This window comes from Callospermophilus lateralis, unplaced genomic scaffold (assembly GCF_048772815.1).
Source record: "Callospermophilus lateralis isolate mCalLat2 unplaced genomic scaffold, mCalLat2.hap1 Scaffold_262, whole genome shotgun sequence".
NCBI lineage: Eukaryota > Metazoa > Chordata > Mammalia > Rodentia > Sciuridae > Callospermophilus > Callospermophilus lateralis.
The window spans coordinates 879813-1023991 of record NW_027513394.1 but is presented as its reverse complement, the minus strand read 5'-3'; positions in this window follow the sequence as shown (position 1 = coordinate 1023991).

Here is a 144179-nt window from a genome sequence, read left to right as displayed (position 1 = left end):
AACTATTAAGGGGTTGTCTAGCTTAGGAGTGCTGAATTTTCCAAGCAGTGGCCAAGTATAACAGGGCAACAGAAATAGTGGAAGTTTATCTACACTTAACCCTTTTATAGGGACTCTTTTGCTGAAAGTCCTAAAGTCGTCCGTGGTAAAGACTTCTGGAGAAGTTCAGTTAAGATTTTTCTATGGGCCTGGTATAGAGGGGAAAGACGGGGAAGGTGAGGATTGAGATCAGCTCCGTGGATCTGAGAATGAAGAAGGAGAGATGTAAAAGCATAATGGAAAAGGGGTTTGGGATTTTCCTAGCAACAAAAACTTGAGCAGTAGAACAGGTAGAGCAGAGGGGAAGACGGGAGTGAGTATCCCAGAAAGCCTGTGAGGGACTTTAAATTATTAGTAACCTGTTTTCAGTGATGACAAAGCAACTTTGAAGGCCATTTTCATTACATCTTGGATAGGGGTCTGAGGGCTCTCCTCAGCTGGTTTGAGCTTTGGGTTACCTGGTAAGAGGACCTTGTGGTACCCGGTGTGGGCACTGAGAGGAGAAGAGAGGAGTGAGTGGGTGGAAGGGTACCTCAGTACCTGCTACTTCAGCAAGGGGTCAATGGTCTGAGAACTGGCGGAGGTTTGGGTTTTTGATCTAGTAATTGGAGGAGAGAAATCAGGTTGCTGAGGTGGGACTGACAGCAGAGAGTATGGAGCAGAAGGCTGAGGGTGAGGATCTATTGGAGATGCATAGTTCAGGAAGTGAGCGAAGGAGGTTAAAGGCCTCCACATAGGGGAATTTCCTTTCACCCTTTTGAGTACTTGTAGAAGTTAAAAAGGTCACACAGAATTTGAGGATCTAGAGACTCCTCTGTGGGCCATTGGTTTTGGTTGTCTAATTGGTAATATGGCCAGTGCTGTGTACTGAATTTGATGAGGATTTTGGGTTCCACCAGGCAGCCCTGTATGCTCAAATCCCCATGACTTACAGAAGAAGTTGGCTTTTCCCCCACACAGCCATGGCTGTTTGTGGCTTTGATAGTCTGCTGGGCAAACATACTAATCTAGTCTAGCCAACATGCATCTGGCTTGCGTGTCCCTACATCCATAATGTTGTTTCCATTATCTATGGTATGGAAGGGATTTAATGCAATTTTAGTGGGATCTCTTCATCAGGGATACCTTAATAGGAAAGATGTATAGCCAGCTGACAAATGTCTGGGTGGAGAGATGGCCACAAGGTCCTTAAGGGAGCTGTATGTGAGATAGAGCATACTTCTTGTCTAGTAGGATATTTTATAAGCCATCGCTGCTGAATGGCTGAGGAGCGTTAGGTCTACTGGTGGCCAAGGGGAGAGTCTATAGCCTTATCCACATGGTGAATATGCAATTTGAAAGGGTTACCAGTCTTTCCCAGTTTCCAGCCTGAGTCTGGACAGGGTGCAGGCTAGAGATAAGAGGCATGCATCCAGGAAGTGTTTCCGTCTACCTTTACCACTGTAGGTGTTATAAGTAGCACCTGGTATGGTCCTTTCCAGCGGGGTTCCAGGGATGACACCTGATGTTGTCTTATGTGGATGAAGTCCCTTACTTGATATCGATGTGGAGTCCCCTTGATTATAAATTCAAGCTCAAGCCTGTTGAAAATGTCTAATCCTATCACTGACTTTATACTTTGCTTGATTTCCTAAAGTCTCTATTGATATCTGCTTTCATACATGTTTTTCCCAGTTCATTATTGCGACTGACTCTTCACATGTGCTGACATTTACCTTCACTCTCTACCCGAAACCCTATTGCTAAAAAACTTTTGGTCCAAATCCTATACTCACTTTTCTTTCTAAGCCTACCGACTACCTTCCTAGTCCCCTTGTCCCCAGGTTGGAAGGCAGTTGTCAGCTGTTTCCACAGGTATCATTGAGTTCTTTCAAGAGATTTAAGTCTGTCAAGCAAGGGGGTGTGGAAGGTATCATTAGGTCTTAGAGTTGGGGTTAGGTCCCTTACTGGAGGAGGGGCACCACAGAGAATTTCACAGGGGGAGTGGTTACACAAAGAAACAGAGGGAGTATTTCTTGCATAAAACAGTGCATAAGGCAGGAGCATAGTCTAATCTTTTATGCCGGTCTGTAAGCTTAATTTCCTTAAGGTCTCTTAATGGTTCTATTTATTTTTTTTCCTGTCCTGAGCTCTGGGGTCTATATGCACAATGTAACTTCCAATTAATCCCCAGGGTCCTGGCTAAGCTCTGACTCACCTGGGCCATGAACACCGTTCAATTAACAGACCCTATTACCTTAGGCAGGCCGTGTCTTGGAAAAATATCTTTCAGGATCTACTTGACCACCATTTGAGCCGTTTTTTTTTTCTTTTTTTTTTGTGAGAAAACATTCAATCCATCCTGAAAATGTATCTACAAAGACTAAGAGATATTTAAGTCCATACCTTGCTGGCTTAATTTCAGTGAAGTCCACTTTCCAGAATTGTCCTGTTCTGGTTCCTCGTAGGTGCTTTTCTGCAGGAAGCTTGGAAGTGTAAGCATTAACCAATTGACAGAACCGACAGGCTTTTGTTACCCGTTCAGTTATTTCCTTTCACTGTGAGTGAGTTAGTCGAAATCTCTGTTCCTGATCCTTCAGGAATGCCTGCAGTTTCTTTGAACCAAGGTGAGTAAGTTGATGTACATTTTTAACGTAGTGTAGGGCTTTCTGAAATTGCAGGCTGGGCTCAGTGAAGTTGAGGAGTTCAGTGCCAGTGTTCTTAAATGTTATAAAAAGCTTGCTGGTGCTCAAGGGTCCATTGGAATTGGGCATCCTCATTTAACAACGGGTATAAAGGAGCAGATAAGAACACAAACACAGGTATCCAAAACCTGAAAATCCAGCAGTCCCAAGAAACTCTCTGTGTTGTCTCCTGTTAGATGGGGATGGTATCTGCACAACTGTTTGTTTTCTGGACTCAGTGAGCCATTATTTACCGCCCCTAAGGGAATACTCGAGGAAGATTTCTTCTTGCTGGCAAATTTGGGCCTTTTTGATAGAAGCTCTATACCCGACTTGAGCAAGCTCGGATAATAGTGCTTGGGTCTCAGACTCACAGTTTTTCTTGTTGTTGGCTGCCAGTAGCAGGAACTGCCCATTAGATGTGTGTTAAAATCTTCCCTGACCACCTAGTTACAAAACAACCCCTTTCCAGAAACCGTGCAGCTCAGCACGTATACATCTCAGGGCTTCAACCAATCAGTTTAAATGTATACCCTTTCTCAGGGCTGACCGACCGGTTCCCGCAAATGAATGTGCTAATCATGTTTTTGAGTTGTTATTTGAAGAACAGGGAAATTGTCGGTCTTACAATACAGAAATTTAGGCGATCTTCCACCTTCTGAGAACCTCAAAGTTCCATGCAGAAATCATCCCTGAAGAAGATGTAGGCACCTATGAAGGACGTGAGAGAGCAAAAGTCAACTTCCATGTCAAACAACCTGGTCAGGATGAAGGGATGTGTCTGAATCAGCCTCTTTCTTCTTAATGTAGATTAAGTGGACCAAACCAGGTGTGGAGAGCTGTTCCCGGGTGCCTGTGGTTGATATACCATTCTAACTTGTGTAAGAGTCACAGTAAGTAGGGACAGACTCCATCTCATGGGACCCTTGAAAGCAACTGTTAGGACAAAGTGTTTGCCAAGGCACTGACCTCATTCAGTTCCTGAAGGAAGTGACCTACCACACTTCCTTGGTGATGGAACTCTCTGAACTAGGGATCCAGGAAGCCAGGCACCCAGAGTAGTCCCAGTCCCAGTCCCAGTGGTCTCAATTGTTTGGATTTACCAAGGACAGAGTCAGTCTTTCGTGGTGCCTACTTACGTGATGATGGCCAAATGTCAGGAGAGGTGTGAATAGGGGCCATTTCTGAGAAAGCAGGTAGTGGCTCAACCATGGCTCCTGACAACTTCAAAGAGTTGTCAATGAAGACCAGATCTGAGACAGAACAGGCCATTTCGGGGAACATAGTATGGCCCACCAGTCAGAGGACACTGAGGATAGTCACAGACATACTTGGGGGAAGGAGGTGCCGTTGTGGGTGTCCCTGTGAGTTTGTGGTTTAGTCTCATGTTCTGAGAGTAAGGCGGTTTGTTTGTTTGGAGTGGAATGTTTCTAGAAATTTGTTTGACAACATGAGTGTTTCTATGTCTGTGTATCCCACTGTATCCATGGTTGTAGACATTTGAAAAGCGAACGCATCAATGGTTGTGTCCTGTCTAGTAGAAAGCTTCCCAGCATTCATCCTGCCCAATTCAAGAATGGAGAGTGGTTTGCTTTATGGATGGGCAACACCTACTATCTTCTTAAGTTCCTCTTTTCTTCCTGAATTCTGGCCACTCTCCATAATAACCTCACTGTTTTGTTTCCAAGATATATACCACCTCCAAGCTCTGTGACATGGTCATGTACTTGATATCTGAAGGGAATGGGAGCATCTCAGAAAACTCAGAATTCTGTGTGACCAGTAAAGTCTCAGTGGAGAAACACTGCTTTGGGCCTTTTGCTTACCTATTGTTCTGATGTCCTGAATGTCAGGAAGGTCTTTGCTTCAGGCCACCCCCTTGTGAAGCCTGAAGAAAACAGTTTTCAAATGGAAATGAATGGGCATCACCTGTGGCTCTTTGCTTAACTGCTTTGGAAAGGGATGTGGCTGAATCAGCCTCTTGGTACTGTGTGAGGCAGTGGCTTAGATTGTCAGCACCTGATGGATCTAAAGAAAGTTTCCAAGTGTGCATTCAAAACCAAACTGGCCAATAGAGCAGTCATGAGGATGAAGTCTCTCGCCATCCTTTGTAACCTTCCTGACCTCCATCAAGTGAGAATAGGGATCCTTTGGGTCAAATGTGTTCTTCAAAGCCCGCAGAGGCTAGCCGATAAGTGCTTGGTTTTTCTCATGACACCAATTCTCATAAAGAATCTATACCAGACAGTCAGTAGGCCTCAAATTGGAGAAGTGGAGCAGTTATAGAGCAGGCCTAATTGATCACTCTTTGTTCACAGGAAGGGTGTCCAGGTCACCCTGACTTTAGGCAAATGAGGCACAAGTGTGCTTATTTTGCACAGTGTCTTGGGCTACGCCCCTCATGGAAACCTCCAGCCAGATGTTATGATGAGTGTATATGTGGAAGAAGATGAGGGCCATGTGGGAGTGTTTTGGTTTTAATTGTGGTCAGTTGTGTGGTGGTTGGAAAAGATGCCTGGGTCCACCTGAGCTTGAACTCTGGTGTGATACCCCTTAGAGACTGAGTAATGGAACTGACCTCAGAGAAGTATTGCCATGAATTGTGTTTCGATTTTAGGTGGCCATGGATGAGAGTCACCCTTGGAAACTGAGATCTAAGAAAAGGGTGACTTTCCAAAGAGCACTGTAAAACTCAGCCTGGTTATCACATGATTTTATTCTGAAATATTTGGCAGCCATAGTTGAGGGTCAAAACATAAATAGACCTCACATTGGAGACCTCAATGGGCCTGGCTTCATGTGTCTTTTTGGCCCCTCTTTGGGAAGCCTTGCCTCTGAGAGTTCACCAGAGCTTTCCTTGAAATGTGCTTCCTCAAAATTTAATGGTTCCTGAATGCATTAAAACCCACAGTTTCTCCAACTTCATCTTTGAAGAATGGCTGGATAAATACCATGAAATTTTTGAAATTCCCATGGCCAGGTGGCCCTGGAGAATCTTTGGATGTCCTGTTGCTGATCATGAGTATACCAGAGAATGCCTTGATTTACTGGATTTCATGAAAATGGTGTAGAACAGAGATACAAGTATGTTGGAGCCTGCTGTGTAGTGGGCCCAGAGCTGTGGTGTGCAAGTGTGTGATAAAACATCTCTGGTCGGGCCATGTGGATCTGCCATTGACTTCCAAATGGCTTGTGGCTGACATGGTGCAGACAGGAATCACGTATATGTCTGAAACCTCTCCATAAAAGGCATCTTGTTATATGGAGATGTTTCAGGGCAATGTTCAGAATCAGGTTGCTATGATCAAGGGGGCAAGCTATGTGGGATAGAAGCCTGGTTGGTGCATTCTCCTGCAGACCCTGACCCACCACACGTGACAGGAGTCCCTCCAGCACTGTGTCCCAGTTGAAATGCTTGTATTTTGTGAAGCAAACACCAAACTCCCAGTGCAGCAGCAAGAAACACCATGAAAAGTGGAGGATGACCAAATGGCTTCACAGTCCACATGCGGAGACACTTGGCTATCAGTGGCCACAGTTTACCTACAATAGAGAAGTGGGCACTGCTGCCTCATATTCTTTGGAAAAGAAGAAACAATGTCCTCCAGGTCACATAGATGCAGACCCTGCTTTGATGCTCTCATTAGAATGGAAGCTAAAGCTCCTGTCAACAACATATATGTCAAGTGCCCAACCTCAGAGGCAGTTTCTCAAGTAGTCTTTAGGCTGGCAGAGTTCCATGTTTGTGGAGTGTTTACCTTTTAGACCAGGACGCAAGAAAAGACCACTGACTCCAATTAAAATCAAATTAAAGCAAACTTATTATTTCCACTGCCCGGGCTGCCTCTCCCTCCCAAAACGGCGGGAACAAGAGAGAAACCCCACCTTTTCTACAGCCCGGCTTTATAGCCCAGAATGTTACACAAAAGAGTGGTTACAGATAACAGAACTCTGACAAGCATCACACTAATGATAGTTTACATTTTTTTTCTGGCCCCAACATCAGAATTTATGAGGACCATTAGAGCCTCAGAGAGTGTCATCTGGCCAGGGAAGGCCAGTATTTATGAGGTGTCAATAAAGTTTCAGAGAGGGCTGTTATCTGGTCAGAGAGCCAGGCATGGGTTAGTTCAAGGCACGGGCAGGCATTCCAAGCAGGTTCAGAATTTGCTGTAATTTATAGTTAAGCCAAAATTATCTCTACATGGCTTTGTGGCAAGATGGCTCCCAATTTTAATCAAAGATCAGGTTGGGTCTATCATTCCCTCATTTTCTAATATGTCCCTTTCAAATCTTTGATAGGGTAGGGGAAGAGCACTGAGGGAAATTTAATCCCTCAGGTAACAGTCTCCCTATTTTTTGAACTCACCCAAAACCGGTCTCCCTGATTTTACCTGACTTAATTAATTACTTATATTGGTAGTCTATTTAATTTTGGCTCTATTGTTGTCAGAAGAGAGGCGTCACTCATTTTGGTTTCTTCTGAGCTAAGAGAGGGTGACGTGATGGGGCACGGCCTGAGAGACATGAGTTGCCATTTAGAAGTCAGTTCGGTTTGAAGTCTGCTTGGGGAAGTACAGGTTGTAACGTCATCTGGTGATGGGTACTTCTATGAGAGAAACAAAATACATGAGTACTGAATAAATGTTGCAGCAGCTGGAGCATGTCACTGTATAGAAGTTCCCTCACAAGTCTTAAATATTCCCAGTTATCAGGACTGTCAACTTAATATTTAATATTTAGGGTTACAGTTGTCCCTCCCCATAAGATACAGTTTAATAATTTAATATCATCTGATCTTGCAAAATCCTTTTACTTGTATGACCTCTGTGTCTAATAGAGAAACCCTTAATTCTGTTACTCAAGGCTGGATAATTGTACTAGCAAACACCAAGGTTACCTGTGTAGGTTAGGAATATCTGTAGGCCTTAAACTAAAAACTTCTGCCTCTGGCAGCTCCTCTTGATAGTCTCTTTTTATAGTTATCAGGCATTCCTGTCTGAGAACCCTTCTTTGTAGCCTCCAGTCTTATTTATTTTGGGAGGCTAACATAAAGTGTATACCTTAAAATATTATTATTACTATTATTATTTAAAATGCCCAGGAATGGCTGTATTTTGGTTTTAACTGTCTTTGATAAATGTTTAAGATGAAGCAGTCAAACTGACTTTTGTTTCTATCTGTTGTGAACAGTCAGCTGATCTTTTACGGGAGTCATTCCTGGGGAAACTTGAGAGCAGCTTCTCAGATCTGCTAGTGCCATTTTCGCTAGGTGTGTCCAAGTCTTGCTTGACCATGTGGCTTCCCTCGGAAGCATGAGGGATGTTTTCCTTCTCTGATGACTGTCTTCTTCATAGAAAATGCACTGATTGGCTTTCTGTTCTCCAGTGGTCTTATTAATCTCCTTAATCAGGATGTTATGTGGCTCAGAGTTGCAAAGCTCTTTATAGAAGTCCCGTGTTCCCTGGATACAGACTGTCTCAGAGGGCAAGAGCCAAATATTGGTTTTCTTCGCCCTTTTCATTTAACTTTAATTTTAAATCCTAATCTTAAACATCCAGCAAATAAATTTTAGCAGCCTTATATTAAGAGCACTGGGCTTTAATGTCTATAATTTAAAATTATTTATCTTTTTATGAATTGGGATCTGTATTTTTCTGTCTGTCTTGAAGGTGATGACTTATTATCTTAAATTAACCCATGTTGTGTTCTTAAAGCCACACTTCTGTAAAACACCAACAGGGAATCATTAGATCACTTATAAGGAAATTAAAAAATAAAATTAACAAGAGTAATATACTTAGTTCGTGTAATAGCTACCCTGAATTTTTTGGTTGAGTTATACATTATATCCCCTGTTTGAGATCCTAGTAATCTTGACAGAAAAAAACAAAAAAAAAACAACAACTTTTGAACATAACTTTAAATGAAATAACATCTGACCTATTACTTTTATTCTCACATGTAGTAAGTTGGGACACAGAACCTTATCTTAACTAAGACAGGGCTCTTTATAAATCTTAAGTGTTTTAGTTCCAAAAATGATCTTTGTTTTTTAAATATCATTTTACAAAGTTTACATTAATTGTTTGAGGTCACATGAACATTAGCTAACACCATATGATATAACATTTAAAACATGAATTAAAGAAAGGCTGAAAGTTTTAACCTTTAAATAGATTAGGCTCTCATTAACATAAAAATACATTTAAATTGTTCCACAATGTAAAAAGTAACACAAAAGTTTACATATCTTATTGACAACAGGTAAATAAATCCTATATATATATATATATATATATATATATATATATATATATATATATATATATATATTTTACCATACAACTTCAGAGAACCAGCTTGATATAATGCTCTTTTAAATTTTCTACCTTAAAGAATTGTATTCCTGGAAGATATGAGCACATTAATAGCATCACAATTGCACTGATGTTTCTACATTAACCAAGTTTAGCTTTTAAACAAAATGGCTGTACAGTGCTCTAAAATAACAGATCTTATTTAATCAGTAATTTAATTTTTATGGTTTCTTGCTCTAGAAAATTAAAACTTAATAAACACAATGTTATGGGTAAACTTATGTTTTAAGAAATTTTTGTCTCTTTAACACATGACTGATTTTTACAATCTTATACATACTTTACAACAAACTTATACAGACCTTAGTATATCAATCAGATATCAAACAAAAGTACTCATGAATGAGTAATCCCATATCAAATTTACTTTACTTATTTATCAAAATATTATACAAAAGAATTGAACAGTGTTAACCATTTTTTTTGTTGAAGGAAAAGTCCTAGAACCAAGGCATATTAGACCATTTGTCGACATTAATATTTTATTAGATTTTTGTACACCTAGAAAAACTTGTAAGCTTAAATTTAAAGACATTTATTTTTATCAGTTTATCCAATTTAAAGTGAATCATTTAAATCACGTGAATTAAAAATCTTTTATCCACTTTTTAAAGTTTGTTTTTGTGAGTGCTCCTTTTTTTAAGAGCACTCCTTATATATGTTAATTTGTATATAATATATATGATATACGGACATATGTATGTATAGACATACAACACATAAAAAAAGGGTGCACACATAATAATAGTAAAGGCCTTGTAGCTTTTCGCAGGTGAAATCTCCATTGCAATGTTTCAAAAACTCCATTGTTTGTGAAACATAGAACTGATCAGAAAAATATTAACCTAGGTCTGTAGGATCAAAATCATGAGCTCAAAAAGAAAATACAGAATCTAAGGAAAAAAATAAGAGTCCTAGAAAAAATGACTGGGCAGTTATTAGTAAATACCATACAATGTAATTTTTTCTCCCCCCCCCTTAGGCCTCTGATCAGTCTCCTACTGAGCTTGCAGGCTTCTTTCATTTGCATTTCAACGTTAGTCCTGGCTGAGGCCTAAAAGGAGCAGGGAAAAACTGATGTTCTGAGCTGACACCTCAGGCCTAAGGCATTTTAACCATAATTTTCAGGTTTGGATGTTGAAAATTATGATACAATTTTAACATACAATTCACAAAATTTTATATCTTTACATCTTGTTTTGTCAACAGATACCATACTATGATTTACTACCCTTGTAAAAATTAATGCACTGGTACACACTGTGACATTTTCCCAGTCTACCCAATTCAAAACTGGTGAAAAATAAGACCGAATGTTTGGGAAGTTACTTGCCAACTTGGAAGTAGAGTTCTTTTTTTTTTTTTTCTTTTTTTACTATTTTTTTTTTATTGGTTATTCAAAACATTACAAAGCTTGCAGAATCACATCGGTTACACATCCACATTTTTACATAATACCATAATAGTAACTGTTGTATTCTGCTACCTTTCCTATCCTCTACTATCCCCCCTCCCCTCCCCTCCCATCTTCTCTCTCTACCCCATCTACTATAACTCATTTCTCTCCTTATTTTTTCCCATTCCCCTCACAAACTCTTATATGTAATTTTGTATAACAATGAGAGTCTCCTTCCATTTCCAAGCAATTTCCCTTTTCTCTCCCTTTCCCTGCCACTTCATGAGTCTGCTTAATGTTAATCTTTTCCTCCTGCTCTTCCTCCCTGCTCTGTTCTTGGTTGCTCTCATTATATCAAAGAAGACATTTGACATTTGTTTTTTAGGGATTGGCTAGCTTCACTTAGCATAATCTGCTCTAGTGCCACCCATTTCCCTGCAAATTCCATGATTTTGTCATTTCTTAGTGCTGCGTAGTACTCCATTGTGTAAGAATGCCACATTTTTTTTATCCATTCATCTATTGAGGGGCATCGGGGTTGGTTCCACAGTCTAGCTATTGTGAATTGTGCTGCTATGAATATCGATGTGGCAGTATGCCTGTAGTACGCTCTTTTGAGGTCTTCAGGGAATAGTCCGAGAAGGGCAATAGCTGGGTCAAATGGTGGTTCCACTCCCAGCTTTCCCAGGAATCTCCATACTGCTTTCCATATTGGCCTCACCATTTTGCAGTCCCACCAACGATGTATAAGAGTACCCTTTTCCCCACATCCTCGCCAGCACTTGTTATTGTTCGACTTCATAATGGCTGCCAATCTTACTGGAGTGAGATGGTATCTTAGGGTGGTTTTGATTTGCATTTCTCTGACTGCTAGAGATGGTGAGCATTTTTTCATGTACTTGTTGATTGATTGTATGTCCTCCTCTGAGAAGTGTCTGTTCAGGTCTTTGGCCCATTTGTTGATTGGGTTATTTGTTTTCTTATTGTTTAATTTTTTGAGTTCTTTGTATACTCTGGATATTAGGGCTCTATCTGAAGTGTGAGGAGTAAAAATTTGTTCCCATGATGTTGGCTCTCTATTTACCTCTCTTATTGTTTCTCTTGCTGAGAAAAAACGTTTTGGTTTAAGTAAGTCCCATTTGTTGATTCTTGTTTTTAACTCTTGTGCTATGGGTGTCCTATTAAGGAATTTGGAGCCCGACCCCACAATATGTAGATCGGAGCCAACCTTTTCATCTATCAGACGCATAGTCTCTGATTTGATATCAAGGTCCTTGATCCATTTTGAGTTAACTTTTGTGCATGGCGAGAGGAGGGGATTCAGTTTCATTTTATTGCATATGGATTTCCAGTTTTCCCAGCACCATTTGTTGAAGATGCTATCCTTCCTCCATTGCATGCTTTTAGCCCCTTTATCGAATATAAGATAGTTGTAATTTTGTGGATTGGTTTCTGTGTCCTCTATTCTATACCATTGGTCCACCCGCCTGTTTTGGTACCAGTACCATGCTGTTTTTGTTACTATTGCTTTGTAGTACAGTTTGAAATCTGGTATCGCTACATCTCCTGATTCACACTTCCTGCTTAGAATTGCTTTTGCTATTTTGGGTCTTTTATTTTTCCATATGAATTTCATGATTGCTTTATCTATTTCTACAAGAAATGCCGTTGGGATTTTGATTGGCATTGCATTGAACCTATAGAGAACTTTTGGTAATATTGCCATTTTGATGATGTTAGTTCTGCCTATCCATGAACAGGGTATATTTTTCCATCTTCTAAGATCTTCTTCTATTTCTCTCTTTAGGGTTCTGTAGTTTTCATTGTATAAATCTTTCACCTCTTTTGTTAGGTTGATTCCCAAGTATTTTAATTTTTTGAGGATATTGTGAATGGGGTAGATGTCCTCATTTCCATTTCAGAAGATTTGTCGCTGATATACAGGAATGCCTTTGATTTATGCATGTTGATTTTATATCCAGCCACTTTGCTGAATTCATTTATTAGCTCTAGTAGTTTCTTTGTAGACCCTTTTGTGTCATCTAGGTATAGGATCATATCATCCGCAAATAGTGATAATTTAAGTTCTTCTTTTCCTATTTTTATGCCTTTAATTCCATCCTAAGTATTTAAGTTCTCTGGCATGAATTATCTGAAATCATAAACTAAATAATTATCTAAACCCGACTTTTAACTGCAAGATTGTGCAATGCTTCAAAAACCCATTCAGATACCAGATTGTTACAATAAAACGTCATCATTTAGACACACATTGAGCTAAGATCATTTCCGAGAAACAATTTATAATATCAACACATTATTGCACATGTCTTAAAGGGCCAGAAACAAAGACACAAGAAAGACAGAAAGGAGTTCCAGACTATGGCTTACAGACTGAAGCCTTTAAAACAGAGCAGATAAGAGAAAAATCTCCTACACCTGTAGCACGATAGATGTCTCCACAAGGGGATCAGATGTTTTCACAGAGGGTCAACCTGAAATGTAATATCAAGGATCTCCATGGTGACTTTACTGCATTTAGTGTCCCCTTTTTTTTTTTTGTCTTTTTTTTTAATAACACAGAGGTGGCATAATCCTTACAGTGCAGGGAAGGAAGGAGGGAATTCCCTGAAGTAACAGGGCTTTGGAAGCTGCTGGGAGTCCCTCAGTCCCTCCTTTTACTTACAGGATTACCTCCTCTGGTTCGGTTCCACCCCAAGCACGCTCCATCTCCTTACATTTCAGTAGTCAGCTCTCAAAAAGTCCCGGGGTTGGGGGGAGGGTATCAAAATTTGTAACTTAAATTTTGGTTCCTGACATTGAAGCCAATTAATACCAATTTAATAATGAGGACAGGGTTTGAGAAAAAGAAAAAGGGAGGTTTACTGCTTTGCTTACAAAGGAGAAACACAGGGGACTCTGCCCAAAGGTTGTGACTCTCTTGATCTGGAGGGACAAGAGGTTTTAAAGGAGTTTCACTTTTTAACCTAAGAGATACTCAGTTCTTAGGTCACCAGCAGGCATTGCCCTCTGTAGTGGGTGTGCTTCAGGCAGCCAGCTAGGGGCTTCTTTCATCCTGCTTAACAAAGGGGGGGTAAAGTTCATCACAGTTTCTTAAAACACAGTCCAAAGGGGTGTCAGGCTTACTTGCTTTATTACCCATTTTCACGTCCAATATCCTTAAGTTCTTACCACAGAAATCACACAACAAAACACACAAAAACAAACAAACCAAAAACACACAGAACACAGAAAAAAACACAAAGAAACAGAAAAACAGCGAAGAAACAGAAAAACAGAGGAGCAATGCAACGTCTTGCAAAAGCTCCGAAGAAGGAGCTCCTATGTGCCCGTTGGCACCTCTGTACCTTTTCAGAGGAATTTCCTGCAGAACAGAACAGAGGACAGAATGATTCTTATTACTGTCCCGGAAAGGAGAATATGTGACCCTTCCCAGGCCACCTCTCTGTCATCAGAAGAGATCTCCCTTAACCAGATATCAGTTGTTATAAAGGCGCCACTTAACTATGGAGGCCTCCTTCCCCAGGTGCTTGCTAATAGTTTTAGTGCGATGGTTCACTGCAGTTCTCCCCAGACTGAAGGCTCACTCCAAGGCCTTGGAACTTGGCTCTCCAGCCCGGAGCCCTGGAGGAAAGGCCAGCTTCAGAATTTCCAGCAGTCTGGTCTTGTGATGTGGTCAGGTCATCTCACTGGGGAACTCCAAAATGTTAGACCAGGACGCTAGATAAGACCACTGAGTCCAATTAAAATCAAATTAGGCAAGCTTATTATTTCAACTGGGTGGGCTGCCTCTTCCTCTTAAAACAGCGGGAACAAGTCAGCATCCCCACCTTTCCTACAGCCCAGCTTTATAGCCCAGAAAGTTACACAAAAGAGGAGTTAGAGAAAACAGAACTTTGACAAGCATCACAGTAATTGTAGTATACATTTTTTTTGCTGGCCCCAGCATCAGAAATTATGAGGACCATTAGAGCCTCAGAGAGGGTCGTTGTCTGGCCAGGGAAGGCCAATATTTATGAGGTGTCACTAAAGTTTCAGAGAGGGCTGCAATCTGGTCGGAAAGCCAGACATGGGTGAGTTCAAGGCATGGGCACGAATTCCAAGTAGGTTCAGAATTTGCAGTAATTTATAGTAAAGAAAAAAATATTTTTTCATGGCTTTGTGGCAAGATGACTCCCAATTTTAATGAAAGATCAGGTTGGGAGATCAACACTATCCTTTACTTTTGGAAACTCCTCTACCACATCCAAGTTTGTGAACTCCTAAGCATTTTCTATTCCAGATATGTATTCACAGAACTTTTAACTCTACTCTTCTAATTGTGTCTTACTTGGGGCGAAGGTAATGTCAAGGCATTGTTCTGGATGAGAGTGGGAAGATTATTGTATACCACATATTTAGATACTCATTGGATTCATTTTACAATTTTCCATTCAAAATACTATATCTCTGACAATAACCCATACCCTAATAGACTCTAACTACTAATACTAATATGATGGAGAAAAATAACCGAAACAGAATTGAAATACAAGGAGTTCCGAGAAGGCATGGTGTATATTGGACTTGCCTTTTGCAAGATAAATGATAGGTGTTATAAATCTAGCCAATTTTTAATTGAAATAGTTCTCCATGTGTTTTTAAAGTTAAAAAATATGTGTATTCCTGTCTCCCTTTCTCTGTAGCCTATTCAGCACATGTATTTTTATATGCACATAAAGAATCTTACCTGATACACGTACATTTTTGTGAGGTGCCTGACTTGGCAGTTACAAATTGTGAGAAGAGATCACTCCTCCTAAAAGCTGTTAGAACTGAAATTTCAAGGTATAGGTGAGCTTCCTAGTAGAACAACATTATACATAAATCCATGTTCAGTAAAATGAATGGTTTTGGATCTGTGGATGATATATATTTCATGATGAATTTCGTTTGGCATATATATTGCTACGTTTATTGTCTGTGGTTGTTTGTGTGTGTGTGTGTGTGTGTGTGTGTGTGTGTGTGTGTGTGTGTGTTTGTGTATATATATTCACTCTCCAGATTTTTCAAAATATGAAATATATGTGTATTATATACACTCGCTAAATTCATTCATGTTCATGTATGTGGATTAATAATCAACTTTTCACAAGATTATTCTCAGAAATATTCATCCATCTGAAATATATATTTGTTTCCTATTACTGAAAACTAACTTCAGTGAAAGGTGCATAGAAATCCTAATATTTCTACAGTTACTGACCCAGTTTGATATCAATGCAAGTAGATTCCTATGGGACATGATGTGTATTTTGACATTCATTTTTATTCAACACTGGTACCTTACTATTTCTTCAGTTTATGCACATCATAGGATATATATTTCATTCACTACTTAGCAAATTTATAGGCAAATTTTTCACTTTCAATCACTTTCTTCTCCAGAACACATGTATTTCTCTATGTTTCTTGACTGGTCTTTTAATGAGACTTCTTTCCAAATACATTATTTTCGAAATTCATAATCATTTTGAAACAAATCTCACACACCCTTCATGATAAACCATAACCCTAAGATGACCATTAGATATATCACTGGTTGCAATGAATGATTGTATATCAATATATGTATATCAATTCTTATATATTTTCAGATATCTATTCAATCCCTTATTTAAAGTGGATCCAGTTATATTGTTTATTCACAGTATGGTCTATTCACGCATTATCTCTATATTCATAGACACAGGGTACGCCTATTTGTACCCGTATACTAATTTATACGTCTTCAAAATATTGCTCCCAGAAATGGTGGAAGAAATACTCATGTCACCAGATCTACATATACATATTATCACAGAAATATTCTGGACACAAAAAGCAAAGGTCACATGTACAATTGTATCAAAGCCTTAATGGAATGTGGACATGGATTACTAAAAACATCCATGTCCATGTTGCCTAATGTTCTCAAATGTCAATTCTATTTGTGACTACATATTTGTTTCTTCCTAAGATTATAAATTCAAGCTCAAGCCTGTTGAAAATGTCTAATCCTATCACTGACTTTATACTTTGCTTGATTTCCTAATGTCTCTATTGATATCTGCTTTCATACATGTTTTTCCCAGTTCATCATTGCGACTGACTCTTCACATGTGCTGACATTTACCTTCACTCTCTACCTGAAACCCTATTGCTAAAAAACTTTTGGTCCAAATCCTATACTCACTTTTCTTTCTAAGCCTTCCGACTACCTTCCTAATCCTACCGACTTTTGCTTTTTGACTGGATGTTCTGTTCAACATTCAATCATCCAAGGTACAAGGTCTGATGCCATTTATTATTGATTTATCTGAGACAACTGTGCAGCACATAATTCAAAGCTAAGTATCCCACTCTAGGGCCCAATGTCCTTCTGGGCTTCAAATCTTACCTAAATTTCTGCTTTCATACTTATATTTCACCTATATACTCTTGTAAATATCGCAGGTTGCCAATAACATTATTCATCCTGCAGAATGATTCCTAACCCAAATCAAAGCTATTATTAAACCTAACCATACACTCTTCCCTTAATATAACTTACAGAAGAGCAGGGACAGAGTTGGTCTTACAATATAGGAATGTAGGTGATCTTCCACCTGCTGAGAAACTCAAAGATCCATGAAGAAATGATCCTTGGAGAAGATATAGGCAGCTATGTAGGACCTGAGAGAGCAATAGTCATCTTCCATGGCAAACAACCAGGTCAGGATGAACTGATGTGTCTGAATCAGCCTCTCTCTTCTTATTGTAGAGAAGATGGACCAAACAAGGCCTGTGTGGAGAGCAGTTCCCAGGTGCCAATGGTTGAGATACAATTCTAACTTCTGAATGTGTCACAGGATGTAGGGGCAGCCTCCATCTCATGGGAACCTTGGAAGCATCTGTTAGGACAAAGTGGTTACCAAGGCAGTGATCTCATTCAGTTCCTGAAGGAAGTGACCTACCTCACTTCCTTGGTGATGCAATTCTCTGAACTTGGGAAACAGTAAGCCAAGCACCCAGAGCCCGTCCCAGTCCCAGGGGGCTCACTTGTTTGGATTTACCAAGGACAGAGTCAGTCTTTCTTGGTAAATGCTGATCTGTGGATGGCTAAATGCCAGGAAAGCTCTAAAGAGGGGCCTTCCTGAGAAAGGAGGTAGTGACTCACTGATGGCTCCTGACAACTTAACAGAGTTGGTAATGGAGACCAGATCTGAGACAGGACAGGCCATTTCATGGGAACATAGTATGTCCAATCAGTCTGAGGACACTCCGGATAGTCACAGACCTACTTGGGTAAAGAAGGTGCCTTTTTGGGTGTGAATGTGAGTTTGTGGTTTTGTCACATGTTATGAGAATAGGTAGGAAAGACAGTTTCTTTGGTTTGGAGGGGACTGTTTTAAATAAGTCATTTGACATGGTGAGTGTTTCTTTGTCTGTGTATCCCACTGTATTTGTGGTTGTAGACATTTGAAAAGCGAATGCATCAATGGTTGTGTCCTGTCTAGTAGAAATCTTCCCAGCATTCATCCTGCTCAATTTATGAATGGAGAGTGGCTTGCCTTATGTATGGGCAACACCTAATATCTTCCTAAGTTCCTGTTTCTTCGTGAATTCTGGCCACTCTCCGGAATAAGCTCATGGTTTTGTGTCCAAGATATGTACCACCACAAGGCTCTGTGACATGGCCATGTACTGGATAGCTGAAGGGAATGGGAGCATCTCAGAATACTCAGATATCAGTGTGACCAGGAAAGTCTCAGTGGAGAAACCCTGCTTTGGGCCATTTGCTTACTTATGTTTCTATTACCCTTAATTTCAGGAAGGTCTTTGCCTCAGGCCACTCCTTTGTGAAGCCTGAAGAAAACTGTTTTCATATTTAAATGAATGGGCATCACCTGTGGCTCTTTGCTTAATTGCTTTGGAATGGGATGTGCTTGAATCAGCCTATTGTCCTTGTGTGAGGTTGTAGCTTAGATTCTGAGCACCTGATGGATCTAAATAAAGATCCCATGTGCTTCCAAAATCAAAATGGCCAAAAGAGCAGTCATTGTGGATGAATTTTTTTTGCCTTCTTAGGTTAGGTTCCTGACCTCCATCAAGTGAGAATAGGGATCCTTTGGGTCAAATGCATTCTTCAAATCCCTACAGAGGCTATCTCATATATGCTTGGGTTTTCTCATGACTCCAAATCACATAAAGAATCTATACCTGACAGCCAGTAGGCTTCAAATTGGAGAAGCGGAACACTTTAACAGCAGGAATATTTGATCACTCCTGGTTCACAGGAAGAGTGCCCAGGCCACCATGATTTTAGGCAAATGAGGGGCAAGTGAGCTGATTTTGGACACATTCTTCGCCTCACCTCTCATAGAAACCTCCAGCCAGAGGGTATGATGAGTGTCTATATGGAAGAAGATGAGTGTCATATGGCAGTATTTTGGATTTAAGCGAAGAAGAGAGAGAACTCAAATTACTGACATATGGGATGAAAAAGGCAATATCACAACAGATGCTACAGAAATACAGAAGACAATTAGAAATTATTTTGAGAACCTATATTCCAATAAAATAGAAAATAGTGAAGACATCGGTAAATTTCTTAAGTCATATGATTTGCACAGACTGAGTCAGGAGGATACACACAATTTAAACAGACCAATATCAATGGATGAAATAGAAGAAGCAATCAAAAGACTACCAACCAAGAAAAGCCCAGGTTCGGATGGGTATACAGCGGAGTTTTAAAAAACCTTTAATGAAGAATTAATATCAATACTTTTCAAGATATTTCAGGAAATAGAAAAAGAGGGAGCTCTGCCAAATTCATTCTATGAGGCCAACATCACTCTGATTCCAAAACCAGACAAAGACACCTCAAAGAAAGAAAACTACAGACCAATATCTCTGATGAACCTAGATTCAAAAAACCTCAAGTAAATTCTGGCGAATCGGATACAAAGGCACATCAAAAAAATTGTGCACCATGATCAGGTAGGATTCATCCCTGGGATGCAAGGACGGTACAATATACGGAAATCGATAAATGTTATTCACAACATCAATGGACTTAAAGATAAGAACCATTTGATCATCTCGATAGATGCAGAAAAATCATTCGACAAAGTAGAGCATCCCTTTATGTTCAAAACATTAGAAAAACTAGGGATAACAGGAACTTACCTCGACATTGTAAAAGCTATCTATGCTAAGCCTCAGGCTAGCATCATTCTGAATGGAGAAAAATTAAAGGCATTCCCTCTAAAATCTGGAACAAGACAGGGATGTCCTCTATCACCACTTCTATTCAATATAGTTCTCGAAACACTGGCCACAGTAATTAGACAGATGAAAGAAATTAAAGGCATAAAAATAGGAAAAAAAGAACTTAAATCATCGCTATTTGCGGATGACATGATTCTATATATAAAATACCCAAAAGGTTCTACAAAAAAAACTACTAGAACTAATAAATGAATTCAGCAATGTGGCAGGATATAAAATCAACATGCATAAATCAAAGGCATTTCTGTATATCAGCGACAAAACTTCTGAAACAGAAATGAGGAAAAACACTTCATTCACAATATCCTCAAAAAAAAAAAAAAAACTTGGGAATCAACCTAACAAAAGAATTCAAAGATTTATACAATGCAAACTACAGAACCCTAAAAAGAGAAGTAGAATAACATCTTAGAAGATGGAAAATATACCCTGTTCATGCAGAGGCAGAACTAACATCATCAAAATGGTGATATTACCAAAAGTTCTCTATAGGTTTAACACAATGCCAATCAAAATCCCAGCGGCATTTCTTGTAGAAATAGAGAAAGCAATCATGAAATTCATATGGAAAAATAAAAGACCCAGAATAGCAAAAGCAATTCTAAGCAGGGAGTGTGAATCAGGCGGTATAGCGATACCAGATTTTAAACTATATTACAGAGCAATAGTAACAAAAACAGCATATTACTGGTACCAAAACAGGAAGGTGGACCAATGGTACATAATGGAGGACACAGAGACTTATCCGAAAAGCTACAACTGTCTTATATTTGATAAAGGAGCTAAAAGCATGCAATGGAGGAAGGATAGCTTCTTCAACAAATGGTGCTGGGAAAACTGAAAATCCATAAGTAACAAAATGAAACCGAATCCCTTTCTCTCGCCATGCACAAAAGTTATATCAAAATGGATCAAAGAGCTTGATATCAAATCAGAGACATGGCGTCTGATAGAAGAAAAATTGGCTACGATCTACATACTGTGGTGTCGGGCTCCAAATTCCTCAATAGGACGCCCATAGCACAAGAGTTAATAACTAGAATCAACAAATGGGACTTACTCAAACTAAAAAGAATTTTCTCAGCAAAAGACAATAAGAGAGGTAAATAGGGAGCCTACATCCTGGGAACAAATCTTTATTCCTCACACTTCAGATAGAGTCCTAATATCCAGAGTATACAAAGAACTCAAAAAATTAGACAATAAGATAACAAATAACACAATCAACAAGTGGGCCAAGGACCTCAACAGACACTTCTCAGAGAAGGACATACAATCAATCAACAAGTACATGAAAAAATGCTCACCATCTCCAGCAGTAAGAGAAATGCAAATCAAAACAACCCTAAGATACCATCTCACTCCAGTAAGATTGGCAGCCATTATGAAGCAAAACAACAACAAGTGTTGGTGAGGATGTGGGGAAAGAGGTACACTTGTACTTTGGTGGTGGGACTGCAAATTGGTGTAGTCTATTTGGAAAGCAGTATGGAGATTTCTTGGAAAGCTGGGAATGAAACCACCATTTGACCCACATATTCCCCTTCTCGTTCAATTCCCTAAAGATGTAAAAAGAGCATGATACAGGGAAACTGCTACATCGATGTTCATAGCAGCAAAATTCACAATAGTAAATCTGTGGAACCAACCTAAATGCCCTTCAGTAGATGGGATGTGAGGTGGGAGGGAACGTGAGAGAGAAGGAAAATTGCATGAAATTGGAAGGAGACCCTCAGGTTATACAAAATTACATACAAGAGGAAGTGAGGGGAAAGGGAAAAATAATTCAAGGGGGAGAAATTTATTACAGTAGAGGGATTAGAGAGAGAAGAGGGGATGAGAGGGAAGGGGGGATAGTAGAGGATAGGAAAGGCAGAAGAATACAACAAACACTACTATGGCAATATGTGAATCAATGGATGTGTAACTGATGTGATTCTGCTATCTGTATATGGGGTAAAAATAGGATTTCATAACCCACTTGAATCAAAGTGTGAAATATGATACATCAAGAACAATGTAATGTTTTGAACAATCATAAATAAGAATTTAAAAAAAAAACTAACTTCGGTGAATGATGCACGCGAATCCTAATATTTCTACAGTAACTGACCCAGTTTAACATCAATACAAGTAGATTCCAATGGGACATGATGTATATTTTGACGTTCATTTTTATTCAACACTGGTACATTACTATTTCATCAGTTTATGCACATTATAGGATATATATTTCATCCGAAATTTAGCAAATTTATATGCATTTGTTTCACTTTCAATCACTTCCTGCTTCAGAACACATGTATTCCTCCATATTTCATGACTGGTCTTTTCATGAGACTTCTTACCAAACACAATATTTTCAATTCCCATAATCACTTTTAAAGCAAAACTCACACACACTTCATGATAAACAATATCCCTAAGATTACCATTAGATACATAACTGGTTGGAATGACTGATTTTATGTCAATTTATGATTTCTTATATGTTTTCAGATATCAATTCAATCTATTATTTAAAGTGGAACCAGTTATATTATTTATTCACAGTATGTTCTATTCATGAATTATCTCTATATTCATAGACACAGGGTACACCACTTTGTACCCTCAATACTAATTTATATGTCTTCAAATATTGCTCCCAGAAATAGTGGAAGATATACTCATGTCACATGATCTACATATACATTTTATCACAATAATTTTCTGGGCACAAAATGCAAAGGTCACACTTATGATTGTACCAAATCCTAAATGGAAAGTGAACATGGATTACTAAAAACATCCATGTCCACGTTGCCTAATGCTTTCAAATATCATTCCTATTGGTGACTACATATTTGTTTCTTCCTAAGATTATGTATTCAATCTCAATCTTGTTGAAAATATCTAATCCTATCACTCACATTAAATTGCCTGATTTTGTAATGTCTCTATTGATATCTTCTTTCCTATATTTTCCCCAGTTCATCATTGTGACTGACTCTTCACATGTGCTGAAATTTACATTCACTCTATAACCGAAACCCTATTGCAAAAGAACATTTGGTTCAAATTTTATACTCACTCTTCTTCCTCAACCTACCGACTGTCTTCATTATCCTACTGACTATCCCAATTTGAGTGGATGTTCTCTTCTACAATCAATCATCCAAGGTCCAAGGTCCTATGCCGTTGATTGTTGATTTATCTGAGACAACTGTGCAGAACGTAATTAAAAGCTAAATATCCCAAACAAGGGCCTAATGACCTTGTGGACTTCAAATCTTACAAAGATTTCTGTTTTCATACTTATATTTCACCTGTATATTCTTGTAATTATGGCAGTTTCCAAATACAATTATTCATCCAGCAGAATGATTACTAACCCAAAACGCACATGTTATTAACCCTAACCATACACTGTTCCCTCAATCTAACTTTACAGAAGAGCAGGTACAGAGTTTGTCTTACAATACAGGAATGTAGGGTATCTTCCACCTGCTGAGAACCTTTGAGATTCCATGCAGATTTGATCCCTGGAGAAGATGTAGGCAGCTATGAAGGACCTGAGAGAGCAAAACTCATCTTCCATGGAAAACAACCTTTTCAGGATGAAGGGTTGTGTCTGAATAAGCCTTTCTCTTCTTAATGTAGAGAAGATGGACCAAACCAGGCCTGTGTGGAGAGCTGGTGCGGCCAATTTGGAAAGCAGTATGGAGAATATGGGGAAAGCTGGGAATGGAACCACAATTTGACCCAGCTTTTGCCCTTTTCGGACTATTCCCTGAAGACCTTAAAAGAGTGTACTACAGGGATACTGCCATATCGATGTTCATAGCAGCACAATTCACAATTGCTACACTGTGGAACCAACCCAGTTGCCCTTCAGTAGATGAATGGATAAAAAAAAAATGTGGCTTTTTTACACCATCGAGTATTATGCAGCACTAAAAAATGACAAAATCATGGAATTTGCAGTGAAATGGATGGTACTAGAGCAGACTATGCATAGTGAAGCTAGCCAATCCCTAAAAAACAAATACCAAATGTCTTCTTTGATATAATGAGAGCAACTAAGAACAGAGCAGGGAGGAAGAGCAGGAAGAAAAGATTAACATTAAACAGCGATATGAGGTTGGAGGGAAAGGGAGAGAAAAGGAAAATTGCATGGTAATGGAGGGAGACCCTCATTGTTACACAAAATTACATATAAGAGGTTGTGAGGGGAATGGGAAAATAAACAAGGAGAGAAATGAATTAGAGTAGATGGGGTAGAGACAGAAGACGGGAGGGGAGAGGAGGGGGGATGGTAGAGTATAGGAAAGGTAGCAGAATACAACAGTAACTAATAGGGCATTATGTAAAAATGTGGATGTGTAACTGATGTGATTCTGCAATCTGTATTTGGGGTAAAAATGGGAGTTCATAAGCCACTTGTATCTAATGTATGAAATATAATATGTCAAGAGCTTTGTAATGTTTTGAACAACCAATAAAAGAAAAAAAAGTAGCAATAAATGACAATCGAAATTCATCATGAAATATACATAATCCACAGATGCAAAAATATTCATTTAACTGAACATGGATTTATGTATAATGTTATTCAACTTGGAAGCTCACGCATAGGTTAAATTTTCAGTTCCAACGGCGTTTAGGAGGAGTGATCTCTTCTCACAATTTGTATCTGCCAATTCAGCCACCTCACAAGTATGTACGTGTGATACCAGATAGGATTCTCTATGTGCATATAAAAATACAAGTGCTGTATAGGCTACAGAGAAAGGGAGACAGAAATTCACATATTTGTTAACTTTAAAAACACATGTAGAGTTATTTCAACAAAAAATTGACTAGATTTATAACTCCTCCACTATATAATGCAAAAGGCAATTCCAACTACACAACATGCCTCTTCTGAACTGCTTGTATTTCTATTCTGTTTAGGTTATTTTTCACCATCATATTAGGATTATTATTCAGAGACTAGTAGGGTATGGGTTAGTGTCAGGGATTCAGTATTTCAAATGGAAAATTGGAAAATGAATCCAGTGTGATTGTAAATATGTGCTACACAAAAATCTTCCCATTCACATCCAGAGCAATGCCTTGTCATTACCTTCGCCCCAAGTAAGACACAATAAGCGTAGAAAAGTGTGAAAATCTGTGAATACATATCTGGAATGGAATATGCTCGGGAGTTCACAATCTTGGAGGTGCTAGAGGAGTTTCCAAATATAAGGGACAGGGTAAACACTCCACCAACATCGAGCTCTGCTGGCCTATGACTTTTTGGGAAACTGCCTCTGACGTTGGGCACTTGAAATATATTTTGTTGTCATGAGCTTTAGCTTCCTTTGTAGTGAGACCATCAAAGCTGGGTCTGAATCTATGTGACCTGGAAAACATAGTTTCTTATACTCCAATGAACATGAGGCAGCAGTGCTGAATTCTCTCTTTGTAGGTAAACTGTGTCCACTGGAAGCTAAGTGTCTCCTGGTGGGGACTGTGAAGACATTTGCTCATCCTTCACTTTTTGTGGTGTTTCTTGCTGCTGCACTGGAAATATGGTTTTTGCTTCACAAAATACAAGGAGTTCAACTGGGGCAGAGTGCTGGAGGGAGTTCTGTAACGTGAGGTGTGTCTCATTTATTTGTTGCTTTTTCCTTTTTTTTTTTGAAGAATGACCTCCAGGTGATGAGTTTCCCTCTTAAAACTACTTTCATTGTGTCCCATAGATTCCAAAATGTTGTGTCTGTGTTTTCGTTTATCTCTAAGAATTTTTTGATTTCCTCCGTTATGTCTTCTGTAACTCATTGATCATTCTGTAACATATTTTCATTTTCCATGTGATGTAGGATTTTTCTTTCCTTCTTTTATCATTGATTTACAGTTTCATTCCATTATGGTCAAAAAAATGCATGGTATTATCTCCACCTCTTTATATTTACTGAGGGTTTCCCTATGGCATAATATATGCTCTATTTTTGAGAAGGATGCATGTGCTGCTGAGAAAAAAGTATATCCACTTGATGATGGTTGGTATATTTTATATATTTCAGTTAAGTCTAGGTTATTGATTGTGATATTGAGTTCTATATTTTCTTTATTCTACTTTTGTTTGGAGGATCTGTCCATTGTTGAGAGAGGTGTGTTGAAGTCACCCATAATTATTGTGTTGTTGTCTATTTGATTCCTGAACTTGAGGAGAACTTGTTTTATGAACATCGCAGCACCATTGCTTGGTGCATAAATATTGATAATTTTTATGTCTTGTTGGTGAATGACTCCTTTTAACGGTATATAATATCCATCCTTATCCCTTTTGAATAACTTAGTCTTGAAGTCAATTTTATTGGATGTGAGGATGGCCACCCCTGATTACTTACGAGGACCGTGTGCATGGTATATTTTTTCCCAACCTGTCACCTTCTGCCTGTGTATGTGTTTTCCATTCAGATGTGTCTCCTGGAGGCAACATATTGTTGGATTTGTTTTTTTTAATTCAAGTTACCAGCCTATGTCGCTTTATTGGAGAGTTTAACCATTAACGTTTTGAGTTACTATTGATATATGGTTTGTACTGCCAGCCATGTTTGATTATTTATCTTTTTTTTTAATTTAGTTTGTTTCTCCATGATTAGCTTTCCCCCGCCCTCTGTCATTAATGAGGCACTTCCCAATGATAGTTTTGGTTGTTGTTTTTCATTTCTTCCTCGTGTAGTGTTTTGCTCAAGACACTTTGCAATGCTGGTTTTCTCGCTGCAAATTCTTTTAGATTTTATTTATCATGAACTATTTTTATTTTGTTGTCATACCTGAAGCTTAATTTTGCTGGATACAGAATTATTGGTTGGCATCTATTGTCTTTCTGTATTTGAAATACGTTGTTCCAGGATCTTCTCACTTTCAGCGTCCGTTATGAAAAATCTGTTGTTAACCTTATTGGTTTACCCCTGAATGTCATCTGCCTCCTTTCTCATGTAGCTTTTAATAATTTCTCTTTGTTCTGTTTATTGGATATCTTCATAACAGTGTGTCTTGGCGTTGTTCTACTGTGATTTTGTGTGCTCGGTGTCCTGTATGCATCTACAATTTGTATATCCCTTTCTTTTTTTATTTCTGGAATGTTTTCTGTATTTATTTTATTCACCAGGATACTCATTCCCTTGGTTTGAATCTCTATACCTTCCTCTATCCAGATGACTCATAAGTTTGTTTTTTTTTATGTTATCCCATATCGCTTGGATGTTTTTCTCATGATTTTTGACCAGTTTTTTGGAGTTGGCTAGACTCTTTTCAAGATGATATATTTTGTCTTCATTACCTGACGTTCTGGCTTCTACTTGCTCCACTCTGTTAGTGATACTCTCAATTGAGTTTTTAATTTGGTTTATCGTTTCCTTCATTTTTAGAATTAATGTTTGATTTTCTTTATTATCTCTATCTCCTGATAAAGATGCTTAATTTCTTCTTTTATCTGTTTATGTAATTCATTTTCATTGTGTTCTTTCACTGCTTGGATTTGCTTTCTCGTATCATCTTTAAGGTTCCATTCCATCTGTCTAAGGTATTCCTTGAGTTCTTTATGTGACCATTTTTCTGATGATTCTATGTCCTCCTGATTATTTAGGCTATCCTTCATTGTTTGTACTCCTTTTCATCCTTGCTTTTTTATGCTGCTCATGTTACTTCTTGTTCTGTTTGCTGAGTTATTGCTAACTCTTATTAATTTATTTGAAGCTTGGGAGAAAAGATAATAGTAGGGATGGGAAGAAGTCACTAATGAGGATGAGAGTAGGCAGGTAGAATTCAAGGAAGGGAGAATAAGAAAAATGAATAGAAATGAAAAGACGAAAGAAAAAATGGAAAACAAATAAAGAAATAATTTTTTTAAATATTATAATGATAATTAAAAAAATAAAAATTTATATTTAAAATAATAATTATAAAATTAAAAAATAAAAAATAAAAACATTTAAAAAAGTTAAAGAACAATAACAAAAAAATGAAAATGAAAGAAAATAAAAATAAAAAATAATAATAATAATACATGCAGTAATAGAGTTCAATTAACTTCTCTTCCAGAAGGTGCAGCTGTGCGCATGGGGCCAAGCATCTCCTCTCAATAGGTGGGAAGCAATCACTGTGCAGCAGCTCTTCCTTCCAGAGGAATTAAGTTATTGAAGGAAGTAACCTCACCTCACTTCTTTGGTGATGGAACTCTCTGAACTTGGGATCCGGGAAGCCAGGCACCCAGAGCCAGTTCCAGTCTCAGTCTCAGTGTTCTCACTTGCTTGGATTAACCAAGGACAGAGTCAGTATTTCTTGGTACCTACTGATGTGAGGATGGCCAAATGTCAGGAAAGCTCTGAAGATGGGCCTTTCCTGAGAAACCAGGTAGTGGATCACCGGTGGCTCATGACAACTTCACAGACATATAATTCATTCACAATGACTGAACTTTTTTTCCATTTTGGTTTTGGATGCACACATGGGATCTTTCTTTACATCCATCAGTTGCTGAAAATCTAAGCCACAATCTCACACAGAGCCAAGAGCCTGATCCAGACACATCCCTTTCCAAAGCAATTAAGCAAAGAGCCACAGGTGATGCCCATTCATTTCCATTTGAAAACTGTTTTCTTCAGGCTTCACAAAGGGGTGGCCTGAGGCAAAGACAATAGGTAGGCAAAAGGCCCAAAGCAGGTTATATCCACTGAGACTTTCCTGGTCACACTGATATCTGAGTTTTCTGATATGCTGCCCATTCCCTTCAGCTATCCAGTACATGGCCATGTCACAGACCTTGGGGTTGGTACATATCTTGGAAACAAAACCATGAGCCTATTCTGGAGAGTGGGCAGAATTCAGGAAGAAAACAGGGACTTATGAAGGTAGTAGGTGTTGCCCATCCATAAGGCAAGCCGCACTCCATTCATAAATTGGGCAGGATGAATGCTGGGAAGCTTTCTACTAGACAGGACACATCCATTGTTGCATTCTCTTTTCTCATGTCTACAACCACGGACACAGTGGGATACAGGGATACACAGACATAGAAACACTCACCTTGTCAAACGACTTACTAGAAACATTTCACTCCAAACCAAACAAACCGCCTCTCTGATCTGGTTTTTTTGGCCAACTCTGTGAAGTTTCAGGAAAAAAGTGTTGAGCAACGACCTGTTTTCTCAGGAAAAGTCCCTCTTCAGAGCTCTCCTGGCATTTGGCCATCCTCACAGCAGTAGTTACTGAGAAAGACTGACTCTGTCCTTGGTAAATCCAAACAAGTGAGTCCACTGGGACTGAGATTGGGACTGCCTCTTGGTGCCCGGCTTCTTGGATACCAAGTTCAGAAAGTTCCATCACCAAGGAAAGGAGGTATGTCACTTTCTTTGGAACTGAATGAGGCCACTGCCTTGGCAACCACATTGTCCTAAGAGTTGCTTCCAAGGGTCCCATGATATGGAGGCTTCCCCTACTTCCCGTGACACTTTCAAAAGTTAGAATGGTATATCATCCATAGGCACCCAGGAACAGCTCTCCAAAGAGACCTGGTTTGATCCATCTTCTGTACAATAAGAAGAGAGGGGCTGATTCAGACACATTGTTTCATCCTGACCAGGTTGCTTGCCAGGGAATATGACTTTTGCTCTCTCAGGTCCTTCATACTTTCCTAGAACTTCTCTGGGTATCATTTCTGTATGGACCTTTCAGGGTTTCAGCAGGTAGAAGGTCCCCTACTTTCCTGTATTGAAAGAACAACTCTGTCCCTGCTCTTCTGTAAAATGAGATTGAGGGAACAGTGTATGTTTAGGGTTAATAACAGTTTCGATTTGGGTTAAGAAATATTCTATGCGATGAATAATGTTATTGGGAACCTGCGATATTTACAAGAATATAGAGGTGAAATATGAGAATGAAAACAGAAATCTAGGTATGATTTGAAGGCCAGAAGTGCATTGGCCCCTTGATTGGGATACTTAGCTTTGAATTATGTTCTCTAAAGATGTCTCAGATAATTCGATATACAATGGCATATGACCTTGTACCAAGGATGATTAAATGTAGAAGAGAACACCCAGTCAAAAAGGAATATTCAGTAGGATTAAGAAGATAGTCGGTAGGTTTAGGAAGAAGAGTGAGTATAGGATTTGGACCACAAGTTCTTTAGCAATAGGGTTTCGGTTAGAGAGGGAATGTAAATGTCAGCACATAGGAAGAGTTTGTCACTATGATGAACTGGGGAAAATATGTAGAAAAGCAGATATCAATAGAGACATTATGAAATCAGGCAAAGTAAAAAGTGAGGAATAGGGTTAGATATTTTCAACAGGGTTGAGTTTGAATATGTAATCTTAGGAAGAAACAAATATGTTGTCACCAATAGGATTGAAATTTGAGAGCATTAGGCAACCTGGACATGGATGTTTTTAGTAATCCATGTTCATTTTCCACTTTGGCTTGGTACAATCATAAGTGTGATCTTTACATTTTTTGTCCAGAATATTACTGTGATAAAATATATATGTAGATCAGGTGACATGAGTATATCTTCCACCATTTCTGGGAGCAATATATTGAAGACATAAAATTAGTATTGGGGGTACAAAGAGGTGTACCCTCTGTCTATGAATATAGAGATAAAGCATGAATAGACCATACTGTGAATATATAATATAACTTGTTCCAACTTTAAATAATGGATTGAACTGATATCTGAAAAATTACATTAAATCTGATATTGATATACAATCATTCATTCCAACCAGTTATACATCTAATAGTAATATTAGTGTTTTGGTTTATCATGAAGAGTGTGTGAGTTTTGCTTCAGAAGTGGTTTTGGAAATCGAAAATGAATTATATTGCCTACCTCTGTTAGGTTTCTGAAATCCATCAAGTGAGAATGGGGATCCTTTGGGTCAAATGAGTTCTTCAAATCTCTGCAGAGGTGCTTGGTTTTCTCATGACTCCAATTCACATAAATAATCTAAACCCCACAGTCACAAGGCCTGAAATTGGAGAAACGGAACAGTATTAAGAGCAGGCCTATTTGATCACTCTTAGTACACAGGAAGTGTGTCCAGGCCACCCGGAAGTTAGGCAAATGAGGTGCAAGGGAGATTTTTTTGGACATTGTCTTGGCCTACGCCCCTCATGGAAAACACCAGCCAGAGTTTAAGATGAGTGTCTATATGGGAGAAGATGAGGGCCATGTGGGAGTGTTTTGGTTTTAATTGTTTTCATTTAAGTCTCGGTTGGAAGAGTTTACTGGATCCACCTGGGCTTGAACTTTGGTGTGATTCCCCTTAGAGACTGAGTTCTGGAACTGACCTCAGAGTAGTATTGCCATGAATTGTGTTGGGATTTTAGGTGGCCAGGTATGAGAGTTTCCCTTGGAACCTGAGATCTAGGCCCTGGGTGGCTTTGAATAGAGCACTGGGAATATCAGAAAGGATATCACATTTTTTTTTTTCTTAAAGACTCGGCAGCCATAATTGTGATTCAAAACACACATGGACCTCACATTGTAGACCTCAATGGGCCTGGCTTCATGTGACCTTTTGGCCACTCTTGAGAAGCCTTGCCTGTGAGAGTGTTATATGTCTTTCTTTGAAATTAGCTTCCTTACCATTTAAGGGTTCCTGAATGAATTGAAACTCACAGTGCCTCCAACTTCATTCGTGTAAAATTGCAAGATAATTAAAATAAAATTTTAGAAATTACCATGACCAGATGGCACGGGAGAAACTTTGGATGTCTTGTTTCTGATCATGAGTATACCAGACAGTGAGTTGATTGACTGGGTTTTAAGAAAATGGTGTAGAACAGAGATGCCAGTAAGTTGAAGCCTGGTGAGTAGTGGTCCTAGAGCAGTGTTATGGAAGTGTGTGATAAAACATCTGTGTTGGGGCCATGTGGATCTTCCATTGGCTTCCAAATGGCTTGTGACTGACATGGTGCAGCGAGGAGACCCATAAATATAAAGGCATCTTTTTATATGGAGAGGTTTCAGGGCAATGTTCAGAATCATGTTGCTATTGTCAAGGGGTCAAGCTAAGTGGGATAGAACCCTGGTTGGTGCAGACCCTGCCCACCACACTTGACAAAACTGCCTCCAGCACTGTGTCCCATTTGAACTCATTGTATTTGGTGAAGCAAATACCAAACTCCCAGTGCAGAAGCACGAAACACCACGAAAGTTGGAGTATGACAAAATGGCTTCACAGTCAAAATGGTGAGACACTTAGGACTCAGTTGCCACAGTTTACCTTCAAAGAGAGAATTCAGCACTGCTGTCTCATTTTCATTAGAAAATAAGTAACCATGCCTCCAGGTCACATAGATGCAGACCCAGCTTTGATGGTCTCACTAAAAAGGAAGCTAAAGCTCCTAACAACATATATTTCAAGTGCCAACCTCAGAGGCACATTCTCAAAAAGTCTTTAGGCCAGCAGAGCTCCATGTTTGTGGAGTGTTTAACCTGTCCCTTACTTTTAGAAACTCCTCTACCACCTCCAAAGATGTGAAATCTGAAGCATTTTTATTCCACATAGATATTCACAGATTTTCTAACTCTTCTCCTCTAATTGTGTCCTACTTGAGGCAAAGGTAATGTTAAAGCATTGTTCTGGATTAGAGTGGGGAGATTTTTGTGTAGCATATATTTGCATACACATTGGGTTCAATTTCCTAATTTCCATTAGAAATACTGAATCCCTGACACTAACCCATACACTACCAGACTCTGACTACTAATCCTAATATGATGGAGAAAAATAACCCAAACAGAATAGAAACACAAGCAGTTCAGAGGAGGCATGGTGTATAGTTGGGCTTGCCTTTTGCATGATACAGAGAAGCAGTTATAAATCTAGTCAATTGTTTGTTGAAATTGTTCTCCATGTGTTTTTAAAGTTAACAAATATGTGAATTCCTGTCTCTCTTTCTCTGTAACCAATTCAGTACATGTATTTTTACATGCATATATAGAATCCTACCAGGTACCTCACGTACATTCTTGTGAGGTGGCTGTCTTGGCAGATAGAAATTGAGAGAAGATATCATTCCTACTAAACCCTGTTGGAACTGAATATTCAACCTATGGGTGAGCTTCCTAGTTGAACAACATCATACATAAATTCATGATCAGTAATATGAACATTTTTGGATCTGTGGATGATATATATTTTATGATGAATTTCGATTGACATATATATTGGTAGTTTTTTTTGTGTGTGTGTGTTTTGTTTCCCTCAACTGTTCTGTAAAACACCTTCAGAGAGATAGGTTAAAGATTCATGCAAAGCTCTGATGAAGGTTTCTAATATCTTAGTTTTGGTCTATTGCTGCTTCTAATTGGGTCATTTTTTGTGTCTCATGGACCAGGGAAGTGGTTCCTGTGCCCACCCCTGCAGCAATTCCTATTCCTAATAAAATGGCTAAAGTGAGGGATATATGTTACCAGTGGAAACGGGTTGTATGCCCCCCTATTTGGTCTTCAAATGGACATGCATCATGATAGAGCACTCTGGGAAACATCTGCACCATTACACAATTAATCACATCTCTTGATCATTTCTTTAAAAACATAAACAATGTTTAATTATATAGAATTATGCTGTTGTAGGGACGGCAAGGCAAGGCACCTAAGATAGCATTGAAGACAGGGAAACAGTTCTATTCGGTTGCAACCAGATTCAGAAGGCATTGCTTCTGTTGTAAACAATTAATCCCCTGAAACCCAAGTTTAGTTAGTTTCAGAATTTTGTACCCAACATGTAAGGAAAGGGGCTCAGAAGTTCACTGTCTGCAGAAGTTCAAAAAAGCAGTTTTTGTTTCTGTTTTTTCCTCTATTCTGGGAAAGTTAACTTTTCAAGGACACCTGGGAGGGGGAGAGCTTTTACTTTCGTTTCTTATTTTCACCCTGCCAGCTGTTACCATGGAGCCCTGTTGGTAAATTCTTTACCTTAGAAATGTAGCCATCTCTGTGAAGCCCCAGCTCAAGACCAGAGGCCTTGTTCACATATTTTGTGAAAAACAAGTAAGGTGGTGTCGAGCTTAGGAGTGATGATGTTTTTAGCCAGTGGAAAAAGGAAAACAGGGTAACATGAATAGAGGAAGATTATCTACATTGAACTCTTTTATAGGGACTCTTTTTCTAAAAGTCTTAAAGTCAGCCATGGTGAAGACTTCTGGATAAAGTCAGTTAAGTATTTTCTGTGGGCCTGGTACAGAGGGGGAAGATGGGGAAGGTGGGGCTGGGAGCAGCTCCGAGAATCAGAGAATAAGGAAGGAGAGATGTAAAAAAAAGAATGGGAAAGGGGTTTGGGATTTTCCTAGCAACAAAAACTTGAGCAGTAGAACAGGTAGAGCAGAGGGGAAGACGGGAGTGCGTATCCCAAAATGCATGTGATGGACTTTAAATTCTTAGTAAACTGTTTTCAGTGATAACAAAGCAACTTTAAATACCATTTTTATTACATCTTGGATAGGGGTCTGATGGCTCTCCTCAGCTGGTTTGAACTTTGGATTAGCTGGTAATAAGACCTGGTGGTAACCGGTGCAGGCACTGACAGGAGAAGAGAGGAGTGAGTAGGTGGAGGGGTGCCTCAGTACCGGCTACAAGCAAGGAGGCAATGGTCTGAGAACAGGCAGAGGTTTGTGGTTTAGATCTAATAATTGGAGGGGAGAAATCAGGTTGCTGAGGTGGGGGTGAGAGCAGAGACTCTGGAGCAGAAGGCTGAAGGTGAGGATCTATTGGATAAGCATAGTTCAGCTTGTGAGTGAAGGAGGTAAAAGGCCTCCACATAGGGGAATCTCCTTTCACCCTTTTGAGCACTTGCAGAAGTTAAAAAGGTCACGCAGAATTTGAGGATCTGGAGACCCCTCTGGGGGCCATAGGTTATGGTTATCTAATTGGTAATATGGCCAAGGCTGTGTACTGAATTTGATGAGGAGTTTGGGTTCCATCAGGCAGCCCCTGTATGCTCACATCCCCAAGACTTACAGAAGAAGTCATCTTTTCCCACACACATCCATGACTGTTTGTGGCTTTGATAGTCTGCCGGGCAAATATAGTAATCTAGGCTAGCCAAACTGCATCTGGCTCACATATTCCTACATCCATAATGTCTGTTTCCATTATCTATGGTATGGAAGGGATTTAATGGAATTTTAGTGGGATCCTCTTCATCAGGGATATCCCAATAGGAAAGACTTATAGCCAGCTGACAAATGTCTGGGTGGAGAGATGGCCACGAGGTCCCTAAGGGGGCTGTATGCGAGATAGATTATACTTTTTTTCCAGTAAGATTTGTGAACAGTCATCACTGCTGAATGGGCTGATGAGGGTTAGGACTACTTGTTGCCAATGGGTGAGTCTATAGACTTATCCAAACAGCGAATATGCAATTTGAAAGTGTTACCAGTCTTTTACAGTTTCTAGCCAGAGTCTGGACAGGGCGCAGGCTTGAGATGAGAGGTATGGATCCAGGATGTGATTTTGTCTACCTTTACCGCTGTAGGGGTTATAAGTAGCACCTGGTATGTTTCTTTCCAGCGAGGTTCTAGGGATGACACCTGATGCCATCTTACGTAGATGAAGTCTCTTACTTGATTTCGATGTGAAGTCCCCTCGTCCCCAGTTTGGTAGGCAGTGGCCAGCTGTTTTCACAGGTATCCCTGTGTTCTTTCAAGAGCTTTATGTCTGTAAAGCATGGGGGTGTGGAAGGGATCCTTAGGTCTTAGAGTTGGGGTTAGGTCCCTTACTGGAGGAGGGGCACCATAGAGAATTTCACGGGGGTTGAGGTTACTCAAAGAAACCGAGGGAGTATTTCTTGCATGAAACATTGCATAAGGCAGGAGCATAGTCCAATCTTTTATGCTGGTCTCTAAACTTAATTTCATTAATGTCTCTTTAATGGTTCTATTCATTCTTTCTACCTGTCCTGAACTCTGGGTTCTATAAGCACAATAAAACTTCCAATTAATCCCCAGGTTCCTGGCTAATCCCTGAGTTACCTGGGTCACCAACGCTGGTGCATTATCAGACCCTATTACCTTAGGCAGGCCGTATCTTGGAAAAATATTTTCCAGGATCTTCTTGACCACCATTTGCGCTGTTTCTTTTCTTCTTTTTCTTTTTGTGGGGAAGGCTTCAATCCATCCTGAAAATGTATCTACAAAGACTAGGAGATATTTATGTCCATACCTTGCTGGCTTAATTTCAGTAAAGTCCACTTCCCAGAATTGTCCTGGTCTGGTTCCTCGTTGGTGCTTTCCTGCAGGAAGCTTGGAAGGGTAAGCATTAACCAATTGATGGACCCGACAGGCTTTTTATATTCATTCAGTTATTTCCTTTTGCTGTGAGTCTGTTAGTTGAAAACTCTGTTCTTGATACTTCAGAAACACCTGCAGTTTCTTTGAACCAAGGTGAGTGAGTTGATGTGCATTTTCTACTGATATAGTTAGAGCCGTGATTATAGGAGTTTTTACTGAAGGATTTAGAAATTCTATTTGGGGGCCTTCAGGGTTAAAACTTATTTTGGCCCGGAGCTTGGTGAGGAGATCTCTGCCCATTAATGGGGCCGGGCATTCTGGGGTTACTAGGAAGGAGTGATGAATTTTTCCTTTCCCCAGGTCCATGGTCCTCTTAGTTGTGTATGCCTGATATTTACTGCCGTTAGCCCCTTGAACTAGAGACCTTTTATTTGATAGAGGGCTCAATGGGGCCTTAAGGGCTGAGTATATTGCCCCTGTATTCACTTCAAAGTTACTGAGGTCCCCTCTACTTCAAAAGTTACCCTGAGCTCGGGGAGGGTATCTTAGCCTGACTTTAATAGTCATCCTCCAAAGTCAGAATGGCTGGCTGGCATGGCTGTCTCCTTCTAGAGCACTCTTTGGCCCAGTGTCCTTTTTCTTTACAGTAGGCACATTGATCTGAGGCCAGGCGTGGCCTCTGACGTGGGACCAGGTATCCCTTCCTGTCTCCCCGTTTCTTAATTTCTGGCCCTTTTGGTGTTGTGACCAGGACCTTAGTCAACGCCTTAGTCTGCCTTTTGTTTCGTTTATCCTCCCTTTGCTCCTTTCTCTTCCTCAGTTTCTCTCTTATAGTATACTTTCTCGGCTTCTCTGACTAAATAGCTCAAAGTCATATCTTGTAATCCATCTAAGCATTGAAACTTTCTTTTAATATACAGGAAAGCTTGCCCAATAAAGGCCATTGTGAAAGATGCCTTTTGATCCTCTGCCTGAGGATCGAAAGGAGTATATCTCTTATATACCTCCATAATTCTCTGTAGAAACATAGAGGAAGATTAATCAGGCCCTTGAATACTCTCTCTTACCTTGGCCAAATTAGTTGGTCGCCTAGCGCCCGCTCGGACACCCACTATTGAAAACCCGTATAAGTGGACAGATGCTTTCTACCTTCAAAGGTGTTGGGGTTCCAGTTAGGTTGGTTCAAGGGAAATCTGGCTTTGATTATGTTGGGATGGTATATCAGTCTCCCATCTGGTCCGAGGATATTTTTTCTAGCTTCCAGGAGGATTCTCTTTTGTTCCTCTGTCATGAAGAGAGTCCCTAGGAGTTGTTGACAGTCATCCCAAGTAGGCGGGTGTGAAAACATCAATGACTCAACCAGACCTGTGAGCCCGGTGGAATCCTCGGAAAAAGAGGTATTGTTATTTTTCCAGTTATATAGGTCTGAAGAGGACAAAGGCCAATATTGGTAGGCTTGCATTTTCCCCCAATGGCCTTCGTCAATCATTGGCCCGTAGGGACATAGGGGGAGCATCGCGGGACTTCCAGGGTTTTCAATCATTCGCCGCCAGCGAGTTCCCTTAGCCGGGCCAGCTTCCTCCTGAGGAGGAGAAGCTGTGTGTGCCGCGGGGGATTTATCTGGAGGGCGCTGGGGCAGCTTAGCTTCCTCCAATGGTGGAGAGGCTGAGTCAGCTGCAGGGGAATCACTTAGAGGGTGTTGGTGGTTGGGGGACGAGGGCAGGGAATAAGGAGGGGGAGGAGAGTCCAGTAGAGTCAAATCTTGTGACTCAGGGAGAACAGAGCATGGAGGAGGAGGAGGAGCAGAGGGTTTGAGAGATCATGGGGGAAGGAGTAGGAGCGGGGGCAGAGATAAGGAAAGGCTTCACCCATGGAGGAGGAGATTTCCAGAGGTCCTATCAAGTTAAGATATATTGCTGTTCATCCGGATGGCTATGTGTGCCCGGCTGTAAGACAATATCTCCTGATTTATTAAAGTAGTGGGAAGTAGAAATATCCTTCTTGGGTCCATCCGACTTCAAAGGTGGGCCATTCTGAGGCACAGAGAGTCTGGCAGGTCTGGCGTTTTACTGAAAAAGAAAGATTCTGAGCCCTTAAGCAAACTTTGGTCCAGTGATCAACGGTCAGGGACAGGGACATTGAAGTGCTGTGTCCCATAATTAAAGATACACAAACAGTGAATGCAAAGACACAGGACACAGACAAGACAAGACAATAAAGACAAGCAATGGACATCCGAAACTGAGACCCGGACTGAGTAGCTGGCAAAACCCGATGGGCTAGCAATAACGAATCTGAAAAAAATTTCACTGAGTGGAGAAAACTATTGTGCCTTGATTTCTTGAGTCCTTTGGGGCATCCTCCAGGGACGTGGCCTGTGGCTCTGTGACACGTCTGTTAGCCACTGTAGGAGAGAGCTCACGCTCTTCATCGACAGCCATTTTGCCAAGCCCTTACCTTAAAACTGAAACCAGAAAGAGGCGCCTTACTTACGCCAAGAGGAGCCCGTTAGGGTCTCTTGTCCGCCGCTGCCAGAACTCGGTGGAACCTCCATATGTAAATGTCAGGCGAGCATCGAAGTAAGAGACCACCAAAAGACTGTCTCATAAAACAACAAAGGGTTTTTTGGGGGTCCAGTATGCTGGGGCTCAGAGCTCACTTGAATAGAGTAGAGAGCCCTGAGAACAGTTTAAGCAGAGCTTATATACTTTCCTTGGAGAGCGCAGGGAGGGAAGTTTACTAATGGGTAAGCGCGAGTGGGCAGTTTGCATGCAACCGGGTGAGAGAGTACATTCTACACTTTGGCAGTTGGGGACAGTACATTCTGGGAACAAGATTAGCAAACAGTTCTCAAGATTTCAACAGTGTTTTGTTAAGCATACAGAAAAACAGGAAGTTACAAGTACCTATTTTATTAACCTTTCACTACCGACTATCCTTTTTGACTGGATGTTTTCTTCTACATTCAATTATCCAAGGTACAAGGTCCTATGCCATTATATATCGATTTATTCAAAGCTAAGTATCCCAATCAAGGGCCCAATGCCCTTCTGGGCTTCAGATGTTACTTAGATTTCTGTTTTCAAACATATATTTTAGCAGAAATATTCCTAACTCAAATCGGACATGTTATTAACCATAACCATACACTCTTACCTCAATCTAATTTTACAGAAGAGCAGGGACAGAGTTGGTCTTACAATACAGGAATGTAGGGGATATTCCACCTGCTGAGAGCCTCAAAGGTCCATGCAGAAATAATCCCTGGAGAAGATGTAGGCAACTCTGTAGGACCTGAGAGAGCAAATGTCATCTTCCATGGAAAACAACCTGGTCAGGGTGAAGGGTTGTGTCTGAATCAGCCTCTCTATTCTTAATGTAGAGAAGATGGACAAAATGAGACCTGTGTGGAGAGCTGTGCCTGGGTGCCTATGGTTGATATATCATTCTAACTTGTGAAAGTGTCACAGGAAGCAGGGGCAGCCTCCATCTCATGAGACCAGTGGAAGCAACTCTTAGGACAAAGTGGTTGTGAAGGCAGTGAACTCATTCAGTTCCTGAAGGAAGTGACCTCACCTCACTTCCTTGGTGGTGGAACTCTCTGAACTTGGGATCCAGGAAGCCAGTCAAACAGTGCCAGTCCCAGTCCCAGTCCCAGTGGTCTCACTTTTTGGGTTTCCCAAAGACAGAGTCAGTTTTTTTGGTACCTACAGTTGCTGGGATGGCCAAATGGCAGGAAATCTCTGAAGAGGGGCCTCTCCTGAGAAAGAAGGTAATGGCTCACCACTGGTTCCTGACAACTTCAGAGAGTTGGCCAAGGACACAAGATATGAGACAGGACAGGACATTTCGGGGGAACCTAGAATGGCCCACAGTCAGAGAACACTCCAGATAGTCACAGACCTGTGACTTTGGGGGAAAGAGGTGCCTTTGTGGGTGTGGGTGTGGGTGTGGTGTGGGTGTGGGTGTGGTTTGTCTCATGTTCTGAGAATAGGTAGGAAATGAGGTTTGTTTGGTTTGGAGTGAACTGTTTCTAGTAAGTCATTTGACAATGCGAGTGTTTCTGTGTCTGTGTATCCCACTGTGTCTGTGGTTGTAGACATTAGAAAAGAGAATGGATCAATGGATGTGTCCTGTCTAGTAGAAAGCTTCCCGGCACTCATCCTGCTTAATTTATGAGTGGAATATGGCTTGCCTTATCGATGGGCAACACCTATGATCATCCTAAGTTCCTGTTTTCTTCCTGAAATATGGCCATTCTCCAGAATAGACCCATGGTTTTGTATCCAAGATATGTACCACCTCCAAGCTCTGTGAAAAGGCCATGTACTGGATAGTTGAAGTGAATGGCGAGCATCTCAGGAAACTCACATTCCAGTGTGACCAGTAAAGTCTCAGTGGAGAAACCCTGCTTTGTGCCTTTTGCTTACCTATTGTTCTGTTGCCCTGAATGTCAGGAAAGTCTTTGCCTCAGGCCAATGCTTTGTGAAGCCTGAAGAAAACCTTTTTCAAATAGAAAAGTATGGGCATCAACTGTGGCTCTTTGCTTTATTGCTTTGCAAAGGGATGTGTCTGAATCAGCCTCTTGGCACTTTGTTAGGCTGTGGCTTAGATTATCAGCACCTGATGGATCTTAAGAAAGATCCCATGTGTGCATCCAAAACTAAAATCGCAAAAAAGAGCAGTAATTGTGGATAAAGTCTTTCGCCTTTCTCTGTAAGGTTCCTGATATCAATCAAGTGAGAATAGGGATCCTTTAGGTCAAGTGAGTTCTTCAAATCCCGGCAGAGGCTAACCCATAGGTGCTTGGGTTTTCTCATGACTCCAATTCACATAAAGAGTCTAAACCCCACAATCACTAGGTCTCAAATTTGAGAAGTGGATCAGTATTAATGGCAGGCCTATTTGATCACTCCTCTTTGACATGAAGGGTGTCCAGGCCACTCAGAATTTAGGTAAAAGAGGGGCAAGGGAGCGTATTTTGTACACTGTGTTGGGCTGCGTTCCTCATGGAAATCTCCAGCCAGAGGTTATGATGAGTGTCTACATGAAAGAGGATGAGGGCCATGTGGGAGTGTTTTGGTTTTAATTGTGTTCATTTTTGTGACAGTTGGAAGGGATGACTGAGTCCACCTGGGCTTGAAGTCTGGTGTGTTTCCCCTTAGAGACTGAGTACAGGAACTGAACTTAAAGAAGTATTGCCATGAATTGTGTTGGGATTTTAGGAGTCCAAGCATGAGTCACCCTTGGAAACTGAGATCTAGGCCCAGGGTGGCTTTCCAGAGGTCACTGGAAATCTCAGCCTGGATATCACATGATTTTATTCTTAAGGACTTGTCAGGATTAGTTGAGAGTCAAAACACACATGGACGTTACATTGTACACCTCAATGGGCCTGGATTCATGTGACATTTTGGGCAATCTTTGGGAAACCTTGCCTATGAGAATTCTCCAGAACTTTCTTTGAAACGAACTTCCAAAACGATTAATGGTCCCCGAATGAATTGAAACCCTCATGCCGCAACTTCATCCTTGAAAAATTACTAGATAAATACCATGAAATTTATGAAATTCCCATTACCAGATGCCACTGGAGAACCTTTGGATGTCCTGTTGCTGATCGTAAATATGCAAGACAGTGCCTTGATTGACTGAGTTTCATGAAAATTGTGTAAAACAGAGATGCCAGGAAGTTGGGGCCTGCTGAGTAGTGGGCCTAGTGCAGTGATGGGCATTTGTGTGATATAAAAAAACATGTGTAGTGGGGCCATGTGGATTTGCTATTGGCTACCAAATGGCTTGTGACTGACATGGTGCAGCCAGCAGACACTTCTATGTAAAGGCATCGTGTTATATAGAGAGGTTTCAGGCCAATGTTCAGAATCAGGTTGCTATGGTCAAGGAGGCAAGCTATGTGGGATAGAAGCCTGTTTGGTGCATTCTCCTGCAGACCCTGACCCACCACACGTGACAGAACTCCCTCCAGCACTGTGTCCCAGTAGATTCCTTGTATTTCGTGATGCAAATAGCAAACTCCGAGTGAAGCAGCAAGAAACACCATGAAAAGTGGAGGATGACCAAATGGCTTCACAGTCCACACGGGGAGATAATTATACCACGGTGGCCACAGTTTACCTACAAAGAGAGAATTAAGGACTGCTGCCTCATATTCATTAGAAAATAAGAAACCATGTCTTCCAGGTAACTTAGAAGCATATCCAGCTTTGATGGTCTAGCTACAAAGAAGCTCAGTCTCCTGACTACAACATATATTTCAAGCGCCCAAACTCAGAGGCAGTTCCTCTAGAAGTCTTTAGGCCAGCAGAGCTCCATGTTTGTGGAGTGTTTACCCTGTCTCTTACTTTTGGAATCTCCTCTACCACCTCCAACTTTGTGAACTCCTGAGCATTTTCGATTCCACATATGTATTTACAGATTTTCTAACTCTTCTCCTCTAATTGTGTCTCACTTGGGGAGAAGGAAATGTCAAAGCATTGTTCTGGATTAGAGTGGGAAGATTTTCTGTAGCACATGTTTGCATAAACAAAGGAATCATTTTCCAATTTTCCATTTGAAATACTGAATCCCTGACACTAATCCATGCCAAACTAGACTCTGACTACTAATCCTAATATGATGGAGAAAATTAACGCAAACAGAATAGAAATGCAAGCAGTTCAGAGGAGGCATGTTGTATCGTTGGACTTGCATGATATAGGGTAGGAGTTATAAATCTAGTCAATTTTTTGTTGAAATGTTTCTCCATGTTTTTACAGTTAACGAATATGTGAATTATATATATATATATATATATATATATATATATATATATATATATATACACACACACACACACACACACACACACACATACACACACACAGACTCTCCAGATTTTTCAAAATATGAAATATATGTGTCTTATTATACACTCCCTAAATTCATTCATATTCATGTATGTGGATTAATAATCAACTTTTCACAAGATTATTCTCAGAAATATTCATCAATCTGAACTACATATTTTATTCCTAGTACTGAAAACTAACTTTAGTAAATGGTGCATACAAATCCTAATATTTCTGCAATAACTTACCCAGTTTAACATCAATGCACGTAGATTCCTATGGGACAAGATATGTATTTTGTCGTTCATTTTTATTCAATACTGGTCCATTAGTATTTCTTAGTTAATGCATATAATAGGATATATATTTCATCCACAAGTTCAGAAATTTATAGGCATTTTGTTTTATTTTTCATCACTTCCTAATTCAGAACACATGTATTCCACCAGGTTTCTTGACTGGTCTTTTCATGCGACTTCTTTCCAAACACATTTTTTTCGATTTCCATAATCACTTTTAAAGCAAAACTCACACACTCTTCATGATAAACCATAACCCTAATATTACCTTTAGATGTATAACTGGTTGTAATGAATGTCTGTATATCAATATTAGATTTCCTGTATATTTTCGATATCAATTCAATCCATTATTTAAAGTTGGAACCATTTATATTATATATTCACTGTATGTTCTATTCATGCATTATCTCTATATTCATGGAAAAAAGAGGACACCTATTTGTACCCCCAATACTAATTTATACGTCTTCAAAATATTGCTCCCAGAAATGATGGAAGAAATACTCAAGTCACCTGATCTACAGATACATTTTATCAGAGTAATATTCTGGGCACAAACTGCAAAAGTCACACTTATAATTGTACCAAAGTCTAAATGGAAAGTGAGTATGGATTACTAAAAACATCCATGTCCAGGTTGCCTAATGCTCTCAAATGTCAATCCTATTGGTGACTTCATATTTGTTTCTTCCTAAGATTATATATTCAAACTCAACCCTTTTGAAAATGTCTGATCCTATCCCTCACTTTATACTTTGCCTGATTTCCTAATGTCTCTATTGATATATGGTTGCCTACATATTTTCCAGAGTTCATCAATGTGACTGACTCTTCAAATGTGCTGATATTTACATTCATTCTCTACCCGAAACCCTACTGCTAAAGAACTTTTGGTCCAAATCCTATAATCACTCTGTTTTCTAAACATACTCACTATCTTCCTAATCCTACCAACTATCCTTTTGATTGGATGTTCTTTTTGACATTCCACCATCCAAGGTACAAGGTCCTATGCCATTGTATATCAATTTATCTGAGTCATCTGTCCAGAATATAATCCAAAGCTAAGTATCCCAATCAAGGGCCCAATGCACTTCTGGGCTTCAAATCTCACCTAGATTTCTGTTTTCTTACTTATATTTCATCTATATATTCTTGAAAATATCGCAGGTTCCCAATACCATTATTCATCCGGCAGAATGATTCCTAACCCAAATTGAACCTGTTATTAACCCTAACCATACACTCTTCCCTCAATATAACTTTACAATAGAGCAGGGAAAGAGTTGGTCTTACAATAAAGCAGTGTAGGGGATCTTCCACCTGCTGAGAACCTCAAAGGTCCATCCTAAATGACCCCTGGGGAAGACTAAGGCAGGTATGAAGGACCTGAGAGAGCAAAATCTTCCATGGCAAAAAACCCGGTCAGGATGAAGTGTTGTGTCTGAATCAGCCTCTCTATACTTAATGTAGAGAAGATGGAGTAAACCAGGCCTCTGTGCAGAGCTTTTCCCGGGTGCCTATGGTTGATATACCATTGTAACTTGTGAAAATGTCACAGGAATTGGGGCAGCCTCCATTTCATGGGACCCTGTTCTTTCTGTGGAAACCCACAAACAGACCTCCGACTGCAGACAATTACTGGGTCAGGGCCTTTCCATTGTCCATTTAGAATATCCTTCCAATGTACCTTGGGCTTATACACATTTTTTTGACACATATGCCTTTCCGCAGCACTAAGTCCTGATGAATCCAAATTTAAAAAGTTTAGAGTAAAAAGGGTTATTTTAAGATTATGTTTGGGGAATTTATACCCCTTCCCAATTCCGTCTTCTTACATTAATAAGTATATTTTAATAGTTTGATGTGCTCTTTCAACTATGCCTTGTCCCTGTGGATTGTATTTGATTCCTGTTATATGAGTAATGCCAAATGATGAGCAAAATTGTTTAAAGGAGGTAGAAGTATAACCAGGGGCATTATCTGTTTTTAACTGTTTTGGAACACCCACAGTGGCAAAATTTTGTAAGCAATGAACTATAACATCTTTAGTTTTTTCTCTGGCATGAAGGGAACCCATCAAAAATCCAGAAGAAGTATCAACTGTAACATGCAAATATTTTAATTTTCTAAATTCTGGCAACTGTGTGATGTCCATGTGCCAAATATGGTTAGGTATCCATCCTCTATAATTGACTCCAAGATTAACTTGTGGTAAAAAAGACACACAATTTTGACATTGTTTTATTATTTGTCTAGCTTGTTCCTTAGCTATATTAAAATGCTTTTGTAAAGTATTAGCATTGAAGTGGAACTTTTTATGAAAATTTATAGCTTCTTCTCGTGTAGAGAAAATATATATGTATGTCATGTGTAGTTTCATCTGCTAAATCATTGCACAAACTAAGGGCTCCAGGCAATCCTGTATGTGCCCTGATATGTCCTATAAAGAATGGATCTTTTCTGTCCCAGATTAGACATTGTATAGTGGAAAGCAAAGAGAAAACAGTAGAGGAAGGGGAAATCCTACCAGCATCTTCAAGGGATACTATAGCATTAAATATATACCTATTATCAGAAAATAAATTTAATACAGAATCTTTAAACATGACTAAAACTTGTAATTCTGAATTAAGCTATACCTTTTTAGCTGATTGTTTGGGTACTAAAAATGTAAAAGTTTGATCAGGTGTAACTATTGCTGCTGTGCCATTATTTGACCCATCAGTGAATATATTTGGAGCATTCATGATAGGTGTTTTCTTGTCATTTTTGGAAAAACTACAGGATGCGATGACCAAAAAGACAATAAAAGATTAGAAGGTAAGTGGTTATCAAATGAAACATTAGATTTACACATGATTATTGCCCAAGTATTTAACTCATTAGCTAATTCATCAATTTGATTCATTGTATATGGAGTAATAATTTTATTGGGAGAAATTCCAAACACTCCCTTTGCTGCTTTTATTTCTATGAGTATTAATTGTCCCTCGGCCTCAGGATACCTAGTAATAATAGTGTTAGAAAAATAAGATAAATGTATCCATAATAATGGACCTCCTTGCCAAAATACTCCCATAGGAATATTTTTTGTTGGTAGTACAATAAATAATCAAGGGAAAATTATATCAACTCTATCCAAATGCATATTATCCATATATGTTTCAATGATTTTTAATGCCTTTCTTTCTTCAGGCGTTAACATTTTGGGTGAATTTGGATCTGATGGGCCTTTTAGGATATCAAATAAAGGTCTCATGTCTCCTCTTGGTACACCTAGATAAGGCCTTATCCAATTTATGTCTCCTAATACCTTTTGAAAGTCATTAATTGATTTGAGTTGATCTACTTGTATTTGAATATTTGGTGGACTGACCATGGTTGAGAATAATAGAACTCCTAAATAATTAATTGGAAAATTTAATTGTACCTTATCAATTGCTATCTCTAGATTATAATTTTTTTAATTAGTTTGTAAGTGTGGCATAACATTCTAGCAATAGGTTTTTAGCTTTGTGTGCTAATAATATATCATCCATATAGTGAAATATTTGTAGTTCAGGATTTTTATTTCTAAGTGGCTCGATTACTTTGTTAACAGAAATGTGACACATAGTTGGGCTGTTAGGCATCCCTTGAGGGAGTACTTTCCACTCATGCCTCTGATGAGGACCTTCATGAATAGTAAATGCAAAACGTTGACTATCCTCAGGAGGAATTGGAAATGAAAAAAAAAAAAACAATCTTTATTATGTATAACTTAAACATACCAAGTTTTTGGCAAAGCAGACAATTGAGGAATCCCTGATTGAGCAGGTCCCATAATAACCATCTCATTATTAATGGCTCTTAAATCTTGCAATAATCTCCATTTACCAGATTTCTTTTTGATGACAAAAATGGGAGTATTATGGGGAGATACAGAAGGTTGCATATGTCCTTCCGCTAATTATTGTTTCACCAGGTCATGGGCTGCTTGTATCTTTTCTTCAGTCAGGGGCCACTGAGGAATCCATACTGGTTTTTCTGATTTCCATGTAATTTTTATTGTCTCAGTGGCCCTTTCTGAAAATCCAACCCATGTCTGTCTGTTCCTTCATCTATTTGTATTGGTGCTGCTATAACTTTTTCTTGTTTTTCTAATCTTTTTCCTTTCCTAAAACCTTGTCTAGCCATAATTGTGGGTGCATTTTGATTGATGTTTTTTGTTAATGTCAAACCTAATTGATCTAGGACATCTCATCCCCATAAATTTACGGAAAGATGATCCAATACATATGGCTGTATAGTACCTTCACATCCTTCAGGATGCTTCCAATCTAATACCATTGCACCTTTATGGGGATTAGTTGCCACTCCTAGGCCTCGAAGTGTTTGAGTGGCTTGTTGTAATGGCCAATGTTTTGGCCATTCTTGACGAGAGATGATGCTAAGGTCTGCACCTGTATCCAGTAACCCATTAAATTCATGTCCTTGAATATTTAGTTTTAGCATGGGGCGAGAATCTAAATTTAAAGAAAGCATAGCCAAATCTACACCTGTGGAGCCTAATCCCTTGGAACCTCTTTCTACAGCACGACTGGAAAATTGATTATGTAAGCTGGGTATTATAAGTAACTGTGATATTCTATCTCCTGGTGAAATTACTGATATATCCTTTGGAGAATTGGCTATAATTTTTATTTCACCTTAATAATCGGGATCAATTACCCAAGGACTTATCATAAGTCCTTTTAGATTAAAAGAGCTGCATCCCAATAATAAGCCTACAGTTCCTTTGGGAAGAGGTACTTTCACCGCTGTGGTAATGATTTAAACCCCCATCTCTTTAGTTAGTACTGATCTGGCGGAGGCGCAGATGTTTAACCCTGCGCTCCCTCTGGTTTTTCTGATGAGGGATCTGATGGACAATGTGTCCTGGGAACTACCCTGATATGGTTTCTGTGTTCCTCCAGTGCTCCGTATATTTGTGGTTTTCGGCCCCAGAACATTGGGCCCCCCTGTCCATTTTTTGGCAATGGAGCCCAATGCCTTTCTCCATGGTGTCGTGGATAAACACCTGGTCCTTGTTCATTTTTTGATAATGAAGTACCCTCTATGGTGGTTTAAGAATGGCATTCATTAGCCCAATGACTCCCTCTACGGCATCGTGGGCAAATACCCGGTATTCTATTCCTTTGATACCCAGTTTTGTTAAAACCTCCTCCTATTGGGCAACTCCTTTTAAAATTTCCTGTTTATTCACAATTGTAGCATGTTCATGGCCTGGCATCTAAAGCCTGTTTTACTGCACCCTGCCACGACTTGCTCTTATTCATTAATGTCTCTACATAATTTAATATATGTGTTTAAATATTCATGTTTCAGTGGTCTAATGATATCTCTGCACCAACGATTCACTTTGTCATAAGCCAGTTGTTTTATTAATGGCATTGCTTGTTCTTTATTTCCCAAAACTTTGGTAGCTGTTTGAATAAGCCTATCTACAAATTCAGCCTAAGATTCATTAGCTGCTTGTATTACCTTAGATAATTGATCTTTTAAACCTCCATGTCCTAGTAAAGTCTTCCATGCCCTAACCACCTCTGCAGCAATTTGTGCATATATGCCAGGATCATATGCAATTTGTTGGTGCTGATCCTCATAAGGTCCCTTTCCTAACAACATGTCTAGATTTCTCTGAGGATAACCAGCTGCTGCATTTTGCCTAGCCGTATCCTTGCAAAATTCCTCATTGGCAACCTTCCATAACAGGTATTGACCTCCATTTAGCACAGCTTTACACATATTAGCCAAATCTGCTGGCGTCATATTCAAGTTGTTAATGGATTCGACCAAGCTTGCAATTAAGGGTGCTTGAGGACCAGAGGTTGTTACAGCCTCTTTTAGCTGCTTCACTATTTTGAAATTTAAAGCATGGTGAATTCGCTGCCCTCCTACCTCAAACACGGGGCATTTTAATAGTTGAGATCCTGTCTCAGGATCCGAACTATCAACTGCGGGGGTTGGGGGCCTCGCAGTATATGGAGGTGGCCTTGTTATTTGGACATTTACATCCTCTGGTGATAGAAAGGTGTTAGTAACAGTCTTCTGTAGAGGTGGCACTGTTGGTTGGACACTTACGCCTTCTGGTGATAGAAGTTTGTTAGTAGCAGTCTCCTTTTGTAACTTTCCCCCTGATGCCATTTTCTTCTCTAAGCTTTATTCCTCTATCTTTGTCTGAACTGAAGGCTTTGGACTAAGAAAACCAGATATGAACGTCCACAATGGCAATGTGCCAACTGGCAGAGTCCCTGGGCTGTTTTTTTCTCCTCTTTTTAAATCTTCACCATGATGGTTCCATTGTGATATATTTAACAACTCCTCCTTAAAAAGTCATGGGCTACATTTTTGTATTGTATCAACGTATGCCCTGACTGTTCTTGATTTTACTGAGATGCCTCCTTCCTCTAACAATTTACTTAACACTCTTTCAGTTTGTTTTTTTTCTAATATCTGATCCTGTATTTCTACTATAATACAACCCAACAAGATGACGCCAAACAAAACCGAGACAGAATGAAATAAAAAGGGAACAACAAGAAGTCATTATGGCATTTCTATCCTCCTGATATGTGCATCCATCCTTTCTCCCTATCTGTTCCTCAGATGTAAATAGTTTTCCCTCAGTGGTGAGCGGTTTTTCTTCCATCTCATTCATCTCCATGAACAGGCAACTTAAAACAAAAGTGAAGCAAAACAAAAAAGGAATCTTAAAATGTCTACCCATCCTCTCGCCCTGCCCTCAGGGGCGAGCAGTTTACCTTATCACTTACCCTCAGTTGCTCCCCATGCAAGCCAGCAAATGCTGCAGTCTGGCTGGGCATGATTCAGGAGCCACTTTTCAAAAGAAACAAACTTTATTTTAAGAACAACACACGCCAAACAAAACAGCTCCTCAGGAAAAAACCTCAGAGCCCAACTGCCACCACTGGCTTCCTTGTAAGGTCTCTGTCACACCCACAAGCCTCTCCACCTCCCAGAATCCTCCTGCTCTTGAGGATGATTTGCTGGGTCAAAGGGCGAAGCCAAAAATGTCCCTCAATGAGCAGCTCCGTGGTCTAAAAGGGCAGGGAAACAGCCCAATGAGCATCAACGCAGAGGAGCCAATGAGATAGATGTTGCTGGGGTCACTGTGAGACAATCATCAGCTGGCAGTCTGGAAGGGCGGGTAAAGAGCTCAATAAGCATCTCAAATGAGCATCACCACAGAGGAGAAAATCAGCTAGATGTTGCTGGGGCCGATGTGAGCCAATAATCATCTGGCAGCTGGAAATTTGCGGGGAGCTGGAAGTTTGCTGGGGCCCCTTCAGCTGTGACTCTCAACAAATTCCTGTCTCCTTTCTCTGTAGTCTATTCAGGACATGTATTTTTATATGCACATATAGAATCCTACCTGTTATCACACGTACATTTTTGTGAGGTTGCTGACTAGGCAGATACAAGATATGAAAAGAGATCACTCCTCCTAAATGCTGTTGGAACTGAAAATTCAACATATGGGTGAGCTTCCTAGTAGAAAAACATTATGCATAAATCCATTTTGAGTGAAATAAATATTTTTTGCATCTGTGAATGATATATAACTCATGATGAATTTCGATTGTCATATATATTGCTAGTTTTTAATGTCTGTGTGTGTGTGTGTGTGTGTTTGTGTGTGTGTGTGTGTGTGTGTGTGTGTATATATAAATATATATACTCTCCAAATTTTTCAAAATATGAAATATTTGAGTCTTATTATACACGCCTTAAAATAATTAATATTCATTTATGTGCATTTATGATCAACTTTTCACAAGATGATTCTCAGAAATATTCATCCATCTGAAATACATATTTGTTTCCTATTACTGAAAACTAACTTCAGTGAATGGTGCATACAAATGGAAATATTTCTACAGAAAAACCCAGTTTAACATCAATGCAAGCAGTTTCCTCTGGGACATGATGTGTATTTTGTGGTTCATTTTTATTAAGCAGTGGTACATTACTATTTCTTGATTTTATGCACATGATAGGATATGTATTTCATCCACCAGTTCACAAATTTATAGGCATTTGTTTAATTTTCAATCGCTTCCTGCTGCAGAACACATATATTCCTCCAGGTTTCTTGACTGGTCTTTTCATGAGACTTCTTTCCAAACACATAATTTTCGATTTCCATAATCATTTTTGAAGCAAAACTCACACACCCTTCATGATAAACCATAACCCTAATATTACCGTTACATGTATAACTGGTTGTAATCAATTATTGTATATCAATTTAAGATTTCCTGTATATTTTCAGATATCAAATCAATCCACTATTTAAAGTTGGAACCAGTTATATTATTTATTCACAGTATGGTCAATTCATGCATTATTTCTATATTCATTGACACAGGGTACACCTCTTTGTTCCCCCTATACGAATTTATATATCTTCAAAATATTGCTCCCAGTAATGGTGGAAGAAATACTCATGTCACCTGATTTACACATACATTTTATCACAGTAATATTCTGGACACAGAAAGCAAAAGTCACTTTTATGATTGTACCATAGCCTAAAAGGAAAGTGAGCATGGATTACTAAAAAAATCCATGTCCAGGTTGCCTAATGCTTTCAAGTGTAAATCTATTGGTGACTATATATTTGTTTCTTACTAAGATTATATATTCAACCTCAAGCCTGTGGAAAATATCTAATCCTATCCATCAATTAATACTTTGCCTGATTTCTTAATATCTCTATTGATATCTGCTTTCCTACATATTTTCCACAGATCATCATTGTGAGTGACTCTTCACATGTGCTGACAATTACATTTACTCTCTTATTGAAAACGTATTGCTAAAGAACTTTCAGTCCGAATCACATACTCACTGTTGTTTCTAGACCTAGCAACTATCTTCCTAATCTACCAACTTTCCCTTTTTCACTGGATGTTCTCTTCGACATTCAATCATCCAAGGTACCAGGACCTATGCCATTGTATATCGATTTATCTGAGACATCTGTGTAGAACATAATTCAAAGCTAAGTAACCCACTCAAGAGGTCAATGCCCTTCTGGGCTTCAAATCTTACCTAGATTTCTGTTTTCATACTTATAATTCACCTTTATATTCTTGTAAATATCGCATGTTACCAATACCATTATTCATCCTGCAGAATGATTCATAACCCAAATTGAACGTGCTATTAACCCAAACCATACACTGTTCCTTCCATCTAACTTTACAGAAGAGCAGGGACGGTGTGACCAGGAAAGTCTCAGTGGAGAAACCCTGCTTTGGGCCTTTTGCTTAGCTATTTTTCTCTGCCCCTGAATGTCAGGAAGGTCTTTGCCTCAAGCCACCCCTTTGTGAAGCCTGAAGAAAACAGTTTTCAAATGGAAGTGAATGGGTATCACCTGTGGCTCTTTTCTTAATTTCTTTGGAAAAAGATGTGTCTGAATCAGCCTCTTGGGCCTGTGTGAGGCTGTGACTTAGATTCTCAGCACCTGATGGATATAAAGAAAGATCCCATGTGTGCATCCGAAACCCAAATGGCAAAAAGTTCATTCATTGTGTATATAGTCTCTTGCCTTCCTCTGTTAGGTTCCTGACCTCCATCAAGTGAGAATCTGGATCCTTTTGGTCAAATGAGTTCTTCAAGCCCTGAAAAGGTGCTTGGATTTCTCATGACTCCAAATCACATAAAGAATCTATACCTATCAGTCAGTAGTAGTCAGTCAATATTGCTCCCAGAATTGGTGGAAGAAATACTCATGTCACCTGATCTACATATACATTTATTCACAGAAATATTCTGGACACAAAATTCAAAGTTGAGATTTATGATTGTACCAAAGACTAAATGGAAAATGAACATGGATTACTAAAAACATCCATGTCCAAGTTGCCTAATGCTCTCAAAAGTCAATTATATTGGTGACTACATATTTGTTTCTTCCTAAGATTACATATTCAAACTCAAACCTGTTGAAAATATCTAAGCCTATCTCTCACTATATAATTTGCCTGATTTCATACTGCCTCTATTGATATCTGCTTACCTACATATTTCCCCAATTCAACATTGTCACTGACTCGTCACATGTGCTGACATTTAAATTAATTTTCTAACCGAAACCCTATTGCTAAAGAACTTCTTTTCCAAATCGTACACTCACTCTTCTTCCTAAACCTACCTACTATCTTCCTAATCCTACCGACTATCCCTTTTTGACTGGATGTTCTCTTCTACATTCAATAATCCAAGGTACGAGGTCCTATGCAATTGTATATCGATTTATTTGAAACATCTGTGCAGAACGTAATTCAATGCTAAGTATCACAATCAAGGGCCCAAAGCCCTTCTGGGCTTCAAATCTTACTTAGATTTCTGTTTACATACATACATTTCACCTCTATATTCTTATAAATATCACAGATTCCCAATACCGTTATACATCCAGAAAATTGATTCCTAACCCAAATCATATCTGGTATTGACCCTAACAATACACTGTTCCCTGAATCTTACTTTACAGAAGAGCTGGGACAGAGTTGGTCTTATAATACTGGAATGTAGGGGATCTTCTACCTGCTGAGAACCACAAAGGTCCATGCTGAAAGGATCCCTCGAGAAGATGTAGGCAGCTATGAAAGACCTGAGAGAGCAAAAGTCATCTTCCATGGCAAACAACCTCGTCAGGATGAAGGGTTGTGTCTTAATCAGCCTCTCTCTTCTTAATGTAGAGAAGATGGACCAAACAAGGCCTGTGTGGAGAGCTGTTCCCAGGTGCCTATGGTTGATATACCATTCTAACTTGTGAAAGTGTCACAGGAAGTAGGGGAAGCCTCCATCTCAAGGGACCCTTGGAAGCTACTGTTAGGACAAAGTGGTTGCCAAGACAGTGACCTCATTAAGTTCCTGAAGGAAATGACCTCACCTCACTTCCTTGGTGATGAAACTCTCAGAACTTGGGATCCAGGAAGCCAGGCAGACAGAGCCAGTCCCAGTCTCACTCCCAGTGGTGTCACTTTTTGGATTTACCAAGGACAGAGTCAATCTTTCTTGGTACCTAGAGATGTGAGGATGGCCAAATGCCAGGAAAGCTCTGAAGAGGGGCCTTTTATGAGAAAGCAGGTAGTGGCTCACCACTGGCTTCTGACAAGTCTCAGTGAAGAAAACCTGCTTTGGGACTTCTGGTTACCTATTGTTCTGTTGCCCTGAAGGTCAGGAAGTTCTTTGCCTCAGTCCAACCCTTTGTGAAGCCTGCAGAAAACAGTTTCCAAAAGGAAATGAATGGGCATCGTCTGTGGCTCTTTGCTTAATTGTTTGGAAAGGGATGTGCCTGAATCAGCCTCTTGGCCCTGTGTGAGGCTATGACTTAGATTCTCAGCACCTGATGGATCTAAAGAAAGATCCCATGTGTGCATCGAAAACCAAAATGGCCAAAAGAGCAGTCATTGTGGATGAAGTCTCTCGCCTTCCTCTGTAAGGTTCCTGACCTTCATCAAGTGAGAAGAGTGATCTTTGGGTCAAATGAGTTCTTCAAAGCCCTGCAGAGGCTAGCCCATAGGGGATAGGGTTTTCTCATGACACCAATTCACATAAAGAATATAAACCCCACTGTCAGAAGTCCTCAATTTGGAAAAGCGGGGCAGTATTAATGGCAGGCCTATTTGATCATTCCTGGTTCACAAGAAGGGTGTCCATGCCACCCTGAGTTTAGGCAAATGAGGGGCAAGAGAGCTTATTTTGGACACTGACTTGGGCTGCTCCCCTCATGCAAAACTCCAGCCAGAGTTTATGATGAGTGTCTATATGGAAGAACATGAGGGCAATGTGGAAGTGTTTTGATTTCATTTGTAGATATTTGTGTGGTGGTTTGAAGAGATGACATTGTCCACCTGGGCTTGAACTCTGGTGTGATTCCCTTTAGAGACTTAGTTCTGGAACTGACCTCAGAGAAGTATTGCCATGAATTGTGTTGGGATTTAAGAGGCCACGCATGAGAGTCACATTTGGAAACTGAGATCTAGGTCCAGGGTAGCTTTGCATAGTGCACTGCGAATCTCAGCCAGGATATCACATATTTTTTTTAGAGACTTTTCAACCATAGTTGAGAGTCAGAACACACATGGACCTCACAGAGTAGACCTCAATGGCACTGGTTTCATGTGACCTTTTGGCCACTCTTTTGGAAGCCTTGCTTGTGAAAGTTCTCCAGAGCTTTCATTGAAATTAACTTCCTCAGCATTTAATGGTTCCTGAATGAATTGAAACCCACTGTGCCCCCAACTTCATCCTTGAAAAATGGCTACATTAATACCATGAAATTTTTGAAATTTGCATAACCAGGTGGCACTGGAGAAACTTTGGATGTCCTGTTGCTTATCATGAGTATACCAGACAGTGCCTTGATTGACTGGGTTTCATGAAAATGGTGTAGAACCGAGATGCCAATAACTTGGAGCATGTTGGGTAGTGGGCCTAAAGATTTGGTGAGCAGTAGTGTGATAAAACATCTGTGGTGCAGCCATGTGGATCTGCCATTGGCTTCCAAAAGGCTTGTGACTGACATGGTGCTGCCAGCAGACACTTCTGTGTAAAGGCATCTTCTTATATGGAGAGGTTTCAGGGCAATGTTCAGAATCAGGTTGCTATTGTCAAGGGGGCAAGCTATGTGGGATAGAAGCCTGGTTGGTGCTTTCTCTTGCAGACCCTGACCCACCACACGAGACAGAATTACCTCCAGCACTGTGCCCCAGTTGAACTCCTTTTATTTCATGAAGCAAATACCAAACTCGCAGTGCAGAAGCAAGAAAAACCAAGAAAAGTAGAGGATGACCAAATGGCTTCACAGTTCACACGGGGATAACCTTAGCCCCCAGTGTCCACAGTTTACCTACAAAGAGAGAATTCAGCACTGCTGCCTCAGGTACATTGGAAAATAAGATACTATTAATTCCAGATCACATGGATGCAGACCCAGTTGATGGTATCATTACAAAGAAAGCTAAAGCTGCTGAAAGCAACATATATTTCAAGTGCCCACCCTGAAGCAGTTTCTCTAGAAGTCTTTAGGCCAGAGAAGATGTACCAAAACAGGCTTGTGTGGAGATCTGTTCCTGGGTACCTAGAGTTGATATACCATTCTAACATGTGAAAGTGTCACAGGCAGTAGGGACAATCATAATTTCATGGGACCCTTGGAAGCAACTGTTAGGACAAAGTGGTTGCCAAGGCAGTGACCTCATTCAGTTCCAGAAGGAAATGACCTCATCTCACTTCCTAGGTGATTGAACTCTCTGAACTTGGGATCCAGGAAGCCAGGCACCGAGAGCCAGTCACAGTCCCAGTCCCAGTGGTCTCACTTGTTTGGATTTACCAAGGACAGACTCAGTCTTTATTGGTACCTACAGATGTGAGGAAGGCCAAATTCCAGGAAAGTTCTGAAGCGGGGCTTTTGCTGAGAAAGCAGGTAGTGGCTCTCCAGTGGCTCCTGAGAACTTCACAGTGTTCGCCAAGGAGACCAGATCTGAGACAGGACAGGGCATTTCGGGGGAACATATTATCCCCACAAGTCAGAGGACACTCCGGATAGTCAAAGACCTACTTGGGGGAAGGAGGAGCCTTTGTGGGTGTGGTTTTGGGTTTGTGGTTTTTCTCTCATTTTCTGAGAATAGGTAGGAAAGTCAGTTTGTTTGTTTTGGAGTGGACTGTTTCTAGTAAGTCGTTTGACATGGCGGATATTTCTAAGTCTGGGTATCTCACTGTGTCCGTGGTTGTAGACTTTAGAAAAGGGAATGCTTCAATAGATATGTTGTGTCTAGTAGAAAGCTTCTCAGCATTCATATTGCTCTATATATGAATGGACTGTAGCTTGTGTTATCGATGGGCAACACCTGCTTTCTTCCTAAGTTCCTGGTTTTTTTTCTGAATTCTGGCCACTCTCCTGAATATGCCCATGGATTTGTGTCCAAGATATGTACCACCTCCAAGCTCTGTGACATGGCCATTTACTGGATAGCTGAAGGGAATTGCGAGCATCTCAGAAAACTCAGATATCTGTGTGACCTAAAAAGTCTCATTGGAGAAACCCTGCTTTGAGCCTTTTGCTTACCTATCGTTCTGATGTCCTGAATGTCACGAAGGTCTTTGACTCAGGCCACCCCTTTGTGAAGCTTCAAGAAAACAGTTTTCAAATGGAAATGAATGGGCATACCTGTGGCTCTTTGCTTAATTGCTTTGGAAAGGGATGTGTCTGAATCAGCCCTTTGGCCTTGTGTGAGGCTGTGGCTTAGATTCTCAGCACCTGATGGATCTAAAGAAATTCCCATGTGTGCATTCAAAACCAAAATGGACGAAAGAACAGTCATTGAGATGAAGTCTCTGGACTTCCTCTGTAAGGTTCCTGACTTCCATCAAGTGAGAATAGGGATCCTTTGGGTCAAATGAGTTCTTCAAAACTGCAGAGGCTAGCCCATAGGTTTTTGGGTATTCTCATGACTCCAATTCACATAAAGTATCTAAACCCCACAGTCAGTAGGCCTCAAGTTGAAGAAGCAGAGCAGTATTAATGGCAGGCCTATTTTATCACTCGAGGTTCACAGGAAGGGTGTCCAGGCCAACCTGTCTTAGACAAATGAGGGGCAAGGGAGCTTATTTTGGAAACTCTCTTGGTCTACGCCCCTCCTGGAATCCTCCAGCCAGAGGTAATGATGAGCGTCTATATGGAAGAAGATGAGGGCCATATGGGAGTGTGATTCCCCTTAAAGACTGAGTTCTGGAACTTACCTCAGAGAAGCATTCCATAAAATAGTGTTGTGATTTTAGGAGGCCACGCATGAGAGTCGCTGTTGGAAACTGAGATCTAGGCCCAGGATGGCTTCCACAGAGCTCGGGTATTCTAAGCCAGGATATCAAATTATTTAATTCTTAAAGACTTTGCAGCCATAGTTGATAGTCAAAACACACATGGTCCTCACATTGTACATCTCAATGGGCCTGGATTCATGTGACATTTTGGCCACTCTTTGGGAAGGTTTGCCTGTGAGTGTTCCCCAGAGATTTCATTGAAATGAGCTTTTTCACCATGTTAAGGTTCCTGAATTAATTGAAACCCGCAGTGCCTCCAACTTCATCCTTGAAAAATGTCTAGATAAATACCATGAATTATTTGAAATTCCCGTCACCAGGTGGCACTGGAGAACCTTTGGATGTCCTCTTGCTGATCATGATTGTACCAAATAGTGCCTTGATTGACTGGGTTTCATGAAAATTGTGTAGAACAGAGATTCCAGTAAGCTGGAGCCTGCTAAGTAGTGGACGTAGAGCAGTGGACTGTAGGTGTGTAAATAAATATTTTTGGTAGGACCACCTGGATCTGCCATTGGCTTCCAAAATACTTGTGACTGACATGGTTCAGGCAGCAGACCCTTATATGTAAAGGAATATTTTTATATGGAGAAGTTTCAAGGCAATGTTCAGAATCAGGTTGCTATAGTCAAGGGGGAAATCTATGTGGGATAGAAGCCTGGTTCATACATTCTCTTGGAGACCCTGACCAACCACATGTCACAGAACTACCTAAAGCATTGTGTCCCAGTTGAACTGCTTGTATTTCGTGAAGCCAATACCAAACTCCCAGTGCAGCAGTAAGAAACACCACTAAAAGGGGAGGATGATAAAATGGCTTCACAAAACACACAGGGAGACACTTAGCTCCCAGTGGCCACAGTTTACCTACAAGGAGAGAATTCATTACTACTGCCTCATGTTCATTAGAAAATAAGGATCCATGTCGTCCAGGTCACATAGATGGACCAAGATTTTATGGTGTCACTACAAACAAAGCTAAATCTCCTGACAATAACATATATTTCATGTGCCCAACCTCAGAGGAAGTTTCTCAAGAAGTCTTTAGGCCAGCAGAGCTCCATGTTTGTGGAGTGTTGACCCTCTCCCTTACTTTTGGAAACTGTTCTACCACCTCCAGTGTGGTGAACTCCTGAGTATTTTCCATTCCACATATGAATTCAGAGATTTTCTAACTCCTCTCTTCTAATTGTGTCTTACATGGAGTGATGGTTATGTCAAGGCATTGTTCTGGATGAGAGTGGGAAGTTTTTTGTGTAGTACATGTTTGCATACACATTAGATTCATTTTCCTATTTTCCATTTGAAATGCTGAATCCCTGACACTAACCCATACCCTATTAGACTCTGACTTCTAATCCTAATATTATGGAGAAAAAGAAAACTAAGTGAATAGAAATACAGGCCTTTCATAGGAAGCATGGTGTATACTTGGATTTGCTTTCTGCTTTATCAAACGTATGTGCTATAAATCTAGTCAACTTTTCGTTGAAATATTTTCTCCATGAGTTTTTAAAGTTACCACATATGTAAATTCCTGTCTCCCTTTCTCTGTAGCCTGTTCAGCACATGTAATTTTTTATGCATATATTATCCTACCTGGTATCATATGTACATTCTTGTGAGCTCACTGACTTTGGAATATAAAAATTGTGAGAAGAGATGACTCCTCCTTAATACTGATGGAACTGAAAATTCAACCTATGGGTGAGCTTCCTAGTATAAAACATAATAAATAAATCCATGCTCAGTAGAATGAATATTTTTGGATATGTGGATGAATTATATTTCATGGTGAATTTTGATTGGCATGTATATTGCTACATATTAATATGTGTGTGTGTGTATATATATATATGTGTATATATATATATATATATATATATATATATATATATATATATTCTCCAGATTTACCAAAATATGAAATATATGTGTCTTATAATACACTCCCTAAATTCATTAATGTTCCTGCATGTATATTTATAAACAACATTTCACAAGATTATTCTCAGAAATACTCAACCACCTGAAATACATATTGGTTTCCTAGTACTGAAAACTAACTTCAATGAATAGTGCTTACAAATCATAATATTTCTACAGTAACTCACCTATTTTAACATCAATGCAAGTAGATTCCTATGGGACATGATGTGTATTTTGAAGTTCATTTTTATTCAACACTGGTACATTACAATTTCTTCAGTTTTTGGACATCATAGGATACATTTTTTGATGCACAAGTTCACAAATTTATAGGCATTTGGTTCACTTTCAATTACTTCCTACTTCAGAACACATGTATTCCTCCATGTTTCTTTACTGGTCTTTTCACTAGACTTCATTCTAAACACATTATTTTCGATTCCATAATCATTTTTGATGCAAAACTAACACACTCTTCATGATGAACAGAAACCCTAATATTACCATTAGATATATAAGTGGTTGGAGTAAATGTATATATATATATATCAATATAAGATATCCTATATTTAAAGTTGGAACCAGTTATATACTTTATTCACAATATGGTCTATTTATGCATCATCTCTATAATCATCAAAACACGGTACACCTGTTTGTATCCCCAGTAATAATGTATAAGTTTTCAGAAAATTGCTCCTCGTAATGGTGGAAGAAATACTCATGTCACCTGATCTACATATACATTTTATCACAGTAGTATTCTGGACACAAAATGCAAAGGTCACACATATAATTGTACCAAAGCCTAAATGGAAAGTGAGCATAGATTACTAAAAACATCCATGTCCAGGTTGCCTAATGCTCTCAAATGTCAATCCTATTGTTGACTACATATTTGTTTCTTCCTAAGATTGTATATTCAACCTCAAGCCTGTTGAAAATATCTAATCCTATCACTCACTTTATACTTTGCCTGATTTCCTAATGTCCCCATTGATATGTGCTTTCCTACATATTTTCCCCAGTTCATCATTGTGACTGTCTCTTCACATGTGCTGACATTTACATTCACTCTCTAACCGAAACTCTATTGCTAAAGAACTTTTGGACCAACTCCTAGACTCACTATTCTTCCTAAATATACTATCTTCCTAATCATAGGGACTATCCCTTTTTGACTGGATGTTCTCTTCTACATTCAATTATCCGAGGTACACGGTCCTATGCCATTGTAAATCGATTTATCTGAGAACTCGGTGCAGAACATATTTCAAGCTAAGTATAACAATCCAGGGTCCAATGGCTTTCTGGGATTCAAATCTTTCCTAGATCTCTGTTCTCCTACATATATTTCAGGTCTATATTCTTATAAATATCACAGGTTCCCAATACCATTATTCATAAAGCAGAATGATCCCTAACCCAAATCGAACATGCTATTAACCCTAACCATACACTGTTCCCTCAATCGCACTTTTCAGAAGAGCAGGGACAGAGTTGGTATTACAATATAGGAAAGTAGGGGATCTTCCACCAGCTGAGAAATTCAAAAGTCCATGTAGAAATAATCCCTTGAGAAGATGTAGGCAGCTATGAAGGACCTGAGAGAGCAAAAGTCATCTTCCATTTCAAACAACCCGGTCAGGATGAAAGGATGTGTCTAAATCAGCCTCTCTCTTCTTAATGTAGAGAAGATGGACCAAACCATGCCTGTGTGGAGAGCTGTTCGCGGGTGCCTAAGGTTGATATACCATTCTAATTTGTTAAAATGTCACATAAAGTAGGTGAAGCCTCCATCTCATGGGACCCTTGGAAGCAACTGTTAGGACAAAGTGGTTGCCAAGGTAGTGACCTTATTCAGTTCCTGAAGGAAGTGACCTCACCTCACTTCCTTGATGATGGAACTCTCTGAACTTGGGATCCAGGAATCCAGGCACCCCGAGCCAGTCTCAGTCCAAGTCCCAGTGGTCAAACTTTGTTTGGATTTACCAAGGAAAGACTCAGTCTTTCTTGGTAACTACTGATGTGAGGAAGGTCTGAAGTGGGGCCTTTCCTGTGAAAGCAGGTAGTGGCTCACCCCTGACTCCTGACAGCATCACAGAATTGGCCACGGAGACCAGATCTGAGCCAGGACTGCCCATTATGGGGTACTATATTATGGCCGACTAGTCAGAGGACACTCCGGAGAGTCACAGACCTACTTGGGTTTCTGTGTGGGTGTGGGTGTGCGTGTGGGTATGTGGTTTTGTCTCATGTTCTGAGAATGGGTAGGAAAGTTGGATTGTTTGGTGTGCTATGAATTGTTTCTAGTAAGTCGTTTGACAAGGAGAGTGTTTCCATTTCTGTGTCTCCCACTGTGTCCGTGGTGGTAGACATTAGAAAAGAGAATGCATCAATAGATGTGTCCTGTCTAATAGATAGCTTCCCAGCATTCATCCTGCCCAATTTATGTATGGTGTGCGGCTTGCCTTATGGATGCGTAACACGTACAACCTTCCTAAGTTCCAGTATTCTTCCTGAATTTCATCCAATCTCAAGAATAGGCTCATGGTTTTGTGTCCAAGGTATGTACCACCTTAAAGCTCTGTGACATGGCCATGTACTGGATAGCTGAAGGGACTGGCGAGCATCTCAGAAAACTCAAATATCAGTGTGACCAGGAAAGTCTCAGTGGAGAAACCCTGCTTTGGGCCCTCTGCTTGTTTATTCTTCTGTTGCCCTGAATGTCAGGAAGGTCTTTGCCTGAGGCCATCCCTTTGTGAAGCCTAAAGAAAACAGTTTCCAAATGGAAATGAATTGGCATCACCTGTGGCTCTTTGCTTAATTGCTTTGGAAAGGGATGTGTCTGAATCAGCCTCTTGGCCCTGTGTGAGGCTGTGGCTTAGCTTCTCACCAACTGATGGATCTATAGAAAAATCCCATGTGTGCATTCAAAAACAAAATAGCCAAAATAGCAGTCATTGTGGATGAAGTCTCTCTCCTTCCTCAGTAAGGTTCCTGACCTGCATCATTGAGATTAGGGATCCTTTGGGTCAAAGGAGTTCTTCAAAGCCCTGCAGACACTAGATTATAGGTGCTTGGGTTTTCTCAGGACTCCAATTAACATAAAGAATCTAAACCCCAGAGTCAGTAGGCCTCAAAATGGAGAATCAGAGCAGTATTAACGGCAGGCCTCTTTTATCAATCCTGGTTCACAGTAAGGCTGCCCCTGCCACACTGATTTTAGCAAATGGGGGCAAGGGAGCTTATTTTGGACACTGTCTTTGGCTCCGCCCCTCATGGAAACCTACAGCCAGAGGTTATGATGAGTGTCTATATGGAAAAAGATGAGGGCCATGTGGGAGTGTTTTGGTTTTAATTGTGGTCAGTTGTGTGGCCGTTGGAAGAGATGACTGTGGCCACCTGGGCTTGAACACTGGTGTGATTCCCCTTAGAGACTGAGTTCTGCAACTGAACTCAAAGAAGTATTGCCATGAATTGTGTTGGGATTTTAGGAGGGCACGCATGAGAGTCGCCCTTGGAAACTGAGATCTAGGCTCATTGTGGCTTTGCACAAAGCACTGGGAATCTCAGGAAGGATATCTCATTATTTTATTCTTAAAGACTTGGCAGACATTGTTGCAAGTCAAAACACACATGGACCTCACATTGTGGACCTCAATGGGCCTGACTTCATGTGACCTTTTGGCCTGTCTTTGGGAAACCTTGCCTGTGAGAGTTCTCCAGAGCTTTCATTGAAATGAGCTTCCTCTCCATTTAATGGTTCCTGAATAAATTGAAACTCACAGTGCCTCCAACTTCATCATTGAAAAATGCATAGATAAATACCATGAAATTTTTGAAATTCTCATGACCAGTTGGCACTGGAGAATCTTTGGATGTCCTATTTATGATCATGAGTGTACCCGACGGTGCCTTGATTGACTGGGTTTCTTGAAAATGTTGTAGAACAGAGATGCCAGTAATTTGGAGCCTGCTGAGTAGTGGGTCTAGAGCAGTGGTGTGCAGGTGTGTGTTAAAACATCTGTTGTAGGATCATGTTGATCTGCCATTGGCTTCCAAATGGTTTGTGACTGACATGATGCAGCCCCCAGACCTTTGTATGTAAAGGCATCTTGTTATATGGAGAGGTTTCATGGCAATGTTGAGAATCAGATTGCTATGGTCAAGTTGGCAATCTATGTGGGATTGAAGCCTGGTTTGTGAATTCTCCTGTAGACCCTTATGCACCACATGTGACAGAACTCACTCCATCACTGTCCAAGTTGAACTCCTCGTATTTTGTGAAGCAAATACTAAACTCCCAGTGCAGGTGCAAGAAACACCACGAAAAGTGGAGGATGACCAAATGGCTTCATAGTCTAAACTGGAGACACTTAGCCCCCAGTGGCAACAGTTTACCTACAAAGAGAGAATTCAGCACTGCTGTGTCATGTTCATTGGAAAATAAGAAACTATGTACTCCGGGTCACATAGATGCAGACCCAGTTTTGATGGTCTCACTACAAAGGAAGTTAAAGCTCCTGACAACAACATATATTTCAAGTGCTCAACCTCAGAGGCAGTTTCTCAAGAAGTCTTTAGGCTTGCAGAGCTCCATGTTTGTGGAGTTTTTACCCTGTCACTTACTTTTGGAAACTCCTCTCCCACCTCCAAGGTTCTGAACAATTGAGCATTTTCCATTCCAAATGTGTGTTCACAAATTTTCTAACTCTTCTCCTTTAATTGTGTCTTACTTGGGGTGAAGGTAATGTCACAGCATTGTTCTGAATGAGAGTGGGAAGATTTTTGTGTAGCACATATTTGCAAACACATTGGTTTCATTTTCCAATTTTCCTTTCAAAATATTGAATCCCTGTGTTTCAGGGGTAGAAGAAATTCTCCTTCATAGAATAGCCTGACACTTACAAGAAACAGCCCCCTGGGAGTCATCCTGCCTGGGAGACATTCTGTAGCCATATGTCTCTCTGAGACTTCCTAAAGCCATCTGTCTTCCTGAAACATCCTGAGGTTATCTCACCTTGTGAAGACATCCAGGAACTGCCAATGAGAGAACTTTCCCATCTCCAGCATATAAATCCCCTGTGTGAAAAGTTTGCAGCTTGATCAGAACTACAGTCATGCTGTCATCTCTAGTGTCTCTTGTCCCTTCATTCCTCCCCATCTATGTTCGCTGCCCACGTTTATGTGTCCTGCCGGCCGGGACATCTGGCGCCCACCAACTGAGGCTCGAGATTTGACAGACTGGGAAACCTGTTCTCCTTGAAGACTTGGTCTAGTGGAGCTCGCGATTGCCTCAGCAGATACCACCGAGAGACAGATCCAGGAGGAGAGTGGGGATGACGCACAGTGAGTGACCCACCATGGGACAAGCAGTTTCGTCACATGATTTGTTTTTGTCAGGCCTCAAGGAGTCCTTCAATACATGGGGGGTGCATGTTAAGAAAAATCACTTAATTTTTTTCTTTTCATACATAGGAGAATTGTGTCCATTGTTTCCCCTTGAAGGGACAATTGATGGTAAGCAATGGCTTAGAGTAGGAGATTGTTTAAAAGATTTTTATGAATCCTTTGGCCCAGAAAAAGTGCCTGTTCCCACCTTTTCTTACTGAATTAATGAAATTCTTAAAAGTTCACCCTTTGACAATGGTACCTTAATACTGGTCAGGATTGGGGAAGAGACTACACAAACGACCTTTCGTCCCCCCTTGGCATGCCCATCAGTATAGACATAGACCCTTCTCAGTCTCCCCAGGACCCTGGGAACCTTCCTGGTGCCCCTCAAAATACCACCCTACTGAATAAGGCTCCAATGGTTACCAACAGGCTTTATCCAGTTTTAAATCCCAGAGACACATTGACCCCTGGAAAGGAGGCTACCTTGGAGAAGGAAGCAACTCGCTACCATTCTGAAGACCCGCCACCTCTCAGGAACCTGCCACAGGCAATAGGACATACACATCCACCTCCCTCCTCCATTCCTCCTGCCTTTTGTGCTCAGGCCCTTCAGAACCTGACTGCCCCCCCCCAGATATTTTTTCCCCACTTCCCTTTCCTAACCTGGCTCCCTTGCCAGAGTCTCCCCAACATAGGTGGGAACAGATCCAACTTTTAAAAGAATTAAGATCCCTTGATTCTGAGCTCTGCTCATTAGCCTTAGGCACGGAGTCAATGCAAGGTGATTCACTGCGGTCTAATAAAAAGGCTAAGCCGCTACATCAGCCTTTTCTCACCTTCCCAGTCACGCGCAGTCAGATAGATATTCTTGCCCAGGCTGAGGTCAAAGGCTTAGACGAGGACCAAGAGGGGGAAGCGGGGGAAATGGATCAAGGAGATCAGGACTCAGAGGATGAGGAGTTCACCCCTAGGCAGGAAGGAACCCATAGTGTCTACAAAAACTTAAGCCTGCGTTTTCTTGAAAAACTTAAAAAGGCTTGTGCTCACTATGGCCCCACTCCACCCTACACAGTGGCTTTATTAGAAAGCCACAGTGCAAAATGGCTTACTCCCAATGATTGGAAATTTCTAGCCCGAGGTACCCTCAGTGCTGGAGACTTCCTGTTATGGAATGCAGATTTCAAAGAGCACTGTCGGGAAACTGCTCAAAAAAATTTAACTAATGCCTCCTCTAAATCCTGGATTTATGTTAAGCTAGTGGGCAATGCGCCTTTTGACACTAACCCTAAATAGGCGTGTTTCCCTGGTCGACTTTTGGCGCAGATTAAGACTGCTGGCTTACATGCTTGGAGACACGTCCCTCAAAAGGCCTCAGCTACCACTTCCCTGGCAAAAATTCGACAAGGGCCCGACGAGCCTTATAACGACTTTGTTCCCCGGCTTAACCTAGCCGCGAAATGCTTGCTTGGACCAAGCGAAAGCGAAAGCACCTTTGTAAAATATCTTGCCTTTGAAAAGGCCAAGCCAGCATGTCAGGATGTTCTTCGACCACATAAGGTTAAAGGGAAACTTTCTGACTTTATTAGACTCTGTGCAGGGGTGGGTGCAGCCCATGCCATGGGTCTCACCCTAGGTGCCACCTTTACCAAGGCCTTTCACAATCCTGGCTCATGTACTTGCTTTACTTGAAAACAACCTGGCCATTTTACACACGATTGTCCGACAGGCAAACAAAGCCTAGGAATAGCGTCTCCTCAAACTGGGGTTAAACCACCCCCAGCTACTCTTTGCCCTATATGTGGGAAAGGTTATCACTGAGCCAGTGAGTGTAGATCTAAGACAATTGCCCTCGGCAGCCTATTTCTTCCTGCTTCTCGGGAAACTCCCTGTGGGGCCAGCCCCTGGCCCCGACCTCCCCCAGTACAAACCCAGGGGCAAGAGGTTTTTTCCCTCCCAAACTCCCAACCTACCTCAAAATCCTTCTTCACAATTGCCTCCCTTCAATGAGCCACCCCAGGCAGCACAGGATTGGACCTCTGTGCCACCACCAATACAATATTAGACTCAATCCAAGGGCCCCAGCTAATACCCACTGGAATTATATGTCCCCCTCCATCTCATACGTGTGCACTGATTCTTGGAATAGCCTCTACTACCTTATAAGGCATTTAGGTCTTCCCTGGCATTATTGATAATGATTTCACTGGAGAAATAAAAATACTGGCCACAGCTATTCATGGAGTTTCAGCCATCCCAGCAGGAAGAAGATTTGCGCAATTAATACTCCTTCCCTTGGATTCAGGAGGCACTTCCATCACCGATTGGCATATATTGCTACTTTTTTTTTTCTTTTATTGGTTGTTCAAAACATTACAAAGCTCTTGACATATCATATTTCATACATTAGATTCAAGTGGGTTATGAACTCTCATTTTTACCCCAAATAAATATTGCAGAATCACATCGGATACACATCCACATTTTAAATAATACCCTATTAGTTACTTTTGTATTCTGCTACCTTTCCTATCCTCTTCTATTCCCCCTCCCCTCCCCTCCCATCTTCTCTCTCTACCTCATCTACTGTAATTCATTTCTCTCCTTGTTTATTTTCCCATTCCCCTCACAACCTCTTATATGTAATTTTGTGTAACAATGAGTTTCTCCCTCCATTACCATGCAATTTCCCTTTTATCTCAATTTCCCGCCACCTCGTGTCTCTGTTTAATGTTAATCTTTTTTTTTTCTGCTCTTCCTCCCTGCTCTGTTCTTAGATGCTCTCATTATATCAAAGAAGACATTTGGTATTTGTTTTTTTTAGGAATCGGCTAGCTTCACTAAGCATAATCTGCTCTAGTGCCATTCATTTCCTTGCAAATTCCATGATTTTGTCATTTTTTAATGCTGTGTAACACTCCATGGTGTAAAAATGCCACATTTTTTTTATCCATTCATCTATTGAAGCCCATCTTGGTTTGTTCCACAGTGTAGAAATTGTGAATTGTGCTGCTATGAACATAGATGTGGCAGTTTTTCTGTAGTATGCTTTTTAAGGACTTCAGGGAATAGTCCAAGAAGGGCAATAGCTGGCTCAAAGGGTGGTTACATTCCCAGCTTTCCCAGGAATCTCTATACTGCTTTCCAAATTGGCCGCACCAGTTTCCAGTCCCACCAGCAATGTACAAAAGTACCCTTTTCCCCACATCCTCACCAGAACTTGTTGTTGTTTGACTTCATAATGACTGCCAATCTTACTGGAGTGAGATGGTATCTTAGGGTGGTTTACATTTGCATTTCTCCGACTGCTAGAAATAGTGAGCATTTTTTCATGTACTTGTTGATTGATTGTATGTCCTCCTCTGAGAAGTGTCTCTTCAGGTCCTTGGCCCATTGTTGATTGGGTTATTTGATATCTTATTGTCTAATTTTTTGAGTTCTTTGTATATTCTGGATATTAGAGCTCTATCTGAAGTGTGAGGAGTAAAAATTTGTTCCCAGGATGTAGGTTTCCTATTTACCTCTCTAATTGTTTCTCTTGCTGAGAAAAAAAAATTCAGTTTAAATAAGCCACATTTGTTGATTCTTGTTATTAACTCTTGTGCTATGGGTGTCCTATTAAGGAATTCGGAGCCCAACCTCACAATATGTACATCGGAGCCAACTTTTTCTTCTATCAGACGCAGAGTCTCTGATTTGATATCTAGCTCCTTGATCTTCTTTGTGCATGGCGAGAGGAGGGGATTCAGTTTTATTTTGTTGCGTATGGATTTCCAGTTTTCCCAACACCATTTGTTGAAGATGCTATCCTTCCTCTTTTGCATGCTTTTAGCTCCTTTATCAAATATAAGATAGTTGTCACTTTTTGGATTAGTCTCTGTGTACTCTATTCTGTACCATTGGTCCACTTGCCTATTTTGGTACCAGCACCATGCTGTTGTTTTTACTATTGCTCTGTAATATAGTTTGAAATCTGCTGTCACTATACCGCCTGATTCACGCTTCCTGCTTAGAATTGCTTTTGCTTTTCTGGGTCTTTTATTTTTCCATAAAAATTTCATGATTGCTTTCTCTATTTCTACAAGAAATACCATTGGGATTTTGATTGGCATTGCATTATGCCTACAGAGAACTTTTGGTAATATCGCCATATTGATGATGTTAGTTCTGCCTATCCATGAACAGGGTATATTTCTCCATCTTCTAAGATCTTATTCTACTTCTCTTTTTAGGGTTCTATAGTTTGCATTGTATAAATCTTTCACCTCTCTTGTTAGGTTGATTTCCAAGTATTTTATTTTTATTTTTTGAGGATATCATGAATGAAGTGTTTTTCCTCATTTCCATTTCAGAAGTTTTGTCGCTGATATACAGAAATGCCTTTGATTTATGCGTGTTCTTTTTATATCCGGCCATATTGCTGAATTCATTTATTAGTTCTAGTATTTTTTTTTTGTAGACGCTTTTGGGTCTTCTATGTATAGAATTATGTCACTGGCAAATAGTGATAATTTAAGTTATTCTTTTCCTATTTTTATGCCTATAATTTTTTTCATCTGTCTAATTGCTCTGGCCAGTGTTTCGAGAACTGTATTGAAGAGAAGTGGTGATAGAGGACATCTCTGTCTTGTTCCAGATTTTAGAAGAAATGCCTTCATTTTTTCTCAATTCAGAATGATGCTAGCCTGAGGCTTAACACAGATAGCTTTTACAATGTCGAGGTAAGTTCCTGTTATCCCTAGTTTTTCTAATGTTTTGAACATAAAGGGATGCTCTAATTTTTCTAATGCTTTTTCTGCGTCTATCAAGAGGATCATATGCTTCTTATCTTTAAGTCTATCGATGTGGTGAATAATATTAATTGATTTCTGTATAATGAAACATTCTTGCATCCCAGGGATGAATCCTAATGATCATGGTGCACAATTTTTTTTGATGTGCAATTGTATCCGATTCGCCAGAATTTTATTGAGGATTTTTGCATCTAGATTCATCAGAGATATTGGTCTGTAGTTGTTTTTCTTTGTGCTGTCTTTGTCTGGTTTCGGAATCAGGGTGATGTTGGCCACATAGAATTAATTTGGCAGAGCACCCTCTTTTTCTGTTTCCTGAAATTACTTGAAAATTATTGATATTAATTCTTCTTTAAAGGTTCTGTAAAACTGCGCTGTATACCCATCCGGTCCTGGGCTTTTCTTGGTTGGTAGTCTTTTGATTGCTTCTTCTATTTCATCCATTGAAATTGGTCTGTTTAAAATGTGTTTATTCTCCTGACTTAGTCTGGGCAAATCATATGACTTTAGAAATTTTTCGATATCTTCACTATTTTCAATTATATTGTAATATAGGTTTTCAAAATAATTTCTAATTGTCTTCTGTATTTCTGTAGCATCTGTTGTGATATTGCCTTGTTCATCACATATATCAGTAATTTGCGTTCTCTCTCTTCTTCTCTTCTTTAGCATGGCTAAGGGTCTATTGATCTTATTTATTTTTTTGAAGAACCAACTTTTAGAGTTGTTAATTTTTTCAATAGTTGCTTTTGTTTAAATTTCATTGATTTCCGCTCTGATTTTAATTATTTCTTGCCTTCTGCTACATTTGCTGTTGTTTTGCTCTTCCTTTTCTAGGACTCTGAGATGAAGTGTGAGCTCATTTATTTGTTTGTTTTTCCTTTTTTTGAGGAATGACATCCAGGCAATTAATTTCCCTCTTAAAACTGCTTTCATAGTTTCCCATACATTCCGATATGTTGTGTCTGTATTTTCATTTATCTCTAAGAATTTTTTGATTTCCTCCTTTATGTCTTCTGTAACCCATTGACCATTCAGTAACATATTGTTCATTTTCCATGTGATGTAGGATTTTTCCTTCCTTCTTTTATCATTGATTTACAGTTTCATTCCATTATGGTCAGATAAAATGCATGGTATTATATCTACCCCTTTATATTTACTGAGGGTTGCCCTATGACATAACATATGGTCTATTTTTGAGAAGGATCAATGTGCTGCTGAGAAAAAAGTATATCCACTTGATGATGGTTGATATATTCTAGATATGTCAGTTAAGCCTAGGTTGTTGATTGTGATATTGAGTTCTATAGTTTCTTTATTCAACTTTTGTTTGGAGGATCTGTCCAATGATGAGAGAGGTGTGTTGAAGTCACCCATAATTATTGTTTTGTTTTCTAATTGATTCTTGAACTTGAGGAGAATTTGTTTAATGAATATCGCAGCACCATTATTTGGTGCATAAATATTGATAATTTTTATGTTTTGTTTGTGAATGATTCCGTTTAACATTATATAATATCCTTCCTTATCCCTTTTGATTAACTTAGTCTTGAAGTCGATTTTATTGGATGTGAGGATGGCCACCCCTGGTTGCTTACGAGAACCATGTGCATGGTATATTTTTTTTCCAACCTTTCACCTTCAGCCTGTGTATGTCTTTTCCATTGAGATGTGTCTCATGCAGGCAACATATTGTTGGATTTTTTTTTTTTAATCCAAGGTACCAGCCTATGTCACTTTATTGGAGAGTCTAAGCCATTAATGTCTAGAGTTACCATTGATATATGGTTTGTACTGCCAGCCATGTTTGATTATTTATGTTTATTTTTTAATTTAGTTAGTCTTCATGATTAGCTTTTTCCCCACCCTCTGTCATTACTGAGGCACTTCCCAGTGATGGTTTTGGTTGTTGTTTTTCATTTCTTCCTCGTGTAGTGTTTTGCTCAAGACACTTTGCAATGCAGGTTTTCTGGCTACAATTTTTTTTAGCTTTTGTTTATCATGAAATATTTTTATTTCGTTGTCATACCTGAAGCTTAATTTTGCTGGACATAGAATTCTTGTTTGGCATCCATTGTCTTTCAGTATTTGAAATATGTTGTTCCAGGATCTTTTCGCTTTCAGCATCTCTGATGAAAAATCTGTTGTTAACCTTATTGGTTTACTTCAGAATGTCATCTGCCTCCTTTCTCATGTACCTTTTAATATTTTCTCTTTGTTCTGTATATTGGATATCTTCATAACAATGTGTCTTGCCATTGCTCTACTGTGATTTTGTGTGCTCGATGTCCTGTATGCATCTACAATTTGTATATCCATTTCCTTTTTTATTTCTGGAAAGTTTTCTGTAAATATTTTATTCAGCAGGTTACTCATTCCCTTGGTTTGAATCTCTGTACCTTCCTCTATCCAGATGACTCATAAGTTTGTTTTTTTTATGTTATCCCATATCTTTGGATGTTTTTCTCATGATTTCTTACCAGCCTTTCTGAGTTGGCTAGACCCTTTTCAAGATGATATATTTTGTCTTCATTATCTGATGTTCTAGCTTCTACTTGCTCCACTCTGTTAGTGATACTCTTAATTGAGTTTTTAATTTGGTTTATCACTTCCTTCATTTCTAGAATTATTGTTTGATATTTTTTTATAATCTCTATCTCCTGATAAAGATGATTAACTTCTTCTTTTATCTGTTTATGTAATTCATTTTCAATGTGTTCTTTCACTGTTTGGATTTGCTGTCTCGTATCCTCTTTAAGGTTCCATTCCATCTGTCTAAGGTATTCCTTGAGTTCTTTATATGACCATTTTTCTCATGACTCTAGGTCCTTCTGAATATTTAGGCTGTCCTTCATTGTTTGTACTCCTTTTCTTTCTTGCTTTCTTATGCTGCTCATGTTACTTCTTGTTCTGTTTGACTGCTGAGTTACTGCTTACTCTTATAAATTTATTTGATGCTTGGGAGGAAAGATATTAGTAGGGAAGGGAAGAAGTCACTAAAGAGAATGAGAGTAGGCAGGTAGATCAAAGAAGGGGGAATAAGAAAATTGAAAAGACAAAGAAAAATATAGAAAATAAATAAAGAAAGAAAAAAATTTAAAAAATGATAATAAAATTTAAAATAATAATAATAATAATAATAATAATAATAATAAAATGAAAAATTAGAAACATTAAAAAAAGTTAAAGAAGAACAACAAAAAAATGAAAATGAAAGAAAAAGAAAAAAATAAAAATTAAAAAAAAATAATACATGCAGTCATAGAGTTCAATTAACTTCTCTTCCAGTAGGTGGAGCTGTGCGCACTGGGCCAAGCTTCTCCTCTCAATAGGTGGGAACCAATCACTGTGCAGAAGCTCTTCTTCCCAGACTGGGCAAGTCTCCAATCCTGAGTGCCTAGGGCCTTCTCTTCTGTTTCCTCAAGCCAGGCCCCGCTCACCTGTGACACTCACCACAATACAGGCTACATGCCAGTTCTGCTGCTTCTGGGAGCCCTGTTTTCATGAGCGCCTCGGCCCACTCATCCTGTTTGCCTCCCTCAGACCCTAAGTTTGTACAGCTTGGGGCTGAGAACCCCCAGCGAATTTGCTTGCCCTCCGGTAGCTATGCCTCCGGTAGCTGGTGCAAGAGACCTCAGTTGTCAGCACTGGTGGGAGCGGTAGCCAGCGGTTCTGCGCTGCAAGTCCCGCGACACTCCTGACTTCCTTGGTCTGGCTATCATGCTCACGGGAGAGCTGGGAGGGGCCCTTACGGGAGAGCTGGGAGGGGCTCTTAAGGTTTCCCTGCTGTGTGGAGAGAGATGGCTAGGAAATAACACACCTGTCGTGCTGGTTTCAATTAAGTTATCTCCTCTGCCCGTTACGTCAGTTCTCTGGCATCGTGGTATGCCATGCAAATGGTGAACGTTCGTTCCCTTTGCCGAGTGACCAATGCAACGGGTGGGTCCTGACTGTCTCTCCCAAGCCCCATTTCAATCCTGTGACCACTGCCTATGAAGGCTCACTTGGCTTTTAACTCTGTAAATACAGAAGGGCTGACCTGTTATTTCAGTGGGATTGTTAGTGCTGAGTCATGAGAAGCAGGCGAACCTGAGCTTGAATGCAGCCGATCCGTGCTCTGTGTGTGTTCTGAGGGGCCCAGACTGTTTTCCCTATATTCACGTCACGTCATCATTGACTAGTGATTCTGAGCAAACACCATTTAGACAGTTTACGACTCCATATACCTGCACAGCTGAAGAGGTCAGAGACTTGATCTCTGTATGCCCGCCGCCATGTTGGATCTCCTATTTTGCTACATTTTATTGTGTGTGCCTGTGCGTGTGTGTGTATATATATAGATACTCTCCAGATTTTTTAAAATATGAAAAAAATGTGTCTTATTATACACTCCCTAAATTCATTCATATTCATGTATGTGGATTTATAATCAACTTTCCACAAGATTATTCTCAGAAATATTCATCCACCTGAAATACATATTTGTTTCCAAGTACTGAAAACTAACTTCATTAATGGTGCATACAAACCCTAATATTTCTAAAGTAACTGACCCAGGTTAACATCAATGCAAGTAGATTCCTATGGGACATGATGTGTATTTTGAGGATCATTTTACTTTAACACTGGTACTTTACTATTTCATCAGTTTATGCAGACCATAGAATATATATTTCATACACAAGCTAGCAAATATATAGGCATTTGCTTCACTATCAATCACTTCCTGCTTCAGAACACATGTATTCATCCATGTTTCTTGACAGGTCTTTCATAAGACTTCTTTCCAAACACATTATTTTCGTTTTACATAGTCACTAATGAAGCAAAACTCAAACACCCTTCATGATAAACCATAATCCTAATATTACCATTAGATGTATAACTGGTTGGAATGAATGATTGTATAACAATAAAAGATTTCTTATATATTTTCAGATATCAATTCAATCCATTATTTAAAGTGGAACCAGTTATGTTATTTATTCACAGTATGTTCCATTCATGAATTATCTCTATATTCATAGACACAAGGTACACCTCTTTTTACCCCTAATACTAATGTATAGGGATTCAAAATATTGTTCCCAGAAATGGTCAAAGAAATACTCATGTCACCTGATCTACATGTATATTTTATCACAGTAATATTATCGACACAAAATGCAAAGGTCACACTTATGATTGTACCAAAGCCTAATAGGAAAGGGAACATGGATAACTAAAAACATCCATGTCCAGGTTGCCTAATGCTCTCAAATGTCAATCCTATTGGTGACTACATATTTGTTTCTTCCTAAGATTATATATTCAACCTCAACACTGTTGAAAATGTCTAATCCTATCACTCATTCTATAATTATCTGATTTCGTAATGTCACTGTTGATACCTGCTTTCCCACACATTTTCCCCAGTTCATTTTTGTGACTGACTAATCACATGTGCTGACTTTTACATTCACTCTCTAAACGAAACCCTATTGCTAAAGAACTTTTGTTCCAAATCATACACTCATTCTTCTTCCTAAACCTACTGAGTATCTTCCTAATCGTACTGACTATCCCTTTTTGACTGGATGTTCTCTTTTACATTCAATCATCCAAGGTACAAGGTCCTATGCCATTGTGTATAGATATATCTGAGACAATTGTGCACAACATCATGCAACACTAAGTATCCCAATTAAGGGCCCAATGCCCTTCTGGGCTTCAACTCTTACTTAGATTTCACTTTTCATACATATATTTCACCTATATATTCTTGTAAATATTGCAGTTTCCCAATACCAATATTTATCCCGCAGAATGATTCCTAACCCAAATCAAACCTGTTATTAACCCTAACCACACACTGTTACCTCAATCTACCTTGACAGAAGAGCAGGGACAGAGTTGGTCTTACAATACAGGAATGTAGTAGATCTTCCACCTGCTGAGAACCTCAAAGGTCCATGCAGAAATTATCCCTATAGAAGATGTAGGCATCTATGAAGGACCTGAGAGACCAAAACTCAACTTCCATGGCAAACAACCTAGTCAGGATTAAGGGTTGTGTCTGATCAGCCTCTGTATCCTTAATGCAGAGAAGATGGACCAAACCAGGCCTGTGTGGAGAGCTATTCCAGATGACTATGGTTGATATACCATTCTAACTTGTGAAAGTGTCACAGGAAGTAGGGGCAGCCTCCATCTCATGGGACCCTTGGAAGCAACTGTTAGAAAAAAGTGGTTGCCAAGGCACTGACCTCATTTAGGTCCTGAAGGAAGTGACTTACCTCACTTCTTGGTGATAGAACTCTAAGAACATTTTATCCAGAAAGCCAGGCACCCAGAGCCAGTCCCAGTCACAGTCCCATTGGGAAAACTTGTATGGATTTACCAAGGTCATAGTCAGTCTTTCTTGTTACCTACTGATGTGAAGATGGCCAAATGCCAGAAGAGCTCTGAAGAGTGGCCTTTTCTGAGAAAGTAGGTAGTGGTTGATGGCTGGCTCCTGCAACTTCACAGAGTTGGCCTAGGAAACCACATCTGACACAGGGTACACCATCTCAGGAGAAATTGTATGGCCCACCAGTCAGAGGACACTCTGGATAGTCACAATCCTGCTTGAGAGAACGAGGTGCCTTGTGCGTGTGGGTGTGGGCTTGTGGTTTTGTCTCATGTTCTGAGAATAGGTAAGAAAGATGGTTTGTTTGGTTTGGAGTGAACTGTTTCTAGTAAGTCATCTGACAAGGAGAGTGTTTCTATGTCTGTGTTCCCACTGGGTCCGTGGTTGTAGACATTAGAAAAGAGAATGCATCAATGGATGTGTGCGGCCTAGTGGAAAGCTTCCCAGCATTCATCCTGCCCAATTTATGAATGGACTGCGACTTGCCTTATGGATGGGCAACACCTGCTATCTTCCTAAGTTCCTGTTTTCTTCCTGAATTCTGGCCAATATCCAGAACAGGCTCATGGTTTTGTGTCCAAGATATGTACCACCTCCACGCTCTGTGACATGGTCATGTACTGGATAGCTGAACCAAATGGTGAGTATCTCAGAAAACCCAGATATCAATGTGACCAGTACAGTCTCAGTGGAGAAACCCTGCTTTGGACCATTTGCTTACCTATTGTACTGTTGCCAAGAATGTCAAGAAGGTCTTTGTCTCAGGCCACACCTTTGTGAAGACTGAAGAAAACAGTTTCCAGATGTAAATGAATGGGCATCACCTGTGGCTATTTGCTTAATTGCTTTGAAAAGGGATGTGTCTGAATCAGCCTCTAGGCCGTGTTTGAGGCTGTGCCTTAGAGTCTCAGCACCTGATAGATCTAAAGAAATATCCCATTTGTGAATCCAAAACCAAAATGGCAAGAAGTGCAGTCATTGTGGGTGATGTCTCTCGCCTTTCTCTGTTAGTTTCCTGACGTCCATCAAGTGAGAACAGGCATCCTTTGGATCAAATGAGTTCTTCATAGCACAGTAGATGTGCTTGGGTTTTCTTATGACTCCAAATCACATAAAGAATCTATACCTGGCAGTCAGTAGGCCTTAAATTGTAGAAGAAGAGCAGTATTAATGGCAGGCCTATTTGATAACTCCTTGTACACAGGAAGGGTGTCCAGGCCACCCTGAGTTTAGGCAAATGAGGGGCAAGGTAGCTTATTTTGGACACTGTCTTGGTCTCCACCCCTAATGGAAACATCCAACCAGAGGTTATGATGAGTGTCTATATGGAAGAAGATGAGGGCCATGTGGGAGTGTTTTGGTTTTAATTGTGGTCATTTTTGTGGTGGTTGGAAAAGATGACTGGGTCCACCTGGGCTTAAACTCTGCTGTGATTGCCCTTAGAGACTGAGTTCTGGAACTGACCTCAGAGAAGTATTGCCATGAATTGTGTTGGGATTTTAGAAGGCCACACATGAGAGTCGCCCTTGGAAATTTAGATCTAGGCCCAGGTTCTCTTTCCACAGTGAACTGGTAATATCAGCCAGGATATCACATGATTTTATTCTGAAAGTCTCGGTAACCATATTGAGAGTCAAAAGACACATGGACCTCACATAGTAGACCTCAATGGGCCTGGCTTCATTTGACCATTTGGCCACTCTTTGGGAATCCTTGCTTGTGAGAGTTTTCCAGAACTTTATTTGAAATGAGCTTTCTCACCATTTAATGGTTCCTGAATGAATTGAAACCCACAGTTCCTCAAACTTCATCCTTGAAAATTGGCTAGATAAATACCAAGGAATTTTTTAAAATCCCATGACCAGGTGGTACTGGAGAACCTTTCGATTGGATGTCCATTTGCTGAGCAGGAGTGAACCAGAAAATGCATTGATTGGCAGGGCTTCATGAAAATGGTGTAGAACAAAGATGCCAGCAAGATGGAGCCTGCTGAGTTCTGGGCCTAGAGCAGTGGTGTGCAGGTGTGTGATAAAACATCTGTGGTGTGGCCATGTGGATCTGCCATTGTCTTTCAAATGGCTTGTGACTGACATGGTGCAACCAAAAGACCCTTTTATGTAAAGGCATCTTGTTATATGAAGAGGATTCATGGCTATGTTCAAAATCAGATGACTGGGTCCACCTGGGCTTGAATTCTGGTGTGATTCCCCTTAGAGACTGAGTTCTGGAACTGACCTCAGAGAAGTATTGCCATCAATTGTGTTGGGATTTTAGGAGACCACACATAAGAGTTGCCCTTTAAACTGAGATTTAGCATTGAAGTGCTCTGTCCCATAATGAAAGATACACAAACAGTGAAAGCAAAAACACATGACACAGACAAGACAAGACAATAAAGACAGGCAAATGGACATTCAACACTGAGAACAGGACTGAGTAGCTGGCAAAACCCAATGGGCTGGCAATACCGAATCCGAAACAAAATATCACTGAGGCGAGGAGACTATTGTAACTCAATTTCCCAAGTCCTCTGGGGCGTCCCCCAGGGACTTGGCCTGTGGCTCTGTGACACGTCTGTCAGCCACCGTCTCAGAGAGCTCACACTCTTCATTGACAGCCATTTTGCCAAGTCCTAACCTGAAACCTGAAACCAGAAAGAGGCAGAGGAAGAGACCACCAAGAACCTGACTCATGCAACAGCAAAGGGTTTATTGGGGGTCGACCATGCTGCTGCTCAGAGTTCACTTGAATACAGCAGGGGGCCCTGAGAACAGCTTGAGCAGAGCTTATATATTTTTCTTGGAGAGGGCAAGGAGGGAAGTTTATTGATGTTTCAGGGCGAGTGGGCGGTTTGTGTTCAATCAGGTGAGGGAGTAAATTCTGCAGTTTGGAAGTTGGGGACAACACATTCTGGGAACAAGATTAGCAAACAGTTCTCAAGATTTCAACAGTGTTTTGTGAAGCATACAGAAAAACAGGAAGTAACAAGTACCTAATTTTATTAAATATTCACTACCGACTATACATCTTTAACTGGATGTTCTCATCTGCATTCTTCCAAGGTACAAGGTCCTATGCCATTGTATATCAATTTATCTGAGACATCTGTGCAGAATGTAATTCAATGATAAACATCCCAATCAAGGGCCCAATGCTCTTATGGGATTCAAATCTTACTTAGATTTCTGTTTTCTTACATATATTTCACCTATATATTCTTATACATATCACAGGTTCCCAATACCATCATTCATCCAGCAGAATGATTCCTAACCCAAATCGAACATGTTATTAACCCTAACCATACACTGTTCCCTCAATCTAACTTTACAGAAGAGCACAAACAGAGTTGGTCTTACAATACAGGAAACTAGGGGAACTTCCACCTGCTGAGAACCTCAAAGGTCCATGCAGAAATGATCCATGGAGGAGATGTAGGCAGCTATGAAGGACCTGAGAAAGAAAATTCAACTTCCATTGCAAACAACCTGGTCAGGATGAAGGGATGTCTCTGAATCAGCCACTCTCTTCTTAATATAGAGAAGATGGACCAAAACAGGCCTGTGTGGAGAGCTGTTCCCAGGTGCCTATGGTGGATATACCATTCTAACTTTTGAACGTGTCACAGGAAGTAGGGGCAGCCTCCATCTCATGGGACTCTTAGAAGCAACTGTTAGGACAAAGTGGTTGCCAAGGCAGTGACCTCATTCAGTTCCTGAAGGAAGTGACTCACCTCAGTTCCTTGGCGATGGAACTCTCTGAACTTGGGATCCAGGAATACAGGCACTCAGAGCCAGTCGCAGTCCCAGTCCCAGTGGTCTCACTTGTTTGTATTTACCAAGGACAGAGTGAGTCTTTCTTGGTACCTACTGATGTGAGGATGGCCAAATGCCAGAAGAGCTCTGAAGAGTGGCCTTTCCTGAGAAAGCAGGTAGTGGTTCATGGCTGCCTCCTGCAAATTCACAGAGTTGGCCAAGGAGACCAGATCTGAGACAGGGTACATCATCTCGGGGGAAATTGTGTGGCCCACCAGTGAGAGGACCCTCCAGATAGTCACAGACCTACTTGAGGGAAGGAGGTGCCTTTGTGGGTGTGGGTGTGGGTTTGCGGTTTTGTCTCATGTTCTGAGAAAAGGTAGGAAATGTTGTTTGTTTGGTTTGGAGTGAACTGTTTCTAGTTAGTCATCTGAGAAGGAGAGTGTTTCTATGTCTGTGTATCCCACTGGGTCCGTGATTGTAGACATTAGAAAAGAGAATGCATCAATGGATGTGTGCCTTCTAGTGGAAATCTTCCCAGCATTCATCCTGCACTATTTATGAATGGACTGCAGCTTGCCTTTCAATCAGCTACACCTGCTATCTTCCTAAGTTCCTGTTTTCTTCCTAAATTCTGGCCAATCTCCAGAACAGGCTCATGGTTTTGTGTCCAAAATATGTACCACCTCCAAGCTCTGTGACATGGTCATTTACTGGATAGCTGTACCAAATGGTGAGAAACTCAGAAAACTCAGGTATCAGTGTGACCAGTACAGCCTCAGTGGAGAAACCCTGCTTTGGACCTTTTGCTTACGTATTGTTCTGTTGCCATGAATGTCAAGAAGGTCTTTGCCTCAGGTCACCGCTTTGTGAAGCCTGAAGGAAACAGTTTTCAGATGTAAATGAATGGGCATCACCTGTGGCTCTTTGCTTCATTGCTTTGAAAAGTGATGTGTCTGAATCAAAACTCTATTCCCTTTGTGAGGCTGTGACTTAGATTCTCAGCACCTGATGGATCTAAAGAAAGATCCCATGTGTGCATACAAAACCAAAATGGCCAAAAGAGCTGTCATTGTAGATAAAGTCTCTTGCCTTTTTCTTTAAGGTTCCTGACGTCCATCAAGTGAGAATAGGGATCCTTTGGGTCAAATGAGTTCTTCAAAGCCCTGCAGAGGCTAGTCCATAGGTGCTTACATTTTTAATGACTCCAATTCACATAAAGAATCTATATCAGACTGTCAGTACGCCTAAATTTGAGAAGGGGAGCAGTATTAATGGCAGGACTCTTGGATCACTCCTGGTTCACAGGAAGGGTCTTGAGGTAAACCTGACTTTAGGCAAATGAGGGGCAAGGTAGCTTATATTAGACACTATCTTGGGCTGCGCCCTTCATGGAAACTTCCAACCAGAGGTTATGATGAGTGTCTATATGGACGAAGATGAGGGTCATGGGGGAGTATTTTGGTTTTAATTGTGGTCATTTGTGTGGCAGTTGGAAGAGATGACTTGGTCCAACCGGGCTTGAACTCTGGTGTGATTCCAATTAGAGACTGAGTCCTCAAACTGACCTCATAGAAGTATTGCCATGAATTGTGTTGGGATTTTAGGAGGCCACACATGAGAGTCGCACTTGGAAACTGAGATCTAGGCCCAGGGTGGCTTTCCACAGAACAATGGGAATCTCAGGCAGGATATCACATTATTTTATTCTGAAAGACTTGGCACCCATAGTTGAGAGTCAAAACACACATGGACTTCAAATTGTAGACATCAATGGGCCTGGATTCATGTGACCTTTTGTCCACTCTTTGGGAAGCCTTGCCTGTGAGTGTTTTCCAGAACTTTCTTTGAAATGAACTTCCTCACCATTTAATGTTTCCTGAATGAATTAAAACCCACAGTGCCTCCAACTTCATCCTTGACAAATGGCTAGATAAATACCATGAAATTTTTGAAAATTCCATGACAAGGTGTCACTGGAGTACCTTTGGTTGTCATGTTGCAGATAATGAGTATACCAGACAGTGCCTTGATTGACTGGGTTTCATGCAAATGGTGTAGAACAGAGATGTTAGTAAGTTGGAGTCTGCTGAGTAGTGGGCCTAGAGCACTGGTGGGCAGGTGTGTGATAAAACATCTTTGTCTTATCACAGTATGGTGTATTCATACATTATCTCTATATTCATAGACACAGGTACACCTATTTTTACTCCCAATACTAATTTATACGTCTTCAAAATATTGTTCCCAGAAATGGTGGATAAAAAACTCATGTCTCCTGATCCACAAATACATTTTATTACAGTAATATTGTGGACACCAAAAGCAAATATCTCACTTATGATTGTACCAAACCCTAAATGGAATGTGAGCATGAATTACTAAATACATCCATGTCCAGGTTGCCTAATGCTCTCAAATGTCAATCCTATTGGTGAGTACATATTTGTTTCTTCCTAAGATTATGTGTTAAATCTCAAGCCTGTTGAATATGTCTAATGCTATCAGTCACTTTATACTTTGCCTGATTTTGTAATATCTCTATTGATATCTGCTTTCCTATTTATTTTCCCCAATTCATCATCGTGACTCACTCTTCACATCTGCTGACATTTACATTCACGCTATACATGAAACACTATTGCTAAAAATCTTTTGGTCCAAATCCTATACTCACTCCTCTTTCTAAACGCTACCAACTATCTTCCTAATCCTACCTACTATCCCTTTTGCCTGGATGTTCTCTTCAACATTCAATCCTCCAAGGTACAAAGTCCTATGCCATTGTGTATCGATTTATCTGAGACATCTGTACAGAACATAATTCAAAGCTAAGTATCCCAATGAAAAGGCCAATGCCCTTCTGGGCTTCAAATCTTATCTAGATTTCTGTTTTCATACTTTTATTTCACCTCTATATTATTGGAAATATCACAGGTTCCCAATGCCATTAATCATCTCGCAGAATGATTTCAAACCCAAATCGAACCTGTTATTAACCCTAACTATACACTCTTTCCTCAATTTAACTTAACAGAAGAGCAGGGATACTGTTGTTCTTACAACACAGGAATGTAGGGGATCTTCCACCAACTGAGAACCTCAAAGGTACATAAAGAAATTATCCCTGGAGAAGACATGGGCAGCAATGAAGGACCTGAGAGAGCAAAAGTCATCTTCCATGGCATACAACCCAGTAAGGAAGTAAGAATTATTCTGAATCAGTCTCGCTCTTCTTAATGTATGGAAGAAGGACAAAACCAAACTGGGTGGAGAGCTGTTCCCAGGTGCCTATGGTTCATATACCATTCTAACTTGTGAAAATATAACAGGAAGTAGGGGCAGCCTCCATCTCATGGGATCCTTGGAAGCAACTGTTAGGACAAAGTGGTTGCCAGGCAGTGACCTCATTCAGTTCTGGAAGGAAGTGACTTACCTCACTTCATTGGAGATGGAACTCTCTCAATTTGGCATCCAGGAATCCAGGCACCCAGAACCTGTCCTGGTCCCAGTCCCAGCGGGCAAACTTGTTTGATTTTACCAAGGACAGAGTCAGTCTTTCTTGGTACCTACTGATGTGAGAATGGCCAAATGCCAGGAGAGCTTTGAAGAGGGGCCTTTTCTCAGAAAGCACGTATTGGCTCACCACTGGCTCCTGACAACTTCACAGCATTGGCCAAGCAGACAAGATCTGAGACAGAACAAGCCATTTTGGGGGAATATAGTATGGCCCACCAGCCAGAGTACACTCTGGATAATCACAGACCTACTTGGGGGAAGGTGGTGCCTTTGTAGGTGTGGGTGTGAGTTGGTGATTTTGTCTAGTGTTCTGAGAATAGGTAGGAAAGGCGGTTTATTTGGTTTTAAGTGGACTGTTTCTTGTAAGTCGTTTGACAAGGTGAGTGTTTTTATGTCTAGTATCCCACTGTGTCCATGGTTGTAGACATTAAAAAATAGAATGCATTAATGGATGCATCCTGTCTAGAAGAAAGCTTCCCAGCATTCATCCTGCCTAATTTATGAATGAACTGCGGCTTCTGAAAGACTTGGCAGCAATAGTTGAGAGTCAAAACACACATGGAACTCACCTTGTAGACCTCAATGTGCTGGCTTTATGTGAACTTTTGGCCACTCTTTGGGAAGTCTTGCCTGTGAGGGTTCTTTAGAGCTTTCATTGAAATGAGCTTCCTCACCATTTAATGGTTCCTGAATAAATTGAAACCCACAGTGCCTCCAACTTCATCCTTGAAAAATGGCTAGAATAATACCATGACATTTTTGAAATTCCCATGACCAGGTGGCACTGGAGAAACTTTGGATGTCCTGTTGCTGATCATGTGTGTACCAGACAGTGCCTTGATTGACTGGGATTCATGAAAATGTTGTAGAACAGAGATGCCAGTAATTTGGAGCCTGCTGAGTAATGGGCATAGAGCAGTGGTGTGCAGGTGTGTGATAATACATCTGTGGTGGGGTCATGTGGATCTGCCATTGTCTTCCAAATGGCTTGTGACTGACATGGTGCAGCAAGCAGAACCTTGTATGTAAAGGCATCTTGTTATATGAGAGGTTTCAGGGCAATGTTCTGATTCATGTTGCTATGGTCAATGGGGAAAGCTATGTAGGATAGAAGCCTGGTTGGTGCATTCTCCTGCAGACCCTGACCCACCACACGTGACAGAACTCTCACCAGTACTGTGTCCCAGTTGAACTCCTTGTATTTCGTGAAGCAAATACCAAATTCTCAGTGCAGCATCAAGAAACCCCATGAAAATTGGATTATGACCAAATGGCTTCACAGTCCACACGGAGAGACACTTATACCCCAGTGGGAACAGTTTACCTACAAAGAGAGAATTCAGCACTGCTGCCTCATGTTCATTGGAAAATAAGAAACCATGTCCTCCAGATCACATAGATGCAGACCGAGCTTTGATGGTCTCACTAGAAAGGAAGCTAAAACTCCTAACATCAAGATGTATTTCAAGTGCCAAACCTCAGAGGTTGTTTCTCCAGAAGTCTTTAGGCCGGCAGAGCTCCATGTTTGTGGAGTTTTTACCCTGTTCCTTACTTTTGGAAACTCCTCTACCACTTCTAAGCTTGTGAACACCTGAGCATTTTCAATTCCAGATATGTATTCACAGATTTTTTAACTCTTCTCCTCTAATTGTGTCTCAATTCGGGCCAAGGTAATGTCAAGGCATTGAAGATTTTTGTGTAGCACATATTTGCATACACATTGGAATCATTTTCCAATTTTCCATTCCAAATACTCAGTCCCTGACTGTCCGGGGCTAGAAGGAAGTTCTCCTTCAAAGAATAGCCTGACACTTACAAGAAACAGCCCCCTGGAAGACAACCTGCCTAAGAGACATCCTGTAGCCATCTATCTCCCTGAGAAATCCTGCGGCCATCTGTCTTCCTGAAACATCCTGACTTTATGTCACCTTCTGAAGACATCCAGCAACTGCTGATAAGAGAGCTTTCCCATTCCCAGCATATAAATACGCCTGTGTGAACAATAAAAGTTTGCAGCTTGATCAGAACTCCTATCTTGCTGTCATCTCTCGTGTCTCTTTTCCCATCATTCCTCCCCACCTAGGTTCGCCGCTCACGTCGATGTGTCCTGCCGGCCGGGAAATCTGGCACCCTCCTACTGGGGCTCGAGCCTTTGACTGAGGGGGAATGCCATCCTCTGGAAAGACTTGGCCAAGCAGAACTTGCGATCATTTTTTTCAAGCCTCAAGGAGTCCCTGAAGAAATGGTGGTTGCGTGTTAAGAAAAAGAATTTAAATTATTCTTTTCATACACAAGAGAATTCTGTCCATGGTTTCCCCTTGAAGGGACCATTTATGGTAAATAATGGCTTAGAGTAGGAGACTGTTTAAAAGATTATTATGAATCCTTTCGCACAGAAAATGTTCCCACATTTTCATACTGGAAGTTAATTAATAAAAGTCTTAATAGTTCACCCTTTGACAATGGTACCTTAAAACATGTCAGGATTGGGGAAGAGGCTATGCAAATACCTCTCGTCCCCCCCTCGGCATGCCCTTCAGATAGTAGGGACAAAGACACTTCTCAGTCTCCCCAGGACCCTGGGAACCTTCCTGGTCCCCCTCAAAAACCCACACTAATGAATAAGTCTTCCAGGGTTACCAACCGCCTTTATCCAGTTTTAAATCCCAGAGACACATTGACCCCTGGGGAGGAGGCTACCTTGGAGAAGGAAGCAGCTTGCTACCATTCAGAATACCCATCACCTCTCAGGACCCTGCCACAGCCAATAGGACTTACACACCCACCTCCCTCATATATCCCTCCTGCCTTTTGTGCTCCGGCCCTTCAGAGGCCAACTGCTCCCCCAGATATTTTTTTCCCACTTCCCTTGCCTAACCTGGCTCCCTTTTGAGAGTCTCTCCAACATAGATGGGAACAGATCCAACTTTTAAAAGAATTAAGATCCCATGACTCTGAGCTCTGCTCATTAGCCTTAGGCATGGAGTCAACAGAGCTGGCCCACAGTGGTCTAATACAAAGGCTAAGCTCCTCCCTAGGCCTGTTCTTTCCTTTCCAGTCACCCTCAGTCAGATAGATAAGCCCGCCCAGGGTGAGGACAAAGACTTAGATGAGGATCAATAGGAGGAAGCGGGGGAAACGTATCAAGGGGACAAATCGGGGGAATGGCAAGAGGAAGATCAGGACTCGGAGGATGAGGAGTTCACGCATAGAAAGGAAGGAACCCAGAGTGTCTACAAAAAATTAAGCCTGCATTTTCTAGAAAAACTTAAAATGGCTTATGCTCACTATGGCCCCACTGCACCCTACACGTTGGTTATATTAGAAAGCCACAGTGCACAATGGCTTAATCCCAATGATTGGAAAATTTTAGCCCGAGCTACCCTCAGTGCCAGAGTCTTCCTGTTGTGGAATGCAGATTTCAAAAAGCACTGTCGGTCAACTGCTCAAAAAAAAATTAACTAAGGCCTCCTCTAAATACTGGACTTATGTTAAGCAAGTGGGCAATGCGCCTTTTGACACAAACCTTAAACAGACACGTTTGCCTGCTGGATTTTTGGCACAGATTCAGATGGCTGGCTTACATGCCTGGAGACGACTCTCTCAAAAGGGCTCAGCTAACACTCCCTGGCAAAAATTCGACAAGGGCCCCACGAGCCTTATAGTGACTTTGTTGCCTGGCTTAACGTAGCCGCGGAATACTTGCTCGGACCAAGCGAAAGCAAAAGCACCTTTGTAAAATATCTTGCATTTGAAAGCGCCAACGCAGCATGTCAGGATGTTCTTTGACCATATAAGGATAAAGGGGAAATTTCTGACTTTATTAGACATTGTGCCGGGGTGGGTGCAGGCCATGCCATTGGTCTAGCCATAGGTGCAGCCTTTACCAAGGCCTTTCTAAATCCTGGCTCACACACTTGCTTTACTTGTAAACCACCTGGCCATGTTTCACCCGAGTGTCCAACAGGCAAACAAAGCCTAGTGGTAGCGTCTCCTCAAAGTGGAACTAAACCGTCCCCAGCCACCCTTTGCCCTACATGTGGTAAAGGTCATCACTGGGCCAGTGAGTGTAGATCTAAGAAAAATGCCCTGGGACAGCCTACTTCTTCCTGCTTCTCGGGAAACTCCCTGTGGGGCCAGTCCCTGGCGCCTACTTCCCTCAGGACAAACCCAGGGGCAATAAGATTTGTTCCCTCCTAAATTCCCAACCTACCAAAAAATCCTTCTCCACAATTGCATTCCTCCAACGAGCCACCCTAGGCAGCGCAGGATTGGACCTCTGTACCGCCACTGATACAATATTAGACTCAATGAAAGGGCCCCAGATAATACCCACTGAAATTATGGGTAACATTCCATCTCATATATGTGCCCTTATTCTTGGAAGAGCCTCTACTACCTTTCAAGGTCTTCAGGTCTTCCATGGCATTAATGATAATTATTTCACTGGAGAAATAAAAATAATGGCCACAGCTATTAATGGAGTTGTGGCTATCCCTGCAGGAACAAGACTTGCACAATTAATATTCCTTCCCTTAGATTCAGAAGGCACTTCCACCACCCAAACCCTACCGTGGGGGACTGCCTCCTTGGGCTCCTCTGATGTGTATTGGGTTCAGCACATTTCTCACAATAGACCCACCCTTACCTTACTTATTGAAGAAAAGGAATTCTAAGGAATTCTGGATTCTGGAGCTGATGCCACAATTGTTTTTCAAAAATGCTGGCCATCAGTTTGGCCCCTCACCCCATCCTTGACTGACCTTAAAAGGATTAGACAGTCATAAAATTCTCTGGTTAGCTCTAGGGCTCTTAGCTGGACTGATAAAGAGGGTAATAAGGGAATTGTCACTCCTTTCGTTGTTCCTGACCTCCCTGTTAACCTATGGGGCAGAGATATTTTGAGTCAAATGGAAGTTATTCTTGCCAGTCCCAATTCCATGGTGACTCATCAAATGCTTCATATAAATTTTGTCCCTGGTACAAGCTTTGTGAAACTGAGACAAGGACTGGTTGAGCCTATACAACGCTTACAGAAAACAAATACATATGGGCTTGGGTATTCGGATTTTTAGTGTTGGTCCCTGACCCTCCTGTACCCCATGCAGATAAAATTATTTGGGAGTCTCAGACTCCTGTGTGGGTGGATCAGTGGCCTTTTATGCAAGAAAAATTGGAGGCTTCCTCCATGTTAGTGCAGGAACAGCTGACAGCCAGCCATGTAGAGCCCTCAACCTCACCATGGAATACTCCTATTTTTTTTATCATGAAAAAATCAGGCAAGTGACGCCATTTACAAGATTGGCATGCCATTAATAATGTTACGTGCCTGATGGGAGCACTATAGCCAGGCATTCCCACATCAGTGGCTATTCCCAAAAACTATTGTAAAATGGTTGTTGACTTAAAAGATTGCTTTTTAACCATTCCTTTACATCCTGAGGATAGACCATATTTTGCCTTTAGTCTCCCTCACATTAATTTTCAGGGCCCTATGCAGAGATTTCAGTGGAAGTTTCTTCCCCAAGGTATGGACAACAGCCCTAGTCTTTGCCAAAAATACATTGCTCAAGCAGTAGACCCTGTGAGAGAGTGATGGCCACAAATTTATATTTTCATTATATGGATGATTTGTTAATTGCTGCACCTAATACCCATGACCTTTATAATTGTTACCTGGACCTTTACAAAACACTCACTATCTTGGGACTACAGATAGCTCCTGATAAGTTTCAAACACAGGACCCTTATACCTATTTGGGCGTTAAACTTCAAGATAATCAGATCCAAATTCCTAAAATAAAACTACTTTTGGACCATCTTCACACCCTTAATGATTTTCAAAAAAAAAAAAAAAAAAACTGGGGGATATTCAATGGCTAAGACCATATTTAAAATTACCCACTTGTGTACTGTTGCCCTTTAAAGATATTTTGAGAGGTGTTTCCCACCCTTCTTCCCCTAGAAAGCTTACTCCTGAGGCATGATAGGCATTAAATCAAGTCACAGAAGCCATTGCCAAACAGTTTGTTACACAAATTTTTTATAACCTTCCTCTGGTTCTGGTTATTTTACACACTCCTCATACACCCACAGAAATATTTTGGCAGCGAGATCCACAGTTTAAAAATAAAGGCTGCCCCTTGCTTTTGGTCCATTTACCCACCACATCCTCCAAGTTTATTACTGTTAGTCCTGCTTAGGTAGCTTCTATCACTATAAAATGTCCCTTGCTTTCTCGACAACATTTTGGCAAAGACCTTGATAATATTTTAATTCCATATACTAAGAACCAAATCCAATTTTTACAACAGACAGGAGATGAATGGGGTATTGCCCTATCTGGTTTTTTGGGAACAATTGATAACCACTTCCCCAATGACCCCTTTTAAAATTTGCCCAATTACATCCATTTATTTTTCCCAAAATTTCTCAAAAGGCTCCGATTCCTCAAGCCCTTACTGTCTTTACAGACAATTCCAGTACTGGCCATGCAGTCCTTGTTGTCAATAACCAGCCTACCACCTTTGATACTGTCTCTCAGTAAGCACAGCTTGTGGAATTGTTTGCCATAACACAAGTTTTTATAACATTTTTTGATAATCCTGTTAATATTTATACAGACAGTGCCTACATTGCTCATTCTGTGCCCCTGCTGGAGATTTCACCCGCCATTAAGGCTTCTTCCAATGCGGCCTTTCTGTTTCACCAGCTTTAGCAGCTAATTCAGACCAGAAAACACCCATTTTTATTAGGACACATCAGGGCACACTCTGATCTTCCCAGGCCTCTAACACAAGGTAATGCCCAAGCTGATGCAGCAACTTGTTGCATCTTTCCAATTTTTGTTGGCTCCATTCAAAAGGCCACGAAGTTACACAATGTTCACCATCTAAATTCCCAGAGCTTCGATTACTTTGTGAAATCACCAGGCAACAGGCACGAGAGATAGTAAAAGCATGCCCTGGTTGTGCTGTCTCCCTCCCCATTCAACACTTGGGAGTTAACCTCCGAGGATTACTGCCCAATCAGGTTTGGCAAATGGATGTTACTCATTTTCCTGAATTTGGAAAAACCAAATATATACACATTTCTATAGATACCTTCAGTGGCTTTAGTTTTGCATCACCACATTCTGGAGAGGCTACCGAAGATGTCCTTTCTCATCTTGTTTCAGCATTTTCCATAATGGGTAAACCAATACATATTAAAACAGATAATTCTCATGCTTATATCAGTGACAAGTTTAAACAGTTTTGTGCTACCTCGCAAATTTGTCATACTACTGGAATTCCATACAACCCTCAGGGTCAAGGCATTGTGGAAGGTGCGCACCTTGCCTTAAAGATTTGGGTAACCCGCCTTAAGGCTTCCGCCTTTGTATTTACGAATCCCAGGGATCACCTTAACCATGCATTTTGTGCCCTTAATTTTCTTACCCTAACAAATAAATGGAAAGGCCCAGATCCTGTCCTCATCTGGGGATGAGGCTCAGCTTGTGTTTTGGACCAAGAGCAAGCATCCCCAAGATGGTTACCAAAACGCCTGGTGAAACAGGTTAATTACTTACCTCAACCCAGGGACAGAGGCCCTCCCCCTGAGGACAAATTTTCCTTTTTTTTGATGCAGCCAATAATCTGTGTGAGGATCCTGCTTAAGGTGTTTCTGCTAAACAGGTTTGTACACGGAGGCCATGGCCCTCCACCTTCCAACATCATGGAGTACCTTTTTGGCCCCCCCTGCGAATGCAAGTGAGGATCTTAGACTCAGGCTCCCACTAGTTGGACGCAGACTGCTTCCTCCATGACTAAGGTCGCTTACCTCCGTGCCGAGGTTGACCATAAACTCGGAGGAGTTCATCAGCCTAAATGGGAATGTGTTAGCAAGCCAAAGATTATTCCCCCTATTTCAAGTAAAGCACTGCAAAATTGTTCTGCAACTTGTACACATATCCAAGCAATGCATGTTTCTTGTTATGTGTCGGCCTCAATTTGTGTTAACAAGCAGGGAGAATAATTTTTTGAAGCCTCCCTAACTAAAACTCGTGCAGCAGGGGGGACCACTATTCATTATACCCCCGTTCTCTTTGACCAGGGAGAAGAACACAAATACAACAAGCTACAGTCAGCGGGTGCCAAGGCACTGTTGGTAAACCTTCCTTCTGGCCCATTAAGGCCCCTTCAGGGGTCTCTGATAGTGGAGGACCCAGTGATGCTGTCAAGCATCCTCAGATAATCAATCTTTTGCAACCCCAAATCCCTGAGCTCACATATCATCCCTTAATGTAGCCTAAATCCCAGCTCCCAGGTTTAGATACCAATACATTAGATATTTTCGAAACTACCTTCTATTTGCTTAATAAATCCAACCCCACCCTTGCTGGTGAATGCTGGCTCTGCATGACAACAGGGGCAGTCATGCTTATGGCAGTTCCTATTAATTCTATCATGGACAATGATAATACATGCCAACCCGGATTTTCTTTTAAAGTACAGCCTATAGGCACTTTTACATTTTGTCTTTTAGGTGCGATGCAGAATAATACCTATGATATTGATGTTGGAGTTACTTCCTTTGGAAATTGCTCAACAGTAAAAAATTATTCCTCACCCACCCAATCTCTTTGTTCCCCAAATGGCACAGTTTTTATGTGTGGAGGAATCTTTGCCTTCCCCAGGCTTCCAGTGAATTGGCCCAGTGGCTGTGTTCTTGCCTTATTACTCCCTGATATAACTATTGTCCCAGGAGATGAACCTCTACCCATTAGTAGCCTAGAAACCTTAGTCAAAAGACAAAGGTGGGCAATACAGAGCTTACCACTGCTTGCCAGCTTTGGAATAACAGCTGCTGTGGACACAGGTACAGCTGGCTTAGGCACGGCTATACACTCTTATCATCGCCTGTCTCAACAACTTATAAATGATGTACAAACTCTATCAGGAACCATTAAAGATTTGCAGGACCAAATAGTCTCCCTGGCAGAAGTGTTCCTTCAAAACAGTAGAGGCTTAGATTTGCTGACAGAGAGTTATTTGCTTGGCCTTAGGGAAACGATGCTGTTTTAATGCCAATAAGTCAGGCATAGTATGCACTAAAATTAAGCATCTTCAAGATCTAGAAAAGAGTTGAAGGGAACTTTTTGAAAATCCCCTCTTTACTGGGCTTAATGGATTTCTACCCTACCTTCTTCCCATTTTAGGCCCTTTGTTGGGTTTACTTTTAATGGTGTCCATAGGACCTTGCATTATAAAAAAGCTGGTAAAATTTATTAAAGAACAGATTAATATTTTGGCTTCTAAGCCCACAGAGGTCCACTATCATCATCTGGAGATGGAAGACCGCACTGCCAACATTTAAAAGGATGTTCTACCCTTCTCATAGGCTAATTTCTTAAGTTTAAATCCCCACAGATCTCTCTTTCTTATATAAAAGTATGAGTAAAAGCTCTCACCAACCATCTTCTTCCCTTGCCATAAGGATTCGCTCCTCCATGGGAACCTCTGTTTGGGGAAGGACGCACCCATAGAGTGATGACATTAGGCAATAATAACGGAGGGTGCAGGAAGGACTGCAGGAGGATGGATGCACGGACCACAAAACCCAAGACCTCTGAGTGACACGCTCTGGTGCAAGGCGGTTGGCATGTTTTGCCTCAAAGTCGTCTCCTTCAAAAACATGCCAAAGCCACCACAAAGTCTCCTAGTGAAGACGCTCGCTCGGATCAGGAGATATTCTAAGGCCTCCTAGAGGAACAGAGCCTCTATCACCCCCTAAAAACATGGGCAGTAATGTATGGTCAAATATTTTATACAAGAAAGTGGGAGAGGTCAGGGACTACAAGGAAGTTCTCCTTCAAAGAATACCCTGACACTTACATGAAAGAGCCCCCTGGGAGATATCTGGCCTGGGAGACATCTTGCAGCCATCTATCTTCCTGAGACATCCTGCGGCCATCTGTCTTCCTGAAACATCCTGAGGTTATCTCACCTTGTGAAGACATCCAGCAATTTCCAGTAAGAGAGCTTTCCCATCCCCAGCATATAAATACCTCTGTGTGAACAATAAAAGTTTGCAGCTTAATCAGAACTCCTGTCTTGCTGTCATCTCACGTGTCTCTTGTCCCTTCATTCCTCCCCAAATAGGTTCGCCGCCCACGATGATGTGTACTGCCGGCCGGGACACCTGACAATAACCCATACCCTACTATTCTCTGACTACTAATCCTAATATGATGGAGAAAAATAACCCAAACAGAATAGAAATACAAGCAGTTCAGAGGAGGCATGGTGTATAGTTGGACTTGCCTTTTGCATTTTAAAGGGTAGGTGTTATAAATGTAGTCAATTTTTAAATAAAATAGTTCTCCATGTGTTTTTAAAGTTAACAAATATGTGAATTCCTGTCTCCCTTTTTCTGTAGCCTATTTGCACGTGTGTTTTTATATGCACGTATAGAATCCTACCTGGTATTACACGTACATTGTTTTGAGGTGGTTGACTTGGCAGATACAAATTGTGAGAAAAGATCACTCCTCCTAAACGCTTTTGGAACTGAAAATTCAACCTATGCGTGAGCTTCCTACTTGAACAACATTATACATAAATGGATGTTCAGTAAAATAGATATTTTTGCATCAGTGGATGATATATTTTTCATGATGAATTTCGATTGGCATATATATTGCTACTATTTAATGTCTCTCTGTGTGTTGTGTGTGTGTGTGTGTGTGTGTGTGTGTATATACATTTTTTACACCCTTCAGATGTTTCAAAATATGAAATATATATGTCTTATATGCACTCCGTAAATTCATTCATGTTCATTTATGTGGATTAATATTCAACTTATCACAAGATTATTCTCAAAAATATTCATCCACCTGAAATACATATTTGTTTCCTAGTACTGAAAACTAACTTCATTGAATGGTGCTTACAAATCCTAATATTTCTACAGTAATTGACCCAGTTTAACATCAATGCAAGTATATTCCAATGGGAAATGATGTGTTTTTTGACGTTCATTTTTATTCAACACTGGTACATAATTATTTCTTCAGATTATGCACATAAGAGGATATATATTTCATCCACAAGTTCACGAATTTATAGGCATTTGTTTCACTCTCAATCACTTCCTACTTTAGAACACATGTATTCCTCCATTTTTCTTTACTGGTCTTTTCATGAGACTTCTTTTGAAACACATTATTTTTTATTTCCATAATCAATTTCAAGCAAAACTCGAACACTCTTCATAATAAACCATAATCCTATTATTACCATTAGATGTATAACTGTTTGGAATGAATGTATGTATATCAATATAAGGTTTCCTGTATATTTTCAGATATCAATTCAATCCATTATTTAATGTTGGAACCATTTATATTATTTAATAACACTATGGTCTATTCATGCATTATCTCTAAATTCATAGAAACAGTGTACACCTATTTGTACCCCCAATACTAATTTATACATCTTCAAAATATTTCTCCCAGAAATGGTGGAAGAAATACTCATGTCTCCTGATCTACATATACATTTTATCACAGTAATATTCTCGACACAAAATTCAAAGGTCACACTAATGATTGTACCAAATCCTAAACGGAAAGTGAGCATGGATTACTGAAAATATCCATGTCCATGTTGCCTAATTGTCTCAAATGTCAATCCTATTAGTGATTACATATTTGTTTATTACTCAGATTATATATTCAACCTCAAGCCAGTTGAAATGTCTAATCCAATCACTCACTTTATACTTTGCCTGATTTTCTAATGTCTCTATTGATATCTGCTTTCCTACATATTTTCCCCAGTTCATCATTGTGACTGACACTTCACATGTGTTGACATTTACATTGACTGTCTAACCGAAACCCTATTGCTAAAGAACATTTGGTCCAACTCCTGGACTCACTCTTCTTCCATAACCTACTGTCTATCTTCCTAATCATACGGAGTATCCCTTTTTGACTGGATGTTCTCTTCTACATTCAATCATCCAAGGTACAGGGTCCTATGCCATTGTATATCAATTTATCTGAGACCATGGTGCAGAACATAATTCAAGCTAAGTATCCCAATCAAGGGCCCAATGCCCTTCTGGGCTTTAAATCTTTCCTAGATTTCTGTTTCCATACTTATATTTCACGTCTATATTCTTATAAATATCGCAGGTTTCCAATGCCATTATTCATCCAGCAGAATGATTCCTAACCCAAATCGAACATCCTACTAACCCTAACCATACACTCTTCTCTCAATCTCACTTTACAGAAGAGCAGGGACACAGTTGATCTTACAATAATGGAAGTTAGGGGATCTTCCACCTGCTGAGAACCTCTAAAGTCCATGCAGAAGTAATCCCTAGAGAAGATGTAGGCAGTTACAAAGGACCTGAGAGAGCAAAAGTCATCTTACATGGCAAACAACCAGCTCAGGATGAAGGGTGTGTCTGAATCAGCCTCTTTCTTCTTAATATAGAGAAGATGGACCAAACCAGGCCTCTGTGGAGAGTTGTTCCCAGGTGCCTATAGTTTGTATTCTATTCTAACCTGTGAAAGTGTCACAGAAAGTAGGTCCCATCTCATGGTACCCTAGGAAACACCATTTAGGACAAAGTGGTGGACAATGCAGTGACCTCATTCAGTTCCAGAAGAAAGTGACCTCACCTCACTTCCTTGGTGATGGAACTCTCTGAAATTGGGATCCAGGAAGCCACGAGCCCAGAGCCAGTCCCAGTCACAGTTCTATTGGGCTCACTTGTTTTGATTTACCAAGGGCAGAGTCAGTCTTTCTTGGTACCTACTGATGTGAGGGTGGGTAAATGCCATGAAAGCTCTGAAGAGGGGCCTTTCCTGAGAAAGCATAAAGTGGCTCACCACTGCCTCCTTCCAACTTCACAGCATTGGTCAAGAAGATGTAATCTGAGACAGGAAAGGCGATTTTTGTGGAACATTGTATGGCCTACCAGTCAGAGGACACTCTGGATAGTCACAGACCTACTTGGGGAAGGAGGTGCCTTGGTGTGTGTGGACGACATTTTGTGGTTTTTTTTCATGTTCTGAGAAAAGGTTAAAAAGGTGGTTTGTTTGGTTTGGAGTGGACTGATTCTAGTGAGTCGTTTGACAAGGCGAGTGTTTCTATGTCTGTATATCTCACTGTCTCTGTGGTTGTAGACATTAGAAAAAAGTATGCCTCAATGTGTGTGTCCTGTTTAGCAGAAAGCTTCCCAGCATTCATCCTGCCCAATTGATGAATGGACTGTGGCTTGCCTTATCCATGGGCAACACCTACCTTCATCCTAAGTTCCTGATTTCTTCCGAAATTCTGGCCACTCTCCAGAATAGGCCCATGGTTTTGTGTCGAAGATATGCACCACCTCCAAGCTCTGTGACATGGCCATATAATGGATAGCTGAAGGGAATGGTGAGCATCTCAGAAAACTCAGATATCAGTGTGACCAGGAGAGTCTCAGTGGAGAAACCCTGCTTTGTGCATTTTGCTTACCTATTCTTCTGTTGCCCTGAATGTCAGGAAGGTCTTTGCCTCAGGCCAACCCCTTTGTGAAGCCTGAAGAAAACAGTTTTTAAGTGGAAATGTATGGGCCTCACCTGTTGCTCTTTGCTTAATTGCTTTAGAAAGGGATGTGTCAGAATCAGCTTCTAGGCCCTGTTTGAGGCTGTGGCTTAGATTGTCAAAACCTGATGGATCTAAAGAAAGATCCCATGTGTGCATCCAAAACCAAAATGGCAAAAAGATCAGTCAGTGTGTATGAAGACTCTCGCCTTCCTCTGTAAGTTTTCTGACCTCCATCAAGTGAGAATAGGGATCCTTTGGGTCAAATGAGTTCTTCAAAACCTGCAGAGGCAAGCACATAGGTGCTTGGGTTTTCTTATGACTCCAATTCACACAAAGAATCTATACCCTTTACTAATCCATGATCACTTTCCATTTAGGCTTTGGTACAATCATAAGTGTGAACTTTGCATTTTGTGTCCAGAATATTACTGTGATAAAATGTATATGTAGATCACGTGACATGAGTAATTCTTCCCCCATTTCTGGGAGCAATATTTTGAAGACATATTAATTAGTATTAGGGCTACAAAGAGGTGTGCCCTATATTTTTGAATATAGAAGTAATGCATGAATGGACCATATTGTGAATAAATAATATAACTGGTTCCGCTTTAAATAATGGATTGAATGGATGTCTGAAAATATATAAAATATCTTATATTGATATATAATCATTCATTCCAACCACTTATTCATCTAATGGTAATATTATTGTTATGGTTTGTCATGAAGGGTGTGTGAGTTTTGTATACGGGGTAAAAATATTAGTTCATAACCCACTTGAATCAAAGTGGGAAATATGTCATATCAAGAACTATGTAATGTTTTGAACAACCAACAATAAAAATTAAAAACAAAGAAAGATCCCATGAGTGCATCCAAAACCAAAATGGCCAAAGTGCATTCATTGTTGATGAATTCTTTTGCCTTCCCCTGCAGCCAGCAGACCCTTATATGTAAAGGCATCTTGTTATATGTAGAAGTTTCAGAGCAATGTTCAGAATCAGGTTTCTATGATCAAAGTGGCAAGCTATGTGGGATAGAAGCGTGGTTGGTGCATTCTCCTGCAGACCCTGACCCACCACACGTGAGAGTACTTCCTCCAGCACTGTGTCCCTGCTGAACTCCTTGTATTTCATGAAGCCAATACCAAACTCCCAGTGCAGCAGTAAGAAACACCACAAAAAGTGGAGGATGACCAAATGGCTTCACAGACCACACGGGTAGATACTTAGACCCCAGTGGCCACAGTTTACTAAAAAGAGAAAATTCAGAACTGCTGCCTCATGTTCATTAGAAAATAAGGAAGCATGTCCTCCAGGTCACATAGACGCAGACCCAGCTTTGATGGTCTCACTACCAAGGAACCTGAATCTCCTGACAACAACATATATTTCAGGGGCCCAACCTCAGAGGCAGTTTATCAAAAAGTCACTAGGCCAGGAGAGCTCCATGTTTGGGTAGTGTTTACCCTGTCCCTTACTTTGGAAACTGTTCTACCACCTCCAAGTTTGTGAAATCCTGAGCATTTTCCTTTCCACATATGTATTCACAGAGTCTAACTCTTCTACTCTACTTGTGTCTTACTTGGGGCCAAGGTATAGTCAAGGCATTGTTCTGGATGAGAGTGGGAAGATTTTTGTGTAGCACATATTTGCATACACATTAGATTCATTTTGCTATTTTCCATTTGGAATACTGAATCCCTGACACTAACCCATACCCTACTAGACTCTGACTACTAATCCTAATATGATGGACAAAAAGAAACCTAACAAAATAGGAATACAGGCCATTCATAGGAAAATGGTGTATACTTTGACTTTCCTTCTGCTTTATCAAGGGTATGTGTTATAAATCTAGTCAATTTTTCATTGTATACTTCTCCATGAGTTTTCAAAGATAACACATACGTAAATTCCTGTCTCCCTTTCTCTGTAGCCTATTCAGCACATGTATTACTTTATGCATATTTAGAATCCTACCTGGTATCACACGTACATTCTTGTGAGCTCACTGATTTTGGAAGATACAAATTGTGAAAAGAGATCACTCCCCCTAAATACTGATGGTACTGGAATTCAACCTATGGGTGAATATCCTAGATGAACAACATTATACATAAATCCATGTTCAGTAAAATGAATATTTTTGGATATGTTATGATATATATTTCATGATGAATTTCGATTGTCATGTATTGCTACATTTTAATGTCTTTGTATGTGTTTATATATATATATATATATATATATATATATATATATATATATATATATTATATTGTCCAGATTTTTCAAAATATGACATATATGTGTCTTATTATACACTTCCTAAATTCACTCATGTTTCTATATGTGGATTTATAATCAACATTTCACAAGATTATTCTCAGAAATATTCATCCACCTGAAATACATATTTATTTCCTAGTACTGAAAACTAACTTCAGTGAATGGTGCTTACAAATCCTAATATTTCTACACTAACTGACCCAGTTTAACATCAATGCAAGTACAATCCTATGGGACATGATGTATATTTGAAGGTCATTTTTATTCAACACTTGAACATTACTATTTCTTCAGTTTATGGACATCATAGGATATATCCTTTCATCCACAAGTTCAAAAATTTATAGGCACTTGGTTCACTTTCAATCACTTCGTGCTTCAGAACACGTATTCCTCCATGTTTCTTGAGTGGTCTTTTTATGAGACTTCGTTCCAAACACATGATTTTTGATTTCCATAATCACGTTTGAAGCCAAACTTACCCACTCTTCATGATAAACCGTAACGCTAATGTCAAAATTCGATGTATAACTGATTGGAAAGAATGTATGTATATCAATACAAGATTTCCTATATATTTTCAGATATCAATTCTATCCATTATTTAAAGTTGGAACCAGTTCTGTTATTTACTTACAGTACTTTCTATAAAGGCATCATCTCTATACTCATAGACACAGGGTACATCACTTGTATCCGCAATACTAATTTATAACTCTTCAAAATATTGCTTCAAAAACGATGGAATAAACACTCTACTCACCTGATATACATATACATTTCATCTCAGTAATATTCTTGACACAAAATGCAAGGGTCACACTTATGATTGAACCAAAGCCTAAATTCAATGTGACCATGTATTACTAAATCATCCATGTCCTTGTTTCATAATGCTCTCAAATATTATTACTATTGGTGACTACATATTTGTTTCTTCCTATGATTATGTATTCAACCTCAACCCTGTTAAAAATGTCTTTTCCTATCACACACTTTGTACTTTGCCTGATTTCCTAATGTCTCTATTGATATCTGCTTTCCTACACCTTTTCTCCAGTTCATCATTGTGAATGATTCTTCTCATGTGCTGACATTTACATTCAATCTATTACCAAAACCCTTTTTCTAAAGAACTTTTTGTCCAACTCCTAGACTCACTCAAATGGGTTGTTCCAAGCACTGCAAAAGGTAACCCATAGGTGCTTGGGTTTTCTCATGACTCCAATTCACATAAAGAATCTAAACCCCACAGTCAGTAGGCCTCAAATTGGAGAAGTAGAGCAATATTAATGGCAGGCCTATTTGATCACACCTGGTTCACAGGAAGGGTGTCCAGGCCACCTTGACATTGGGCAATGAGGGGCAAGGGAGCTTGTTTTGGACACTGTTTGCGCTGAGCCCCTCATGGAAAACTCCAGAAGAGGTTATAATGAGTGTCTATATGGAAGAAGATGAGGGCCATTTGGGAGTGTTTTGGTTTTAATTGTGGTCATTTGTTTGGTGGTTGGAAAAGATGACTGGGTCCACCTGGGGTTGAACTCTGGTGTGATCCCCCGAAGATACTGAGTTTTGGAAATGACCTTAGAGAAGTATTGCCATGAATTGTGTTGGGATATTAGGAGGCCATGCATGAGCATCGCCCATGCATGACAGTAGGCCTCAAATTGAGAAGCAAACTTGTTGTCCAAATCCTTTACTCATTCTTCTTTCTAATCCTACCGACTATTTTCCTAATCCTACCTAGTATACTTTTTTGACTGGATGTTCTCTTTGAAATTCAACCATCCAAGGTGTAAGGTCCTGTGCCATTGTATATCGATTTATCTGAGACACCTCTGCAGAACATAATTCAAATATAAGTATCACAATCAAGGGCCTGATGTTCTTCTGGGTTTCATATCTTACCTAGGCTTCTGTTTTCATACTTATATTTGACCTATTTATCCATCTTAAGTAAAATGAATGTTTTTGGATCTGTGGATGATATATATTTCATGATGAATTTTCTACTCAGCTGATATACATATACATTTCATATAAGTAATATTCCTGACACAAAATACAAGGGTCACACTTATGATTGTACCAAAGCCTAAATTGAATGTGACCATGTATTACTAACAACATCCATGTTCTGGTTCCCTAATGCTCTCAAATATCATTCATATTGGTGAGTACATATTTGTTTCTTCCTAAGATTATGTATTCAACCTCAACCCTGTTAAAAATGTCTTTTCCTATCACACACTTTGTACTTTGCCTGATTTCCAAATGTCTCTATTGATATCTGCTTTCCTACACCTTTTCTCCAGTTAATCATTGTGAATGACTCTTCACATGTGCTGACATTGACATTCACTCTCTAACTGAATCTACATTGCTAAAGAACTTTGGGTCCAAATGCTTTACTCACTCTTCTTTTGAAACCTACCAACTATCTTCCTAATCCTACCGACTATCCCTGTTTGAGTAGATGTTCTCCTCTACATTCAATGATCCAAGGTACAAGGTCCTATGCCATTGATTATCTATTTATTTGAAACATCTGTGCAGAAAGTTATTCGAAGCTAAGTATACCAATCAAGTGCCCAATGACCTTCTGGGATTCCAATCGTTCCTAGATTTCTGTTTTCATACTTAAATTTCACCTCAATAGTCTTATAGATATCACAGATTCCCAATACCATTATTCATCCAGCAGATGATTCCTAACCCAAATCGAACATGCTATTAACCTTAACCATATATTGTTCCCTCAATCTAACTTTACATAAGAGCAGGGAAAGAGTTGGTCTTACAACACAGGAATGTAGGGGATCTTCCACCTGATGAGAACTTCAAACGTCCATGCAGAAATGATCCCTGTAGAATATGTAGGCAGCTATGAAGAACCTGAGAGAGTAAGAGTCATTTTCCATGGCAAAACACCTGGTCATGATGAAAGGTTGTGTCTGAATCAGCCTCTCTCTTCTTAATGTAGAGAAGATGGACCAAAGCATGCCTGTTTGGAGAGCTGTTCCCGAGTGCCTATGGTTGATATACCATTCTAACTTCTGAAAGTGTCACAGGAAGTAAGGGCAGCCTCCATCTCATGGAAACCTTGGAAGCAACTGTCAGGAAAATGTGGTTGCCAAGGCAGTGACCTCATTCAGTTCCTGAAGGAAGTGACCTCACGTCACTTCCTTGGTGATGGAACATGGGATCCAGAAAGAGATGCACCCAGAGCCAGTCCCAGTCCCAATCCCAGTGGTCACACTTGTTTGGATTTACCAAGTACAGAGTCAGTCTTTCTTGGTACCTACTGATGTGAGGATGGCCAAATGCCAGAAAAGCTCTGAAGAGGGGCCTTTCCTGAGAAACCAGGTAGTGGCTCACTGCTGGCTCGTGTCAACTTCACAGAGTTGGACAAGGAAAACAGATCTGAGACAGGACAGGCCATTTCAGGGGAACATTGTATGGCCCACATGTCAGAGGACACTCTGGATAGTTAGAGACCTGCTTGGGGGAAGGAGGTGCCTTTGTGGGTGTGGGTGTGAGTTTGTGGTTTTGTCTCATGTTCTGAGAATAGGTAACAAAGGCGGATTGTTTGGTTTGGAGTGAAGTGATTCTAGTAAGTCATTTGACAAGGCGAGTGTTTCTAGGTCTGTGTATCCCACTGTGTCCGTGGTTGTAGATACTAGAAAAGAGAATGCTTCAATGAATGTGTCCTGTCTAGCAGAAAGCTTCCCAGCATTCATACTCCCCATTTTATGAATGGACTGCGGCTTGCCTTATCGATGGGCAACACCTGATATCTTCCTGAGTTTCTGTTGTCTTTATGAATTCTGGCCAATCTCCAGAATAGGCTCAAGGTTTTGTGTCCAAGATATGTACCAACTCCAAGGTCTGTGACGTGGCCATGTACTGGATAGCTTAAGGGAATGGCGAGCATCTCAGACAACTCAGATATCAGTGTGATCAGGTAAGTCTCAGTGGAGAAACACTGTTTTGGGTTATTTGCTTACCTATTTTTCTGTTGCCCTGAATGTCAGAAAGGTCTTTGCCTCAGGCCACACTTTGGAAAGCCTGAAGAAAACAGTTTTCAAATGGAAATGAATGGGCATCACCTGTGGCTCTTTGCTTAATTGCTTTGGAAAGGGATGTGTCTGAATCAGGCTCTAGGTCCTGTGTGAGGCTGTGGTTTAGATTCTCATCACATGATGGATGTAAAGAAAGATCCCATGTGTGCATCCAAAACTAAATTGGCCAAAAGAGCAGTCATTGTGGAAGAAGTCTCTCGCCTTCCTCTGTAAGGTTCTTGACCTCCATCAAGTGAGAATAGGAACATTTGGTTCAAATGAGTTCTTCAAAGCCCTTAAGAGTCTAGCCCATAGGTGCTTGTGTTTTCTCCAGAATTCAAATCACATAAAGAATCTATACCTGAGAGTCAGTAGGCCTCAAATTGGAGAAGCAGAGAAGTATTAACAGCAGGCCTATTTGATCACTCCTGTTGCCCCAACTGGTGTCCAGGCCACCGTGACTTTAGGCAAATGAGGGGCAACGGAGGTTATTTTGGACACTGTCTTTGGCTGCAGCCCTCATGGAAACCTCCAGCCAGAGGTAATGTTGAGTGTCTATATGGAAGACGATGAGGGCTATGTGGGAGTGTTTTGGTTTTAATTGTGGTCATTTGTGTGGCGGTTGCAAGAGATGACTGGGTCCACCTGGGCTTAAACTCTGGTGTGATTTCCCTTAGAGACAGAGCTCTAGAACTGACCTCAGGGAAGTATTGCCAAGAATTGTGTTGGGATTTTAGGAGGCTTCGCATGAGAGTCGCCCTTGGAAACTGAGATCTAGGCCCAGGGTGACTTTTCACAGAGCACTGGGAATCTCAGCCAGGATATCACATGATTTTATTCTTAAAGATTTGGCAGCCATAGTTGAGAGTCAAAACACACATGGAAATCACATTGTAGACCTCAATGTGCCTGGACTCATGTGACCTTTTGGCCACTATTTTGGAAGCCTTGCCTGTGAGAGTTCTCCACAGATTTCATTGAAATGAGCTTCCTCATCATTTTATGGTTCCAGAATGAATTGAAACCCATAGTGCTTCCAATTTCATCCTTGAAAAATGGGTAGATAAATGCCATGAAATTTTTAAAATTCCCATGACCAGGTGGCAGTGCGGAATCTTTGGATATCCTGTAGCTGATCATGAGTATACCAGACAGTGCCTTGATTGAGTGGTTTTCATGAAAATGGTGCAGAAGAGAGAAGCCAGAAAGTTGGAGCCTGCTGAGGAGTGGGCCTAGAGGAGTGGTGGGGAGGTGAGTGATAAAACATCTGTGGTGGGGCCATGTGGATCTCCCATTGGCTTCCAAAAGGTTTGTGACTGACATGGTAGAGCCAGCAGACCCTTATATGTAAAAGCATCTTGTTATAAGGAGAGGTTTCAGGGCAATGTTCAGAATCAGGTTGCTATGTTCAAGGGGGCAAGCTATGTGGGATATCAGCCTGGTTGGTGCTTTCTCCTGCAGACCCTGACCTACCACACGTGACAGAACTCAGTCATGCACCGGGTAACAGTTGAATTCTCTTTATTTCATGAAACATATACCAAAATTCCAGTGCAGCAACAAGAAACACCACGAAACGTGGAGGATGACCGAATGGCTTCATGGTCCACATTTGGATAAACTTACCCCCACCTGTCCACAGTTTACCTACAAAGAGAGAATTCAGCACTTCTGCCTCATATTCAGTGGAAAATAAGAAACCATGTCCTCCAGGTCACATAAATGCAGACCCAGCTTTGATGGTCTCACAACAAAGGAAGCAAAAGCTCCCGACAACAACATAAATTTCAAGTGTCCAACCTCAGAGGCAGTTTTTCAAGTTGTCATAAGGCCAGCAGAGCTCCATGTTTGTAAAGTGTTTACCCTGTCCCTTACTTTTGGAATCTCCTCTACCAACTGCAAGGTTGTGACTCCTGAGCATATTCCATACCAGATATTTATTCACAGATATTCTAACTCTTCTCCTCTAATTGTGTCTTACTCTGGGAGATTGTAAATGTCAAGGCATTGTTCTGAATGACAGTGGAAAGAATTTTGTGTACCACATATTTACATACATATTGGATTCATTTTCCAATTTTCCATTCAAAATACTGAATAGCTGACACTAACACCTACCCTACTAGACTCTGACTACTAATTCTAATAAGATGGAGAAAAACAACCCAAGAAGAATAGAAATACAAGCAGTTCAGAGGAGGCATGGTGTATAGTTGGAATTGCCTTTTGCATTATAAAGGGTAGGAGTTATAAATCTAGTCAATTATTTGTTGAAATAGTTCTCCATGTGTTTTAAAGTTAACAAATATGTGAATTCCTGTCTCCCTTTCTCTGTAGCCTATTCAGCACATGTATTTTTACATGTAATTATAGAATTTTACCTGATACCCCACGTACATTCTTATGAGGTGACTCACTTGGCAGATACAAATTTTAAGAGATCACTCCGCCTAAACGCTGTTTGAACTGAAAATTCAACCTATGAGTTAGTTTCCTTGTTGAACAACAATATACATAAATCCATGTTCAATAATATAAATATTTTTGGATCTGTGGATGATATATATTTCATGATGAATTTCAATTGGCATATATTATGTTATTTTTAATGTCTGTGTGTTTGTGTATATATATATATATGTATATATATATATATATATATATACAGTCTCCTGATTTTTCAAAATATGAAATATGTGTCTTATTATACACCCTCTAAACTCATTCATATTCATGTATGTGGATTTATAAATAAATTTTCACAAGAGTATTCTCAAAAATATTCATTCACCTGAAATACATATTTGTATCCTAGTACTGAAAAGTAACTTCAGTGAATGGTGCATACAAATCCTAATATTTCTAAAGTAACTGACCCAGTTTAACATCAATGCAAGTAGATTCCTATGGGACATGATATGAATTTTGACTTTCATTTTTATTAAACACAGGAACATTACTATTCCTTCAGTTTATGCACATCATAAGATATATATTTCATCCACAAATTCGCAAATTTATAGGCAATTGATTCACTTTCAGTTATTTTATTCTTCAGAACACATGTATTCCTCCATTTTCTTGACTGGTCTTTTCATGAGACTTCTTTCCAAACACATTTTTTTCGATTTCCATGATCACTTTTGAAGCAAAAATCACACACAATTCATGAAAAACCATAACCCTAATATTACCATTAGATGTATTGCTGGTTGGAATTAATGATGGTATATCAATATATGATTTCTTATATATTTTCAGATATCAATTCAATCCATTATTTAAAGTGACACCAGTTATATTATTTATTCACAATTTGGTCTCTTCATGCATTATCTCTATATTCATAGACTCAGGGTACACCTCTTTGTACCCCCAATACTAATTTATTGGACTTCAAAACATTGCTCTCGGAAATGCTGGAAGAAATACTCATGTCACCTGATCTACACATACATTTTATCACAGTAATATTCTGGACACCAAATACAAAGATCACACATAAGATTGTACCAAAGCCTAAAAGGAAAGTGAGCATGGATTACTAAAAACATCCATGTTCAGGTTGGCTAATGTTCTCAAATGTCAAACCTATTGGTGACTACATATTTGTTTCTTCCTAAGATTATATATTCACACTAATCCTTGTTCAAAATGTCTAATGGTATAACTCACTTTATACTTTGCCTGATTTTGTAATGTCTCTATTATTATCTGCTTTCCTACATATTTTTCAAAATTCATCATTGTGACTGAATCTTCATATGTGCTGACATTTACATTCACTCTCTAACTGAAAACCTTTTGCTAAAGAACTTTTGGTCCAAATCCTATATTAATTCTTCTTCCTAAACCTACCGACTATATTCCTAATCCTACCAACTATCCCTTCTGACTGGATATTCCCTTCCACATTCAATCATCCAATTTTCAAGGTCCTATGCCATTGTGTATGGATTTATCTGAGACATCTGTGCAGAATGATATTCAACACTAAGTATTCCAACGAAGGGCCTAATGCCCTTCTGGGCTTCAAATCTTAGATTTCTGTTTTCATACATATATTTCACCTATATATTCTTATAAATATTACAATGTCCCAATACCATTATTCATTCAGCAGAATGATTCGTAACACAAATTGAACCTGTTATTAACCCTTACCATACACTCTTCCCTCAACCTAACTTTACAGAGGAGCAGGGACAGAGCTGGTCTTACAATACAGGAATGTCCAGTGTCTTTCACCTTCTGAGAACCTCAAAGGTCCATGCAGAAATGATCCCTGGAGAAGATGTAGGCAGCTATGAAAGACCTGAGAGAGCAAAAGTCATCTTCGATGGAAAGCAACCTGGTCAGGATGAAGGGTTGTGTCTGAATCAGCCTCTATATTCTTAATGTAGAGAAGATGGACCAAACCAGGCCTGTGTGGAGAGCTGTTCCCAGGTGCCTATGGTTGATATACCATTCTAAATTGTGAAAATATCAGAGCAAGTAGGTGCAGCCGCCATCTCATTGGACCCTTGGAAGCAACTGTTAGGACATAGTGGTTGCCAAGGTAGTGACCTCATTCAGTTCCTGAAGAAAGTGACCTTACCTCACTTCCTTGGTGATGGAACTCTCTGAACTTGGAATCCAGGAAGCCAGGCACCCAGAGCCAGTCCCAGTACAAGTTCCAGTGGTCAAACTTGTTTGGTTTACCAAGGACAGAGTCAGTCTTTCTTGGTACCTACTGATGTGAGGCTGGCCAAATGCCAGGAAGGTCTGAAGATGGGCCTTTCCTGAGAAAGCAGGTGGAGGCTCACCGCGAGCCTCTGACAGCTTCACAGAGTTGGCCACGGAGACCAGATCGGAACCAGCACAGCCCATTATGGTGGAATATATTATTTCCCACCAGTCAATGGACACTCCGTATTGCCACAAACCTACTTGGGGGTCTGTGTGGGTGTTGGTGTGGGTTTGTGGTTTTGTCTCATGTTCTGAGAATAGGTAGGAAAGTCGGTTTGTTTGGTTTGGTGTGAATTGTTTCTTGTAAGTTGTTTGACAAGGCGAGGGTTTCTATGTCTGTGTATCCCACTGTGTTCTTGGTTGTAGACATTAGAAAAGAGAATGCATCAATACACGTGTCCTGTCTAGTAGAAATCTTCCCAGCATTCATCCTTCCCAATTTATGAATGGTCTGCGGCTTGCCTTATGGATGGGCAACACCTAATATCTTCCTAAGTTCCTGTTTTCTTCCTGAATTCTGGCCAATCTCTAGAATAGTAACATGGTTTTGTGTCCATGATATGTACCACCTCCAAGCTCTGTGACATGGCCATGTACTGGATAGCTGAAGGGAATGGTGAGCATCTCAGTAAACTCAGATATCAGTGTGACCAGGAAAGTCTCAGTGGAGAAACCCTGCTTTGGGCCTTTTGCTTACCCATTCTTCTGTTGCCCTGAATGTCAGGAAGGTCTTTGCCTCAGGCCACCCCTTTGTGAAGCATTAAGAAAACAGTTTTCAAATGGAAACGTATGGGCATTACCTGTGGCTCTTTGCTAATTTGCTTTGGAAAGGGATGTTTCTGAATCAGCCTCTTGGCCCTGTGTGAGGAAGTGGCTTAGATTCTCAGCACCTGATGGATCTAAAGAAAAATCCCATGTGTACATTAAAAACCAAATTAGCCAAAAGAGCAGTCATTGTGGATGAAGTCTCACCTTCCTCTGTAAGGTTCCTGACCTCCATCATTGAGAATAGAGATCCTTTGGGTTAAATGATTTCTTCAAAGCCCTGCAGGGAGTAGGCCATAGATGCTTGGTTTTTCTCATGACTCCAATTAACATAAAGAATCTAAACCCCACAGTTGGTAGGCCTCAAAATGGAGAATCAGAGCAGTATTAATGGCAGGCCTCTTTGATCACTCCTGGTTCACAGGAAGGGTGTCCTGGCCACACTGACGTTAGGCAAATGGGGGCAAGGGAGATTATTTTCGACACTGTTTTGGCTGTGCCCTTCATGGAAAGCTACAGCCTGAGGATATAATGAGTGTCTATATGGAAGAAGATTAGGGCCATGTGGGAGTGTTTTGGTTTTAATTGTGGTCATTTGTGTGGCTGTAGGAAGAGATATCTGGGTCCATCTGGGCTTGAACACTGGTGTGATTCCCCTAGAGACTGTGTTCTGGAACTGACCTCAAAGAAGTATTGCTTTGTATTGAGTTAGGATTTTAGGAGTCCATGCATGAGAGTCACGCTTGGAAAATGAGATCTAGGCCCAGGGTTGCTTTTCACAGAGCATTGGGAATCTCAGACAGGATATCACATGATTTTATTTAAAAGACTTGGCAGCCATATTTGCAAGTCAAAACACACATGGACCTCACACTGTAGACCTCAATGGGCCTTGCTTCATGTGACCTTTTGGCCTGTCTTTGGAAAACCTTGCCTGTTAGTGTTCTCCAGAGCTTTCATTGAAATGAGCTTTCTCTCCATTTAATGGTTCCTGAATAAATTGAAACCCACAGTGCCTCCAACTTTATCATTGAAAAATCTCTAGATAAATACTATTAAATTTTTGAAATTCCCATGACCAAGTGGCACTGGAGAACCGTTTGATATCCTATTGATGATCATGAGTGTATCAGACAGTGCCTTGATTAACTGGGTTTCATGAAAATGGTGTAGAACAGAGAGGCCAGTCATTTGGAGCCTGCTGAGTAGTCAGGTTAGAGTAGTGGTTTGAAATGTGTATTAAAACATCTGTGGTGGGGTCATATGGATCTTCCATTAGCTTCCAAATGGTTCCTGACTGACAATGGGCAGCCCCCAGTCCCTTCAATGTAAAGGCATCTTGTTATATGGAGAGGTTTCAGTGAAATGTTTAGAATCAGATTACTATGGTCTAGGGGGAAATCTATGTGAGATAGATGACTGGTTGGTGCATTATTCTGTAGACCCTTACCCTCCACACATGACAGAACTCTCTCCAGAACTTTGTCCCAGTTGAACTCCTTGTATTTCTTGAAGTAAATACCAAACTCCCAGTGCAGCTGCAAGAAACACCACGAAAAGTGGAGGATGATTAAATGGCTTCACAGTCCATACTGGGAGACACTTAGACCCCAGTGGAAACAGTTTACCTACAAAGAGAGAATTCAGCACTGCTACCTCATGTTCACTGGAAAATAAGAAACCATGTCTTCCAGGTCACATGGGTGCAGACCCAGCTTTGATGGTGTCACTACAAAGGAAGCTAAAGCTCCTGACAACAACATATATTTCAAGTGCCCAACCTCAGAGGCAGTTTCTCAAGAAGTCTTTAGACTGGCAGAGCTCCATGTTTGTGGAGTTTTTATCATGTCCCTTACGTTTGGAAACTCCTCTACCACCTCCAAGTTTGTGAACTCCTGAGCATTTTTCATTCCAGATGTGTATTCACAGAATTTCTAACTCTTCCCCTCTAATTGTGTCTTACTTCTGGTGAAGGTAATTTCAAGGCATTGTTCTGAATGAGAGTGGGAAGATTTTTGGGTAGCACATATTTGCATATACATTGGATTCATTTTCCAATTTTCCATTCAAAATACTGAATCCCTGACTGTCAGGGGTAGAAGGAATTCTCCTTCAAAGAATAGTCTGACACAAGAAACAGCCCCCAGGGAGACATCTGTCTGGGAGACATCCTGTTGCCATCTGTGTCCCTGAGACATCCTATGGCCATCTGTCTTCTTGAAACATCCTGAGGTTATCTCACCTTGTGAAGACATCCAGGAACAGCCAATAAGAGAGCTTTCTCATCTCCAGCATATAAATTCCCCTGTGTGAACAATAAAAGTTTGCAGCTTGATTAGAACTGCTGTCTTGCTGTCATCTCTCGTATCTCATGTCCCTGAATTCCTCCCCATCTATGTTCACTGCCCACGTTGATGTGTCCTGCCGGCCGGGACATCTGTTGCCCACCGACTGGGGCTCGAGCTTTTGACTGATTGAGAACCTCGTCCTTTTGGAAGTCTTGGTCAAGCGGAGCTCGCGATTGCCTCAGCAGATACCACAAAGTGACAGATCCAGGAGGAGAGTGGCAATGACGCATGGTGAGTGACCCACCATGGGACAAGCAGTTTCATCACATGATTTGTTTTTGTCAGGCCTCAAGGAGTCCTTCAAGACATGGGGAGAGCCTGTTAAGAAGAAGGACTTAAAATTTTTCTTGTCATACATGGAGAATTGTGTCCATGGTTTCCCCTTGAAGGGACCATAAATGGAAAAAGATGGTTTAGAGTAGGAGATTGTTTAAAAGATTATTATGAATTCTTTGGCCCAGAAAAAGTGCCTGTTCCCACCTTTTCTTACTGAAACTTAATTAATGAAATTCGTAAAAGTTCACTCTTTGACAATGGTACCTTAAAACTTGTCAAGATTGGGGAAGAGACTATGTAAAAGACCTCTCGTCCCCCCTCGGCATGCCCATTAGTTAGTATAGACATAGACCCTTCTCATTCTCCACAGGAGCCTGGGAAACTTCCTGGTCCCCCTCAAAATACCACCCTAATAAATAAGGCTCCAATGGTTACCAACCACCTTTATCCAGTTTTAAATCCAAGAGACACATTGACCCCTGGGGAGGAGGCTACTTTGGAGAAGGAAGCAGCTCGCTTCCACTCAGATGACCCAGCACCTCTCAGGACCCTGCCACAGACTATAGGACATACACATCCACCTCCCTCCTATATCCCTCCTGCCTTTTGTGGTCTGGCATTTCAGGGGCCAAATGCCCCCCCCCCAGATATATTTTCCCCACTCCCCTTGCCTAACCTGGCTCCCTTTCGAGAGTCTCTCCAACATAGACGGGAACAGATCCAACTTTTAAAAGAATTAAGATCCCTTGACTCTGAGCTCTGTTCATTTGCCTTAGTCATGGAGTCAACGCAAACTTGCCCAAGGTGGTCTAATACAAAGACTAAGCCACTCCATTGGCCTGTTCTCACCTTCTCAGTCACCCGCAGTCAGATAGATAAGCCTGCCCAGGCTGAGGTCAAAGACTTAGACAAGGATCAAGAGGAGGAAGCCGGGGAAATGGATCGTGGAGATCAGGACTCATAGGATGAGGAGTTCACCCCTCTGAAGGAAGGAACCCAAAGTGTCTACAAAAAATTAAGCCTGTGTTTTCTTGAAAAACTTACAAAGGCTTGTGCTCACTCTGGACCCACTGAGCCCTACACTTTGGCTTTAGTAGAAAGCCACAGCACACAATGGCTTACTCCCAATGATTCGAAATTTCTAGCCCGAGGTACACTCAGTGCTGGAGACTTCCTGTTATGGAATGCAGATTTCAAGAGCACTGTCAGGAAACTGCTCACAAAAATTTAACTAAGGCATACTCTAAATCCTGGACTTATGTTAAGCTAGTGGGCAATGCGCTTTTTGACACTGAAACTAAACAGGCACTTTTCCCTGCTGGTCTTTTCGTGCAGATTCAGGTGGCTGGCTTACATTCTTGGAGACGCCTCCCTCAAAAGGCCTCCACTACCACTTCCCTGGCAAAAATTCGACAAGGGCCTGACGAGCCTTATAGCGACTTTGTTCCCCGGCTTAAACTAGCTGCAGAATGCTTGCTTGGACCAAGCGAAAGCGAAAGCACCTTTGTAAAACATCTTGCCTTTGAAAACGGCAACCCGGCATGTCAGGATGTTCTTCCAACACACAAGGATAAAGGGAAACATTCTGACTTTATTAGACTCAGTCCAGGGGTAGGTGCAGCCCATGCAATGCGTCTCGCTTTAGGTGCCGCCTTTACCAAGGCCTTTCACAATCCTGGCTCACATACTTGCTTTACTTGTAAAAAACCTGGCTATTTTGCACGCAAGTGTCCTACAGGCAAACAAAGCGTAGGAATAGCATCTCCTCAAACTGGGACTAAACTTCCCCGAGCTACACTTTGCCCTAGACGTGGTAAAGGTCATCACTGGGTCAGTGAGTGTAGATCTAAGACAAATGCCCTGGGACAGCCTATTTCTTCCTGCTTCTCAGGAAAATTCCTGTGGGGCCAGCCCCTGGCCACGACCTCCCCCAGGACAAACCCAGGGGCAATAACGTTTGTTCCCTTCCAAACTCCCAACCTACCTCAAAATCCTTCTCCACTATTGCCTCCCTCCAACTAGCCACCCCAGGCAGCGCAGGATTCGACCTTTGTGCTGCCACTGATACAATATTAGACTCATTTCAAGGGCCCCAGATAATACCCACTGGAATTATGGGTCCCCCTCCATCTCATACGAGTGCCCTTATTCTTGGAAAAACCTCTACTACTTTACAAGGTGTTCAGGTCTTCCCTGGCATTAATGATAATGATTTCAATGGAGAAATAAAAATCCTGGCCACAGATATTAATTGAGTTATGGCCATCCAAGCAGGAACAAGACTTGCATAATAAATAATCCTTCCCTTGGGTTCAGGAGGCACTTCCACCGCCCAAACCTACCGCAGGGAATTGCCTCCTTGGGCTCTTCTGATGTATATTGGGTTCAGCCCATTTCTCACAATAGACACACCCTTACCTTATTTATTGAAGGAAAGGAATTTCAAGGAATTCTATATACTGGAGCTGATGCCACAATAATTTCTCAAAAATACTGGCCATCAGGTTGGCCCCTCACCCCACCCTTGACTGACCTTAAAGGGATAGGACAGTCAAAAATCCTCTGGTCAGCTCTAGGGCTCTTAGCTGGACTGATAAAGAGGGTAATAAGGGAACTGTCACTCCTTTCGTTGTTCCTGACCTCCCTGTTAACCTACAGGGCTGAGATATTTTGAGTCAAATGGAAGTTATTCTTGCCAGTCCAATTCCATGGTGACTCATCAAATGCTTCAAATGAATTTTGTCCCTGGTACAGGCCTTTTGAGACTGAGACAAGGACTGGTTGAGTCTATACAAACCATTCAAAAAACAAACACATATGGTCTTGGGTATTCTGATTTTAGTGTCGGTCCCTGACCTCCTGTACCCCATGGAGATAGAGTTATTTGGGAGATTAAGACTCATTTGTGGATGGATCAGTGGCTGCTTATACAAGAAAAATTAGAGGCTGCCTCCATGTTATTGCAGGAACTGCTGGCAGCCGGCTATGTAGAGCCCTCAACCTCACCATGGAACACTCCTATTTTTGTTATCAAGAAAAAAGCAGGCAAGTGCCGCCTTTTACAATATGTGTGCCATTAATAAAGTTATGTGCCCGATGGGAGCACTACAGCCAGGCATTTCCACACCAGTGGCTATTCCCAAAAACTATTGTAAAGTGGTTATTGACTTAAAAGATTGCTTTTTTACCATTCTTTTACATCCTGAGGATAGATCCTATTTTGCCTTTTGTCTCCCTCTCATTAATTTTCAGGGCCCTATGCAGAGATTTCAATAGAAGGTTCTTCCCCAAGGTATGGCCAACAGCCCTAGTCTTTTCCAAAAATGCGTTGCTCAAGCAGTAGACCCTGTGAGAGAGTGATGGCCACAAATTTATATTTTACATTATATGGATGATTTGTTAATTGATGCACCTAATACCCATAACCTTAATAATTGTTACTTGGAACTTTACAAAACCCTCACTACCTTGGGACTACAGATAGCTCCTGAATAAGGTTCAAACACAGGACCCTTATACCTATTTGGGCAATAAACTTCAAGATAATCAGATCCAAATTCTTAAAATACAACTACGTGTGGACCATCTTCACACCCTTAATGATTTTCAAAAATAACTGGGGGATATTCAATGGCTAAGAACATATTTAAAATTACCCACTTGTGTACTTTTGCCACTTAATGATGTTTTGAGAGGTATTTCCCACCCCTCCTCCTTTCAAAAGCTTACTCCCGAGGCATGACAGGCATTAAACCAAGTCACAGAAGCCATTGCCCAACAGTTTTTTACACAAATTTCTTATAACCTTCCTCTGGTTCTGGTTATTTTAACCACTCCTCATACACCCACAGGAATATTTTGGCAATGAGATCCACATTTTAAAAATAAAGGCTGCCCCTTGCTTTGGGTCCATTTACACACCACATCCTCCAAGGTAATTACTGTTTATGTTGCTCAGGTAGTGTCTATTATTATTAAACGTCGTTTGCTTTCTCGACAACATTTTGGCAAAGACCCTGATAATATTTTATTCCATATACTAAGAACCAAACCCAATTTTTACTACAGCCAGTGAATGAATGGGGTATTGCCCTATCAGGCTTTTTGGGAACAATTGATAACCACCTCCCCAATGTCCCCCTTTTACATTTTGTCTAGTTACATCCATTTATTTTTCTCAAAATTACTCATAAGGCTCCCATTCCTCAAGTCCTTACTGTCGTTACAGATGGTTAAAGTAATGGCCATGCGGTCTTTGTTATCAATAACCAGCCTACCACCTTTGATACTGAATATCAGTCAGCACAGTTTGTGGAGTTGTTTGCCATAACACAAGTTTTTATAACATTTTTTGATAATCCTGTTAATATTTATGCAGACAGTGCCTACATGGTTCATTCTGTGCTGCTTCTAGAGATTTCGCCCACCATTAAGGCTTCTTCCAATGCGGCCTTTCTGTTTTACCAGCTTTAGCAGCTAATTCAGGCCAGACAACACCCATTTTTCTTAGGACACATCAGGGCACACTCTGATCTTCCCGGGCCTCTGACACAAGGTAATGCCCATGCTGACCCAACAACTCGTTCCATGTTTCTAATTTTTGTTGGCTTCATTCAAAAGGCCACGGAGTTACACAATCTTCACCATCTAAATTCCCAGAGCCTTCGATTACTTTGTAAAATTACCAGGCAACAGGCAGGAGAGATAGTAAAAGCATTTCCTGATTTCACTGTCTCCCTCCCCATTCAACACTTGGGAGTTAACCCGCGAGGATTACTGCCCAATCAGGTTTGGCAAATGGATGTTACTCATTTTCCTGAATTTGGAAAATCCAAATATATACACGTTTCTATAGATACCTTTAGTGACTTTATTTTTGCATCACCACATTCTGGAGAGGCTACCAAAGATGTCCTTTCTCATCTTGTTTCAGGCTTTTCCGTAATGAGTAAACCAATACATATTAAAACAGATAATTGTTCTGCATATACCAGTGCCACGTTTAAACAGTTTTGTGCTACCTTGCAAATTTGTCATACTACTGGAATTCCATACAACCCTCAGGGCCAAGGCATTGTGGAAGGTGCGCACCTTACGTTAAAGACTTGGCTAACCCACTTTAAGGCATCCGCCTTTGAATTTACCACTCCCAGGCATCGCCTTAACCATGCATTATTTGCCGTTTTTTTTCTTACCCTAGACAGTGAAGGCCATTCGGCTGCAGACAGACACTAGCATCCCTCATCCAATTCTGTTCGCCCACCTGTTATTTGGCCAGATGCTCTTACAAATAAATGGAAAGGCCCAGATCCTGTCCTCATCTGGGGACGAGGCTCAGCTTGTATTTTGGACCAAGAGCAAGCAGCCCCAAAATGGTTACCAGAACGCCTGGTTAAACAGGATAATGACTTACCTCAACATAGGGACGGTGGTCCTCCCCTTGAGGACAAATTTTCGTCTTTTTCAGATGCAGCCAACAATCTGTGTGAGCATCCTGCTTAAGGCACTTCTGCTGAACAGGTTTGTACACGCAGGCCTTAGCCCTACACCTTCCAATATCATGGAGTACCTTTTTGTTCCTCCCTGCAAATGCAAGGGAGGATCTTGGACTCAGGCTCCAACTAGATGGACCCAGACTGCTGACTGCGTGACTAAAGTGGCTTACCTCTGTGCCAAGATTGACCATAAACTCGGAGGAGTTCATCAGCCTAAATGGGTATGTGTTAACAAGCCAAAGATAATTCTCGATAGTACAAGTAAAGCTCTCCAAAATTGTTCTGCAACCTGTTCGCATACCAAGGCGATGCATGGCTCTTGTTATGTGTCACCATAAATTTGTGTTAACAAGCAGGGAGAACAATTTTTTGAAGCCTCCCTAACTAAAACTCATGCAGCAGGGGGGACCACTATTTATTATACCCCTGTTCTCTTTGACCGGGAAGGAGAACACAAATACACCAAGCTACATTCAGCTGGGTACCAAGGCACTGTCGGTAAACCCTCCTTCTGGCCCATTAAGGCCCCTACAGGGGTCTCTGATGGTGGAGGCCCCACTGATGCTGTCAAGCATCCTCAGATAATCAAACTTTTGCAACCCCAAATCCCTGAGCTCACATATCATCCCTTAATGTAGCCTAAATCCCAGCTCCCAGGTTTAGATACCAATACATTAGAAATGTAGGAAACTACCTTCTCCTTGCTTAATAATTCCAAACCCACCCTTGCTTGTGATTGCTGCCTCTGCATGACAACAGGGGCAATCATGCCTATGGCAGTTCCTATTTATTCTATCATAGACAATGATAATACATGCCAACCTGCATTTCCTTTTAAAGTACAGCTTATAGGCACTTTTATATTATGTCTTTTAGGCGTGATGCAGTATAATACCGATGATATTGATGTTGGAGTTTCTTCCTTTGGAAATTGCTCAACAGTACAAAATTATTCCTCACCCACCCCATCTCCTTGTAACCACAATGGCACAGTTTTTATGTGTGGAGGAAAATCGGTCTTCCCCACGCTTCCAGGGAATTGGACTGCTGGCTGTTTTCTTACCTTATTACTCCCTGATATGACTATTGTCCCATGAGACGAACCTCTACCCAGTCCTAGCCTAGACACCTTAGTCAAAAGACAAAGGCAGGCAATACAGACCTTACCACTCATTGCCAGCCCTGGAATAACAGCTGCTGTGGGCACAGGTACACTGGCTTAGGCACAGCTAAAGACTCTTACCATCGCCCATATCAACAACTTATAAATGATGTACAAGATGTACAAGATTAGCAGGACCAAATAGACACCCTGGCAGAAGTGTTCATTCAAAACAGATGAGGCTTAGATTTTCTGACTGCTAACCATGGAGCTATTTGCTTGGCCTTAGTGGAACGATGCTGCTTTTATGCCAATAAATCAGGCATAGTATGCACTAAAATTGAGACAAAGGGAACTATTTAAAAATCCCCTCTGTAGTGGGCTTAATGGATTTCTACCCTACCTTCTTCCCCTATTAGGCCCTTTGTTGGGTTTACTTTTAATGGTGTCCATAGGACCTTGCATTATAAACAGGCTGGTACAATTTATTAAAGAACAGATTAATATTTTGGCCTCTAAGCCAATTGAGGTCCACTATCATCATCTGGAGATGGACGACAGTGCTGTCAACATTTAAAAGGATGTTCTACCCTTCTCACAGGCTTATTTCTTAAGTTTACATCCCCAAGATCTCTCTTTCTTATATAAAAGTATGAGTAACAGCTCTGAACAACCATCTTCTGTCCTTGCCATAAGGGTTTGCTCCTCCATGGGCCCCTCTGCTTGCAGGAGGACGCACCCATGGAGTGAGGACGTTGGGCCATAATAACGGAGGGTGCAGGAAGGACTGCAGGAGAATGGATGCACGGACCACAAAACCCAAGACCTCTGAGTGACACGCTCTGGTGCATGGCGGTTGGCATGTTCCCCCTCAAAGCCATCTCCTCCAAAAACATGCAAAGGCCACTACAAAATCTCCTAGTGAAGGCGCTCGCTTGGATCACGAGATATTCTAAGGCCTTCTAGAGGAACAAAGCCTCTATCACCCCCTAAAAACATAGGCAATAATGTATGGTCAAATATTTTATATAAGAAAGGGGGAGATGTCAGGGGCTAGAAGGAAGCTCTCCTTTGAAGAATAGCCTGACACTTACATGAAACAGCGCCCTGGGAGACATCCTGCCTGGGAGACATCCCGCAGCAATCTATCTCCCTGAGACATCCTGCGGCCATCTCACTTTCTGAAATATCCTGAGGTTATCTCACCCTGTGAAGACATCCAGCAACTGCTGATAAGGTAGCTTTCCCATTCGCAGCATATAAATACCCTGTGAAAACAATAAAATATTGCAGCATGATCAGAACTCCTCTCTTGCTATCATCTCTCATGTCTCTTGTCCCTTCATTCCTCCCCAACTAGGTTCGACGCCCAAGTTGATGTGTCCTGCTGGCCGGGACACCTGACACTAAAGCATACCCGACTAGACTATGACTCCTTATCCGAATATGATGGAGAAAAATAACCCAAACCGAATAAAAATGCAAGCAGTTCAGAGGAGGCATGGTGGATAGTTGGACTTGCCTTATTTGCATGATATAGGGTAGGTATTATAAATATAGTTAATTTTTAATTTAAATAATTGTCCATGTGTTTTTAAAGTTAACAAATATGTGAATACCTGTCTCCCTTTCTCTGTAGCCTATTCAGCACATGTATTTTTATATGCACATATAGAATCCTACCTGGTATCATACTTATATTCTTGTGAGGTGAGCTGACTTGGCAGATACAATTTGTGAGAAGAGATCACTCCTCCTAAACGCTGTTGGAACTGAAAGTTCAAACTATGGGTGAGCCTCCTAGTAGAACAACATTATACATAAATCCATGTTCAGTAAAATAAATATTTTTGCATCTGTGGTTGATATATAATTTATGATGAATTTCAATTGGCATATATATTGCTACTTTTAATTTTTTGTGTGTTTTGTGTGTGTAGTGTGTGTGTAGTGTGTGTGTGTATATATACAAACTCTCCAATTTTTTCAAAATACGAAATATATGTGTCTTATACACTACGTAAATTCATTCATGTTCATGTATGTGGATTTATAATCAACTTTTCAGAAGATTATTCTCAGAAATATTCATCCACCTGAACTACATATTTGTTTCTAGTACTGAAAAAAAACTTCAGTGAATGGTGGATACAATCCTAACATTTCTACAGTAAGTGACCCAGTTTAACATCAATGCAAGTAAATTCCTATGGGACAGGATGTGTATTTTGAAGTTCATTTCATTCAACACTGGTAAGTAACTATTTCTTCAGTTTATGAACATCATAGGATATATATTCCATCCACAAGTTCACAAATTTATAGGCATTTGATTCACTTTCGATCATTTCCTGCTTCAGAACCCATGTATTTCTCCAGGTTTCTTGAATGGTCTTTTCATGAGACTTCTTTCCAAACACATTATTTTCGATTTCCATAATCATTTTGAAGCAAAACTCACACACTCTTCATAATAAACCATAACCCTAATATTACCATTAGATGTATAACTGGTTGGAAGGAATGATTGTATATCAATATATGATTTCCTGTATATTTTCAAATATCAATTCAATGCATTATTTAAAGTTGGAACCTGTTATATTACTTATTAACAGTATGGTCTATTCATGCATTATCTCTATACTCATAGACACAGGGTACATCTATTTGTAACCGCAATGCTAATTTATTCGTCTTCAAAATGTTGCTCCCTGAAATGGTGGAAGAAATACTCATGACACCTGATCTACATATGCATTTTATCACAGTAATATTCTGGACAGAAAAAGCAGAGGTCACACTTATGATTGTACCAAAGCCTAAATGGAAAGTGAGCAGGGATTACTAAAAACATCCATGTCCAGGTTGCCTAATGCTCTCAAATGTCAATCCTATTGATGACTACATATTTGTTTCTTCCTAAGACTATATATTCAACCTCAAGCCTGCTGAAAATGTCTAATCCTATCACTCTCTTTATACTTTGCATGATTTCCTAATGTTTCTATTGATATCTTCTTCCCTACATATTATTCCAGTTCATTATTTTGATTGACTCTTCACATGGGTTGACATTTACTTTCACTCTCTACCAGAAACCCTATTGCTAAAGAACTTTTGGTCCCACTCCTATACTCACTCTTCTTTCTAAACGTGCTGACTATCTTCCTAATCCTACCGACTCTCTCTTTTTGACTGGATGTTCTCTTTGACATTCAGTCATTCAAGGTAAAAGGTCCTATGCCATTGTATCTCGATTTATCTAAGACATCTGTGCAGAATATAATTCAAAGCTAAGTATTCCACTCAAGGGCCTAATGCCTTACTGGGCTTCAAATCTTACCTAGATTTCTGTTTTCAAACTTATATTTCACCTGTATATTGTTGTATATATTGCAGATTCCCAATACCATTATTCATCTCGCAGAATGATTCCTAACAAAAATCGAACCTGTTATTAACTCTAACCATACACTGTTCCCTCAATCTAACGTTACAGAAGAGCAGGGACAGAGTTGGTCTTACAATACAGGAATATAGGGAATATTCCACCTGCTGAGAACCTCAATGGTACATGCAGAAATTATCCCCGGATAAGATGTAGGCAGCTATGTAGGACCAAAGAGAGCAAAATTCTCTTGATGGCAAACACCCTGGTAAGGATGAAGGAATGTGTCTAAATAAGGATCTCTCTTCTTAATGTAGAGAAGATGGACCAAACCAGGCTTGTGTGGAGAGCTGTTTCCCGGTGCCTATGGTTGATATACAATTCTAACTTGTGAAAGTGTCACAGGAAGTAGTGGCAGCCTCTATCTCATGGGACCCTTGGAAGCAACTGTTAGGACAAAGTGGTTGTCAAGGCAGTGACCTCATTCAGTTCCTGAAGGAATTGACCTACCTAACTTCTTTGGTGATGGAACTCTCTGAACTTGGGATCCAAGAAGCCAGGCACCCAGAGGCAGTCCCAGTCCCACTCCCAGTAGGCTCACTTGTTTGGATTTACCGAGGACAGGGTCAATCTTTCTTGGTACCAACTGATGTGAGGATGTCCAAATGCAAGAAAAGCTCTGAAGAGGGGCCTTTCCTGGGAAAGCAGGTAGTTGTTCACCCCTGGCTCCTGACAATTTCATAGAGTTGGACAAGGAGACAAGATCTGAGACAGTACAGGCCATTTCGGGGGAACATAGTATGGCCCACAAGTCAGAGGACACTCCATATACTCACAGACCTCCTTGGGGGAAGAAGGTGCCTTTTTGCGTGTGCATGTGATTATGTGGTTTTATCTCATGTTCTGAGAATAGGTAGGAAAGTTGATTTGTATGGTTTGGAGTGGACTGTTTCTTGTAGGTCCTTTGACAAGGCGAGTGTTTCTATGTCTGTGTATCCCACTGTGTCCGTGGTTGTAGACATTAGAGAATGCATCAATGGATTTTTCATATCTAGTAGAAAGCTCCCAGCATTCATCCTGCCCAATTTATGAATGGACTGCAGCTTGCCTTATAGATGGGCAACAACTACTGTCTTCCTAAGTTCCAGTTTTCTTCCTGAATTCTGGTAACCATCCAGGATAGGCTCATAGTTTTGTGTCCAAGATATGAACCACCTCCAAGCTCTATGAAATGGCCATGTACTGAATAGCTGAAGGTAATGGGAGCATCTCAGAAAAATCAGATATCAGTGTGATCAGAAAAGTCTCAGTGGAGAAACCCTTCTTTGGGCCTTTTGCTTACCTATTGTTCTGTTGCCCTGAATGTCAGGAAGGTCTTTGCCTCGGGCCACACTATGTGAAGCTTGAAGAAAACAGTTTTCAAGTGAAAATGAATGGGCATCACCTGTGGCTCTTTGCTTAATTGCTTTGGAAAGGGATGTGTCTGAATCAGCATCTTCGCCCTTTGTGAGGTTGTGGCTTAGATTCTTACCACCAGATGGATCTAAAGAAAGATACCATATGTGCATCCAAAACCAAAATGGCAAAAAGATCATTCATTGTGGATGAAGTCTCGCCTTCCTCTGTGAGGTTCCTGACCTCCATCAAGTGAAAATAGGGATCCTTTGTGTAAAATGAGTTATTCAAAGCCCTTCAGAGGTGGGATTTCCTCATGACTCCAAATCACATAAAGAATCTATACCTGACAGTCAGTAGGAGTCAAATTGGAGAAGCAGAGCAGTATTAAAGTCAGGCCTATTTGACCACTCCTGGTTCACAGGAAAGGTGTCCTGGCCACAATGATGTTAGGCAAATGAGGAGCAAGGGAGCTTATTTTGGACACTGTCATTGGATGTGCCCCTCATGGAAACCTCCAGCCAGAGGTTATGATGAGTGTCTATATGGAAGGATATGAGGGCTATGTGGGAGTGTTTGGGTTTTAATTGTGGTCATTTGTGTTGTGGTTGGAAGAGATGCCTGGGTCCACCTGGATTTAAACTCTGATGTGATTCCCCTAAGAGACTGTGTTGTAGAATTGTCCTCAGAGAACTATTGCCATGAATTGTGTTGGGATTTTAGGAGGACACGGATGAGAAACGCCCTTGGAATCTGAGATCTAGGCCCATTTTTGCTTTCCACAGAGCACAGGGAATCTCAGCCATGATATCATATGATTTTATTTGAAAGACTTGGCAGCCATAGTTGAGAGTCAAAACACACATGGACCTCACATTGTAGTCCTCTATGGTTCTGGCTTCATGTAACCTTTTGGCCACTCTTTGGGAAGCCTTGCCTGTGACAATTCTCCAGAGCTTTCATTGAAATGATCTTCCTCAACATTTAATGAATCCTGAATGAATTGAAACCCACAGTGCCTCCAAATTAATCTTTGAAAAATGCCTACATCAATATCATGACATTTTTGAAATTTCCATGACCAGGTTTCACTGGAGAACCTTGAATGTCCTGTTGCTGATCATGAGTGTTACAGACAGTGCCTTGATTGACTGGGTTTCATGCAAATGGTGTAGAACAGAGATGTCAGTTAGTTTGAGCCTGTTGATTAGTGGTCCTAGAGAAGTGGTATGCAGGTGTGTGATAAAACATCTGTTGTGAGGCCATGTGAATGTGCCATTGAATTCCAAATGGCTTTTGACTGACATGGTGCAGCAAGCAGACCCTTGTATTTAAAGGAATCTTGTTATATGGAGAAGTTTCATTGCAATGTTCAGAATCAGGTTGCTATGGTCTAGGGAGCAAGCTATGTGGGATAGAAGCCTGGTTGGTGCATTCTCCTGCAGACCCTGAACCACCACACATGACAGAAATCCCTTCAGCACTGTGTCCCTGTTAAAATTTTTGTATTCTGTGAAACAAATACCAAACTAACAGTGCAGCAGCAAGAAACACCACGACAATTGGTGGATGACCAAATAGCTTCATAGTCCACACGGGGAGACACTTAGCCCTTAGTGCCCATATTTTACCTACAAATAGAGAATTCAGCACTGCTGCCTAATGTTCATTGGAATATAAGAGACCATGTCCTCCAGGTCACATAGATGCAGACCCAGCTTTGATGGTCTCAATACAAAGAAGATACAGCTCCTGACAGCATCATATATTTCAAGTGCCCAACCTCAGTGGCAGTTTCTCAAGAAGTCTTTAGGCCAGCAGAGCTCCATGATTGTGGAGTATTACCAGTCCCTTACTTTTAGAAACTCCTCTACCACCTCAAAAGTTGTGAGCTCCTGAGCAATTGCCATTCCAGACATGTATTCACATATTTTATAAACCTTCTCCTCTAATTGTGTCTTACTTGTGGCGAAAGTATTGTCAAGGAATTTTTCTGGATGAGACTGGGAGGATTTTTGTGTAGCACATATTTGCATACACATTGGATTCATTTTCCAATTTTCCATTCGAAATAATGAATCCTTGACACTACCCCATACCCTACTAGACTGTTACTACTAATCCTAATATGATGGAGAAAAATAACTCAAACAGAATTGAAATACAAGCAGTTCAGAAAAGGCATGGTGTATAGTTGCATTTGCCTTTTGCTTTATATAGGGTAGGACTTATGAATATAGTCAATTTTTTGTTGAAATAGTTCTTAATGTGTTTTTAAAGTTAACAAATATGTGAATTCAGTCTCCCTTTCTCTGTAGCCAATTCAGCATATGTATTTTTATAAGCACATGTAAAATTCTACCTGGTACCACATGTACACTATTGTGTGGTCGCAGACATGGCAGATACAAATTGTGAGAAGAGATCACTCCTTCTAAACGATGTTGGAACTGAAAATTCAACCTATGGGTGAGCTTCCTAGCTGAACAAGATTATTCATAAATCCATGTTCAGTTAAATGAATATTTTTGATCTGTGGATGATATATATTTCATGGTGAGTTTCAATTGCATATAGTGGTACTTTTTATTATCTGTGTGTGTGTTTGTGTGTGTATATATATATATATATATATATATATATATATATATATATATATATACTCTCCAGATTTTTCAGAATATGAAATATCTGTGTCTTATTATACATTTCCTAAATTCACTCTTGTTTCTATATGTGGATTTATAATCATCTTTTCACAATATAATTCTCAGAAATATTCATCCACCTGAAATACACATTTGTTTCCTACTACTAAAAACTACCTTCAGTGAATTGTGTATACAAATCCTAATATTTCTAAGGTAACTGACCCAGTTTAACATCAATGCGATTAGACTCCTATTGGACATGATGTCTATTTTGAAGTTCATTTTTTTTTCAACACTGGTACATTACGATTTCTGTAGTTTATTCACATCATTGGATATATATATATATATATATATATATATATATATATATATATATATATATATTTTTTTTTTTTTTTTTTTTTTTTTTTTCATCTACAAGTTCGCACATTTATAGGCATTTGTTTCACTTTCAATCAATTTCTACTTCAGAACAGATATATTCCTCCATGTCTCTTGACGGGTATTTTCATGAGACTTCTTTCCAAACACATTATCTTCGATTTCCATAATTACTTTTGAAGCAAATCTCACACACCCTACTTGATGAACCATAACCCTAATATTATCACTAGATGTATAACTGGTTGGAATGAATGACTGTATATCAATATATGATTTCTTATATATTTTCAGATATCAATTCAATCAATTATTTAAAGTGGAACCAGTTATATTATTTAAACACTGTATTGTCTATTCATGCATTATCTCTATAAGCATAGACGCATGGTAGACCTCTTTATACCCCCAATACTATTTTATATGTCTTCAAAATATTATTTCCAGAAATGGTGGAAGAAATACTCATGTCACCTGACCTAAATATACATTTTTTCACATTAATATTTTGGACACTAAAAGCAAATATCACACTTATGATTGTACCAATGTAAAGGTCTGGTGAGCATCGGAGGAAGAGACGACCAAGAGACTGTCTAATGCAACAGCAAAGGGATTATTTGGGGTCCAGCATGCTGGGGCTCAGAGCTCACTTGAATTTAGCAGAGAGCCCTGAGAAAAGCTTAAGCCGAGCTTATATACTTTCCTTGGAGAGGGCAGGGAGTGAAGTTTATCGATGGGTCAGGGCAAGTGGGCGGTTTGCGTGTAAATGTGTGAGGGAGTACATTCTGCATTTTGGCAGTTGGGGACAGCACATTCTGGGAGCAAGATTAGCAAACAGTTCTCAAGATTTTAATAGTGTTTTGTTTAGCATACAGAAAAACAGGAAGTGACAAGTACCTATTTTATTAACATTTCATTCCCCACTTCTTTTTCTGTTTATTTTTAATCACAAAGGTGATCATTGGGGATGTCATATTTTATGTCTGCTAGTGGGGTATATTGTTGTTTGATTTCCATAGGTTTAACTTTTCCAATTTGAGCTTGGAGAAAGGAAACTACACGATTGAGCTAACAGGGCCCCACAGTTAGCAATAATATTAGGATTATTAATGGACCGGACAAGGCTGATTAAAGCATAGTTAACCACGGGGACTGTATGAACCAAGACTCAAACAACACTTTTTAGGCCTCTGTCTCTCGTTGATACTCTTCAAGGCGTTTTCTTAACTTATTCATAGATTCTTTTACAACTCCAGTATTGTTGGCATAAAAACAACATTCTTTCCTCAGTGCAGCACAAAGGCCCCTTCTCTCATGAAGAGGAGGTCCAACCCTCCACTGTTCTGCAAAACTACTTCAGAGAGAGAGGTTAAAGATTCCTGTAAAGCTGTGATGTAGGTTTTTAATATCTTTAAGTTTTGGTCTATTGCTGCTTCTAATTGGGTGATTTGTTGTGTCCCATGGACTAAGGCAGTGGTTCCTGTGCCCACCCCTGCAGCAACTCCTATTCCTAATAGGATGGCTAAAGTGATGGATACATGTTCCCTGCGGAACTGTGTTGTATGCCCGCCCTATTTGATCTTTAACTGAACCTGCATCATGATAGAGCACTCTGGGAAACATCTGCACCAATACATAATTAATCACATCTGTTGATCATTTTATGAAAACATAAACAATGTTTAAGTATATAGAATTATACTTTTGTAGGGACGGACATGGCAAGGAACCTGATATACCACTGAAGCTAGGGAATCAGTCCTATTTGGTTGCAAACAGATTTAGAGGGCATTGCTTCTGTTGTCATCAATTAATCCCCTGAACCCCAAGTTTAGGTAGTTTCAGAATTTTGTACCCCACATGTAAGGGAAGGAGCTCAGAAGTTCAGAGTCTGCAGAAGTTAACAAAAAGCAGTTTTTGTTTCTGTATATTTCCTCTGTTCTGGGCAAGTTAACTTTTTAATGACACCTGGGAGGGGGGGAGCTTTTGTCTTCTCTTTTTTTCCCCTGCCAGCTGTTAAAATGGAGCCCAGTTAGTAACTTGTTTATCTTAGAAATGTAGCCATCTCTGTGAAGCCCCAGCTCAAGGCCAGAGGCCTTGTTCACATATTTTGTGAAAAACTAGTAAGGGAGTGTCTAGATTAGGAGTGCTGATTTTTCCAGCCAATGGCAAGTAGAATAGGGAAACAAGAAAAGAGGAAGTTTATCTACATTGTACTTTTTTTAGGGACTCTTTTGCTGAAAGTCCTAAAGTCAGGCATGGTGAAGACTTCTGGAGAAGGTCAGTAAAGAATTTTCTGTGGTCCTGGTACAGAGGGAGAAGACGTGTAAGGCGGGGGGTGAGAGCAGCTATGTGGATCTGATAATGAGGAAGGAGAGATATAAAAGAATAATGGGAAAGGGGTTTGGGATTTTCCAAAATCAAATCTTTAGCAGTAGAACAGGTAGAGAAGAGGGGAAGATGGGATTGAGTATCCCAAAAAGCCTGTGAGGGACTTTAATTTTAAGTAACCTCTTTTCAGTTTTTACAAAGCAACATTAAAGGCCATTTTCATTACATCTTGGATAGGGGTCTGAGGGCTCTCCTCAGCCTGTTTGAGCTTTGGGTTAGCTGGTAAGAGTACCTGGTGGGACCCGGTGCGGGCACTGACAGGAGAAGAGATGAGTGAGTGGATGGAAGGGTACCTCATTACCTGCTACCTCTGCAAGGGGGCAATGGTCTGAGAACCGGCGGAGGTTGGGGTATTTGATCTAGTAATTGAAAGGGAGAAATCAGGTTCTTGAGGTGGAATTGACAGCAGAGCGTCTTGAGCAGAAGGCAGAGGGTGAGGATCAATTGGAGAAGCATAGTTCACAATGTGAGCGAAGGAGGGAAAAGGCCTCCACATAGGGGAATTTCCTTCCACCCTTTTGAGCACTTGCCTAAGTTAAATAGGTCACGCAGAATTTGAAGATCTAGAGACCCCTCTGGGCGCCATCGGTTGTGGTTGTCTAATTGGTAACATGGCAAATGCTGTGTACTGAATTTGATGAGGAGTTTGGGTTTCACCAGGAAGCTACTATAAGCTCATATCACCATGACTTACAGAAGAAGTAGGATTTTCCCTCACAGAGCCGTGGCTGTTTCTGGCTTTGATAGTCTACCGGGTAAACATAGTAATCTAGGCTAGCCAACGTGCATCTGGCTCGCGTGTCCCTACATCCATAATAGCAAAACTCACACACTCTTCCTGATAAACCAGAACCCTATATTACCATTAGATGTATAACTCGTTTGAATGAATGCATGGATATCAATATAAGATTTCCTGTATATTTTCAGATATCAATTCAATCCATTATTTAAAGTTGGAATCAGTTATATTATTTATTAACAGTATGGTCTATTCATGCATTATTTCTATATTCGTAGACACAGGGTAAAACTATTCATAACCCCAATACTAATTTATACGTCTTCAAAAAATTGCTCCCAGAAATGTGGAAGAAAAACTCATGTCACCTAATCTACATATATATTTTATCACAGTAATATTCTAGAGACAAAAAACAAAGGTCACACTTATGCTTGTACCAAAACCTAATTGGAATGTGAGCATGGAGTACTAAAAACATCCACGTTCAGGTTGCCTAATGTTCTCAAATGTCAATCCTATTGGTGACTACATATTTGTTTCTTCCTAAGATTATGTATTCAATAAAGCCTGTTGAAAATGTCCAATCCTATCGCTCACTTTATACTTTGCGTGTTTTCCTAATGTCTGTTTTGATATCTGCTTTCCTACATGTTTCCACCAGTTCATCAATGTGACTGACTCTTCACATGTGCTGATATTTACACTAATTCTCTACCTGAAACCCTATTGCTAAAAAAGTTTTGAGGCAAATCCTATACTCATTCTTCTTTCAAAATCTACCGACTACCTTCCTAATCCTACCGACTATCTCTGTTTGACCGGATGTTCTCTAATACATTCATTCATCCAAGGTAAATGGTCCTATGCCATTGTATGTTGATTTATCTGAGACATCTGTGCAGAACGTAATTCAAAGCTAAGTATCCCCATCAAGGGCCAAATGCCCTTCTGGCCTTCAAATCTTACCTAGATTTCTGTTTTCATACTTATATTTCACCTCTATATTCTTATAAATATCGCAGGTTCCCAATACCATTATTCATCTCGCAGAATGATTCCTAACGCAAATTGAACATGTTATTAATCCTAACCATACACTCTTTCCTCAATCTTGTTTTACAGAAGAGCAGGGACAGAGTTAGTCTTACAATTCAGGAATGTAGGGGATATTCCTCAAAGGTCCATTCAGAAATAATCCATGGAGAAGTTGTATGCTGCTATGGAGGACCTGATAGTACAAAAGTCATCATCCATGGAAATCAACTTGATCAGGATGAAGGGGTGTGTATGAATGAGCCACTCTCTTCTCAATGTGGAGAAGGTGGAGCAAACCAGGCCTGTGTGGAGAGCTGTTCCAGGGTGCCTATGGTTGATATACCATTCTAACTTGTGAAAGTGTCACAGGAAGTGGGGGCAGCCTCCATCTCATGGGACTCTTGGAAGCAAATGTTACGACATATGGGTACCAAAGCAGTGACCTCATTCAGTTCTAGAAGAAATTGACATCACCTCACTTCCTTGTTGATGGAAATCTCTGAACTTGGGATCCAGGAAGCCAGGCACCCAGAGCCAATCCCAGTCCCAGTCCCAGTTTCACTGTGCTCACTTGTTTGGAATTACCAAGGACAGCGTCAGTCATTCTTGGTACCTACTGATTTGAGGATGGGCAAATGCCAGAAAAGCTCTGAAGAGAAGCCTGTCCTTAAAAAGTAGGTAGTGACTCACCACTGGCTACTGACAACCTCAGAGAGTTGGCCAAGGGACCAGATCTTTGACAGGACAGGCAATTTCAGGGAAAGATAGTATGGCCCACCAGTCAGAGGACACTCTGAATAGTCACAGACCTACTTGGTGGAAGGAGGTGCCTTTGTGGGTGTGGGTGTGAGTTTGTGGTTTTGTCTCATGTTCTGATAATAGGTAGGAAAGGCGGTTTGTTTGGCATGGACTGGACTGTTTCAAGAATGTCGTTTGACAAGGCGAGTGTTTCTGTGTTTGTGTATCACATATTGTCTGTGGATGTGGACATTATACAAAAGAATGCATCAATGGATGTTTCCTGTCTAATAGACAGATTTTCACCATTCATCATTCCCCATTTATGAATAGAGTGTGGCAGGCTTATTGATGTGCAACATCTGCTATTTTCCTAAGTTCCTGTTTTCTTCCTGAATTCTGGCCACTCTCCAGAATAAGCTCATGGTTTTGTGTCCAAGATATGTACCACCTCCATGCTCTGTCACATGGCCATGTACTAGATAGCTGAAGGGAATGGGAGCATTTCAGAAAACTCAGATATCAGTGTGACCAGGAAAGTCTCACTGGAGAAACCCTGCTTTGCACCATTTCCTTACCTAATGTTCTGTTGCCCTGAATGTCAGGAACGTCTTTGCCTCAGGCCACACCTTTTTGGATCCTGAAGAAAACTGTTTTCAAATGGAAATGAAAAAATCTTTAGGCCAGCAGAGCTCCACGTTTGTGTAGTTTTTACCTTGTCCCTTACTTTTGGAAACTCCTCGACCACCTCCAAGGTTGTAAACTCCTGAGCATTTTCCATTCCAGTTATGTATTCACTGATTTTCTAACTCTTTTCCTCTAATTGTGTCTTACTTGGGGCGAAGGTATTGTCAAGGCATTGATTGGGATGAAATATATATATATATTTATATTTATATTCTCCAGATTTTTCAAAATATGAAACATATGCGTCTTATTGTACACTCCCTAAATTCATTCATGTTCTTGTATGTTGATAACTAATCAACTTTTCACAAGATCATTCTCAGAAATATTCAAATATTCATCCACCTGAAATACATATTTGTTTCCTAGTACTGAAAACTAAATTCAGTGAATGGTGCACACAAATCCTAATATTTCTACAGTACCTTACCCAGCTTAACATCAAATCAAGTAGATTTCTATGGGACATGATGTGTATTTTGGCGTTCATTTTTATTCAACATTGGTACATTACTATTTCTTCAGTTAATGCACATCATAGTATATATATTTCATCCAGAAGTTAGCAAATTTATAGGCATTTGGTTCACTTTCAATCACTTCCTGCTTCAGTACACATGTATTTCTCCAGGTTTCTTGACTGGACTGGTCTTTTCATGAGACTTCTTTCCAAACACATTATTTTTGATTTCCATAATCAATTCTGAACCAAAACTCACACATAGTTCATGATTAACTATACCCTTAATATTACCATTAGATGTATAACTGGTTGTAATGAATGATTGTATATCAATATAACAATTCTTATATATTTTCAGTTATCAATTCAATCCATTATTTAATGTGGCAACTGTTATATTATTTATTCAGCATATGGTCTATTCATTCGTTATCTCTATATTCATAGACACAGGGTACACCTCTTTGTTCCCCCAATACTAATTCACAGGTCTTCAAAATATTGCTCCCTGATATGGTGGAAGAAATACTCATGTCACCTGATCTACATATACATTTTTTCACAGTAACATTCTGGACACTAAATGCAAATGTCACACTTATGATTGTACCGAACCCTAAATGGAAAGTTAACATGGATTACTAAAAACATCGATGTGCAGGTTGCCCAATGCTCTCAAATTTCAATCCTATTGGTGATTACATATTTGTTTCTTTCTAAGATTATATATTCAAACTCAACCTTGTTCAAAATGTCTAATCCTATCACTCCCTTTATACTTTGCCTGATTTTGTAATATCTCTATTATTTTCTGCTTTCCTACATATTTTTCAAATTTCATCATTGTGACTGAATCTTCATATGTGCTGATATTTACATTCACTCTCTAACCGAAACCCTATTGCTAAAGAACTTTTATTCCAAATCCTATACTCACTCTTCTTCCTAAAACTACTGACTATCTCCTGACGCTACCGAATATTCCTTTTTGACTGGATGTTCTCTTCGACATTCAATCATCCATGGTACTTGGTACTATGCCATTGTGTGTCGATTTATCTGAGACACCTGTTCAGAATGTAATTCAATGCTAAGCATCCCAATCAAGTGCCCAATTTTCTTCTGGGCTTCAAATCTTACCAATATTTCTGTTTTTATACTTATATTTCACCTATATATTCTTGTAAATATCGCAGGTTCCCAATAACATTATTTAACGCTCAGAATGATTCCTCACCCAAATTGAACCTGTTATTAACACTAATCATGCACTGTTCCCTCAATCTAACTTTACAGAAGAGCAGGGACAGAGTTGGTATTTCAATACAGGAATGTAGGTGATCTTCCACCTGTTGAGAACCTAGAATGTCCATACAGAAATGATCCCTGGATAAGTTGTAGGCAGCTATGAAAGACCTGAGAGAGCAAAAGTCATCTTCCATGGCAAACAACCTGGTAAGGATAAAGGGATGTGTCTGAATCAGCCTCTCTCTTCTTATTGTAGAGAAGATGGACTAAACCACGCCTGTGTGGAGAGCTGTTCCCGGGTGCCTATGGTTGATATACCATTCAAATTTGTGAAAGTGTCACAGAAAGCAGGGGCAGCCTCCATCTCATGAGACCCTTGGAATCAACTGTTAGGAAAAAGTGGTTGCCAAGGTAGTGAACTATTTTAAATCCTGAAGGAAGTGAGTTACCTCACTTCCTTGGTGATGGAACTCTCTGAACTTGGTATCCAGGAAGCCAGGCACCCAGAGTCAGTCCCAGTCCCAGTCTAAGTGGTCTCACTTGTTTGGATTTTCCAAGGACAGAGTCATTCTTTCTTGATACCTACCGATGTGAGAATGGCCAAATACCAGGAAAGCTCTGTAGAGGGGCCTTTCCTGAGCAAGCAGTTAGGAGCTCACCGCTGGCTCCTGACAACTTCACAGAGTTAGCCAAGGAGACCTAATCTAATACAGGACAGGCCATCTCAGGGGAACATAGTGTGGTCCACCAGTCAGAGGACACTCCGGATAGTCACAGACCAATTTGGGGAAAGGAGGTGCCTTAGTAAGTGTGGGTGTGGGTTTTTTGTTTGTCTCATGTTCTGAGAATATGTAGGAAAGGTGGTTTGTTTGGTTTGGAGTGAACACTTTTTAATAAGTTGTTTGACAAGGTGAGTGATTCTATGTCTGTGTATCCCACTGTGTCCGTGGTTGTAGACATAAGAAAAGAGAATGATACAATGGATGTATCCTATCTAGTAGAAAGCTTCCCAGCATTCGTTCTGCCCAATTTATGAATGGACTGTGGCGTGCCTTATCAATGGGCAACACCTGCTAATTTCCTAAGTTGCTGTTTTCTTCCTGAATTCTGGCCGCTCTCCAGAAGAGGCTCATGATTCTGTGTCCAAGGTATGTACCACCTCCAAGCTCTGTGACATGGCCATGTTCTGGATAGCTGAAGGGAATGGCGAGCATCTCAGAAAACTCAGATATCAATGTGACCAGGAAAGTCTCAGTGGAGAAATCCTGCTTTGGGTCCTTTGCTTACCTATTGTTCTGTTGCCCTGACTGTCAGAAAGTTCTTTGCCTCAGGCCACCCCTTTGTAAAACCTGAAGAAAACAGTTTTCAAATGGAAATGAATGGGCATCACCTGTGGCTCTTTGCTTAATTGTTTTGGAAATGGATGTGTCTGAATCAGGCTTGTGGCCCTGTGTGAGGCTGAGGCTTAGATTCTCAGCACCTGATGGATGTAAAGAAAGATTTCATGTGTGTGTCCAAAACCAAAATGGCCAAAAGAGCAGTCATTGCGGATGAAGTCTTTCACTTTCCTCTGTAAGGTTCCTGAGCTCTATCAAGTGAGAATAGGGAAGATATACCAAGCCAATTTTTGGCTCCTTTTGGAAAAATTGTACCACCGATTACAGCATCAGCATAAATACCTCAACACTACCACATGTCGCTGCACCAACAGATAATTCACAATGCATACAAGTGAGTTCACAATGCATACAAGTGATACATAGTCCAAGCATGTTCTGCAAACAGTTCAGTGATGGCTGTTGCAGAAGCTGTAGATTGGTTTTATCTTTGTCTTCACCGGCACTGGGATGAAGATAGGAATTCTGTATAACAATGAAGGTCTCCTTCCATTTCCAAGCAATTTCCCTTTTCTCTCCCTTTCCCTCCCACTTCATGACTCTGCTTAATGTTAATCTTTTCCTCCTGCTCTTCCTCCCTGCTCTGTTCTTGGTTGTTCTCATTATATCAAAGAAGACATTTGGCATTTGTTTTTTAGGGATTGGCTAGCTTCACTTAGCATAATCTGCTCCAGTGCCATCCATTTCCCTGCAAATTCCATGATTTTGTCATTTCTTAGTGCAGCGTAGTACTCCATTGTGTATAAATGCCACATTTTTTTTATCCATTCATCTATTGAGGGCCATCGGGGTTGGTTCCACAGTCTAGCTATTGTGAATTGTGCTGCTATGAACATCGATGTGGCAGTATCCCTGTAGTACGCTCTTTTGAGGTCTTCAGGGAATAGTCTGAGAAGGGCAATAGCTTGGTCAAATGGTGGTTCCATTCCCAGCTTTCCCAGGAATCTCCATACTGCTTTCCATATTGGCCTCACCATTTTGCAGTCCCACCAGCAAGGTATAAGAGTACCCTTTTCCCCACATCCTCGCCAGCACTTGTTATTGTTCGACTTCATAATGGCTGCCAATCTTACTGGAGTGAGGTGGTATCTTAGGGTGGTTTTGATTTGCATTTCTCTGACTGCTAGAGATGGTGAGCATTTTTTCATGTACTTGTTGATTGATTGTATGTCCTCCTCTGAGAAGTGTCTGTTCAGGTCTTCGGCCCATTTGTTGATTGGGTTATTTGTTTTCTTATTGTTTAATTTTTTGAGTTCTTTGTATACTCTGGATATTAGGGCTCTATCTGAAGTGTGAGGAGTAAAAATTTGTTCCCATGATGTAGGCTCCCTATTTACCTCTCTTACTATTATGGTATTATGTAAAAATGTGGATGTGTAACCGATGTGATTCTGCAATCTTTGTAATGTTTTGAATAACCAATAAAAAATAAAAAAAAGATAGGAATTCTGGCAATAACGCCTAAAGAAAAAATTATGTATCATTCCAGAAGGCACTAAAAAAAAATTTCTTAATAATTTACATTATCTTGAAGAGAATTATTAAATATAATGAAAAGGAAAGATGAAAGTAAACAAACAGTTCTGTTAACATCCTTTTTTTGTTCACATCTTAGAACAATCCTCAACAGTTGTTTACCCAATTTTAATTAAACTATTTAAATTATGTGAATAAAAAAAAATTTGGATCCATTTTCTCATGAGTGCTCATCAGATATGATATATGGACATACTTACATTCAAACATATAATACAAAACACAAGTGTGCACACATAATATAATACATACAACACATAAGATAATAGTAAAGGCCTTATAAATTTTTACATGTGAAATCACCATTGGAATATTTAAAAAATCTATCGTCAAAAAATAGAACTGATCAGCAAAACATTTACCTAGGTCTGTATGAGCTCAAAAAAACAAAAATAAAACTTCATGATGTGGGAAGGGGCAATTATAAAATAGATACTGAAAAAAGCATCCTGGTTCTGTCGCAGATGTAAGGATAGCCAAACTGGAGTTTTGTATTTCAGCAGTTATGGATTTGAGCCAAATAATCTTCTTTTTTGTGTATAGAAATCACTTTAGTTAATCTCTCTGGAATCCAAATTGGCTGCTGTTCTTCCGGAGGATACACACAAACAGACCCCCGACTCCAGACAATTACTGGGTCAGGACCTTTCTTATGTCCTGTTAGAATATCCTTCCAAAGTACCTTGGGCTTATGCACATTTTTTGGACACATATGCCTTTCCGCAGCACTAAGTCCTGATGAATCCAAATTTAAAAAGTTTAGAGTAAAAAGGGTTATTTTAAGTTTATCTTTGGGGAATATATACTCCTTTCCAATTCCATCTTTTTGCTTTAATAAGTACATTTTAATAGTTTGATGTGCTCTTTCAACTAGGCCTTGTCCCTGTGGATTGTATGGGATTCCTGTTATATGAGTAATGCCAAATGATGAGCAAAATTGTTTAAAAGAGGTAGAAGTATAACCAGGGTCATTTTCTGTTTTTAACTGTTTAGGAATGCGCACAGTCGCAAAATTTTGTAAGCAATGAGCTATAACATCTTTAGTTTTTTCTCCGGCATGAAGGGAGCCCATCAAAAATCCAGAAGAAGTATCAACTGTAACATGCAAATATTTTAATTTTCCAAATTCTGGCAAGTGTGTGACGTTCATCTGCCAAATATGGTTGAGTATCAATCCTCTAGGATTGACTCCAAGATTAACTTGTGGTAAAATGGTCACACATTTTTGACATTATTTTATTATTTGTCTAGCTAGTTCCTTAGTCTTTTTAAAATGCTTTTGTAAAGAATTAGCATTGACATGGAACTTTTTATGAAAATTTATAGCTTCTTCTAGTGTTGAGAAAATATGAATGTATGTCATGTGTAGCTTTCTCTGCTAAATCGTTGCCCAAAATAAGGGCTCCAGGCAATCTTGTATGTGTCCTGATATATCCTATAAAGAATGGATCTTTTCTTTCCCAAATTAAACTTTGTATAGTGGAAAGCAAAGAGAAAACGGTAGAGGAAGGGGAAATCCTACCAGCATCTTCAAGGGATACTATAGAATTAACTATATACTGACTAAAGGAAAATAAATTAAATACAGAAACTTTAAACATCACAAAAGCTTTTAATACTGCATTAAGCTCTACCTTTTGAGCTGATCGTTTGGGTACTAAAAATGTAAAAGTTTGATCAGGTGTAACTATTGCTGCTGTACCATTATTTGACCCATCAGTGAACATATTTGGAGCATTCATGATAGGTGTTTTCTTGTCATTTTTGGAAAAATTATAGAATGTGATGAGCAATACGACAATAAAGGATTAGATGGTAAGTGGTTAACAAATGAAACATTAGATTTACACATGAATATTGCCCAAGTATTTAACTCATTAGCTAATTCATCAATTTGATTCATAGTATATGGAGTAATAATTTTATTGGGAGAAATTCTAAACAATCCCTTTGCTGCTTTTATGCCTATGTGTATTAATTGTCCCTCAGCCTCAGGATACCTAGTAATAATAGTGTTAGAAGAATAAGATAAATGTATCCATAATAATGGACCTTCTTGCCAAAATACTCCTGTAGGAATATTTTTTGTAGGTAATACAATAAATAATAAATGCAAAATTATATCAACTCTATCCAAATGCATATTTCCCATATATGTTTCAATGCTTTTTAGTGCCTTTCTTGTTTCAGGCGTTAACATTCTGGGTGAAGTTGGATCTGATGGACCTTTTAAGATATCAAATAAAGGTCGTAACTCTCCTGTTGTTATACCAAGATAAGGCCTTATCCAATTTGTGTCTCCTAATCACTTTTGAAAGTCATCAATTGATTTGAGTTGATCTAATCGTATTTGAATTTTTGGTGGCGGACCATGGTTGAGTATTATAGAACTCCAAAATAATTAATTGGAAAATTTAATTGTACTTTATTTATTTCTATCTCTAGATTACAATTTTTAATAAGTTTGTAAGTGTGGCATAACATTCTAGCAATGGGTTTTTGGCTTTGTGTGCTAATAATACATCATCCATATAGTGAAATATTTGTAGTTCAGGATTTTGATTTCTAAGTGGCTTGATTACTTTGTTAAAATAAATTTGACACATAGTTGGGCTGTTAGCCATCCCTTGAGGGAGAATTTTCCACTCATATCTCTGATCAGGACCTTCGTGTATCAGTGCAGGAATAGTAAATGCAAAACGTGGACTATCCTCAGGATGAATTGGAACTTAAAAAAAAAAATCTTTAATATCTATACCAAAAACATGCCAAGTTTTTGCAAAGCAGACAATTGAGGAATCCCCGATTGAGCATGTCCCATAATAACCATCTCATTATTAATGGCTCTTAAATCTTGAAATAATCTCCATTTACCAGATTCCATTTGAGGATAAAAATGGGAGTATTATGAGGAGATACAGAAGGTTGTATATGTCCTTCTGCTAATTGTTGTTTGACCAGGTCATGGGCTGCTTGTATCTTTTCTTTAGTCAGGGCCCACTAAGGAACTTATACTGGTCTTTCTGATTTCCAAGTAATTTTTATTGTCTCAGTGGCCCTTTCTGAAAATCCAACCCATGTCTGTATGTTCCTTGATCAATTTGTATTGGTGCTGCTATGCCTTGTTCTTGTGTTTCTAATTTTTTCCTTTCCTAAAACATTGTCTAGCCATAATAGTGGGTGCATTTTGATTGATGTTTTTTGTTAATGTCAAACCTAATTGATCTAGGACATCTCATCCCCATAAATTTACGGGAAGATGATCCAATAAATATGGCTGTATAGTTTCTTCACATCCTTCAGGATCCTTCCAATCTAATACCATTGCACCTTTATGGGGATAAGTCGCCACTCCTAGGCCTTGAAGTGTTTGAGTGGCTTGTTGTAATGGCCAATGTTTTGGCCATTCTTGACGAGAGATGATGCTAAGGTCTGCACCTGTATCCAGTAGCCCATTAAATTCATGTCCTTGAATATTTAGTTTTAGCATGGAGCGAGAATTTAAATTTAAAGAAAGCATAGCCCAATCTACACCTGTGGAGCCTAATCCCTTGGAACCTCTTTCTACAGTATGACTGGAAAATTTATCATGTAGGCTTGGTATTATTAGTAACTGTGCTATTCTATCTCCTGGTGAAATTACTAATAGACCCTTTGGAGAACTGGCTAAAATTTTTATTTCACCTTCAAAATTGGGATCAATTACCCCAGGACTTATCATAAGACTTTTTAGAGTAGAAGAGCTGCGTCCCAATAATAAGCCTACTGTTCCTTTGGGAAGAGGTCCTTTCACCCCTGTGGGAATGATTTGAACTCCCAACTCTCTGGAGTTAGTACTGATCTGTTGGAGGCACAGATGTCCAACCCTGTGCTCCCTCTGGTTTTTCTGATGAGGGATCTGATGGACAATGTGTCCTGTGCACTACCCTGATGGGGTTGCTGGGTTCCTCCAGTGCTCCGTATATTTGTGATTTGCAGCCCCAGAGTATTGGGACCCCCTGTCCATTTTTTGGCAAATGGAGCCCGATGGCTTTCTCCATGATATCGTGGATAAACACCTGGTCCTTGTTCGTTTTTTTGATAATGAAGTACCCTCTATGGTGGTTTGAGAATGGCAATCATTAGCCCAATGTCTCCCTCTACACCATCGTGGCCAAATACCCCGTATTCTACTCCTGTGAAACCTAGTTTTGTTAAACCCTCGTCCTATGGGGCAATTACTTTTAAAAAGTCCTGTTTTTTCACAATTGTAGCATGTTCTTAGCCTGGCATCTAAAGCCTGTTTTACTGCAGCTGCCACAGTTTTCCCTTGTTCATTAATGTCTCTGGCATCTAAAGCCTGTTGTACTGCAGCTGTCACGACTTGCTCTTGTTCATTAGTGTCTCTGCACAATTTAATATATGTGTTTAAATCCACATGTTTCCATGGTCTAATGATGTCTCTGCACCCACAATTTGCTTGGTCATAAGCCAGTTGTTTTATTAATGGCATTGCTTGTTCTGTATTTCCAAAACTCTGGTAGCTGTTGGAATAAGCCTATCTACAAATTAAGCGAAAGATTCATTAGCTCCTTGTATTACCTTAGATAATTGACCTTGTAAACCTCCATGTCCTTGTAGAGTCTTCCATGCCCTAACCACCTTTACAGGAATTTGTGGGTATACGCCAGGAACATATGCAATTTGTTGCTGCTGATCCTCATTAGGTCCCTTTCCTAACAACATATCTAGATTTCTCTGAGAATTACCAGATGCTGCATTTTGCCTAGCCGTCTCCTTGCAAAATTCCTCATTGGAAACCTTCCATAACAGATACTGACCTCCATTTAGCACAGCTTTACACATATTAGCCCAATCTACTGGAGTCATGTTCAAGTTGTTAATGGATTCGACCAAGCTTACAATGAAGTTTGCTTGAGGACCATAGGTTGTTACAGCCTCTTTTAGCTGCTCACTATTTTGAAATTTAAAGCATGGTGAATTCGCTGCCCTCCTACCTCAAATACAGGGCATGTTTATAATTGAGATCCTCTCTCAGGATCCAAATTATCAACTGCGGGGGTTGGGGGCCCACCAGCATATGGAGGTGGCCTTGTTAGTTGGACATTTGGATTCTCTGGTGATAGAAATGTGTTAGTAACAGTCTCCTGTAGAGGTGGCGCTGTTGGTTGGGCACTAATGCCCTCTGGTGATAGAAAGTTGTTAGTAGCAGTCTCCTTTGGTAACTTTCCCCCTGATGGCTTTTTCTGATCTAAGCTTTGTTCCTCTATCTTTGTCTGAACTGAAGGCTTTGGACTAAGCAAACCAGATATGAACGTCCACAATGGCAATGTGCCAACTGGCAGATTCCCTGGGCTGTTCTTTTCTCCTTTTTTAAATCTTCACCATGATGGTTCCTTTCTGAAATATTTAACAACTCCTCCTTAAAAAGCCATGGGCTACATTTTTATATTGTATCAACATATGCCCTGACTGTTCTTGATTTAGTGAGATGCCTCCTCCCTCTAACAATTTACTTAACACTTTTTCAGATTGTTTTTTACTAATTTTTGATTCTGCATTTCTACTATAATACAACCCAACAAGATGACGCCAAACAAAACCGAGACAGAATAAAATAAAAAGAGAACAACAAAAAGTCATTATAGCCTTTCTATCCTCCTGACATGTGCACCCGTCCTTTATCACTCTCTGCTCCTCAGATGTAAAAAGTTTTTCCTCAGATGTGAGCGGTTTTTCTTCCATCTCACTCATCTCCAGGGAAAGGCAACTTAAAACAAAAGTGAAGCAAAACTAAAGAGGAATCTTAAAATGTCTACCCATCCTCTCACCCTGCCCTCAGGGGCGAGCAGTTTACTTTATGACTTACCCTCAGTCGGTCCCCGTGCGAGCCACCAAATGCTTCAGTCTGGCTGGGCACAATTAAGGAGCCACTTGTCAAAAGAAACAAACTTAATTTTTAGAACCACACACGCCAAACAAAACAGCTCCACAGGAAAAACCCTTAGAGCCCAACTGCCACCACTGGCATCCTTGTAAAGTCTCTCTCACACCCACAAGCCTCTCCAACTCCCACAATCCTCCAGCTCTTGAGGCCGATTGGCTGGGTCACAAGGGTGGAGCCAAAAATGTCCCCAAATGAGCAGCTCCGTGGTCTGAAAGGGCAGGGAAACAGCCCAATGAGCATCACCGCAGAGGAGTCAATCAGCTAGATGTTGCCGGGGCCGCTGAGAGCCAATAATCAGTAGGCAGCTGGAAATTTGCTGGCAGCTGGAGGTTTACTGGGGCCCCTTCAGCTGTGGCTCTCAACAAATCCCTTTCCCCTTTCTCTGTAGCCTATTCAGCACCTGTATTTTTATATTCACATATAGAATCCTACCTGTTATCACACTTACATTTTTGTGAGGGGGCTGACATGGCATATTCAAATTGTGAGAAGAGACCACTCCTCCTAAATCTTGTTGGAACTGAAAATTCAAACTATGGGTGAGTTTCCTAGTTGAAAATCATAATATATAAATTCATGTTCAGCGAAATGAATATTTTTGGATCTGTGGATGATATATATTTCATGGTGAATTTCCATTGGAATATATATTGCTATTTTTAATGTCTCTGTGTGTGTCTGTTTGTATATATATATATATATATATATATATATATATATATATATATACTCTCATTATTTTTCAAAATATGAGAAATGGGTCTTATTATGCACTCCCTAAATTCATTCATATTCATGTATGTGGATGTATAATCAACATTTCACAAGATTATTCTCAGAAATATTCATCCATCTGACATACATATTTGTTTCCTAGTACTGAGAAAAAACTTCAGTGAATGGTGCATACAAATCCTAATTATTCTACAGTAACTGACCCAGTCTTAACATCAATTCAAGTAGATTCTGATGGGACATGATATGTAGGCTGACGTTCATTTTGATTCAACACTGGTACATTACTATTTCTCCAGTTTATGCACATCAAAGAATATATATATATATTCTTTGATGTGCATATATATATATATATATATATATATATATATATATATATATATATCATCCACAGTTAGTAAATTTATAGGCATTACTTTCACATTCAATCACTTCCTGCTTCAGAACACATGTATTTCTTCATGTTTCCTGGCTTGTATTTTCATGAGACTTCTTTCCACACACATTATTTTTGATTTCCATAATGCCTTTTGAAGCAAAACTCACACAATTTCATGATAAACCATAACCCTAATATTACCATTAGTTGTATAACTGTTTGGAATGAATGATTGTATATCAGTATAAGATTTCTTATAAGTGAACATGGATTACTAAAAACATCCATGTCCAGATTTCCTAATGCTCTCAAATGTCAATCCTATTGGTGACTACATATTTGTTTCTTCCTAAGATTATATATTCATCCTCAACGCTCTTGAAAATGTCTAATCCAATCACTCACTTTATACTTTGACTGATTTCGTAATGTCTCTATTGATATCTGCTTTGCTACATATTTTCCCCAGTTCATCATTGTGACT